The 121,896-nt window shown below is 40.9% G+C and overlaps 1 protein-coding gene across 7 annotated transcripts; it reads right to left on the bottom strand.

Annotated features, from left to right (window-relative positions):
- Positions 1 to 221: 221 nt before the first annotated feature.
- On the bottom strand, positions 222 to 101,341 carry USP3 (ubiquitin specific peptidase 3). 7 transcript variants are annotated; one of them, XM_036304060.1, is made up of 17 exons: positions 80,741 to 80,797; positions 67,170 to 67,230; positions 65,563 to 65,678; positions 62,961 to 63,014; positions 62,241 to 62,372; positions 35,790 to 35,873; positions 31,800 to 31,881; positions 29,639 to 29,721; positions 28,325 to 28,438; positions 24,556 to 24,669; positions 18,641 to 18,787; positions 14,088 to 14,194; positions 13,614 to 13,694; positions 6,168 to 6,286; positions 5,008 to 5,121; positions 4,787 to 4,854; positions 1,309 to 1,663 (listed from the first exon to the last, which is right to left on the bottom strand). In XM_036304060.1, exons 5-17 carry the CDS (start codon positions 62,267 to 62,269, stop codon positions 1,498 to 1,500), a joined length of 1,308 nt encoding a protein of 435 aa, XP_036159953.1. In that variant the 5' UTR covers positions 62,270 to 62,372; positions 62,961 to 63,014; positions 65,563 to 65,678; positions 67,170 to 67,230; positions 80,741 to 80,797; the 3' UTR covers positions 1,309 to 1,497. The 7 variants fall into 7 exon arrangements, 6 of the variants coding, with proteins under 6 accessions (XP_036159953.1, XP_036159945.1, XP_036159922.1 ...); XR_004966837.1 differs by lacking the exons at positions 62,961 to 63,014; positions 65,563 to 65,678; positions 80,741 to 80,797 and adding an exon at positions 100,997 to 101,341 and having other exon boundaries at positions 222 to 1,316; positions 1,442 to 1,663; XM_036304052.1 differs by lacking the exon at positions 62,961 to 63,014.
- Positions 101,342 to 121,896: the final 20,555 nt, after the last annotated feature.

The raw sequence follows: 121,896 nt of genomic DNA, 5'->3' as shown, positions 1-121,896 counted from the left end.
CATGCTGAAGTGTTAGCGGATGGGAGCACCTTTCTATTTACTGGGTGGGATGCTACCTGATTCACAAATTGTTGAATAAAGCCAATTAGATTTTTTTAAAAAAAGAAGTGTTTAGTGCAGCGGTTCTCAACCTGTGGGGCGCGACCCCTTTGGGGGTCGAACGACCCTTTCACAGGGGTCGCCTAAGACCATCGGAAAACACATATATAATTACATATTGTTTTTGTGATTAATCACTATGCTTTAATTATGTTCAATTTGTAACAATGAAATTGGGGGTCACCACAACATGAGGAGCTGTATTAAAGGGTCGCGGCCTTAGGAAGGTTGAGAACCACTGGTTTAGTGGATATGATCTGCTCTGAGGGAATGTGGGATTTAACATGGGATTCTAGTTCCAAATTTCAATTTGAGTTAAATTTGAATAGTGCTTGTACCAATTTTTCCTGAAAATTTAGAGAGACTACTAAGAGATAGAAACTACTTATTCAAAGTGAGAATCCTTTCAGCTTGCTCTGCTAAGTTGGATAGGCCAATGAAATAGGGCCATAAAGACTCATTTCCTTCTGTAGAAGCAGGGCCCACAGTGTTACCTGAGAAGTAGGTGGTCAAAATAAACTCTGGAGTTAGGCGAAGTAAGACCACAGTGAGCATGCAGTTATCCCCAGGGCTACGGTGAATGGGGAAACAGATGCTGATGCAAACAAAGCCATGTTCGCATCTCACCGGGAGCACCAAAACCATGTAGCTGAGTCAGAGGATTTTTTAAACACTAAATGCATTTGGTCTTTTCTGTACTCCTATCTTCTCCATGAAAACACACATTAAAAATATACCTCAAAACCTAAAAACCAACACAGTAATTCTTGAATTTGCAGTACAGATATCACTGAACCAACAAAGTTATTTAGTTCGTGCTGATGAACAGCAGCCTTGAGAAAGACAAGAGCATCCGTTCCCTGGTCTACTTCGTGATGCCCTGCTACCTTTACAAGCAGAACGGATGGTTCCTGAGCAGTCACTGAAACCTCATGGGCCAGACCACACACGCACGTGATTCCTGATTCAGAGTCAGCCTGGTCTCCGGCACAGCTGTGCAGAGCAGCAGGCAGCCGCAGTGCTCTCCCGTCAGGAACATGCCTTACTGCCAGCATGTGAGAGCAACAAAGCATTGATGTAAATGTGCCTCAAAGTGAGAACTGAAACATTAATATAAAAACGTCCAATAGAACTAAGTTCTTGGAACCACATATAAAAACTGAATTATTACCACTAAAGCAGCAAATCAAAATATCTGCTGAGGTTTTCTGGTAGAACTAAAAAAAAAAAAAAAAAAAATTAGTTGGTGCCCATGTTCACTACCATTGACAAAATAAAACTAAACCCCAAATAGGAAATTGAAAAGTGCATAATGAAATTAAATCTTGGATCAAGTATTTACGGAAAATTGGAAATGTTTGTCCGGCATAGTTGACAAGTAACGATTGAGAGGAGGTATTAAAGTTTATCCGGCCCAGCTCTGGCCTGGCGCTCCGCGTAGAAAAGGATGTAGGCCTTGGCCTTCACCACGGTGTCTTCCTCCGTCAGCGTCACAGTGCTGTCATTGAAATGGAACCAGCGGCCTTCATGAGTTGCATATGCTGTGTAATGTCCAGAACCCACCCTGTAAGGAAGAGTCAGAAGATAAAACTTTAGTAAGTGCTATAATGGAATAAACTCTAGAGAACTGTGGTTTAACACCTTTCGTACCGCATAGAAATCTCTAAGACATACGCCAGGGACCGCACGTTTTTGGGCAAACTGCACGTTATTTAAATCATCATAACTACAGATCATAATGCACTTTAGGTGTTTTTCAATAATTTTAACATTTTTATTTACAAAAACAATTAAAGAATTAAACAATTAAAGTTCCTAGTACTTTTTTAACATATAGTACCGCGTAAAACATTTTCTAAAAGCGCCAGGAACTTGAAGACGAAGACTATTCGAATGACCAAAATACAATGTAACTGCAACGCTTAATGGGTTCGTGCAATTATATAGTTTTTCGTAGATTGACCTGCACAGTTTCCACCAATGAGATCGCTTCATTCGATGTGGACAAGACAGTGTGTTGACATCTAAGGTCCATAACAGATGGCGCGTGAAACACGAGAAAGCTCGTGAGCGGGACGGAAGGTGTTAAGATGGTTTACTGAGCTCACATGTTTATCCTCAAAACCCACTGAAATGACAAGGCAGAGACTGACACTGGAACCAGAAGTGGAAGATTTTTAGAACATAAAGGTGTATTCATGGCACTGGATTAATGGAGAAACTAGCTGAGTGACGCTCAACCTAACAAGCGCAGGCTAAGACCTACAGGAAACATAGAAAACAGAACCAGACTTCCCATTAGAGTTTGGGGGTGTAACTGAGCTTAAGAAAGTACGTAGCTCGAGGAAAGTGCCTTTCCCCTACTTTGGCCATCAAGGGCTTTTTTCTGTCAGCACGACCCACCCACTCTCCCAGGCAGAATAGCCTGCAGGTATAACAGAGACCTTCACAACTGTTAGAAAAACCCTTACCATCCTATATAATCCTATATAATCCTATATAATAAAAGCATAATATGCTAAGTGTCTGGTCATCCAGTGACTAATTGTTCAACCAATCAAAACATAATATGCTAATGATATGCTAAGGCCGCTCAACCATTCGACATGCACTGACCACCAGGGGACAGATGCTCCAACTGGTAGGTTAGCTTGCTGCTGGGGTCCAGGTGATCGGGACTGGGCGAGATGGGCCAGACACTCCCTGGAGCCCTCCCATGGTCCCTCCCCGGCCCGATCGCACACCGGTGGGGCCCCTTGGACTGGCCTGCACCTTCTTGCAATCCAGCACCCCTCAGGGGATGTCAGAGAGCTGGTTTCAGCCTGATCCCCTTGGGAGGGCGCCAGATGCAGGGCTCACGGTTACGAGTGCTGCTGCTGCAGCAGCACGAGCCTTTCCCAATCGGGACTGATTGGGTGCGAGACTGCGGCATGAGTAGGGAGCAGCAGGTAGGAGCTGCAGGTGGCATTGGACTGGGTTTTGGCTCAATCCCTGCAGGTCACCCAAAGGGGCCCCACCTGTGCACGAATTGGTGCACCAGGCCTCTAGTTTACCAATAATGACCAATCTCATTTATTATGATTCTGAATAAACATCCCAAAATCATCAATCATGAGGGGAAAAAATAGCATGAAAGAGAAGTACCAGAAAAAGAAACAGACAGTAATTAACAACTGAGGAAATGAAGGCAAAAAAACAGAGACTTTAAAAATTCTAATTAGTACCAATGTTTTCAAGAAGATACTGCAACCATAAAACAAGAACAGGCTGTTATGAAACAGTTATGAGAAAAAATGTGATCTCCACAATATAAAAATTCATGGAGGTGCTAATCTTTAATTTGGAGAGATGTAACGCAGATTGCTGATTTGGCAAAATAGGCCATGGCCGCCTTCAGGAACAAAAAAATAGAAAACATTAAAGAATAATTGAAATAATATGTGAAAGATCCAAGAAAGTTACATTACATTTAACAGGTGAGGTGTTCCAGAGGAGAGAATGGGGTGGGGAAAAAAATTCCCATTATTGGAAGACACCAGACTAAGACTGTCCCTTATCAACTATCAAGCAGGAATATATCTGATGTTATTTCTTAAGTCCAAAGACAGAGGATCCTACAACCTTTCAAAGAGAGAAAACCGGTTGACTACAGAGAAGTGAGTTGCCCAGCCAGTGTGGCTCAGTGGTTGAGCATCAACCTATGAACCAGGAGGTCACGGTTCGATTCCCAGTCATGGCACATGCCCGAATTGCTGGCTTGATCTCCCGTGTAGGACTTGCAGGAAACAACCAATCAATGATCTCTCTCATTGATGTTTCTATTTCTCCCTCTCACTTCCTCTCTGAAGTCAATAAAAAAATATTTTTTAAAAAAGGAGTAAAGAGTCAAGATTGTAGTGGGTGTGTTTATAATTCTGAGTGGTGAAGCCAATGGAGCAAAGTCTACAAAGTTCTGAGGAAAAGGATATTCAATACAGATAGTGGTTTTTTGAAGGTAAAATAGTCATTCTCATCAGACCAAACTTTCAGGGAGAAAAATAATCAAAAATTATTCAACAAAATAAAAAATGAAGTACAGGACATGAAGTTATAAATAATTTTCCATTTTCCCTATTTAAACATCAACTGGCAAAGGAAATTACTTGAGTAAAGAATGCTCCGGATTTGTGAACAACTGATTGGGTTCTGGATGCTGGGTTCAAATAAACCACGTTCCATTTAGCTTTTATGTGCCTTCACTTCACAATATCCTTGCAGGAATATTCTTTCACACCAAAACTGAAGGAAAATTCTATTGCACCCACTTTAACCCTTAGAGTGCCCGGGAGCTCGATCGCGCTCCTCCTGTCTTTCGCCAAAAGTGCCAGGCGCGCTATCAAAGCTTCGAAATGGCGTCCATTTCTAAGTCTGCTTTTATTAGTGATGATGATATTGCTAAATATGTCAATGTAGTAAAGGTTTCCTTAAGTTTTTGAATATGTAACTTCATTTACTGGCGATTCATAATTTTTTTCCTAAACTGCTGTAAAATCAGCAAAAATGCCTTGGCAATTTTAGCATAGTTCCTAGGATATTGGTTGGCACTCAAAGGGTTAATGTACCTGAATCCACATTTTTTAGGGAGTTTGGGGAGAATTATCAAGAGTGGTGCTATTCCTAACCGGGACCAGCCCGCTAACGAACTCACCCGGAACCATGGTGCACCACCACAGCGGCGAGGTCGTACAGGCAGTTCTCAGGGCCACTGTTCTCAGGCTGCGGACAAGGGAGAAGGCATCCAGGACCGAGTTAGGAGCAGTGGTCAATGGCATCCGTATCTCCCACCTCAATGACCTCTACCCTGTGTCAGTGAAGACTTAATTTTACTGAAGAGCGTCTTCTCACCAGCTAACAATGGTATTACCTTACCTCTAGTAAGTAGCATTTCATGTCTAGACCTCTCAGTGGAAACTCTACATATGTGTCAACTTTGTTTCTTAAATATGCTGTCCAATGAAATCGTTTCAAATGTAAGCATAGCACCTGGATCAGAAACAAAGGCAAAGACTGTAAACAAACTACTTGGTTAACTGTCTCTCAAATATTTTAGGTGGCTTATCAGTTTATCTTCTGATCCTGGAAATGGCTTTCTTCCATGCACATACTATTGTGATATTATGATTTGTAATAATGAAACGTATTATTTGGTCGTAGTTCTCTTTTCTGGTATATGGCTCCTAAAACTTAGAATTTCCTAAGTGATGAGAGTAATCAAGGTCTTTTGTTATGTGAATTAGGTGACTGGTGGGCCTCACTTTAGGATGAGGGCCCTACCTCCCTACTCTCTGGTAGGGTAGAAGGACTGGAAGTTGAATCAATGGCCAATGGCCAGGATTTTAATCAGTTATGTCTATGTCATGAGGGCACCTGCAGAGTTCCAGGTTGGAGAAGCAGAATGCTTTCATATGCCCCATGCTGGGCCCCAAACTCCACAAGACAGGAGGGTCCTTTGGGACCTCATCCTATGTATCCTTTCATCTCGTTATTGATTCCTATCATTGGTAAATCAGTAATCTAGCGACTAAACAGGTTTCTTCAGTTCTGTGAGCTGCTCTAGCAAATTAATGGAACCCAAGGAGGGAGGTTGGAAATCTCTCATTTATAGCCAATCAGAAGAATAGGCATCTAAAGTGCAAAGTGTGTGTGGGGGGAGTGCGGGTGCGGATAAGATAACCTCCAATGTGTAGGTCAGAAACCTAAAGCAGCAACCTGGGCTTATGACTGGCTCTGAAGCGGAGGACAGTCGTGGGACTGAGCCCTTAAGATGACATTCCCTTCAGCCAGTGTCAGAATTGAGTTGGAGTGTAGGTCACCCAGCTGGTGCAGTGGGAACCTCTCTCCCCTCCACACACTACAAACTATGATGGGGACACATTTATGCCTTATCAGAGGGTTTATTTAGCTTTTACTGAAAACACTAAAGACTAAAACGAGAGATTACATAAAGTTACAGAAACAATTTGCTTTTCATCAGTCATAAAAGCACTGTTCCCTTGAAACTGCATTAGACTTTGAAACTCAACACTTACCTTGGGTAGTTTTTGAATCCAAAACTTTTTAGTGGACTTTTGTTTCTTTTTGCATTTGTGGCACATATATAACTCTGTCTCATCAAGCTCTTCTAGGTCGGTAAAACTGCGAAGACAATCTAAAACCAAATTGATTTTGGCAGCATTACATCAGGAAGCCTTTAATAGAGGCAGTGTACTGTAGAAAAAGACTAAACTTTGAAAGCGAGCAACTTAGGCTCAAATCTCAGCTCTATTAGCTATGTGTGACTGTGGAAAAGTCAGCTCTCTTCAGTTATAAAATGAAGATAAAAAAATAACAACAACAATAATAATACCTACTCTGAAGAACTGCTGTAAGGGAGACAAATAATGTGTACAAAGTGCCTGGCATCATGTCTGACATTTGGTAATGATTAATTAATGACAGATGGTATTTTTTTTAAGTTGGTATTATTGTTGTTGGGTTTGCTATTGTTAATGAGATAGTCTGAATAACTCTGATTTAAAAATTTAAAAACTACCCTAATGAAATCAAGGTTCAAACAGCAATTTTCTCTCAAAGTTCATAAAAAAAAATCACCTTTAGATCAAGCAGTTTCAAAGTCGTAACTTATTAGAAAATAAACATAGATTACAGAAGGCTACCTTATCAACCTTCCTCCTGTACTGCAACAAATCCTCTGTTCCAGACTTTATTTTCAGTCCTTTGGATAGACCACATATCTACCTAACTATCTACCTATCTATCCACCTACTTTTAAAAAAGATCTGTGTGGTCCGGAGCTTGGTAAACTGTGGCTCCAAGCCACAACCAGCCACCCTGGGTTTTGTAAATAAAGTTCTGCTGGAGCACAACCACACCCACTCCTTTATATATTGTCTGGCAGCTTTTAGGCTGCAACAGCAGGGTTGAGTAGTTGGGACATGGACCTTTATAAAACCTAAAATATTTTTTAAAAAAATATTTTTGATTTCAGAGAGGGAGGGAGAGAGAGAATCATTGATCAGCTGCCTCCTGCACGCCTGCAACCCTGGCATGTGCCCTGACCTCCTGGTTCATAGGTCAATGCTCAACCACTGAGCCATGCCGGCTGGGCAAACCTAAAATATTTACTTATCTGGCCTCTAATGAAACTGCTGTATTTATGAATATTAATAAATAAAAATGCTTGGATGGTTTACTTTAAAAAACACCCAATTAAAAAATGGGCAAAGATAAGATATACAATGGCTAACATGCACTAAAAAGATACTCAACTTCATTAATTATTAGGAAATGCAAATCAAAACCACAATGAGTCCTAGCTGGTTTGGCTCAGTTTATAGAGCGTCAGCCTGCGGGCTAGATCTCCAGTAGGGGGCATGCCGGAGGCAGCCAATCAATGATTCTTTCTCATCATTGATGTCTCTCTCTCTCTCTCTCTCTCTCTCTCTCTCTCTCTCTCTCCCTCCCTCCCTCCCTCCCTCCCTCCCTCCCTCCCTCCTTCCCTCCCTCCCCCTTGCTCTCTGAAATAAATAAAAATATATTTAAAAAAAACGAAATCAATGGAAAAATATCCTCGGGTAAGGATTAAAAAAATAAAAAATATATAAATAAAGTTTAAAAAATAAACAAGACACAATGAGATACATTTTACACTCATGATGGTTATTATTTTTAAAAAACAAAAAATGGGAAATAACATGTTATCTAGAATGTGGAGAAATTAGAACCCTCATGCATTGCTGATGAGAATGTCAGATGGTGCAGCCACTGAGGAAACCAGTGTGGTGGTTCCTCAAAAAGTTAAACATAGAATTACCATATGATCTAGCAATTCCACTCCTAGGTCTACACCCAAAAGAACTGAAAGCAGGGACTCAAACAGGCATTTGTACATTTATGTTCAAAACAGCATTGTTCACAATAGCTAAAAGGTGGAAGCACCAGGCCCTGCACCACCTGCTCCTTTTCTGCTAATGAAGCCCCCTTCCTCCAGCAGCCTCCCATCCCTCAGCTTCTCGCCATTTCCCAGCATTTCTTGCTTCCCAGTATTTTCTTCCTTCTACCTTTTTGAGAAGCTAAGACTTACAGGGTGACCACAAAGTGGTCCCACAGCCCATTTATGCACAAGATAGCACCGTTTCCTCCTTTTCATGTGAGGCCATGTGATAAACCAAAACAGAATGAAAGGCCCATGGAAGCATGTCAAACATGCAATACAAGCTGAGCCTGGTTTTTCAAGCACTAGGTTTAAAAAATGGTGGCCCAGCTGCCTCTAGGAGCCCTTTTCTTTTCTTTTTCCCCTCCCCTCCCCCCCCTCCCCTCCCCTCCCCTCCCCTCCCCCCCCCTCCCTTCTTTTCTTTTCTTTTCACACCTCTCCCTGCAGCTACAACAGGCTCAGGAGTCCCACAATTGCTACTGTACCCAGACAATGAAGCAGCCTCACTGTCAGCTGCATCAGGTCAGAAGGCTGGTGTGCCCGGGGCAGCCACTAGGGAATTTCAACAAAGAAGCAACATCATACTCTCACTAAGCTAGTGCAGAACTACCACAGTCATCTCCATCTGGGTTTTTAAAAGCTTCTTAAGCTCTTCTGAAAACCTAATGCCTATTTGTAATGGTTTCTATGGGTTAAAAGACAAAACACAGAACATACTTTTTTTCCTAAAAAGTTCCAACTGCTGCTCCTTTATAAAACAGCTTTTAAATCCGTTTTTAAACACAAATATTCTTAACCATGGTATTTCTGGGCTTATAAGGAATGGGAGTTTATTTTCCTTTCTGCACTCTTTAGGATTTTCCTTGGTTATAATAAGAAAAACCATTATGAAAACACATCCACACACATATCTCTTTAAGAGGAATATTGCCTCAATACAGCATCTCCTCTATATTCATAGATTTGACAGTTGCCATCTATAATAATAAAAGTGTAATATGCAAATCGACTGAACAGCCGAACAGCAGAACGACCATCCTGATGACCATGCTATGACACGCACTGGCGCCAGGCTAGCCAAGACGGGTGTGATGCGATTGGTTGGGGGGCCCCGCCATCACCCCATGATTGCCCCACAGAGGAAGGCCCAGGCCACCCTCTGCAGGGTGACTGATTGGGGAGGCGGGGCTCTGCAATTGATTGCCCCAAAGAGGGAGGCCCAGGCAACCAACCTGAGGGCTGAGGCAGGTGGGCAAGGCCTCCCTCTGTGGGGTGATTGATTCGCGGGGCTCCCGGACTGCAAGAGGGCGCAGGCTGGGCTGAGGAACCCTCCCCCCGCCCCCGCACCAAGTTCACGAATTCCGTGCACTGGGCCTCTAGTTTTAAATATTTGAACAGTCTGACCCTGAATGTACTAGAGTAATATTTTGCAGCAGCACAAATAGGAATTTCACCTCAAAGCTTATATATGGAAGTGAAGTATCTCTAGTAGGTACCCAACAGTCACATCTCAGCAAAGCTTTGTTGTTCTCTAGCGACCTTCACGTCTCTCATTAAGGACTTCAAGAAGCTGCTTAAATTTTCATTTGTATTTCATGAGGGGGAAAAATGCCTTGGTGGTTTTTGAAACTCCTAAGATTTTCAAAGGTTTCAGGGCATATATTTCACAAGTGTCAGTCTTCTACATTATATTAACTGTTAAATAGGATCCCTACGGAAAGCAAGGAATAAAACTGGTTTGTTGAAGTTATTAAGTCATTTTTATGTATTATGTAAATTTAATTTAGCAAAGCAGTAATTGGGAAGTATACATGAATTAATCCACATTTTTATTCCTCTCAAATAAATACATAATTATAAAGGTGATACAAGTTAAAAAATGCAAACAATATAAAAGAACACGAAAAATAAGTCACAATTCCATTTATTCCTGAATCCCATTCCCTAAGATAATCACTGTGAACAGACGGTGTATGCTGCTCAAGAATTTTAATGCTCACACGAATGTTTTTTTTATCTTACACAAATGGATTAATTCAAAATACATCCATCCATGGTGCGTTTTATCCTACAATATTTTGTATTTATCTTTCTGTGCCTGGGCTATTCATCAACTTTAGATTTCTTAATTGCTACATAGTATAATTTATTGAGCCAATGCCCTACTTACTATTGGGCATATAAACTGTTTCTGATTTTTTTGCAGTAACAAAGAATGCTCCAATGAATACCATTTACATATGCTACTGTTCACATTTGCAAGTGAAATTACTATGTCTAAGGAAATGCCTATTAAAAATGATCACTACCCTCCAAAAACTATACCAGTTTATACTCCTAACACCAATATGAGTGCCCACTTTCAAAAATTTTCACTAACAATGGCTATTATCTATCATTTTGACCAATTTTATTTTACTTATACTTGAAAATGTGAGGCATTTTTCAGATGTTAAACTGACCATTTGCATTTTTCTTCTTAATATACTTTGCCCAAGTACTCTTTCTCATATATGTTACAAATGTTTGTTTCACGTTTATCAACTCCATTTGCCATTTTTCTTGTTTTTAGTACCAATCAATCACCTAAGCTGTATCATACACTCTCCAGGATGGTCTTAAGAAAGGAAGGTTGGTATTAAAGTATCTGAGATGGGTAGTAAGTGCAATGCTACAGAGAGCGGGAGGAACCATGGATATGACCAATTCAGGCTGGGGGGGGGGGGGGGGCGGGCGGGGGAGACACAACAGAAAAAGGGAAAGAAGTCTGAAACCAGTGTCTCTTGGGGCTTCCACCAAAGATCATCTGGATTTACTGGGTTTTGTTAAATATTAGGAAATACTTTTTAAATATATAACCACATATTTATATCAAGGGACAGTATTTTTTAAAAATTAATACCAATATTAATACTGTTCTTATTGGAGAAATTTCAAAATGAAGTCAATCCAATTTAGATTATATAGTTTTAGGCTAATTCCTTTAATAATTTAATTTTTACTGATTCCCTCTAACTGATCAAATAATGTTTATTTTATGACTAGAGGCCCGGTGCATGAAATTCGTGCATGGGGGAGGTGGTCCCTCAGCCCGGCCTGCATGCTCTTGCATTCCAGGACATCCCTCTCACAATCGGGGACTGCTGGCTCCTAACTGCTCACCTGCCTGGCAGCCTGATTGCTCCTAACTACTCTGCCTGCCTCCCTGATCACCCCTAACTGCTCACCTGATCACCCCTAACCACTTGCCTGCCTGCTTGATCACCCCTAACCACTCTGCCTGCCTGCCTGATCACCCCTAACCACTTGCCTGCCTGCCTGATTGCCCCTAATCCCTCTGCCTGCCTGCCTGATCACCCCTAACCACTCTGCCTGCCTGCCTGATCACCCCTAATCCCTCTGCCTGCCTGCCTGATCGCCCCTAACCACTCTGCCTGCCTGCCTGATTGCCCCTAATCCTTCTGCCTGCCTGCCTGATCACCCCTAACCATCTCTGCCTCAGCCTTCCTGCCACGGCTTCATCAGGAAGGATGTTCAGAATGACATCCGGAAGGTCGTTTGGCTGTCTGGTCTAATTAGCATATTACGCTTTTATTATTATAGATTAAGTTCACCTGTGTTCACATGCTACAACTATAAAGTATATCTGATATCAAGTATACTGTGATATTTAAAAAATTGATCTCAAGCCAAAAACAGTTTTGGAGAAACACACACTAGCCTATATATTAGGGGGAAGTGGAGTGGATAGGGCTTCCTTAAACTTCTGTACTCCTGTTCAACAGAGACAATCAGCACTCACACAGGTGGGAACAAACTGAAAGCATCTATGAGGGTTTGTTTGCTCTTGTTTCTCAGAGTAGTCCAGCGCCTTTGACCGTCATCCATTGAGAGATTTCCAGAAACTACCTGAGCAACAGTTCTACAAGCAAGACTCTGCTGCTCCTATTTAACAAGCCAAATGCCGCACAATGCACCTGTGACACAGAGAAGCTTGCCCCTCCCCAAACAGCTATATTTTTGCTCAGATAAGTTGATTCTAGAGCAGCGCTGTCCAGTAGAATTTTCTGCAATCATGGAAATGTTCTGCACCTGTGCTTGAATACCATAGCCACTAGCCACGTGGTTACTGAACACTTAAAATATGACTAGTGCAGGTGAGCAACAAAAATTTTAAATTTCATTTTAATTGCATTTTAATAACCACATGCAACTATGGTTGCCATACAAGGCAGTGCAGTTTTCAAATCTCTTCTTTTTCAAAAACCACACACAAAACCTTCCTGTCTGTCTGTCTGTCTATCTATCTAAAAGCCAGCGACCAGAATGCCGTAATGACTATAACGACCAGTCGCTATGATGCCCACTGCAGCCAGGGAACTGGCCCGATCAAGGGTGGGGCTGGCGGACCAACCTTCCAAAGCCCCTCCCTCCAGCTGGGCCCACCCCCAATAAGCTCCAACCAGCCTGATTGGCCCACGGTCCCTTCCCCCAGTCAGCTCCGCCCCCAATTGGCCCCTCACTCCGATTAGGGGAAAGGACAGCCAGCCAACCACCCATGGCCCCTCCCCCAGGCTGCTGGCATCCAATTGGCCACCCAACCCCATTCAGGGGTGGGGCCAGCTGGCCAATTGCTCTCAGCCCCTCTCCCAAGCCAGCCTGGCCCTGATCGGCCGATCAGGGAAGGCTGGCTGGCCAACCTCAGACCATCTCCTCCTCCTGAGAGGCCCGACCCTGATCCACCCCGATTGGGGCTGGGCCGGCCCGACCCCGCCCGTGCACAAATTTGTGCACTGGGCCTCTAGTCTAACTATAATTGTGACAATACTCCCTAAAACAGTTGAAGGGAAAAGAATTACTTTTAGTCAACATACAATTTAGGGCAGAAATTATGTTGCTTGCCTTCAGTGTACAGTTGCTTAATGATAGAACATGTATTAGGTCCTCTTTTTCTATCCTAGTTTCTTCTTTTTATGACTAAAAAGAACAATTAGTCATTATAGTGGCTGGTGAAGGATAGGTCTCTTGCCTTGACTAAAGTAGTTAAAACTCATCAAGGAAAAAAGTTGTTCAAAATCTTGCAAAGTAAATGTAAATTTTAATATTCTTGCAATTAAAAGTAGGGCCTATGTTTAACCAATGGTAGTATCAACAGATTCCTCACACTATTTGTCATACAAAAGCATAAATAACACCATAATTCATAAAACTTTGCTGAGTTTTCTTTCTTCCTGTGGATGCTAGTGGGATATCCATAGCATAATTCTATTTCATTAGGTCAGAAAAGGTTTTGTTATGAACTTTCACTTTTAAAAGAGAAAAGTGAGAAATGTTTTATGCTTGACCTACTATCTCTGACAGGCATTCTCATTAAACAGAATTTTTTTGGACAGGAAGAGACATCCAGGTTTGATTTTTGTTAAGTTACAACACAAATTCATTAAAGTGATTAACAACACAGCACATATTGATGGAACTTACAAACATATTCGGGTATATAAGAGCGAAAAAAGAATTCTAGAACATTAATTTAATATCTTACCTCGTAATGAACAAACTGGTCCATTTTCTTGATTCTTAGAGCGCTTATTTCTGAATTGACTTGGAATATCTAATGAAAGGTCTTAAAAGGAAATAGGAAAACAACTGTTAAAGTCATATAACTCAAAAAGTAATTTCAAAAAATGTTTTTTTTAAAAAAAATATATGTCTTTATTCATTTAAGAGAGGAAGGGAGAGGGAGAGAGAGATAGAAACATCAATGATGAGATGATGAGAGAGAATCATTGATCGGCTGCCTCCTGCACGGTCCCTACTGGGGATCGAGCCCACAACCCAGCCATGTACCCTTGGCCGGAATCGAACCTTCAGTCTGCAGGCGGATGCTATATCCACTGAACCCAACCGACTAGAGCAAATGATGTATTCTTAATGATTTATCTCCACTGTCTTAATTTTCAAAGGAAATAAAATTATTTTAATACAATATCATATTTCCACATACCAAATGTCTTACCTAGGAATGGATCAAACTTTCTAGATTCTGTCCCACATATAAGGCAGTTAACCTCATTTTGGAGAATGCCTCCAAATATAGCCGTGACAACTGTAGATGCTCCATTTCTAAAGAAAATCACGTAAGAAAACATCTCAGTAAAAAAAAGAAAATAATTTATATTTAAATTACAAAATAATGCAAAAACTTTAAATTTCTATAAATGTATTCTAAATAAAAGAGTTAAGCCATTGTTTGGCCTCCCCCCAAGCCCTCTTCCAATCCACTACTTTCTCCAACAGTAACCAACACTGGACATTTGCCACTCCTAACAGGAGTCACGTAAGTGCCTACACTCAGGGCCAGAGAACACCTTCCCCACAATTATATGCTGAAGAAAAGCAGGAACTGCCTTGTATTTGAGTCTTTGCAAGGCCTCTCATCTTACAGGGAACTCTCAATTCCTTTACTTTGAACCACTACCTCAATCGGAAGTAGATTTCCATTTTTCAGATGGTCATCTGTCAGGTTTGGGGAAAAAGAAGAAATTTCATACTTATTTAGTAGTTATTGAGGGAGTTCTAACTTCACAATTAAAGTGCTGAATGTTACTGTCAATGAGACTTAAAAAGCTCACTTAAAATATTATAAATAACTAGAAGCCCAGTGCACAAAATTTGTGTACGAGAGGGGAGTCCCTCAGCCCGACCTGTGCCCTTGGGGGATGTCTGACTGCTGGTTTAGGCCCGATCCCCATAGGGCCTAAACCGGCAGTCGGACATCCCTCTCACAATCTAGGATGCTGCATGCACCAGTGACCATACTTTTCATACAGGTGAAAGGCATCTTGCTATTGTATGGGCAGCTACATTTTTTTTGCCCTGATTATAAAAAGTAGTACATAACATGATCCTTCTGAGGCAGTAGTACCATTTTCCCCATCTTATGGGTGGAAAAACTGAAGCAGAGAGAAGTTAAGTAATTTGCTTTGTCACACAGTTGTAAGTGTCAGAATCAGGGCTGACCACAGAATGTGCAAGCCAGAGTCCATGCATGTCATCGCTGCATCATCCTGTTTCTTCAGTGTTAGAGCAGCCTTGCCAGGTTTTAATTTTTAAATCTAAGAGACTGCTCCCAATATATAGATAGGGTAGGGTCGCTAGGCCTGGCCAGCGATCAGAGCCGATCTGTGGGGCGACTGGTGGACGGGGCGATCGGGGGACCCCTGCTGGCACCCGCCTTGGCTGGCGGCCTGGTGCCACTTGCTCGCCGGTCCTGCCCCCCGCCACCACTGCCAGTCACCTCTCTCTGCGTGATGACCGATGTGCAGGGCAATTGGGGGACCCCTGCTGGCACCTGCCTTGGCTGGTGGCCTGGCACCGCCCGCTGGCTAGCACCACCCCCTAACCCCCACCACCAGTCACCTCCCTCTTGAGGGGACAGATGCTCAATGCAGGAGCTGCATTGGACGTCTGCCCCCTGGTGGTAAGTATCATAGTGGCCAGTCGTTCTGCCAATCATTCTGCCATTGGGTCAATTTGCATATTAGGGTTTTATTATATAGGATTCCTTTGTGGAGATCAAGAATACACTGCTTTAATAAAAAACACACACAATTGTCCTAATGTTAGTGAACCTCTTGTTGCCTCAACTTCATCAAATGTAAAACAGGAACAATGTCTATTTCTCTCAGAGGCCTGGTGTGAAGATGAAATGAGTTATGTATGTATAGTGCATTTAGGCAAGTGCTTACCAAAAAGAAAGCCCTTAAATAATTAGGATCATACCTGCTTTTTGCTCTTATTTCCTTAAGTACATATTTTGAACATGTACCCCACTTTTTTGACAGCTGCATGGCATGCCACAGTATGCACATAGAATGAACACAAGAATAACTGAGAAAGTGCGCTAGTGAGAGCATCTTACCTAAGAATAGACAAACGTGTAAATTGACCGTCCCTCCGCTATGCTCACCAGCCAAACAGGAGAGTATGCAAATTAACCCAACAAAGATGGTGGTTAATTTGCATATGTAGGCACGAAGCGGTGGAGGGAAGACTGATGTCTCCGTCCGGAGCCATGAAGATTTAAGGCTCTATCCATAGCGAAGGCCTGGGTCCTGAGTGCCGGAGGAAAACCGGTACTGGCAGCCAGGGGAAGGGAAGGCCTATTGCATGAACCTCTTCGTGCAACGGGCCTCTAGTCTATATATATAAAAGCCTAAGCAACTGAATGACCAGTCGCTATGACGTGCACTGACCATCAGGGGGCAGACACTCAACGCAGACGCTGCCCCTGGTAGTCAGTACGCTCCCACAGTGGGAGCACTACTCAGCTGACCAACGGACACCAGACACGGCTCACAGCTCTCCTAACTGGGACTGACTGGGCGCGAGCCCGCAGCAGGTGTAGTGGGGCCAGGATGAATGGGAGTGGCAGGCAGCACTGGACTGCCGGTTTCAGCCCAATCCCCACAGGCCACGCTGAGGGACACCACTGGTGCACGAATCTGTGCACTGGGCCTCTAGTGCTATCATAATAGCACATGCAAAGCACCATTCTAAGTACTTTGTATTTATTAACTCAGTTAACCCACACAAAAACTCTATGAGGTAGACATGATTATCCCCATTTCACAGACCAGGAAGATGAAGTCCAAAAGGTTAAGTAACCTGGCCCAAGGTCACACAGCTAGTCTGGCCTAAGCAGCTGTTCTTAACACTATGCTCTTGCTCTTAACTTAACCAATATAATATTAATGGACACTGAGATTGTTTCAATATTTTACTGTCATTAATTGTACTACAACATACACTTACATATCACCCTTTGTGCACTTAAACAGTTAACTTCAGCCAGTAAATGCTTCTATGTTAATAGAAATTTGAGGTGCTTTCTGACACTTGCAATCAATAATGCTAATACATTGAGCTGTACTTTCTGAACTGCTCTGAATCAACTGCAGTGATGAGATAGGCAATTCTATTATTTTAAACGTTTGCTTCCTTTGGCTTCCTTCCTTTACTGGAAAAAGAAATATATTGCAGCTTTATTATTTTCTTAAGTTGTTCATAAGATATTTGGCTTTTGTTTATAAGTTTAAAAAAAGGGAAGATATATTGGGAACTGTAGAACACAATGGCCATTTTAGGTGTTAGGTTTAGTATCTGTGTCATAAACAAAAGGCATACCCAAAAAATAACTACTGAAAATAAAGAGACTCTGACTGATCCTCTCATACTGACTCACATACAATGCTGCCTTTAATTTAAAGAGAAATTACTCTATTTCAAAGCAGAACATTTAAACTCAGTGTAGTCCTTCCTTTATCATTTCTGCCTCTGAGAAAAGGATACCAATCAAGTCAAAATACAAAACAAAATTTTTCATTTAATACTATTTTTAATTTGGTGCTAGCAGCAAGAACAATTCTTCCAGACATAGGTAATTCCCTTTATTTTAATTAAAAAAAAATTTTTTTATTGATTTTAGAGAGAGGAAGGGAGAGGGATAGAGAGATAGAAACGTCGATGAGAGAGAAACATCAATATTGAGTTTGCAACCCAGGCATTTGCCCTGACCAGGAATCGAACTAGCAACCTCTTGATTCTTGGGTCGACACTCAACCACTGAGCTACACCTGCAGGCAGACTTTCTGTGCTAGATTCTAATTGGAACCATAGCTAACCTTCCAGGGCCTAGAAGGTCAAACATTTTGAGAAGTATGGAAATTCATACTGGTTACCCTTCTCTGACACAGCCAGATTAGCTATGAGGCTGCTTAGTCATTCAAAAGACCTTATCTTATAAATCAGACTTAGCAACTTCCAGGCAATATTACAACCTCTATATATTCCCTACTCTTTCTTTCTTTGGGGAGTTTGTCTTATAAATCCCTTTCCTACATAGGTCAACACAAACTTTTCAAAAATACGAACAGAAGAAAACTACAATTAACTAATATCCAAGCTCAAATATCATAAAACATCTATTTCTCAAGCAAAATAAACATAATAATCTCAATGTCAATTCTGAGTTATTAGTACTTGAAAAAGCAACCTAAAAGGTTTATTTTGTTCATATCAAGAGGTAAGAAAAATTTTCAAGAACTTACAAATTCCTCAATTGCAATAAAGAGCAGATATACTTAAAGAAAATTCAAGTCCAGAATGAGGCATTAGGAAAATTCACATTCAAATATTTTAAGCCTTTGTTTTTAGTGAACAAATATAATTACTTTTAATATACTAAAATTAAGTCTTTGAGCCATTCTTCAGTACATCTGGAGGAAAACTTTTAAGTGCTAAATTGTACAAATATTTTCTATTTTTTTTTCAAGTTTTAAAATGATCTATCCCAAATAACAATCAGAACTACACCAAGATGCAAATACAAGATGCCTCTGGTCTGGAAGTGGGAGGCATGTGCCAGTCCACTGGTCACAAAGTTCAAGAGCAAACATTCGTAGCAAAGATTAAGGGAAACTCTCCACTCCCATTATAAATCTAACAAACAATAACACCAACAGAAATATCTGAGGTGCTCCTAAAACAGCAAAGGAAATTAAATCTTACATGCAACATTTGTTACTTGCAGACAGGGTAGAATTCTCCTGCAGAATTGGTGAGCAGGAAACACCATTGAAACCGCCCTGGAGTTCCAAGTGCAGGTGGTCCAAAAGGTAGCGCATGAATTCATGGGCATCCTGCTGCTGATAGCCCCTGAAACAAACAGAAACAGTCTGTCACGGAGGAGGCTCCACCTGCCCAGCCAAAGCCACAGGAGGGAAAAGCATGGGGCGGAGATATAGCCCTGCGCTCAGAGCTCAGACACAGCGAGGCTCCTGGAGACTTTTCATCTCCACATGCTCCATGTTTTACACACAAAATTTCTCAACAAGAAAAATAATTCTGTTTGAAAACATGGAATTTTAGAGCTAATTGGACTTGTAGTAATCTCAACTGACCCCACTTTAGAGATGAGGTAAAAATGGGGTGTGAGGGTGTGATTTGCCTAAAGTCCTGCAGAGACAGAGCTATAACCCATGTCTCTCTCCTGGATGGACTCTGAATCTTCCCACTGTCCCACTGGCCCCTCCAGAAGATGCTCAAATGTTAAAATTTCACATCTTAACCTCACCATAAAACTAGATCTAAACCACCACCACATGAAATAAGGAATCTAAAACTAATTCTTTAATTGAAAGATACTAATTTTTAAGCACTGGCTGAAAGGAAAAGAAAAATTTTCTAAAAAGTTAAGAAGACATCTAACATTCTATACCTAAATCCTAATCTCGATTCCAAAGACACTTTTAAATAAATACTTTTAAAAATGCATTGACTCATACGCAATTATTTTTTATCCTAAAATTTGAATATATACAGCAACATATTCTTAGGTTACTTCTTTCACTATATTCAACTAGGAAATTACGTGGAATTCTTATACTAATGCAGATTGATGACAAGTAAACAGAAATGAAGACTGACAGAAAATAAAGCTGATACAACTGGAAGGTCACAGAGGTTTATGTAGAAAAAAATAAATCAAGCAATGAAATATAAGATACTTGCATAAAACTGTTGATGGAAAAGACTTCTGCCTACATTTTGCCAGCATGGGAGGTTCTCTTTAATCTATCCTCTAAATCTCAAGGTTTTCTGGCTTGGTCTTGAGTCAAAACTTCCACCGCTCTTCCAGGCAATGGTTCCATAAACAAAATTTCCTTCAACCAGAGTTCCCCTCAATCTATATATTTCCCCCTTTTCCTGAAATTTCTCCTGGAAATAAGAAATTATGAAAACAGTCTGCCTAATCAATGAAACTTAAATCAGAAGTCACTTCAGCACTGCACTATAACTTTTTCTGAACTACTTAGCTACTAAATTTCAACATGTGTTCAAATATTTCTTCTAATATTCATATGAATAAATGTTAACATTCACAGTCAAAACTATTCATTCAAAGTTGGTAGTTCCTTTATGTACCTAACGAGGTGCTTTAAACCTTTTCAATACAACATCCTTTTTTTCTTTTCATGACTCAAAGGTAGTGTTACTACTTTAGGACATGTGTGAAGTTCTACACATATAAAAATAGTTTCGTTCCTTCACCAAAATAACCTGATATCTAATCATCATGTTTCTAAAATGGATCATGAAAAACCAGTACTCTGTAGTTATGCCAATTTGCATTTTCATCAAATACATTAAAAAAATGTTCCTAGGGGGAATGTCAAGGAGGAAAAAAAAGGAGACATATGTAATACTCTTTGTAATACTTTAAGCAATAAAAATAAAAAAAAATAAAAATAAAAAAAAATGTTCCTAATGTACTAATGAATGATTCCAACCATACCATGATTTTATATTCTTTTATCAAAATACATTATATTCTAATGTGTTTTTTTTACCATTGGAAACACATTTTTAAAAAATATATTTTATTGATTTTTTACAGAGAGGAAGGGAGAGGGATAGAGAGTTAGAAACATCGATGAGAGAGAAACATCGATCAGCTGCCTTCTGCACACCTCCTACTGGGGATGTGCCCGCAACCAAGGTACATGCCCTTGACTGGAATCGAGCCTGGGACTCTTCAGTCCACAGGCCAACGCTCTAGCCCAGTGATGGCGAACCTATGACACACGTGTCAGAGGTGACACGCAAACTCATTTTTTTGGTTGACTTTTCTTTGTTAAATGGCATTTAAATATATAAAATAAATATCAAAAATATAAGTCTTTGTTTTACTATGGTTGCAAATATCAAAAAATTTCTATATGTGACACGGCACCAGAGTTAAGTTAGGGTTTTTCAAAATGCTGACACGCCGAGCTCAAAAGGTTCACCATCACTGCTCTAGCCACTGAGCCAAACTAGTCAGGGCTGGAAAAACACTTTTTACCTACATGAGATCATGGAACACTCAGCATTTTTATAAAGGTAAGTTATGGGTTTTTGTTTTAATGTGTGATCTTTACCAGAAAACAGTCTCTTTTAAGACTAGGAACATTTTCTGATTCTGACTAAAGAGACATTTATCATTCCATTTTTAAACATTTAAATAAAACCTTTTATTGAATTATCTGAAAGTCTTAATAAATATTTAGTATGTTAAATTCAACAAACTTCAGTTACCTTTTTAATTATCTGCCAAATATACACTATGAGCTTCAGAGTTTTCTCTGTAGTCAACTTAAGTTTCTCTTGTTAATCACATTAAAGGAAACACTGCTCTCATGTGGGTGCAGTGTTTGTGTTTTGTATACAAATTATTTCATGGATGTCACCCAAACAGGTGTTTGTGAGTTACTGAGGAAATGGGTATATGAAGAACCCACTGGCATCTCTGACAGAGCAGAAATGAGAGAAGAGGGGAATAAAAATGGCTCCAATTTTAGCACTTCCTTATCGTCACTTGTTTTACCTTAAAAATGACCTCCTTCTCCTTAATGTCTACAGGAAATCTGTGTCCTAAAGATGCTGTGAGAAATAACTGTTGGGAAGCACACTGCAAATACAAAAAGCCTAAAGGGTCATGAACCATCCCTTCTGAACGAGAGGCTGAGAAGGGCAATACTGAAGCACAATGAATAGGCACACGGGGCAACTGGCTCTTCACAACAATTTCTGGCATAATGAGGCAACCAATATTTACCCAAATCTTTAAAAGAAAGAAATGTCCCAATAAAGAATGAATGAAGAAAATGTTAATTTGTCCTGGCTGGTGTGGCTCAGTTGGTTGGGCATCTTTCCATGTACCAGGAGGTTGCCGGTTCCATTCCCGGTCAAGGGCACATGCCTGGATTGCGGGGCTTGCAGGGGGCAGTTGATCAATGTGCTCTCACATCGATGTTTCTCTCTCTCTCAAAATCAATAAACTATTCTTTTAAAAAACACACACACACAAAAAAAAAAACAAAATCACAGTCGAGCTACAGAAAATATAAAGGGAAGAGAGATGGGCAGATTTATAGGAAAAGTAGAATTCTACTGAATAAAGGTTTCATAATGTTTCTAAACTCCCAGTTAAGAACGAGGGGCCTGAGTCATCATGGGGACCAAGCAGAACAGTATGGAGTTAGTTGCTGGCCTCACTCAGGCACGTGGACAAATTACTGTTAAAAGATCTATCATTAACCAACCCCACAAAGACCTGGTTCTCATACTGGTCCTGACATTTACTAGCTGTACAAAACCAAACACATTGCTCCTCCTCTGTCTCATTGTTGTCTTCTTTAAAATGGGGCGAACACTTCCTACCTTGACAGGAATTTTGTTGTGTTTTTTAATGAAGATCAGATATAAAAGATCTAAAGTGCTAGGCACATAGTAGGCATTCAATAAATGACAACTAGCCCTAGCTGGTCTGGCTCAGTGGATAGAGTGTCAGCCTGTGGACTGAAGGGTCCCAGGTACGATTCTGGTCAAGGGCATATGCCCAGGTTGCGGGCTCGATCCCCAGTAGAGGGTGTGCAGGAGGCAGCCAATCAATGATTCTCTCTCATCACTGATGTTTCTCTCTCCCTTCCTCTCTGAAATCAATAAAAAAAATATTTTAAAAATAAAGAAATAAATAACTATTTTATACAATAAAACATAAAGATTAAATCCCTATCAACAGTCTAACTAGGTGTGTCAGAAATTTTATATTAAGTCCAAACCAGATCAGTAGTAACTTAATAGTCATTTTCACCTTTCCTACTTAAGAGTCAAGAAATCTTAAAATTCTTACAAAATCAGTCTCTCCTGAGAGATTTACATGGCATGATATACATAAAAGAAGTTTCCTTCAAAACAAAGATCAGGGGTAACAATAGTCAATCACAACAACTTACAGTTCTTTAAAGTTACTACCTTTTAAACATTTCTCTATACCACCCATATATCTAAGCCACTAGTAGGCAATAGAGCAAGGTTTATGCTAAGTTTCACTACAGCATGCTGATTTAGTTTAAAACAAAACAAGGAGAGGGATGTACATTAGGTGCCTAAATCCTGAGTAGTAAGAACCATGATTGCTTCAGAAGGATAAAATCAACAAGGTGGTAACAGCTATTGTCAAACACCTGCGGTGCCCAAATCTGCTATTACCTGAAGTGCTAGGGCTGATGAATAAAACAGGACTAAGATAGGAGGGGAGGTAGGGATGGACAGCAGGGCTCTCTCCCTACTCAGCGAGGCTATACCGCGAGCACAGAAAACACAGGGACTCTGAAGCCACATTAGGATGGGACCCAGCAACCTTCTAGAAAGTGAATCCCAATGGACTTGACTACAGTCTCCTAAAACCTTCAGGACCCAGAGCAGAACTGTGGATATAATACCATAGACATCTACTGTTTACATTTGGATTTTTTTTTAGTTGAAATAATAAGATAGTGTATGATAGTAATTATTCTTTGTAAGGTTTTGAAAGAATCAAGGAAATTTTGTCCAGTATGTTTTCCTAGAGCACATTAAATAATTCATAAGGGATTTAAAAATAAACTTTACTGTTGAGAGTATTACAGATGTCCCCTCTTCTCTCCTCCCACTGCTCCCCTCCCCATTTCCTGCCCCACCCCAGGCTTTCACCACCCTATTGTCTGTGTCCATAGGCAATGTATATATGCATATAAATTCTTTGGTTAATCTCTTCTCACCCCCTTCCCCTCTTCCCTTTGAGATTCATCAGTTTGTTCCATGTTGCCATGCCACTGGTTCTGTTTTATTCATCAGTTTATTTTGTTTATTAGATTCCACATATAAGTGAGTTCATGTGATATTTGTCTTTCTCTAATTGGCTTATTTCACTTAGCATAGTAATCTCCAGGTCCCTCCATGCTGTCTCAAAGGGTAATAGATCCTTCTTTTTTACTGCTGCATAGTATTCTGTGGTATAAATGTACCACAGCTTTTTTATCTGCTCATCTGGGCACTAATCATCAGAGAGATGCAAATTAAAATGACAATGAGTTATCTCACACTTGCCAGAATGCCTACCATCAATCAGTCAATCAACTAACAACAAGTGTTGGCGAGGATGTGGAGAAAAGGGAACCCTAGTACAGTGCTGGTGGGAATGCAGACTGGTGCAGCCACTATGGAAAAACAGTGTGGAGATCCCTCAAAAAATTAAAAATGGAACTGCCATTTGACCCAGTAATCCCATTTCTAGGAATATATCCTAAGAATCCTGAAACACCAATCTGAAAGAATATATACACCCCTATGTTCATAGTTGTTTATAATAGCTAAGACATGGAAACGGGGCTTTGTTTTTATAACAAAATACCCTACCCTTTGTTAAAGACATTCAAATATCTATTATTTAAACAAACATTTGTCTAGTCAGATATATCCAACTTCTGTTCTCTTCCTTTAAAAAAAAGAAAAGAGCAAAACCAGTCTTTACAATACCACCACTTCATTGGAAATTGTTTCAGGAACAGTATAAAGACTAATATTAATATTTTAAGTACCTTTCGTTAAATAATACTTACCTAAAATTTGGCATAATCTTCCAAACAACATAAAATAAGGACTCTGGGCTAAATGCAGTTTGGCTACCTTGCCATAAAGCACAGAGTGTCTTTCTAAACTCTTCCACCAAAGACCTGCAAAAGAGGAAGGGACAAGACCCTGCGCATTAATGAGAGGCTATTATTTCAAGGCATAATGTCCAACTGTCTAAAGTTCATAATAAATTAAAAATAAAAACATAAAGAAGGCCTGGTCTCTTCTAAGCTAAGTCTGACAGTTAAGTAAAAGCATTTCAAAAAACCATGTAAATAGCAGTAATTACTGACAAAACCAGTTTTGTAACCCTATGGTGAAGTCTGTGCCAAAATACTGTCATACTTGTACAATAAAGCAATGAGAAAGTTACAAACCTAATTATTTAAGAATATACATTTTTAAAACTTAAAATCTTCATTTCTCCTTCTTGCCCCTCACTAGGAGCACTTCTCAGACCTCAGTGTGACATCTGCTCATCTCTGCCTCAGAGAGTCCATCTGACCACAAAGCTTCAACGTTCAGCTCCATACCAATGACTCTCAAAAATCCAAATCTAAAAGCCACATTTTCTCATGACCACTTTTTTTTTTTTAATATATTTTATTGATTTCTTTACAGAGAGGAAGGGAGAGAGATAGAGAGTCAGAAACATCGATGAGAGAGAAACATCGATCAGCTGCCTCTTGCACATCTCCTACTGGGGATGTGCCCGCAACCCAGGTACATGCCCTTGACCGGAATGGAACCCGGGACCCTTCAGTCCGCAGGCCGATGCTCTATCCACTGAGCCAAACCGGTTTCGGCTCTCATGACCACTTTTATTCAGGTTTCTCCAGCTTCCAACAGGAATTTTCCACTGAATGTCCTCCTGCCACTTCAAACCCAATGTGCACTGAACCTCCTCTCTGTGCTCTCCCTATTGTCCCCCAATATCCATTCTCATCTTCTCCATAGGAGTAAAACTTCCTTTTTTCCCTTTGGCACATAAATTCCTGAAATAAAAAACTTTGAGTGTGTTTAAATTCTGAGAAATTTCCTTAAAGAGAAATAGTCCTTATTAACCGTTCCTGCCTCCTTCTAGCTGAAATGAGGATGAACTGGTGGCACTCCAGCACCGTCTTGGACTATGTGGCTGAGAGCCCCATCCCAGGGCTGACGGCACAGAGAGCAAGACGGAGCCTAAAAACTAGAAATGTCTAACTCTTGCATGAGAAAATAAACTGTGGATGTTTAAGTCATGGTTAATTTTGGTTATCTATGCATGTAGCTAAGTTGATACACCTCCTCAACTTCAATGACTCTATCTGTCAACACAACTACCATACTCATGAATAGCTAACTGATAACTCAGGGAATCTCAGTATCTTCTTTCTCAACCTGTTATCCTGTAGGTCCCTGGAATACAAAGCATATTTTTTACTTAGTGCCTGGACTTGTTTGAGGAAATCTCCACCTGAGTCTTGGTGAGAGTCAGAGCCTGTCTACCACTATGGAAGCTGGAAAGTCCAGATACTTGCTTTCCCAGCCTATCCCTCCACCCCCACTGCAGGAATTGGATACAAGGCCTGGGCTCTGCCTATCTGAAGCAAGTGTTAGTGATGCAAAGAAGCTGGGACAGTACCAAATCCTTTCTGGTGGCAAAAATCATCATCTGGAGTTCACCAAGCACCCAGATCCAGTAGTGCCAGCAGTGGGAGCTCGAGTTGCACTGGGCAGCAAAAGCAGTGATGTTTTCATGGGGAAGTTCTGTGGGGGTGATTGTGGCTTTGGTTCTAGATGCCTAGACTTCATACCTGATTTTCTACCCATCCAGTAATGGTGAGCACACCAATTAGACCTCCAATAAGTTCCTTTTCTGCTTAACATGGCCAGAAGCAATTTCTACAGTTTGTAACTAAACCCTGAATGATATTAATGCATCAAGTACTACTCACTCTTCCCTTCAGTTTTGTGCACATGCATTTTTTCCTCTACATTTCACTCTATCCCCTCCAACCCAATCCTATGTAATAAAAGGCTAATATGCAAATTGTCCCCTTGATTGGGAGTTCAACCAGGGGGTGGGGGCCAGCTGGCCAACAACCCACAGCCCCTCCACCCGGCTGGCCCCACCCCTGATCAGGGCCCCTCCACCCCTATCAGGGTAGGCCGGCTGGACCCCACCTGTGCACGAGTTCGTGCACCGGGCCTCTAGTTACTATGGAGTGTAAAGCCTCCCTGAATGCAGGCATTTTCCAGTTCATCCTATATGCTGTTATCAAAGTGAACTCTTTTTTTAAAATATGTTTATTGATTTCAGAGAGGAAGAGAGAAACATCAATGATGAGAATCATTGATCAGCTGTCTTCTGCACACCCCCTACTGGGGATCATGCCCACAACCCAGGCATGTACCCTGACCGTGAACTGAACCTGGACCTCCTGGTTCATAGGTCAATGCTCAATCACTAAGCCATGCCAGCCAGGCAAAGAAAACACCACTTCCAATGATGTCATTCCATCCCTCTTCAATGCCTGGCTTTAAAGTTGCCCCATATTTTGGCGCTAACCATACTGGTATACTCGTCTAACATGTTCTATCCTATTCTCCCTCAGCCACCTAGGCAGAACAGTACCAGATTATAAGACGGCTATTTGGAATGTGTGGGATGGGGGTGTGGGTATGGGATGGGCAGGCAGGGAAAACATTACATTAAAAGCATACACAGATGCCCTAGCCCAGTGGTCAGCAAAGTGTGGCTTGTGAGTCACATGCGGCTCTTTGGCCCCTTGAGTGTGGCTCTTCCACAAAATACATGTGCGGGCGCGCATGTACAGTGTGATTGGAACTTCGTGGCCCATGCGCAGAAGTCGGTATTTTGTGGAAGAGCCACACTCAAGGGGCCAAAGAGCCACATGAGGCTTGCGAGCCGCAGTTTGCCAACCACTGCCCTAGCCGGTTTGGCTCAGTGGATAGATAATCAGCTTGCGTACTGAAGGGTCCCAGGTTCGATTCTAGTCAAGGGCACATACCTTGGTTGCAGGCTCCCAGCCCTAGTTGGGGGCATGAAGGAGGTAACCAATCGATGTATCTCTCTCACATCAGTGTTTCTCTCTGTCTCTCCCTCTCCCTTCTACTCTCTCTAAAAATCAATGGAAAAAATATCCTCGGGTAAGAATAAAAAAAAAACACACACCAGATTATAAACCATAGACCTGTTACAGTAATGGTAAGATATGTAAAAAATGTGCCCCTTACAATCATGATAATATGATAGATCTTCTAAACCCCAAATAGTGTGTGGCTGCACGGAATAGATACTGGTTCTCAAGAATCACTTATCAATTCTTCCCCTCTTCATGTCAATGAAAAATTAACTGTATTGTCCCTGTAATTAATTTGATGAGTACAATTTAATTTTACTATCCAAGACAGGTTTTCCTAACAATATCAGACAAGTCAATTCACAAAGACTAGTGATATTCATGCTGGTCTACACTTAAACCTGTATTTCATATATAGATGTCAGTTTTAGAATGTCCAAATTCACAAAGGCTCAGTAAGTAGAGTGCTAAATTTATGCTGGCTTTTAGGAAAATACATGTAAAAGAATTTCAACAATTATTACGATTACCTGCTAGATACTTAAACACAATTTTTAGAAGAGTTTTTTAAAAATGTATGTGCCTGTGAACTCACATATGCAATGGAAATCACCAGTAAGAGTCTTTTGTTTTGTATCAAAGCCAGAAAGGATATAGTCTTAGAACTCACACGTTGTTATCCCCTTGGCTCCTGGTGTGGTATGTTCGCCTTCCTGCCGTCTTCCCATTCCTTAACTCCACAGCAGGCAGTTCTTTGAAATAACAGCAAAACTGTTCAATGTTACTATTTAAAAAGGAAGGGAAGAAAATTATTTTTTTGAATTTACTGTAAAGAAAGTTCTATGAAACCTACATATGGATTTTGTGAAAACACAATCTCAATTTTTCATTTAAATTGTACTCAATGTATTCTCTTGCACTGGGTATCATCATTAAGTTCCCACATTAATACTAAGTATAAATAGATGACTGCAGAAATGAACAAAGATCTTAAAACAAAATCTCTGTTCAAAAAAATCCTCAATCTCCCCTCCCCACACATCTTTAGAAATGGTTGTCACCATTTCTTTCTTCTCAGAGTGCTTGTAGGTGGTCAACAATTCCCTCAAATAAAAATAACCCATAAAACCAAACATATTGTTTAGAGACACTATAAAGAGTAACAAGGAGAATTCAGTAGTGACTAAAATTTCTTCTTTGGGCAAACTGGATAAGCTAACAGTACCTTTAAGAAGAAATAAAATATGGCTTCTGCCTTATTCCCAAGGTGGTCTTGGGAAGATAATTTATTCTGACTTTTGATGGCTCATTAAAATCTAAAAGTACACAACTTTCAAAATAATTTATGCTATACAACTTAGGGCAGCCTTCGTGACCATTTTATTTTTACTGCTTATCTTACAGTCTGAAGATCTTCTAAACATCCAATCTTATGACTACACTTAAGGCTCAACTAATGATTCAAATAAGTTTTCTGAACAAGGTTCCTTGTAGCCCAGGAGTCTGCAAACTACAGCCCACACACCATATCTGGCCCTGGGCCAGTGAGCTTTTACATTTTAAAACAGATGTTTAAAAATGGGGGGAAGGGCACGATTGAGGGGAAAAGAATATGTGAGAGACTGTATGTGGCAGGCAAAGATTAAAAAATATTTATTTAATTTGGCCTTTTACAGAAGAAATTTGCTGGTCTCTGCTCTAGCCAATTCAAGAAGCAACAGAAAATAAATAACTGCCAGCAGTTATTTAATGCAAGGCACTTTTCTAATAAGCACTTTATATAAGTTACATTATACACTACCCAATTACCTGTGAGGTAGAATTATTATCCCCAATTTTACTGATGAGAAATCTAAGGAATTGAGGTAACTTGCCCCAAGCCATATGACTAGAGTCAATGGCAGAGAGGATCTGAACCCATAGCCTTTGCTCTTAACTATTCCACTAGAAACTAACAGCAGATACTTAAGCTCTGTCATATTACCTGAGTGACTGAAGGATGGCATTCATAAAACACGTGTTCCCCAAATTCCGAAGGCCTGTGGCACAAATGGCAGTGGTGCTTCCCTGTAAAATGGGACAAGGAGAGGCCCATCAGTAATGCCAAGAGAAGGCCGACTTTTTCAAACATCAAAGCAAAGCAAAGGCGTATATTTGAAACTCCAACTTCAAGCCAATCTAGAATTGGTCCTTTTCTGTCCAATTAATATTTCAAACTCTGTTTATATTCTCTGTATAAGTATCTACATATGTTTAGACGGTTGTTTCTAATCCTGGGACTGTTCTAAATGGAAGTATCTTGTGGACGCTTATGAGGAAAGCAGCATTAATAAGTACCGTGTAGTACACAATGCAAAAACCAGGAAGATCCTTAAAAGAAGTAAAAATTAAGACTTAATGTCGTTACAAGATTCTATTAAAACTACTACACGTTACAAAAAATATAAATGTATACACACCAACTATTTCTGTCACCAAACTTTTAACTCTAAGCCATGCATAAATGACCAATATATGTTTTTCTAGCAATAGAGTATTAATCTTAAAAAACTACCTGAATTTCCCTTAAACTAAGGCTTGGTTTTCTAATTAGCTCTACAAGTTCATCATGACATCTGAATACTACACCTGAACATTGAAAGTGAATCTACCCATCCAAATCAAAGCATCTCTGACCATAATTCAGTTGGCCAGAGAACACTTTAGCTCTTTCTTCCACAAAATCGTTAACACTTTGATTAAGAGTGTGTCTCTACATAGCTAGCACGAGAGCAGAGAGGTAGATGCAGGGTAAAATTATTAAAATATTTTCTGATTTTGCCCTGGCTGTGGTGTGTTTCAGTTGGTTGGAGCGTCGTCCAGCACACCAAAAGGTGGTGGGTTCAATTCTGGTCAGGGCACGTGTGGGAGGCAACCAATAGGTGTTTCTCTCTCACATCTGTTTCTTTCTCTATCTCTCCCTTCTCTCTCTAAAATCAATAAAAATTGTTTCAAAATAAATAAATATTTCATGATTTTAAAATTTTGCTAATCCATTAATGGCTCATACATCTGGTAACAGATGGTTACCAGAATGAGGAAGCATATTCTCTTATGGTGAAGTTGTATTAATAAAGTCCTAAGAAATAAAATACCAATACTTCAGACCCATAGATTTTATACTAGGGACCTTTAACAGAAAGCAAGGATCTTTGCATCTTACAGAAACGTTGTAATAAGGTACGTGCGTAGGCATTAAGAACAAACACTTTGGTGTGGTGAACACACAATACAATATACAGATGTATTATAAAATTGTACCCCTGAAACCTATATAATTTTATTAACCAATGTCACCCCAATATAGTCAATAAAATTAAATAATTTTTAAAAACACACACAAATTCTTGCTAAGGCAGAGGAGTACAGTGGCAATCCTGACAAAAGAAAGGCACTGACAGATGGACTCATTGGGGTATTTAGCCACATTAAGAATCATTGGTACAAATGGCAAACATTTTATAAAATATTCCAAATCCAAGGCATCCTATATAATAAAGAGGTAATATGCAAATTAACCCTCACACCCTCACAAGATGGCTGCCTACGACCAGGCCAGCAGGGGGGTTAGTGAGGGACGACCAAATGACTAAACAGCAGGTTGCGTGGAGTGACCAGGCCAGCGGAGAAGCCGTGAGGGGTGACCAGGCTGGCGGGGGGGCAGTTAGGGGCAACCAGGCCAGCAGATGGGGGCAGCTGGGGGTGACCAGGCCAGCAGGAAGGGCAGTAAGAGGCAACCAGGCCAGCGGGGGGGGGGGGGGCGGTTTGGGGCAACCAGGCCGGCATGGGGTAGCAGTTCGGGGCGATTAGGTTGGCGGGGGGAGGGGCAGTGAGGGGCGACTAGGCCGGTGGGGGCGGGGGGCAGTTAGGGGTGACCAGGGAGGCAGGCAGGTGAGCAATTAGGAGCCAGCAGTCCAGATTTGTGAGAGGTCCCGGATTGGAGAGGGTACAGGCTGGGCTGAGGGGACCTCCCCTCCCCCAATGCACGAATTTCGTGCACCGGGCCTCTAGTATACTTATAAAAGTGTATAAGGACCAACATTAATGTAATAAAGCAGACTATATCTCAACCAATTCTTATATTTGAATAAATTTTAATTACTTACATTTACTTTTAGTAACTTGCTGTTTAGTGATGAGTTTTCCAAAAGTTTTCTTTTCCTATGCCTGTCAGCTGTGAAAGCTGAGCTATTGAAACACAAACAAACAAACAATCAAAAAGACATTAATGTACACAGACTTCACAGAAGGTTTTAGAGAATAAACTTGGCTGTTCTTAGTGTCTAGGGTATGGAGCCTTGCCTTGCTGCTTAGTCAGGCGAGGAAATGACCTATTAGGTCCACTGTGGCCCACAAAGTACTGAAGTAACTGAGGAGCTCCACTTCCTGGAAAAGCCCTACGCTCCTTCAGCAAGATGAACCAGAAGAAGCCACCACCAGGTACTTCCAAGAAAAGCTGGCCAGGTAGATAAAGCCTGTGAGACAACCCCTTGCCACCACCACTCTAACTGCCTAGGTGAAGCTTCAAAAAATGAGAACAGTCATTCCTCATAACAAAAAGAAAACCCTGGTCTGACAAGATTATTTTAAGAGTTATCATAAGTCTCAAATACTGTGCTACTTCTTTTATAATTTTGATAAAGATATCAATCATGTTTTATTCATTTGTCGTATTAGGCTATGACATAATCTGAGTTTGTGAAATGATAAAAAAGTATAGACATATACAAATTCATTTGATCCAGCTATGCTAGAAAGGATATTCTAAAACAAATACTAATTAGCACAGAAATTCTGAATTAAAATTGTTTAAATTTCTCTTCATGAAAGAAATACTTTATCCCAGCCCATGTGATTCAGTGGTTAAGCATTGATACATGAACCAAGAGGTCGCTAATTTGATTCCCAGTCAGGGCACATGTCTGGGTTGCAGGCTCAATCCCCAGTAGGGGGGCGTGTAGGAGGCAGCTGATTGATGTCTCATTGATGTTTTTATCTCTGTATTCCTTTTCCTTCCTCTCTCTCTAAAAATCAATAAAAACATATTTTTTAAAAAGAAAGATATATTTTGCTTAAATTTATCAGAGAGTAAGTCCTATCTTCAAAGGGTCACTTTAAAATTATTATGTATCAGGAGGTAAAATTATCATTAAACAACACAGACTTTCAAGTCTGCCAATTCTTTCCCCTCTCCTAAAAATACTAAGCTTATCCATAGGAAATACAAAATTATTTCTCTTTCCAGAATTTCCACATGAAATAAGTCTTTGGAGCATCAGATCTAGTAATAGTTGCTTCAAATCTAAACACACTCATAGGAAACATATCTTCAGAACGGCATGTCCCTCTCAGTGTTGGTGGCTGTAAGGTAAGAACAGACCAGTTCCATAGACTACTATGTTAAGTTATTCCTTCAAAAATTCTGTAAGTAAAGAAGTTGAATCACAAGCATAGTACATATACTACTTAGTGACAATGCCTAATAGTTAACTTTATTTTTAACCTACATAAAACATTTAGTTTTTAAAAACAGAAGTTATTAAAATTTACCATCAGTAAGTCTCAAAATAGCAAAATCCTCTAGATCCACACTGTCTACTATGGTAGCCACTTGCTACATGTGGCAACATATATTTAAATTAAAATTAAGTAATATTTAAAATTTAGTTCTTTAGCACACTAGCCACTTTTCTGGTGCTCAATAGCCACATGTGACCAGTGGCTATCATACCGGACACTGCAGATTACAGAAAGTTCTAGTGCACAGTGCTGCTCTAGAGAATATGCAGAAAAGTCTCAAGTTAAGTAAAACATAAATGTAATCATAGTTTTTAAATTGTAGCTTCCATTATAAACTAAAGCCTATGTTTAAAACATAAAAATGAAAGTAGGTAATGTTTTTCAACACAGGAAAAACACTGATTACAAGGTAGATGTTTCAGTGGGCCAAGTAGAAGTGTAGACAAGGTGGTCTGTAACATCTTTTACATGATGAAATGGTCAACGAAAATAAAAGATTAATAACTGCATAAATACATGCAGGTTACTGAGTGTTCTCTTTTCCCTTTGACTTAGTTCTGATTAATTTATTATGGATTAGATGGTAGTCTTAGAGAAAAAATATTCTGCTAGCTACCCACTTCTATAACAAAGCACCAATGTAGTAAGATCTTTACAATGACTTTACCACACCAAAAAGTGATATTGCATCAATCACCACAAGAATCTCCTACTTCACAGTTAATTGTGACTATTTCAGACAAAATTAAATATTTTGGATCTGTTTGTCTAATCCAGATAGGGCTCTGACTGCTTTGTTCCAATTAAGGGGAGAAGGGCTTTGAAAAAGAAAAAAGCCAAAAAAAGATGACAAGCCAAAAAGTACTTAAACCCAAAGTGCTTTAGTTTAGATTTTAAAGAAATAAATCCTGCCCTTATCAGCTTTATAATCTATTTAGTCAAAGAGATGCATACAGACTTTGGTTAACCAAAGCTATATAGTGTTTCACTTGAAGAACTTAGTTATTTCCTCTCAGTATACAATTTTAAAATACTCTATTAGCTTTACATTTAAGTTTGCTTTTGGCATCCTATATAATAAAAACCTAATATGCTAAGTGTCTGGTCGGCCATTCAACTAATCAAAGCGTAATATCCTAATGATATGCTAAGGCTGCTCAACCTCTTGCTATGACGTGCACTGACCACCAGGGGGCAGACGCTCCAACCAGGAGGTTAGCTTGCTGCTGGGGTCTGGCTGACAGGACTGAGTGAGATGGGCCAGACACACCCTGGAGCCCTCCTATGGTCCCTCCCCTGGCTGGCCAACCTCCTGCGTTCCTCCCTGGGCCCAATCACCCACAGTGGGGTCCCTCAGCCTGGCCTGCACCCTCTTGCAATCTTGGACACCTCGAGGAATGTCAGAGAGCCGGTTTCGGCCCGATGGCGGAACAACCAGTCGCTATGATGCACACTGACCACCAGGGGGCAGACGCCCAACACAGGAGCTGCCCCCTGGTGGTCAGTGCGCTCCCACAGGGGGAGCTCTGCTCAGCCACAAGCCGGGCTCATGGCTGGCAAGCGCAGCAGTGGTGGTGGGAGTCTCTCCCACCTCTGCAGCAGTGCTAAGGATGTCCAACTGCTGCAGAGGGCGGGCCTAAGCCGGCAGTCAGTCATTCCCCAAGGGCTCCTGGACTGCGAGATGGTGCAGGCAGGGCTGAGGGACACCCCCCCCCCCCCGAGTACACGAATTTCGTGCGCCAGGCCTCTAGTATTCTCATAATACCTTTTATGTATCAACTGTGACAATAAATTTGATGACACCTAATGACTCAGGATGATTTACACAGATTACAGTTGAGTCAGCAGTCATTCCAGGACTATGCTTCTATCCATTGCAACTTTAAAGGCACTGCTATTTGGATTTTTATTTAACTGCTTGAATTTTGGGCCCAGTGAATTTTATCTGAATGGCCTATTTGGCTACATCAAGAAAATTCTATTCATATAAGTACTTTAATTTTTTTATGGTGACATAATAAAACATTTTACAGCTTCTTGTACTATCCAGTGGAAACAAAACGGAAAAACAAAAAGGAAAAAAAGAAACTAGGATCTTGTGCTATCACAAAGATTCAAAGTAGACAATATAGTTAAACCTAATTTCCCTTAAAAAGAACACATAAACTTTAGTGCTTCTAAGAAGACCTCATAATACATTTGATAAGGATTTTCTAATATCAAAGGTAACTGTATAAAGATTTCATATTGTCTTCTGACCTTTCCTTGCACCCCCAAAATTCCCCTTGCAAATAAACCATGTAGCCTACAAGTCGGTGGGTTATAACTGAAAAACAGGCCCTGGGACCCTTGGATATATTTATGACAAATATTAAATGAAATAAATACTGAGATATGACCATTAACTATGGACACAGTTTAAGATAGCCAAACCCAAAGCTTATTTTATTAACATTTCAATTACACTAAAAGCATGATGAAGTTATGGAACTCATAAACAAAAACCCCACTCAAAAATTCAGAAAGACCTCTCGACCCCAATCAATCCTTTTTTCCCCCACTGCTTATTTACTTACTTTTCCAAGTTCTGCAAGTGTTCTCTGACTTTCTGTACCAGTCCCAGCTTGGTGTCATTAACCACAAAATCATCACAGCGATAACTGCAAGAAAAATATTCATCAATGTGTGTAAAGAGCTTGAGGAAACCACAGTAATGAAATCACTAAAAGGTCTGGCTGCTGCCAAGATGATCACATGGCTCTGCAGGCAGTTCTGTTGGTGGCAAGTTTAAAGAGGACTTGGAATCCACAGTGGAATGTTTTTTATGAGCCTTTTGAAAAAGCCACGTAGGCAATGAACACTAGTTTATTTCACATTTTTATTCAAAAGCTCGATTCCCCCTTCAAAAATGAAATAAACTGCTACTTGTATTATATTCTTTTTAGGGTGCGTAATATGTGAAAAATGAAATAAAAAGCAACCAATTCTATTTATAAAGCTTTAAAGTGATAATTCCCAACTCAAATTAATGGAGAAATTGGGGGCAGGGAGAGATTTAAATGAAAAGTAGGGAAAAGGTAACTAACCTGTAGGGATAGTTGAATAAAAACACTAGAAATAAAGTTAGCCCTAGCCGGTTTGGCTCAGCAGCTAGAGCGTCGGCCTGCGAACTGAAAGGTCCCAGGTTCGATTCTGGTCAGGGCACATGCCCGGGTTGTGGGCTCGATCCCCAGTGGGGGACTTGCAGGAGGCAGCCGATCCACCATGATTCTCTCTCATCATGGGTGTTTCTATCTCTCTCTCTCTTCCTTCCTCTCTGAAATCAATAAAGATATATAAAAATAAAAATAAAGCTATATGTTTTAAACATAATTTAATTAAATAAATTGTATTCAGATGGTTGAGAAGAATGAATCTTTTCATTCTGAGATGCTAGAAAACAAAAGTATAAAACAGTGGCCACCTCTTTTGGAAAACTGATAACTGCTTTGAAGAAAGATATTTAAGGTTTTCTTTAAAAATGATTCTGTGTGTGTGTGTGTGTGTGTGTGTGTGTGTTCACATGCTTCAGAACGTCAATAACCAAATAACATAAGGAATACACATAAATAAACTTTAACTTGTACATTAGCATTCAATTTTTTTCCCTGAGATAAGACCAATTTTAACAAAAACAATTTATGAGTTAGTACCAATATATTCTTTTGAATATCAGCTTTGTATAAAAGCACTAATCCTAACTACTGAGGAATAATGACAATAACACTGCCATTCTGAGCAAACAAAACTTTGAATGCATAGGAATTAGCAAAAATTAGGTCATCTCTAGCAGAATCCAAAAACCATTTCTTACATATCTGAAACAGCAAATCTATTTTAAAAAATGAAGAGAGAATGGGGCAAAGTAACTAAAAATAAAATTTTATACAAAAGCATGGTTTATGTCTTTTATTCTCATGAATAAAATTTTAAATGAATGCTTTTGAAAACTTTAAAATATTATATATATAATAATTTACACCCCCCTCCTCCCATTAACATTACCTATGCTGTCAATCAAGTATCTCTAATCTACTGTCCAAGTTCCCAGAGTCAAACCCTAACATTTCCATAAATAACAAAAGCCACCTTTTACATCCTAGATTGTTTCTCTTTGGTCAAATACCAGTAATGGCAGGAGAGTAATTATCAGTTTTATGATAAATATGTAAAAAAATTAAGTAAGAGAAAAGTTTTAATTCTTTGTTCCTCTCAGCAAAGATGTTAAGAGGGTCAAGTCTACTGTTTAAATCTGGGCTTAAGGCACGTGGTTCTTCCATGAACAGTCAGCATTCACTGAAGAAGGAAATTGCACTGTTACTCTAATTCCTCCTTATATTTTCATTTTATGTTTGCATATATTTATGCATGTATTTCAGATAAAACAGTACTCTATTCAAAACAAAAATAGTGTTCCAAATGCTAGTGTTCATCTGGGAAATGAAGTCTAAAAGGAAATTCACATCACCTTTCATGTATTGACAGGATATTCTACTATCTAATTGAAAAGTAAACCCCTTAACCTCCATAAATAGTGTAACCTATTGCTTTATTTACACAAAGCAATAGTGGTTGCTTTGTGTAAAGAAACAAACTGTTTCAAATTAAATAACAGATTTTTTTCTTATTAAAGTAATTATTTAATTCATGCATTCAGCCGGGATATAAAATTACTTAACATTTGTTAAAGTAACATTTTCATATATCAAAATATACTTATTTTGGGCCTTGTCTCTTCCAACTAATCTTGTTTAATTGGGTCTAGTTGTTTCATCTCTCTGAACTTTTATCATTAAAGTGAGTAAGTTGCTATAGATTCTAGAGCTGTGCTAATATGTCTCACGCAACTGAGGAACTGAATTTTATTTTTTTAAGGATTTTTAAGTTGATTTTTAGAGAGAGAGGAAGGGAGAGGAAGAGAGAGAAACATTGATGTGATAGTGAAACATCAAATGGCTGCCTCTTATACGCCCCCTACTGGGGATGGAACCATCAACCTTTTGGTGCACAGGACTATGTCCAACCAAGTGAGCCAAATTGGCCAGGGCTGACTTTTAATTTTTCAAAGTTGTAATTAATATAAAATTTTACTTAACAGCTGAAGCAGTACAAAATATGTTTTAATTAATGACAATTTTATGGTCTTGGTGAAACTATATTTCACTTTTATTATATCACATAGATGTATTGCAGCACCCATGATGGGGGCATGTCATTTCTAGTATACTATACATAAGCAGAGCACCAATGTAGTTTGTGTCAACAGAATGATTCAGTTGAACTTATTTTTCTTTGCAAAAATGCAGCACTGTAATGTCTTTATTTGAATATTTTATGAAGACAGCATGAGTTACAGTGATATTTATGTAAATCACAAATGGTAGTAAAATTGAAATATATTTTTAACTATAACATTATTTTTCTAGCTTACTAGTAAGAATGAAAAAATTTTAACTTTCAAATGAAAGCACACTAATGAGGCAGAATTAAAAGGAGACGGTATGTCACAAATTTTACAAAGAATGGCAATTATGATTTGCTACAGCAGAGTAAAATAAATCAGTTGTGTAAAACTAATCTATCCTATCTAATAAAAGACAAAAGGGTAATTGACCATACCTTTGCTATGCTTCCCATTGGCTAATCAGGGCAATATGCAAATTAACTGCCAACTAAGATGGCGTCCGGCAGCCACACAGCTCATGCGAGCAGGAGGCTTGCTTGCTCCAGTGATGGAGGAAGCCAAGGTTCCCCGCCTGCCTTGGACCGGCTCTGAGCTCCAAAAGCAACAAAGTTTCAATTATAGAAGCTAAACAAACCCCAGATACCTGCTTTCAGCAGGCCAGCTCTCAGCTCCAGTGACAGCAACAAAGTTTCAATTATAGAAGGTAAATAAATCCCAGAATAAAAAGAAAAAGAAGAAGAAAAGGAGAGCCTGGGAGTTAAGTCACTGGCCAGCCTGAAAACGGCCCTCAGCCCCTCACCCAGACTGGCCAGGCACCCCAGTGGGGACCCCCACCCTAAAGGGGGTGTGGCCAGCCTGAAAACAGCCATCAGCCCCTCATCCAGGCTGGCCAGACACCCCAGTGGGGACCCCCACCCTGAAGGGGGTGTGACCAGCTGCAAACAGCTATCATCCCCTCACCCAGGCTGGCCAGGCACCCAAGCAGGACCCCCACCCTGATCCGGGACATCCTTCAGGGCAAACCAGCCGGCCCCCACCCATGCACCAGGCCTCTATCCTATATAGTAAAAGGGTAATATGCAAACTGACCCTAGCAGCAGAAAGATTGGGAATGACTGGTTACTATGATACACACTGACCACCAAGGGGCAGATGCTCAATGCAGGAGCTGCCCTCTGGTGGCCAGTGCACTCCCACATGGGGGAGCTCTGCTCAGCCACAAGCCAGGCTGATGGCTGCCAGTACAGCGGTGGTGGTGGGAGCCTCTCCTGCCTCCTCAGCAGCAATAAGGATGTCTGACTGCAGCTTAGGTCTGCTCCCCGCTGGCAAGTGGACATCCCCCGAGGGCTGTCGGGCTGCCAGAGGGATGTCTGGTTGCAAGCTTAGGCGCAATCCCCCGGGGAGCAGGCCTAAGCCAGCAGTTGGTCATCCCCTGAGGGGTCCCAGACTGCGAGTGGGCACAGGCTGTGCTGAGGGGCCGCCCCCTCCGAGTGCACAAATTTTTGTGCACTGGGCCTCTAGTATATATATAAAACCCTAATATGCAAATAGGCCAAGCAGCGGAACAACCAAATCAGTCGCTATGACATGTGCTGACCACCAGGGCGCGCGCACAGAACATGGCAGGTGTTGGCGGCAGAGCACGAAACATGGCAGGTGTTGGCTGCAGCGGGACGGTGGAGCAGGTGAGCAGGGGCACCAGAAAAAGGCAGGGCGCTGGCTGCTATCATCGGGGCGAGTCTCTGGTGGTTACTGAAAATTCTTTGCTCCTGGGCACTGTGGTCCTGCCGGACGCTCGCACCTGCTCCTGGCGCCAGCCCCACTTGCACCCACTGCCGGGGCCAGAGCTTCCACTCACACCCACTGCCTGCACCTGGCGCCAGCCCCAATCACTTGGTGCCGTCAGCAGGTGCAAGTGGTGGATGCCGGTCCCGATCACCCCTCAGGGCTTCTTCAACTCCCCCTGCTCCTGAGGGTGATAGGGGCTGGTAGCCGCTGCTCATACTTGCTGCCAGCGCTGGCCCTGGTGCTGGCCCCGCTCATACCACTGCTGGTGCCAGCCCCAATCGCTCTGCGCCATCAGCAGGTGCGAGCGGCAGCGGGAGTGGGGCTGCCGGCAGAGGGGACCAGGGGCCATGGCGGGAGGGGCCAGATGGGGGAATGGAGGATGGGCCGAGACCTGCCCCTGTGCCCACCGCAGCCTCGCGGTCTACAGTTCTTTTCAAGGTACATGAATTCGTGCACTGAGCCCCTAGTTTTAAGATCAAATAGTAAGAGTCATTTTCAGCAAGTGCATACTAATTTAAGAAGAAGCTGTCTCTCAACAGACAAAAAAAAATCAATGAAACCAGTCACAATCAATGAAATCATAATGAAATACACAACATTTTTAAATGCTTATTAAAGGATTTGAGTTCGTAATTTTGGCCAGCTATAAAATGGCTTGAATTTTTCTGTGACAGAAGAAAGAAAAACATTAAATTATCGTTTCAGGCAAGGGAATTATGTTTAAAAATGAGGAAAAAATAAAACATGAAAGATCTTCAATTGACCCACCAAGAAACTGTCAGTGAATAAAAGACCTAACAATCTAAAGATCGATCATTTCAACATCTGAAAAATTGTAAGCACTTTTATTTTTAGCTTTAGATGAGTTTTACAAGACAAGAGATACTGGCCAATTATTACTTTGGGTTTGTTTTGACTCAAATGACTTCCAAATCTATGATGAATTGTCTTCATCCATTTGCAAACTTATAAATAATTGATCTCATGTTGTAGACATATTTTAATCTCTTATATCTGTTACTTTGGGCTAGAGAGGAAAAAGTTTCCTATCAAGACAGAAAATGGGCCAGATATGTGAGATCAAAATCTGGATTTGCTAGAACAATTTCCCTTATTTGTTCTACTGTGTAACATAATGAAAATATTTGTGCTCTGAAATAGACTATCATTGGCCCTGACCGGTTTGGCTTAGTGGACAGAGCATCAGCCTGTGGACTGAAGGGTCCCAGGTTTGATTCCGGTCAAGGGCATGTACCTTGGTTGCAGGCACATCCTCAGTAGGGAGTGTGCAGGAGGCAGCTGATCGATGTTTCTCTCTCATCGATGTTTCTAACTCTCTCTCCCTCTCCCTTTCTCTCTGTAAAAAATCAATAAAGTATATTAAAAAAAAAAGAAATAGACTATCATTGATACAGTTATTAAAATTGCTCAGAATTGCCCTCATCGGTTTGGCTAGTGGATAGAGCGTCGGTCTGTGGACTGAAGGGTCCTGGGTTCAATTTCAGTCAAGGGCACATATCTTGGTTGTGGGCTCAGTCCCCCGCACGCAGGAGGCAACCAATCAATATGTCCCTCTCACATTGATGTTTCTCTCTCTCTGACTTTCTCCATCCCTTCCACACTCTAAGAATCAATGGGAAAATATCCTTGGATGAGGATCAACAAAAATAAAATATAAGAAGTACTTCCATTGTGTTGGAAAATACTCCTTATTTTTAAAAAAATTACTCAGTATTATGTGCAAATGCTATGAATCAACACCAGTTTATGAAACTGCTCAAAGAAATAGAAGATAATGAATTTAATGACCACATGTTCTTTGCCCGAGTCATGGAAGAATTTTACAAAGATTTACTGTACTGCTAACTCTATCTAATTCAAGATTTTCTTGAAAACAGAAGAAATACTTGCCAATATTCAAAGAGAAAATATCAGTGTAACCTACATTTTTTCACCTATATCACAGTGTACATGAATGAGCTAAATTTAAAGACCCAAGGAGAGGAAAAAGCTTATTGTAACCTAGCTAGACAGGTACAAAAATTTATGTTAAAATTTAAACTACTCATAACATAAATCAATAATGATGTTACTACACATTTTGTAACATGAATATGCAGATTTTCATTGTAACAGCATTAAATAAATTGGCTGTAAATCTATGAGAAAAAGTGAAGAACACTGCTGATATTAATACATTTAAAGTTGATTTTCAGTTTATATAATATCCCTTTAAATTTGAAGTTGATAACACTAAGCTATTACAAGAATTAATGGGTTTACTTAACTTAGTATGTAGTTTTGAAATTGATCTGTTTTTGCTTCAGTCAAATCAATTGTTACAAAAAGATGAATCAGTATTGCCAATACAGATGCAAATATTAAAGAAATGTTTTTTGATTTATTGGAAACATTTTAATAATAGTTTTTGAAATCTACATTTTTAACTCCAATTTTATGACTAAATATAGATCAAGCATTTCCAACAAAAATTTAGCATCTAAATGGAGATGTGCTGTAAAGTGCAAAATATACTCTAGATTTTTGAAGATTTCATATGAAAAAAACAATCTCCAATAATTTCATATTGATTACAGGTTGACATAAAACTGGGTTAAATAAAACATACAATTAAAATTAATTCACCTGATTCTACTTTCTTTTTCAATATGACTACTAGAAAATTTAAAATTGCATTTTTGATTTGTATTAAATTTTGGACTGCACTGCTAGTCTAAAGTGTATCTTAGACACTGTTTACTCTAACATTCTATACTACTACTCACTATCATAAAGAGGTAACAAATGACTTTATTTGAACTATAAGAAATCAATTTTATTTTGGCTGGATTTGTTTTCATTGGCTAAAATAATTTTTTTAAATATTTCTACAATTGTCCCTATTTCTCAAGAGCCAATTTCAGGTTTTCTTATATCACTAAGAAGGACACTACTCCTAAGATTATAACTTTTGTACTTTCTAATTTTACTAGATTATACTAGTGTTATTTGAGGGTGATGATGATGATGATGGAAGGAAAGCACCTTCTACAGGTCAAAACTTCTTAGTGTTTGGCATGTGGTAAACAATCGACAATTTGAGTTTCCTTCCCTTGTGTAACCAAGAGCTGCCTCGAAGCCCAAGTTTCTCTAGCTGCTTCTATTTCCCTGCTTTGATCTCTTCTTCCTCACTGGCCCAGAGGTTAATAGAAAATAAGTGGCAAGAGTAGGAAATACATAACAATTTAAATGTTGTCTGATTGCCTGAGTCTTTAGCTGTGCCATTGCTTTCAAACTGGAAGCTATCCAACTAATAATACTGGTATTACAGATGGCCAAGAGACATATGAAAAAATGCTCAAAGTCACTGATCATCAGAGAGATGCAAATTAAAATAACAATGAGGTATCACTTCACACCTGTCAAAATGGCTACTATCAACAAATCAATAAATGACAAGTGCTGGTGAGAATGTGGAGAAAAGAGAAGCCTAGTACACTGCTGGTGGGAATGCAGACTGGTGCAACCATTATGGAAAACAGTATGGAGTTTCCTCAAAAAATTAAATATGGAACTGCCATTTGACCCAGTGATCTCACTTCTAGGAATTTATTCTAAGAAACCCAAATACCAATAAAAAAAGAATGCATGCACTCCTATGTTCATAGCAGCACAATTTACAATAGCTAAGATCTGGAAACTGCCCAAGTGCCCATCAGTAGATGAGTGGGTAAAAAAACTGTGGTACATTTATACCATGGAATACTATGCAGCAGTAAAAAAGAAGAATCTCTTACCCTTTGAGACAGCATGGAGGGACCTGGAGAGTATCATGCTAACTGAAGTCAGTCAGAGAAAGACAAGTATCACATGATCTCACTCAAATGTGGAATCTAAGTAACAAAATAAACTGATGAAGGAATGGATCCAGAGACATGGAAGCATGGAACAGAGTTCAGAATCTCAGAGGGAAAGCAGTGGAGGGTGGATGGGTGGGAGGTAATCAACCAAGGACCTTGTATGCATATATGCATGGCCCACGGACACAGACAATGGGGCAGTGAGGGCCTGGGGCAGGGGCAGGGGCAGGTTGGATGGGGAGGGGGGGTTATGGGGGGAAAAGGGGGACATATGCAATACTTTCAACAATACAGATTTTTTAAAAATCCTATCTAATAAAGAGGGAATATGCTAATTGACCCTCATGCCATCACAAAAATGGCAGCGCCCACAGCCAATAAGGAGGGAATATGCTAATTGACTGCCCCGCCTTCAAAGATGGAGACGCCCACAGCCACAAGATGGTGGTGCCCAGTCCCCTTAGCCCTGCCTAGGCACCTGCCTCCAGAGTGCCCCAGTCCTCTCAGCCCCCCAGCTGCCCAGGACCAGCCCAAGGTGCAGGTAACCAGGGCCAGCCGAGGCTTGCGCTGCCAGCAGTGGCAGCAGCAGAGGTGTGATGGGGTGTCCCCTGCTCACTGGGTCGCCTCCTGCTCCTGAGGGCTCCCGGACTGTGAGAGGGGGCAGGTTGGGCTGAGGGACGCCCCCTCCAGTGCATGAATTTTCATGCACCAGTAATATTAATAATACTGGTATTAAAAAGTCCCAAGACAAACTAAAGGACTTAAAGTAAACAAGTTCTAAAAATATCTTCCTGGCTTACAATTGTGTTGAAACTATTGGTCAGAACTATGCCTACCTATAACACCTGAAAAAAATTAAATCACGATTCTTAATATTCCCTTCAAGAAGATTATGTCAGAATGAAAAGCACAAAAAATTATGTAACTTGTAGATTGCCTTTTAAAAGTTTGTCCTCTGAAACTGGAATACATTTCCTGTTTTGAAATAAATCTGGTTATAAACTATGGTTAGCCCTGGCCAGTGTTTCTCAGTGGTTAGAGTGTCAGCCCAATGCCGGGGTTCATGTTCTAGCAACAAGAAGGGTTCAGGAATCTGGAAAAGGCTGCGCGTAGATGACATAGGAATCCAGAGACTAATAAAGAGTCCGGAGACGAGATATAATTTTGAAAGGCACTGGGGGTCAGAGGACCTTCAGCTAAAGGCACTGAAGAGTTCCTCCTTGCCTAGGACCCTCGCTTTTATTAACACAATTTTTCCTAAGGCAAGGTGGAGATAATACACCTCAAAGGGTAAGGTTTCAAAGAGTACAGAAGCATTGTCAGTTTGGGGAATAGCTTACGGCTGTTCGGGTGTTTGGCCAGTAGAAGGCAATAACATGTAGATTAAGATGCCCTTTAACTGTCTGGCAGTCAGAATCAGTTTCCTATTCAGGTTTGGGGAAATGCCTTTAGCCATTCCCAACAGGTGACTACATGTGTGACTCAACCCTGTTGAGTCCCCAAGTCTCATCAACCTTTTGATGAAACTCTTGAAATTATGACATGCTGGAATTGGTCTACAGCAGCCCAAGCACCAAAGGGTAGTGGGTTTGATGCCAGGTCAGAGGCATATAACTGGGTTGCAGGTTCAATTTCAACCCCAGTTGGGATGCATGCAGGAGGCAACCAATTGATCTCTCTCTCTCTCACCTCCCTCCCACTTCCCTCTCTCCCCCGTCCCCCTCTCTCTCTAAAAAAAAATAAAAAAAAATCCTTAGGTGAGGATTAACAGACAAACAACTAAATAAAAATAAACTATGGTTAAATGTCGTAAGAAGAAAATACACCTGGTTCTCAAATGGTAGTTGAAATAATATTATCAAAAATTCTATATCTCTTCTTTTTTTCTGTATCATTGGCAGTGAGAAGTTGTGTGAGGAGAAAGCTAGGCAGGGTTCAGATAACCTGATTAGTACTTCCCTAGGAGAGAAGTTCAGGGTTCAGTATTTCTTCATGTACATAGGACTTCAAGTGTCTAACAAAAGTCAAGAACTACCTATATTTATACAACCAACTTTTAGCCTATTAAATTTATACTTATTCAAGTTTTTAGCGATTTTAGGTGATTCTTCAAGTAAAGATGAACTTTACTTCTAATAGACTAGTTGTCAGATAATAAAAAGGTTCACTTTTGTATTTATAAAAGAACTGTTTAAGAAAATGTAAGTCAACTGAACATTAAAGATAAAATTATACTTAGGAATCATATTGGGCAAAATATTAGAGATTATCAGACAAGGAAACAGAATGTAAAAAGGCAAGGTAGGAGAGGCATTGTGTTATCTTTCTTTACTTCTAATACCTTCATCTCTACACTATCATCTCAGCCATGAGCCAAATATGATCTTAAAGTACTTTTAAATTACCTTAAGCCAATAGTTAAGAAACCACTACATGTAAAATATGGTATTATATGCATACTGTGGTTAAGAGAAAAAGATAAACAGTTAATTCTACTACCTGGCACTGAAAAAATATACATCAAGTAGCATTTGAATATAAATCAAATTTTCATAAGAAACAGAAGTTCTCTATAGTGTTATGTAATTAGGGAGGTAAAAAAAAAAGATAAAATCACAACGTAAGTTATTTTAAATTCTGCTTACTCTAATAAACACCAGAATGAAATTATCCAACTTTTTATCACATTGATTCCTTATCAGTACATTTTTAGATTTTCTATTTCTAGCATCTAATCATGCCTAATCCTTTCTACTTTTCTTCCCATAATCTCACCCAAAACCATCTTTTTTTCTTCCCCATTTCAACTAGCATTCTATTCCAATTGAAATAGAGTATTTCCTTTGGTGCGATATCTTCTTCCCCCACTTCCTTATACTGACTTTCAAATCCATAGATATCCGTAGCTGAGTTAAGACAGTATTTGATGGTCCCACAATGACAGCCTTATCTATATTTTCTTTTCGCTTTTCTCTCCCAATTTTTTTTTACTTCAGTGTTTCCTGCTTTACATTTAGATGTAAGCTTTCATCCCATATACCATTGACCTCCTTACCCTTCCTGAGTATTTTTCATATAGCATCATTCACTTGTTTAATGGCAAAAAACATTCGTCACTTGGTCATACTCATCTGTATCTTCTTCCCTCATTCTCCAGATGAAAACATACAGCATGGCTGTATTATTTTCTTGTCCTAAAATTTAATGTGGGTTTACTTCTTTTAAAAATTCTAATTTTAGAATCACTTGCTTCCTCCCTATTTTTGCCCTATTATTTTAAAATCCCCTCTTATTTTAAAAGGCAAAACACTAGTCTAATTATTTTCATTGGGTTCCTAATCAAGTTAAAAAATAAACTACAAAACTGAGCACCTGCCACCCCCAATATACTTATACATGTTTATATTAATTACATATGCAAATAAATCTAAATTAATGTGTGTAGTATAAAAAATAAAAATGTTAGTTGAGCAAGAGTTGAAGCAAACTATTTTAAAATGTCTTGCTATTATGATATCTTCATACTATCATACTAAATTAATATCTCAAAGTACAATATACACATAGCAGCCAAACTACAGCCCGCGGGCCGGATCCGGCCCGTTTGAAATGAATAAAACTAAAAAAAAAAAAAGACCGTACCCTTTTATGTAATGATGTTTACTTTGAATTTATATTAGTTCACACAAACACTCCATCCATGCTTTTGTTCCGGCACTCCGGTCCAGTTTAAGAACCCATTGTGGCCCTCGAGTCAAAAAGTTTGCCCACCCCTGACATAGGGTGTGGTTTGGCATTAATGATAATGAATATAATTCATGCTTGTATAGTCCTTTGAACTTTTTGTCCAGTTTATCAGATCTGATTAGTCTGTGTTTTTATTAGATAACCAATATTTTTACTTTATAATGTGTTTGGGGATCAGAACAGGAAAATCTGTCAGCTCACCTTTATTCTTCTTTACCAGTATTTGCATTATTGTTATTATTATCATCTTACATGATTAAAAGACTTTTTTAATGTGTACCCATTTGAGGAGTGTTGATTTGGTATAATTAAGTAAATTCTTAACTAGGCAGACAAAAGCTGCAATATACTGCAAAATGCTAGAAGCGACTAAGGATGAGGACACCGCACGTGAAACTGATTCAGGCCACTCTGTGTGGTTCATGACACACAACCATCTACCTTACAGGCCATTGGGATAAGTACACTAAAACTTTTTTTTAAAAACATAAGCTTTAATAAGTTCTGATATTTTCTCCCCATACTTTCAAGTACATTATTTTAGAGACAGCTGCACTGAAAATAGATCCCCTAGCACACAGCAGGTTTTCAATGAATATTTGTTTACTGAATAAAACACACCTGCTATTCTGATTTTTTTGTGGGGGTGTTCACACTATATTTGAGGACCATCATGTAAATCAGACTCGGTCTCAAGTAAAAGTTTTGAAGGTAAAAATTTTGGGGGAAAGGGACAACTTATAATACCAAGTTTTCTTTATAAAGGATTTATATCTTTACTTTGTATCTTTAATACATTTATTCCTAGATATAGCTATGGTTTTTTCATTATATTGAATATTCATTTGTTTTGTCAGTTCCATTTTTGACTGCTAATGAGAAATATATATACACACACACACACACACACACACACACATATATACATATATATATACGTGTGTGTGTGTATATATGTGTGTCACCATTTCAAAATTTATTAATTCTAGTTGTTTTCTACTACCCCGAATTTTCTGAGCATCCTATTATATAATTTGAAAACAGAAATAATTATTTTCTTCTTTTCCAACGTTTATAGCAATTATTTCATTTACTTATTACTTACTTCAATGGCTGGAATTGCCAAAATGAAGTTTAATTGCAATGACAATCATGTAATTGATGATAGGAAGTATTTGTCTTGTTTCTGACTTCAACAAAAATAGCTTTTGTATTTCATCAATTAGTATAGGATATTAGCTTTCTTTTTTGGGGGAAAACTGTCATATTTTAATAGTTTCCTTTTATTTTGATGTTAGTTTTGTAAAATCAGAATTGGTTTCTTTATCAATGTATTTTTGTTTCTAATGGTACAATAATCTGAGGTTTCTTTAATAATGAATATGTTGGCAGACTGCAGGTATAATTTACTCAGTAGTTATATAATTTTTCTTTTGATACTTCTTACTGGGCTAGATTTTCTTAAAGTTATAATTATTTGTAACTATTTTAATTAGTGAAATTGACTTGTTTCCTTTTGGGAGTTTCTATCAAATTTTTGTCTTAGGTTTTCAAAGTTTCATAACAATATACTCAATGTTAAATTTTAATAGTTTGAGATTGTATTATGCAATATAATAGCTACCAGCCACATATGGCAATTTAACTTATATTAATTAAAACAAAATAAAACATTCAATTCCTCAGACCCCAAGCCACTTTTAATTGCTACCATATTGTATTGCACAGATGTTACATCTGGCTTTAAAATTCTAAGGTGTTTTTTTTCCATTCCTATTATCAATGTTATTGAAGCTACACAAGTCATAAGGTTCTACATCATATTCCTGAAGAACTAATACTCCCAAACCAAACCTTTCTTCACTCATCTCAAATAAGTAGCAATCATACAAATGAACCTGATTTTCTATGCAACAGGAAAGAAAAAATTCCTTTAATCTACTGGCTACAAAGCTATCTTTATACAATAAGTCATATATAATACTAAAACCAAACAAAACTTTTATGCAGAAAGTACCCTCAAGAAGGGGGCAATGGCAAATCTATCATTAAGTTTTAAATTCCTTTTCATTCCCTAGCATAATATTTTGATACCTTAAAGGCAAATTTGACCTCTAGCTTTATTATAAACTAGTGGCCCGGGGCAAGAAATTCATGCGGGGGGGGGGGGGGGGGTCCCCTTAGCCCAGACTCACCCTCTCCAATCGGAGACTCCTTGGGGGACGTTCCACTGCCAGTTTAGGCCCGATCCCCGGCAGTCGGACATCCCTCTTGCAATCTGGGACTGCTGGCTCCTAACCGCTCACCTACCTGTCTGCCTGTCTGATCACCCCTAACTGCCCTCCCCTGCCAGCCTGATCTCGCCCCTCACTGCTCTCCCCTGCTGGCCTGATCTTGCCCCCAACTGCCCTCCCCTGCCGGCCTGATCTCGCCCCCAACTGCCTCTGCCTTGGCCGCCACCACCATGGCTTTGTCCAGAAGAAAGTTGGACATCCGGAAGATGGCTGGTCAACCCAGTCTAATTAGCATATTACCCTTTTATTAGTATAGATATATAGGATAGGATTGCTTAAATGGGGGCGGAGGGGGAGCCTTTTTCATCAGAAGGAGATGCTCTTGGCAGACAAAAATACATAATCCCTATTATCTGGACTGATAGCCAGCCATATGCACTATACTGCCAAACCGGTCATTATAAAATTGAACCCTTTCTTACACCTTACACCAAATAGCTGTTGTCCTTAAAACCCCTCCTCAACCCCCTTAGATTTTGCCTTCACAGTTCACCCAGATTAGGTTCTGATTGGTCCGTTTCTATGTCAGTCAGCATCAAAAGCTCTGCCTCCTAGGCAGCCATTGTCTCCTCGCAGTTCACCCAGATATGGTTCTGATTGGTCGGTTTCTGTGCCAGTCAGCGTCAAAAGCTCTGCCTCCTAGGCAGCCATTGGCTCCTCGCAGTTCACCCAGATTTGGTTCTGATTGGTCAGTTTCTATGCCAGTCAGCGACTCCGGGCCAATCTCTGGGCCTGATCAGAGAGGCGAGGCTGATGAGCAGCCCCCGTGGTTGCTAGTGAGGCCTGGAGAGAAAGAGAGGCAAGGGCTGATCAACAGCTGCCATGGAGGCTGTAAATCAGGCCCTGCTTTTCTCTCCAGGCCTGATCCACAGCCCTTTTGACAGTCAGTGCTGGGTCACTGCAGGACTGACTTCCGGTGTTTGGTCGAGGCTTCAGTTGTTTTGGACATTACAGACCCTGGCTCGATAGATAGATAGATAGATAGATAGATAGATAGATAGATAGATAGATAGATAGATAGATAACATAGATACAGAAAAAGAAAAACATCCAAGTTGATATTCTAGTAGCTTCATCTATTTCAAGCCAAGAAAAGTTAAAATCCAAAAATCTATTTTAGAAAAGCAAGCTTATTTTAAAATTCTCCATTAAATTCTGGTGTAATGCCATCAAATAAGCCAATTTTAGGAAGTTAGGAGAATACCTGCAGAAAATACTCATATTCTTTGTTAAAAGCAGACAAATACCAGTTTTTATGCTTTCAGACCACTTCTGTTAAAGGGTTTCTTTTTAAACTTCAAAATACTGTCTTTAAATAAACAAAACTCTTCCTGTTCTCTAATCTTCACACATTGAAGATTTGTTTCCAAAGAGTTTATAATGATAATCAACAAAAAATTTTCTCCTTTTTTATTTTTAATCACAACTGCCTTAGAAAATGATTTAGTATTAACTTAAGCACACTAGGTAAGAGCTTTATTTTCATTAGTTTTGATTAAAACTGCTAATATTACAGGTGTTTAAAATGTGAAATACAAGGGTTTTTCTTTTTAGACAAATGAATCGATTCATATCATTTCATAATATTTCTTTGTTTGGAGTTCTTTAATACATTACCCTGCCAGGAAGAAAAAAAATCTATAGAAATTTTGTTTTAATACTCCTTTTATACTTTTGCATTTTCAGAAATTCAGCTATTGTTGATAAGGATAATTTGACAAGACTATACCAGATGTCAAAAATTATTTGTTCAGTATTTTAAATCAATTAACTCAATTTAATAAGATATCAAATTAAAGTTACTAATTTTTTTTATTGTTTAAAGTTTTACATGTCTCCTTTTTCCTGATTGATCCCACGCCACTCCCACCCCTGAGGGCAACACCCTACCACCCCAGTGTCTGTGTCCATTGGTTATGCTAATATGCATGCATACATATTAGCATACATTTAAGTCCTTTAGCCATTTTGAGTTTGTTTTTGTGTATGGTGTAAGTTGGTTGATCTCTAAACCTTCCCCCCGCCACCATTTGTCTCTGGATCTATTTTTGTTCATCAGTTTATGTTGATCATTGTATCTCACCTACGAGATCATGTGATATTTACTTTCTCCAACTGGCTTATTTCACTTAGCATAACGCTCTCCAGTTGCATCCATGCTGTTGCAAATGGTAAAAGTTCCTTCTTTTTTATAGTGGCATAGTATTCCACTGTGTAGATGTACCACTGTTTTTTAAGCCACTCATCTGCTGATGGGCACTTAGGCTGTTTCCAAATCTTAGCTATTGTAAACTGTGCTGCTATGAACACAGGGGTGCATATATCCTTTCTGATTGGTATTTCTAGTTTCTTGGAATATAGTCCTAGAAGTGGGATTACTGGGTCAAATGGGACCTCCAGAGGAAACTCCATACTGTCTTCCACAGTGGCTGCACCAGTCTGCATTCCCACTAGCAGTGCCCAAGGGTTCCTTTTTCCCCACATCCTCACCAGCATTTGTTGTTTGTTGATGACAGCCATTCTGACAGGTGTGAGATGGCATCTCATTGTTCTGATTTGCATTTCTCAGATTAGTGACTTTGAGCATGTTTTATGTCTCTCGGTCTTCTGTATGTCCTCTTTCGAAAAGTGTCTATTTAGGTCCTTTGCCCATTTTTTTGATTGGATTGTTTATCTTCCTTTTGTTAAGTTGTATGAGTTCTTTGTAAATTTTGGAGATTAGGACCTTATCTGAAATAGCATGGGAAATATGTTCTCTCATGCAGTGGGCTTTCTTGTTTTGTTGATGGTTTCTTTTGCTGTGCAGAAGCTTTTTATTTTGATGTAGTCCCATTTGTTTATTTTCTCCTTAGTCTCCATTGCCCTAGGAGCTGTACCAGTAAAGATATTGCTACAACATATGTCTGATATTTTGCTGCCTATGGAGTCTTCTAAGATTTTTATGGTTTCCCATCTTACATTCAAGTCCTTTAGCCATTTTCTTTTTGTGTATGGTAAAAGTTGGTGATCAATTTTTTTTTGCATGTATCTGACCAAATTTCCCAGCGCCATTTATTGAAGAGACGGTCTTGACTCCATTTTATGCTCTTGCCTCCTTTGTCAAATATTAATTGAGCATAATGGCTTGGGTCATTTTCTGGGTTGTCTGTTCAGTTCCATTGGTCTATATGTCTGTTCTTGTGCCACTACCAGGCAGTTTTGAGAACCATGGCTTGGTATTATAGCTGGATATCTGGTATTGTGATCCCTCCAACTTTGTTGTTCTTCCTCAGGATTGCTATGGCTATCTGGGGTCTTTTTTTATTCTAGATGAATTTTTAAAGTTTGTTTTAGGTCTTTGAAATATGCCATTGGTATTTTAATGGTGATTGCATTTAATCTGTAGATTTCTTTGGGTAGTATGGACATTTTAATGATGTTGATTCTACCAATCCATGAACATGGTATGTTATTCCATTTGTTTATGTCTTCCTCTATCTCTTTTTCAATGTACTGTAGTTTTCCAAGTACAGGTCTTTTACCTCCTTAGTTATATTTATTCCTAGGTATCTTAATTTTTTTGGTGCAATGGTAAATGGGATTGGTTTTTTTTAGTTTCTCTTTCTGTAAGTTCATTATTGGTGTATAAAAAGGCCATAGATTTCTGGGTGTTAATTTTGTATCCTGCTACATTGCTGAATTCATTTATTAAATCTAGTAGTTTTTTGATGGAGTCTTTGGGGTTTTCTATGTACAGTATCATGTCATCTGTGAATAAGGACAGTTTTACTTCTTTTCCAATTTGGATGCCTTTTATTTCTTCTTCTTGTCTGATCACTATGGCTAGCACTTCCAGTACTTTATCAAACAGGAGTGGTGAAAGTTTCTGTTCTTAGGGGAAATGGATTTAGTTTTTGCCCACTGAGTATGATGTTGGCTGTAGGTTTGTCATATAAGGCTTTTATTATGTTGAGATATGATCCCTCTATTCCCACTTTGCTGAAAGTTTTTATCAAGAAAGGGTGTTGGATTTTGTCAAATGCTTTTTCTGCAACGATTGATATGATTATGTGATTTTTGTCTCTCAATTTGTTTATACAATGTATCACATTTATTAATTTGTGGGTATTGTACCATCCTTGCATCCCCAGAATAAATCCCACTTGGTCATGGTGTATGATCTTTCTAATGTAATGCTGGATTCGATTTGTTAGAATTTTGTTGAGGATTTTAGCATCTATGTTCATCAAGAATATTGGCCTGTGGTTCTCTTTTTTTGTGGTGTCTTTATCTGGTTTTGGAATTAGGGTAATGCTGGCTTCATAGAAAGAGCTTCGAAGTGTGCCTTCCTCTTGAATTTTTTGGAATAGTCTGAGGAGGATAGGTAATAGTTCTTCTTTGAATGCTTGGTAGAACTACCCTGTAAAGCCGTCAAAACCAGGGCTTTTGTTTGCTGGAAGATTTTTGATTACTGCTTCAATTTCTTTAGTAGTTGTCAGCCTGTGCTCCCACAGTGGGGGTGATGCTCAGCTGACTGACCTGTTCCAGCAGCCTAGAGGCAGCTCAGTAGTCCTGCAAGTCCAATCTCTGGAGAATGGGCCAGGCACTGATGGACCAGTGCTGCTGGCATGATCCTGACAGCACTGCAGGCCTCCTGGAAGTTGCTCTCTGGCACTGCGGCCCCTTCCAGTTCCTGCTTTGGCTGCTGCATCTTGACAGATATGCCTTCCCACTCCTTCCTGGGCCCAGGGCTGGTTGGTAGAAAGCATCTCATCTATCAGGATTCCCAATCAGGGATGATCTTGACATCGTGTTGCTGGGAACGAAGCCATTCCTGGATGCAATCGGGGGCGGGGGGGGGGGGGGGGGGGTGGAGAGTGTCAGTGCTAAAGCTGAGCATGAAATCCCTCTGGGTCTTCAGCTGGTTGATGGACTCAGTGGTCTCATGGATTCTGATATCAAGGGAGGCAATCTCCTACTGATTGGTGGTAGAGGCCAGAAAATTGCTCATCTGAGCCTTGTGGGTTGTCCACCTCCAATGACATAACAAGCTGTCTTCTTCTGGTTAGGGTCCAACCTAAGGATATGGTTGATAACAATGGGTTCTGGGGCTGGGTCTGGGGCACAAGCAGACATTTTCAGAATGGGTCCATCATGGTAGGTGGCATGCGAGATCGAAGTGGAGTAGCTATGCCAAATGGGGAACCCACAAGGGGTCCACCTACAAGCCAGCCATGGACATCCAGCTCCCTGGTGACATGCCAGGCCACCGGTCCTGCACTACAGGGCCTGCAGAGCCCATGGGGTGGAAGGCAGCAGCCCCAGGGGCCCCTCATAACTCCAGCTGGCCCTGGCCTCCTGAGCACTGGTCCTGGGTTGGCTTGCATAATACTAACTCTTATTCTAGACACAAAGTAACAGATATAAAACTCCTCCATACTCATTAATTTGGTTTAAAATTAAGCATAATTCATTATTCTGAAAAATGGCAAATAAAGAAGTCAGCATTTACCCTTTTTTTTTTTTAATTTCAGAGAGAAAAGAAGAGGGAGAGATAGAAACATCGATGAGAGAGAACCACCCATCAGCCTTCCGCTGCATGCCCCCTACTGGGGACGGAGCTAGCAACCTGGGCATGTGCCACTAACCGGAATCAAACCCGAGACCCTTCAGTCTGCAGGCCAACACTATCCACTGTGCAACTGGCTAGGGCTACCCTGCTATTTTCATACGAACTATACCTCAGGGTAACCAAATAGATGCAAGAATAAAAGATTCTAAACTTGAGGGGTTTCTTTTTCTTTTTTTCCAGCAAAACAAAATAACATATAAGTTTATTTTTCTTACAAATAAAGTAACATGTTTTTCTTAAAACAAAAAATAAGAACACCATATTTTAACTAGGTAACACCTATTTTGTCAGAATGTAATTTGCTCTTAACCCACCTTACTTAAAAAAGTCTTCATAGTTGAAAGTATTACATATATCCCCTTTCCCCCCATTGACCCCTTCTAGCCCACCACCTAATTTTTTTTTATAAGAGGAATATTCATCAATAAGCATTAACTCAGCAAGTACAGAGACTTTAAGGAATGGCATCTCACCCGGCCAGCGTGGCTCAGGGGTTGAGCATCAACCTATGAACCAAGAGGTCATGGTTCAATTCCTCAATCAGGACACATGCCTGGTTGCAGGCTCTATCCTCAATGTGGGGCACACAGGAGGCAGCCAAACAATGAATGACTCTCTCCCATCATCAATGCCTTTCTCTCCCCTCCTCTCTGAAATCAATAAAAATATATTTAAAAAAAGAAAGAAAAAAGAATGGCATCTCTTCCTAGTGAGTCAAATCTCAGAAATGCAAAGGACTCTCTAAACAACCATGGTCTTAGGTATGGAAACACAGAGATTGATAGGCCTTCTTTCTCTTCATGTCATCAAGACTGATAAAGAAAAGACCTGGTCAATAGCATTAAGTAAAAATTATGACTTAATAAGGTAATGATTCATTCATGAATAAATATTAATAAACACATACTAATAAACTGGGCTAATTGTTATTGAAGTATTTTACATTGTTTTTCATTTGTAAGAAAAGCAATTTTGAAAATGTTTTCAAGTCCTCCATATACTACATTTGGCTAAAAAATTTCTCAATACTATATTTTCTAACTTACAAATAGTCTAAAACCAGATAGAAAATTTGGGGGAGCCAATATACCTAAATCAAAGATAAAAGCAAATATTGCCTCAACTTTTTGACCTCAAATCACTGAGTAAGATGGACTCCTCTGAACTGTATGTTCAATTTGGCAAATGGAGTCACTGCAGTTAGCTACAAAGCAAAACCAGCAGAGTGGGTATACAGGCAGCTATTAATGGGCCACCAGTGGTTTGTCCCACAGTCTCCGAGAAACTGAGAGCCCAGTAGTGGACTAGACCCTGACAGTTACTAGGCCAGCAGAGTAGTGATTACAGAGGTTGACAGATAAAAAATTCCAACAAGTTTTATCTATGATAATTATACTGGCAACTTACTATTTTAAATTTAAATGTTTGATTATGGGAAAGTTAAAATATATATAAAAATAGAACACTATAATGAACCCCATGTACCATCACTGAGTTTCAATAATTAGCCAATCATGTTTCATCTATACCTTCTACCCACTTACTGGTGCCCATATTATTCTGAAACAAGTTCTAGATCATATCATTTCACCTGTAAATATCTCAATACTAGTGGCCCGGTGCACGGATTCGTGCACATTGAAAGGAAATTAATTAGAAGAAATATTTTAATATTGCTATTCACCCTTTCTCTATAATAGAAGTGTCAGAGATGAAAGAAAATTAGTAAAATGTACATGAAAATAATATATAAATTCATTAACAAATAAACAATAACAACATGATATAACAAAGACATATGAAAACAACAAAAAGATGATGTAAAAATAACAAAAACATGATATAAAAACAACTGATAAAAAATGACTGATAAATTGATTAAACTTATTCTAATATCTCCCTGTATACCACATTAAGAGTAAAAACACTTTCAGAGTGCTTGACTAATTTCCCTTGTGATGAAGTATTTACAACTTTAGCGTCATACGCTCTTCGAACTCGAGAGAAGGCAACAAATAACTCCATTTCGTCGGAGAAATTTAGGGATAGGCAAAATTGACATGTAACACCACATGTGTTACATTCCACCACAACTGTGTTCGCTAACTGCATCCTCATTTACTTCATTTTCGCTATGAAGGCAGTTCCTATCAGCACTGGTAGTACTTGTCGATGACTGTTCTTCATACATTTTCTGTCGACGACGCCGCCTTCTTTCAGCTGCAGAGGTACGTTGTGCCAATCGTTGTTCTTCAGACATATTCTGCCGGCACCACTTTCTTTCGGCATTGTCGTCAGCAATTAGTCGGACAAGAGTCCTCTTTGCACCGTCTTTGTTCTGTGCCCCGCTGTGCTTAACAACAGAAGCATAGAGAACGATGGGCACTGGAGCTGAGGCTGGCTCCTGGCTCACAGAAACTGTAGTCGTTTTATCCACTGAATTATCGTCTTCAACTTCAGAATCCTCAATGACATCACTGATTTCCTGCCATGGCTCCAGCTCCCCCTCCTCACATTCCATGAACAGGCCTGCGTTCGTCTTGCTCCCGGTGTCCGCCAGGCTCCCGTGGTTGCCGCCGGCAGGCAGTCTGACCCGGAGAAGGCGCCGTTGCCTTAAAGAGACCTTATGTTTAAGTGGTAAACACCACTGAAGCTTGACTCTTAGCAGGGCCCCGTAGGAGCTGCCAAAGAGCAATGAGGTACTGTTGGAGCGAACCTAATAATAACCAAATAGTCCTCTTCGTGTACTTCCTAAACCTCCACACAATACTACTTCCGTTACCACTTCCGGTTCTTCCAAAGTATTGAGCTTCTCTGGGTCCGGGATAGTTCTAATCAAATCATAAACCTCTAGCGCTTTCTCTTCCATGATCCAGGGCTGCCGGTCAGCTCCCCGCTCAAAGAGGCCCGAGAGCCACAGGACCCTGCTCAGCGTCCAGGAGAGCAGCCCCGACACCCGCTTCATCCTCACGCTCCGCCATCCCTGGCGACTGTCCCACCGATTTATCAACTTCCTGGTTTCCAAATGGGCCGAGACCAACCTAAAAGTGTCCAGGGGAGCAGGGAATGGGCCTAAAGTTCTAATTTTAATCTGCTCCTGTTTGATACAATAATGCATACCACATACAGTTCCATTTGTATTGACTAAAGGAAAGAAGTTGGGGTGGGAAGAAAGAAAATATTACTTAGCGAACAAGAGAAGTGAACACTAGCCCTTATGTGAAAATCTTGGGAAGATGCTCATTGCTATTGAAAGCTTCACTTACCTCTAGCTTAGTTGATGTGACCTATCAAAGGAGTAGGTTTGTGTCAAATCAAAATGATTCCTTTTGGTGTTCCTTTCCCTCTTTTCAAATAGTGACTGATTTTATGTTGTTCCATTTGCTTAATATGTGCCTCTTCCAAATGCCCTGTTTTATATCAGAAATGAAGGGAGCTGCTCTGCTAGGGTCTCCCTCTTGGGAGGTAAATGAAATTAGCTCACATATGTCTGATTTAGGTCTTCTTCGGGAATAGTGTTCTGTGGCCCAAGATGATCAGAGGGCACAGTATTACAGATTTGGTATAAACCTGCCCATTCTGGGGAGATAGTAACATAATTCAATCTTTCTAATATATACTGCCTTTTCTGTACCAGACACTAAGTACTGTGGAAGATACAAAGATCTGACATATGGTTCCTGCAGTCCCCAACAACATTTTCAAATATCTAACACACAGTAGGAAATTACAAGTATCCCAAGCACTATGAGTTTAGAAGTTACATCCAGCTACAGTTGGAGCTGGAAGGCGGGAATGGGATCAGTTCAGTGACAATGTCATAAAGGGTTTGTAAAGATAGGACAAGGCAGGGACTCTTGAAAAGGAAAGGATAGAGAAATTGTAGGCCTCTATGCCTTAAGAGCATAGAGCAGATGGAAAAGAAGTTTTACCATTAGCTAAAGTCAAAATATTTGACTACAAGCACAATAATTAATAATCAAATAGGTTACACCTAATATGTCAATATTTTACCTCTAAACCAAGTCAGTCTAACCACAAGAAACTTATGTACAAAGAAAACTTACAAACGGGAGTGGAATTACTAAAATGCCCTGGAAAATAACACATATACACATACCTCATACAGAAAAAAGAAATATTTTTGTTTGTTTCCTAATCATAGTGAGGTGTGGGGAAAATGTTCATTTAAACTCCAGCTTCATCAATGTACAGCTATCACAGAGCTCTTTTAGGCCATCACTGTAATAATGATACAGGATGAATCCCTGGCATTTTGTTTTAAAACCCACAAATGAGACGGTAATGTGCCCAGCTGCAGCTCCCTTCCTGAATTTCAGAAGCTCTGGGTGTCGCACACATGCAGCTCTGTATCACTTCACACAAAAGACTGGCAACTGGCCAAGAAGCCTCTGTGTGGTATATATTCCCCAAGGTTTAAGAACTGCCATTTTATTACAATTAGCCATAAAACGACATGTACTTTTAGGACATTATCCCAATATAAAACAAATTCATTTCAAATTTATTTAACAAAGTTATTCCTCCAAAATGCAATATATAAAGACAGTAAAGTATATAACCTATATTTTTAAAGAGACCTATAATTATAATTCCATTCCATTAAGATAATTCTAAGATAATTCTTAAAATTTCCTCAGATTACTATTTCCTTATAATCTTACCAACAGCGAGAAAGCCCACCACACAGAGATTTAACTGTATTTGTAAACTTTTCCATAAGCAGTTCATGCACATTGCTAACTAAAAATCAAGATGAATGAATGTTTTAACATCTCGTACATGTAGGTTGACATGACCAACAACAATGAATGTGAGATAGATACCTCAAGAATGATCTTATTTTCTGCTGCCTTACAACCCTATAGAAACGCATGGTTCTATCAATTAGGTTGCTACATCATTCTAGTATGTAAGTTTTCTGAGAAAAAGGGGGGAAAAATAAAGAAAACAAACACTTCAACAGCTTGGCTAATACTTAACTTTCATAGAAAGGAGTGTTTTTTTGTTGTTTTTTTAAAAATATATTTTATTGATTTTTTTACAGAGAGGAGGGGAAAGGGATAGAGAGCCAGAAACGTCGATGAGAGAGAAACATCAATCAGCTGCCTCCTGCACACCCCCCACTGGGGACATGCCCGCAACCAAGGTACATGCCCTTGACCGGAATCGAACCTGGGACCCTTGAGTCCACAGGCCGATGCTCTATCCGCTGAGCCAAACCGGTCAGGGCAGAAAGGAGTGTTTTACAAGAGCAAATAATAAACTGAGCACTAGCCTTTGTGTGAAAAGCTTGGGGAGATTTTCATCTTTATTGAAATCTTCATCTACCTCTAGCTTCTCTTTCTCCCGTGGTTGGACATCTTCCACACAAAGGATCACTGATATATTAGTGATCTGAATGACTGAACCTTAAGATGTTATATTCAACAGTCACAAGTTAATAACGTTAAACCTGTCAAAATTTAAGACTTAGGAAGCCAACTGACCTTTTTTTCCTCCTTTTTATGGACACCTTTCTACAATACAACTATCAACTAAAGATGATGTAGAAAGGATTAGCACACAACTTCGGTAGAAAGTGTGAATTCAACATATTTGGAGTTTAAATTTCCACCCTGCCTAGTACCACTTCATATGACAGTCCAGGGCTATACGAGAAAAACAAACACATACAAAAACCTTCCAAAGAAATCCTTTAACTGGCCTTTCCCACTTCAATGTCAAAAACCTTTTGAATTGAGTAAACTGATTAAAACAAGAATTTTTCATCATAATTTTCTAGTCAAGGAAAGAAATTTGTTTCACACCAAAGTTAAAATTGCAAAATACACTGACTTTCTAAGGATATGGATTGTTAAACATCACTATAATCTAAATAACCTAGATCTAAGTAGTTCTAAAAAGAGACACTTAACTTTATTGTCATTTATATGAAAATCTCCCCCTAAAGGATTTGATATTTTAAAAAATAGCTACACATGAAATTTCTGACATTCATCTGCAGAGGAGTAGGAGAATGGAGCTATTCTGGGAGAGGGGACACGGTCACAGTAGTTTTTCATACAAAGAAATTAAATTTTTAGGGATTATGTAACAAAATGTTAACTTGCACCGTAGAAACATGGTTTTGTATCATATTCTTCAATTAAAAACAAAATAAGGAAAAAAGGAATTGTAATGAACAACAAAGAAATAGATACTTTTCATTTTCCTAAAAATTACTGGGATAGCCAAGAACATAAGGTAGGAAAGAAGAGGGGGCTAGAAGTTGAAAGGAACAATGCAAAGTAAAAGCTAAGTGAATAGGATAGCCATTTTCTGATGGCTCCAGGCCCATGAGTGAATGCTAACAGAACTAAAGGAGGTGTTGGCAGTAGCAACTGGCTTAGAGATTGGTGAGGAAGGGGAGCGAGGAAATGAAAAAACACTTGCACACTCATAGAAAGAATTATCATTTCCAGGAAAATATTAATACTTACCAGTATGTACTGTAACTACTACAATCCATACACACTGTGTGCTGAGCTTTATCTTGTTTTTCTGATTTCTTATGGTTGGTTAAGGGTACTTGTGCATCTTCATAATGCTTCTTTGCATGGCCATTCACATACCTTACAAAAACCAAATGAAAAATTATTTTAATCTAAATATTGCTTTGGAAGTTAAAGTAGTAGGAGATGATGATAAAATTAGATGGTAAACAAACCAGAATAAGAAAGAATTCCTCCTTATAAGAGCATTCAATCATTTAGTTATTTATTAAGTTGAATACTTAAAATATGCTCCTTTTTCTGCAAATATGACAACCAACTTTTAATTACAGCAATATACAAGGTAATCAATGGTTGACTATAGTCATAAATATTTTGTAACACTTTCCAACTCAGATTTAGTAAATCACTGTATTACAGAAAGCAGAATGAAACAGTTTGAAATAAGTGTTCATATGCACCCAAATTCATCTCCACTTTCACCTAAATACTGTACAATGCTGTAACTAACCACAACTGTGAAGGCCCTTATAAAACAAAACCTCCCAGTACCTAAAAAAGCAGCCAATTTGTAGAAAGCAAGGCCTAATTGAAAACTCTGAACCGTCAAAACAAATGTTGGTTAAATGGTACCAAAATAAACATGCTCAGAGTTAAGGTGACATTTTTGTCATGAGGCACCTTAATTGTACCAGGAGCAACACTTACCTTGTGGTAAGTAGGAAAGATCAACTTCAAGCCCAGCCTCTCCATCCCATAAAGCTGGAAGTGACAAAAGCACTACTAATCTCAACTCAAAATTTGATCATGTTGTTTTCCCATTTTTTCATTGAAGTAAACATAACCAACATTTGTATGTAGTACATGAGTCCTCTGTCCACAAAAGTGGATTAAAGTGAATTTTTAAATAAAATAATGGTTAAGAGTATAAACTCAAAAACTAGACTGCCTGAGTTCAAAAGTAGGCTTTGTCCACATGCAGTCCATATGAGTTTGGATGAGTCATGTAACCTCTCTGTACTTATGTTTCTCATCTGTAAAATGGAGATAACAGTGCTCAGATCTCATACACCAAGCATGTCAAACTCATGGCCCACAACAAATATTTTTGCGGCCAAGCCAATATAATGGTATGTAAGAAATGTTTTAATAAAAATTTCGTAACTTAATTTTTACAATATCCTGTTATGCATAATTAATAACGAACTACAATGTTCGCTAATGACTGATTACTATAATCGTGTTGCATTCATTTCCCTTACGTGCTTTATGTACAGGCGTACCATTTCTCTCCACTAATACTAGCAGCAAATATTTTAGCAGCTGATTGTCACGTCATTAGTTTTGGGCTAACTTGTTTGGTGTGCGCAACAGGAAATACATCGCTTTCGGAGAACAAGAAAAATAGGTTTATTTGCATTACGCTTGTTAATTTGTACAGTTATTCAGTGTCTGGTAAGTTAATGTTCAAAAAAATATTACTTTTTATTAAAATGTCCTATTATTTTATGTTAACGATTACCCATTTATTTCAGCCCTTTGTATTCAGCATGTCTCTATCAAAATAAACCTATGTTTCTATGAAAATTGAAGCTTTTGTTTTTTTATGGCCCACATAAACTTAAACCTCATTTGGCCCTTGTTAGCCTTTGAGTTTGACATGCTTGTCATACACTGTTAAGTGATTAAATTAAATAATGCATGGCTCAGAATGCATGCATGAATAAGTATTAGTAATTATTTTATTCATGTTTTCCTTTATATGTTTAACTACTATTTATTCAGAATCCAAACAGCATAATTATTTAAAAAGTGGTAATGTTAAGCACATACTTTGAGATGACATATTGCACAGTTTAAGAAACACCCAATATTTAATTAAAAAGGTAAACACCAAGATGTAATATAGGCTTAAAAACTAACCAGCTCAATTTCTAATGTTTATATATATTTATTCTGTGCCATGAAAAGAATAATATTTATGAGTGCCTTTGAAATCAAAGAAAAGGTAATACTGAACAATAATAATAAAGGCATTACTACTTGAAGTCTTTGAAAACTGATTATTTGTACATTGTACATATGGTTCATCTGGCCACCACACTGTGGTCTCCAAATAGACTAGACTAGAGGCCCGGTGCACGAATTTGTGCACCAGTGGGGTCCCTCGGCCTGGCCTGTGGGATCGAGCTGAAACCAGGTCTCCGACATCCCCCGAGGGGCCCCAGATTGCGAGAGGGCACAGGTCAGGGCAAGGGACCCCACCAGTGTACGATCGGGGCTGGGGAGGGACTCAGGAGGTTGGCCAGCCAGGGAGGGACCACAGTAGGGCTCCAGGGCATGTCCAGCCCATCTCGCTCAGTCCTGATTGGCCGGATCCCAGCAGCAAGTTAACCTACTGGTCAGAGCGTCTGCCCCCTGGTGGTCAGTGCACATCATAGCAAGAGGTTGAGTGGCCTTAGCATATCATTGGCATATTACACTTTGATGGGTTGAATGGCTGACCGGTTGACCGGACACTTAGCATATTAGGCTTTTATTATATACTACGTTTAAATGATTACTGTAAATGTCAGTGATAAAGAAAGAAATGTATTACTGCCAATATTAAGATTAGCAATGTTTTGGCTAATACTCAAATATATCAATCAGATGTTAACAGTTTTGTATAAAAAAATGGCTAATATAAAAATAAGTATTTCCCTCAACTAGTTTTAGATTTTAACTAGACAATTTGGTCTAAAAAGGAAAATGTTAATATTTGTCACACATTTCTAACAACAAGCACAAAAATTTTTTAGATAACTTAAATGGGATGGTATTATGAAGGCCAATAAATATATAACTCAAATATGCTGATAAACTTGTTTCCTAGTTGAAAAATATTCAATTTAAGACTTCCCTACAGACAAGTGGTCTAAAATTATTATAATCAGAATCCGTGGCAATCAACACATAATAAAAGGGAATTAACCAATCAGCTATGTAAAATGAAAATCCAAATGCAGGCTACTCTCACCTGTTTAATCTACTTAATCATATTTTTCTGCAACTATATAAAATATTTAAATTTAAGATTGCTTGCAAGTGGAAACAGACTACCTGCATAGTCTAGGAAATTTTCAATTTATTTTCTCAAAACCTGCTTAGAGAATTGTTTATTGTTTGCTATTAAGAACATTAATATCTCCAATTTTTTAGTTTGTCAGGTCTTTTTGTTGGCATATGACCTTCAAGATTTAGGTTGTAGAGCACTATGAGACAACTGGAGAACAGAACTATATAAATTTTATTGCATTATAATTCTCACCTCTCAAAATCTAGGAGAGGAATCTGTCTCTTCAAGTGCAGAATTTAAGTGCTTGTACATTTCTTCTGTTTTAAAAAAGTGTTATCTGTACAAAGTATTTTCAGGCTCCCCAAATCCTAGAGATTTCAAAACCACAACAGCCAAAATTAAGAAAGATATGCAGTTAACATTTTCCAAAGGTACTCTTAAGTGTACATGGAAAAAAAAAATACTAAATTTCAGGGTTCAAAATGTAAAAAATCAAGTTAACTGAACAAAGATGCTCTCTTCATGCAATGAGGGTTTTAAAATAACAATGGGGAAACAGTCCTAATAAATACAATATAGATTTCAGCCTGTGTGACTTAGTATAATTTCCCATCTCCTGCTGCTAAGCTTTTAACTCTGAAGCAAATTCAAAGTGGATTTTTTAAACTACAAGAACAATAGATATAAATGTGCCACTGCCAGACTAAAGGAACACAAAGGTTGATATTTGAGTTTGTGTCAAAAGAAAAGAGTTACTAAAGTATTTTAGTAACATCATTTTAAAACCAAGAACTGGGAGGAAATGCTCAGGCTTCAACCGGGATGGGGTGGGGGTGTGGAATTAGGTCCCTGGAAAACAAAAATATCTTAATGGAACAATGAAACATTTGATACATCTTAGAAATTAACTATGAACTCCACAGTGAGAACATTTTCAAGGGAATTCCTTTAGCTATAAATATTTTAGTGTTGCTTTTTCTTTCTTTTTTTTCTTCAGAAGAATAATGTAATACCTGGGATTTGAATCAAAAGTCAGGAAATTAGGTGGAGATGGGGTAGGTGAAACAAACTGGGCCATGTGCTGATGATTGTTGAAGCTGGGTGATGAAAATATGGGGTTCAATTATACTATCTCTCTCCTTTTGTGTATGTTTAAATTCACCCTAATAAAAGGTTTAAAAAACAACCATGAGGTAAACTTTTATTTAAATACTAGAGGCCCGATGCACGAAATTAGTGCACGGGTAGGGTCCCTAGGCCTGGCCAGCGATCAGGGTGGATCGGGTCCTTTCAGCTGCCAGCTGGGGCCTTCCTTCCCTGGCTGCCAGCTGGGGTCTACTTTCCCCAGCTGTTGGCTGCCAGCCGGGGTCCCCCTTCCCTGATGGCCAGCTGCTGGCTGGGGCCTACCTTTCCCAGCTGCCAACTGCTGGCCAGGGCCTTCCTTCCTTCTGCACTGCCCCCTGATGGTCAGTGTATGCCATAGCAAGCGATCGGTCTCCCGGTTGAACTCCAGTGGGGACAATTTGCATATTAGGCTTTTATACATACATAGAAGATGTGAAAGTTCCCACATATCATCTTTTCAATCAAATATTACTAGGTTTAGGTTATCTTGATCATCAAATGAATTCTGAGTATCAATATAAAGGATTTCCCCCCCCTAGATTTTCCTTAGTTGTACCACTGGGGGGGAAAAAACCCAACAGGTTATATGGGGACAGATAAACTCTACAGAGAATTACACATTATGATTATGCAATGGTGCTAAATAAATCCAAATCAATAAACCGTTAACATAAAGCTTAAAAGCAAACTGAAAAATGCAAGTAGGGAAGCAAAGTAATAAGAATGTCACCTACCTTCCACAATGGACACTTGAACAAGTCAAACAGACCCAGGGGCTTTTGTTGGATCGGCACACTAATAAAAAGAAAAATACACAATATACCACTTGTACATGTTAATTCTCAATTTTTCCCCTAATCCGTAATGTCATATCCTATGATTCAGTTGTGAATTCAACGGCAGCGTAGGCGTACTGAGCTCATAGATCCCTGCCCTGGGAGAGCACTGACACAAAGAGACAGCCTAATTAGTTCTACTGAGAAGAACGTAAATGCACATACTCAGCAGCTGCTCATTTAATTGTTGACTCAAATAGTTTAATTACTAGTTAAATGCATATTTACTTTTTTCCATTATTACTTATTCCTTTTACCAGTCTGACAAAATTGATAGTCTATTTTCTCATAGCATTTTTAAAATTTTAAATTTATCTTTCACTAAAAGCATTTTTAAGTCTAATATTTAATCACATGTCTTTGCCATGTAGATGACATACTATACTATTATAAATGACAACTTTCCAGTTTATTTACCAAAGGTATACCTAAGGATACAATTAAGAACACTAAACCCAATTCTTCCCAAATCAATGTCTGTTACATAAAATATAACTCTAAATATGACAACTGCATTTAATTCTTGCTGAGAGTGTAATCAGAACATTAATTATTTTAGTTTAAGTATTATGGAGTGAGGAAAGCTAACAGGGTTATGAATATTTTAAAAATATTAATTACAATTTTGCTTGCTGTTTATTCAATTTTTTTTCAAAAAGCCCAACCAACATAACTAGCCCAATATTTTCAAAATATTGAAAATCAATAGCCCAATGATTTTCAAAAGGGAAGGAATATAAAAATCACCTGGGAAGATTTTTCAAAACATATATGTTCTACTGGGGCAGAAGGAACATGTATTTTGAGAAAAGCAGCTTCCCAGATAACTGCTTAATAATACAACCCCTTGAGAACCACTAGTTAGCCTCCTAGGAGCATGGGAGGGGCAGCACAGCACAACCACACACTCAGGATTACAGTAAATCCATAGTCTGGCATATAATATGTGTTCAATAAACATTTGTTGATCAACCAAAAGACTTGTATGCATGCATATAAGCATAACCAATGGACACAGACAATAGGGGGGTCAGGGCCTGTGCTGGGAGGTGGGAGCGGGCTAGGAGAGGTCAATGGAAGAAAAAGGAGACATATTAATACTTTCAACAATAAAGAATTAAAAATAATAATAATAAACATTTGTTGAAAGTTTAAATTTCTTAGTTTAAAATACCAAGCTCTTCCAAAACCTGGTCCCTGCCTTACTGCTCTTGCCTTATCATACATTACAACAGGCCTTTCTCACTGTTAAGAAAAATTAACCAGACCTAACTGGTTTGACTCAGTGGATAGAGCATTGGCCAGAGGACTGAAGGGTCCCTGGTTTGATTCTGGTCAAGGGCAAGTACCTTGGTTGCAGGCTCAATCCTGTAACCAATCAATGTGTCTCTCTCACATCGATATTTCTCTCTCTGTCTCTCCCCCTCCTTTCTACTCTCTCTAAGAATCAATGTAAAAAATATCCTTAGGTGAGAATTAACAAAACAAAAAAAAAACAGAAAGAAAGAGAAGAAAAATTACCCAAAATGGAGAATAAGGTGAATCAAGAACTGTAAACCCTTCAAATGTATAATGAAACATTTTTAATAAGTCCTCCTAAAGACATTTTATTATAATGCCACTAGGAGTCCAATGCATGAAATTCATGCAAGGGGCTTGGCCTGTGCAGCCCCGGCTTCATCGGGAAAGTCGTCCGGAAGGTCGTTCAGCCATCCAGTCTAATTAGCATATTACGCTTTTATTATAATAGACTAGAGGCCCGGTGCACAAAAATTTGTGCACTCGGGGGGGGGGGGGTCCCCTCAGCCCAGCCTGTGCCCTCTCGCAGTCTGGGACCCCTCAGGAGATGACCACTTGCTGGCTTAGGCCTGCTCCCCAGGGGATTGGGCCTAAGATGGCAATCAGACATCCCTCTGGCAGCCCGGCAGCCCTCGGGGGAATGTCCACTTGCCAGCGGGGAGCAGGCCTAAACTGCAGTCGGACATCCTTAGTGCTGCTGAGGAGGCAGGAAAGGCTCCCACCACCACCGCTGTACTGGCAGCCATCAGCCTGGCTTGTGGCTGAGCAGAGCTCCTCCCATGTGAAAGCGCCCTGACCACCAGAGGGCAGCTCCTGCATTGAGCGTCTGCCCCTTGGTGGTCAGTGTGTGTCATAGTGACCAGTCATTCCCAATCTTTCTGCTGTTAGGGTCAGTTTGCATATTACCCTTTTACTATATAGGATAGAGGCCTGGTGCATGGGTGGGGGCCGGCTGGTTTGCCCTGAAGGATGTCCCGGATAAGGGTGGGGGTCCCTCTTGGGTGCCTGGCCAGCCTGGATGAGGGGATGATGGTTGTTTGCAGCTGGTCACACCCCCTTCAGAGTGGGGGTCCCCACTGGGGTGCCTGGCCAGTCTGGGTGAGGGGCTGAGGGCCGTTTTCAGGCTGGCATGCGACTGAAGCTCCCAACCTCTCCTTTTTTTCTTTTGTATTCTGGGATTTATTTACCTTCTATGGCTGTCACTGGAGCTGAGGGCTGGCTTTGGCTCTGAGGCCGGCTCCAGCTTCAGGCCTCGGCTGCTGAAAGCAGGTATCTGGGATTTATTTACCTTCTATAATTGAAACACTGTTGCAGCTCCAGCTCCGAGGCCAGCTGGCTGAAAGCAGGTATCTGGGGTTTGTTTAGCTTCTATAATTGCAACATTGTTTCTTAGAGTGCAGCTCAGAGCCCGGCAGCGGCAGGCGGGAAATCTTGGCTTCCTCCATCGCCAGGGCAACCAAGCCTCCTGTTCGCTTCAGCTGCCTGGCTGCCGGCCGCCATCTTGGTTGGCAGTTCATTTGCATATCACCCTAATTAGCCAATGGGAAGCGTGTCGGAGGTACGGTTAATTACCCTATTTGTCTTTTATTAGATTAGATTGCTTGACCTGTTGTTTACTATAGATTAGGAACCAAATTCTACTAAGTTAAGGTAAATTTGTAGATTTTTTAAAAAATATATTTTATTGATTTTTTACAGAGAGGAAGGGAGAGGGATACAGAGTTAGAAACATCAATGAGAGAGAAACATCGATCAGCTGCCTCCTGCACACCCCCTATTGGGAATGTGCCTGCAACCAAGGTACAGGCCCTTGACTGGAATCGAACCTGGGACCCTTCAGTCCGCAGGCCGACGCTCTATCCACTGAGCCAAACCAGTTAGGGCTGTAGATTTTTATTCAGTAGAGATAATTTGTCCAACAGGATTCAAAGGTTTTACTTCCCTGTAGGACATGAACCAATTTTGTACCTAGTTAACAATTTATTTAAATGTTCTTTCTTTAGTGTCAACATACACTCAATTCCTCAAATGCTTTTGGAATCAGCTTTACCATCCTGCTGTTTCCCTAATACTGAGTTAAATAAATCTATGACATATGGTCATTCTATATTTGTCTGGGAGGAATGGAGTGGACAAGGAAGAATAAAAGAGCACAGTGATATTCTGACCAACAGGGCTCTATTTTTAATAGTTTTATATTGATATTTAGAGAAAGAGGAAAACAAGAGGGAGAGAGAAACATCTACATGAGAGCACAACATCAATGGCTGTCTCCTGCATGCACCCCAACAGGGATCAAGTCACAACCCTGGCATGTGCTCTTGATTGGGAATCAAACCAGCAACCTCCTGGTGCACTGGATGACCCTCAACCAACTGAGTCACACATGGCCCAGAGCTCTAACTATTCTTGAAAATGAACGCTTTGAATGTAAAACCCCTTTCCAGTTAGCCAAAGGCCCTACCTTTCTTTAGGGTAACTGACACATTTACATTCATTGCCAGGGCCATCCTAAAGGTATCTGAGTTTTTTACTCAGTTGGGTCCAATTTTGTTATGTTTTTGTAAGCTACATGACAGAAAGGCTAAGAAGGATACCTGCCAAACTGCTAACAATTATTTCAGGCAGGTACATGAGAAAACTGTTTGTGGAGGGAAACTGTTGGCTTTTCATTTGTACACTCCTGTGGTACTGGATTTATATCAACAAGAAGATGATGTATTTATAGTTTGAAAAGAAAGTCCTAAAAAGTATATTTTTAAAAAGGAAAATAACCCTATCTGGTTTGGCTCAGAGGATAAAGCATCAGCCTGTGGACTGAAGAGTTTCAGGTTCAATTCCAATCAAGCGCACATGCCTGGGTTGCAGGCTCAATCCCCAGTAGAGGGTGTGCAGGAGGCAGCCAATCAATGATTCTCTCTCATCACTGATGTCTGAATCTCTCTTCCTTCCTTTCTGAAATCAATAAAAATATATTTAAAATAATAAAGTAAAAGAAAAATAAATTAGAAAATAGCTTACATATTCATGGTTTGGGATATAATTTGCAGAATTGAAAAACTACAAATATTAGAGTTTTGTTCCTACAGCAAATCTCTTTTTTTTTTTTCTCTTAGTAAATAGTAAGAAACCCTGTAACTCAATCTGGGAAAAAATAACTGTTGAAGTTTAATATCATTCTCAGATAATTGTTATAATACTAACTATGGGCCCAATTTTTTAAAAATATATTTTATTGATTTTTTACAAAGAGGAAGGGAGAGGGATAGAGTTAGAAACATCGATGAGAGAGAAACATCGATCAGCTGCCTCCTGCACACCCCCCACTGGGGATGTGCCCGCAACCAAGGCACATCCCTTGACTGGAATCAAACCTGGGACCCTTCAGTCCACAGGCTGACGCTCTATCCACTGAACCAAACCAGTTAGGGCTGGGCCCAATTTTTTAACTACCTAGAGTTCTTTTTAATTATGAAATATTTTTTTATTATTTTAAATGAAGGGAAAGAAATCTACAGCTAAATCACTATTACTTTGATGCGTTTCCTACAGAGTGTTCCTTTTCCCCCTTTATAGTTGTAAATATACACACAATACATAAAATTTTATAATCTAACTATTGGCCCAGTGCACGGATTCCTGTACATTGAAAGGAAATTAATTAGAAGGTTGCTGGCAGGGCAGGACTGGGCAAGATGAGCCAGACATGCCTGGAGCCAACCTACAGCAGTCCCTCCCCGGCCAGCCACACCTGGGGCGGTGCCATGGCTCAAAGGGCATCTGCGGAGTGAGCAGGGTCCCTCTGGCAGGTGGGGTCCCTCAGCCTGGCCCTCGGGATTGGCCAAAACCAGCTCTCCGACATCCCCCAAGGGGTCCCAGAGTGTGAGAGAGCACTCTGCAAAGTTGCTGTCATACAGGATGTGGAATGCAAATGCAAGTGTGCAGTAAACCAGATTCGGGGCCGACAGTGCCCCAGCAACAACATAACCCATGACCCAAGGTGGAATCGTGCGGCCCTGCAAGGAATTGGGCTCCCTCCTCTCTGGTTCTGGGGTGCGTCACCTGAAAACCACCGCTGCCAAGTCACTGCGGCTTAGCAGTAAACCAGATTCAGGCTGACAGTGCCCTAACAACATAACCCACGGTCGAAGGGGAATCGCGGGGCCCCACGAGGAATTGGGCTCTTTCCTTTCTGGTCCCGGGGTACATCACCAAAAAAGCACCACTGCCAAGTCACCGGAGCTCGGCAGCTCCTGCGTTGAGCATCTGTCCCCAGTGGTCAGTGCATGTCATACCTACCAGCCGGTTGGCCAGTTGCTTAGCCTTTTATGTATATAGACTGGTGGCCCGGTGCACAAATTTGTGCACATTATAAGAAAATTAATTAGAAGAAATATTTTAATATCTCTATTCACCCTCTCTCTATAATAGAAGTGTCAACCAAATTCACGATCTACAATGGCAGATTGAAAGGTGTTCAATTGGCGCCAGCGAGAGCTTTATATGCATCGTGCATGCAAGAGTCAACTTAGTCTTTTATAAATATAGAATAAACTTGCTTAATTAGAATTGCTTTCTGATTTAGCTAAACTTTTTCCAGCCCAGTGAAGCACCCCAACTTCTCTTTCAGGTAATTGTCAGCAACACAGCAGTAAATAGCAACACAAAGCAGATTATTATTGTAGATCATGCAGGGAGAACAAAGGGTAAAATATTTAACTGCAGCAGTGTTTGACTATATTCTGTGCAGTGAGAAAACCTGAAGTCATTTTCAAGGTCCAACAGTTCTTCTTTTCAGTCGGATCAAGTTTCTAAGCTTTCAAAATCTCCATTTTCTGACTAATGAAAAGAAAATAGGATTCCACCAAGTCTCCTATCTACCTACTCCAGGACTTCTGTGAGGATCAAATGAGATGAAGCACAGGAAAACGCTTCACAGACATTTGGTTAAAGTGTAAAATGTTTGCACCTGGGTATAAAGCAATTCATGTTCCTGGGCTGAAGAAACTCCAAGGAGGCTAATTGCTAGGGAGAGGAAGCTGGGTATTGCTATGTGATGTCATTACCCAGCGCCCTCAGTGACCATTTCTGGGCTAGGCTGGGTTGTGGGCCGCATTTTGTGCTATGGGGTCTTGGCAGCATTGGCTACGATTTGGTGGGATGTTGCTCTGGGGTGGTGGTGGGGCCTGTGTCCCACTTGGGGGAAGCTGAGTGTTGCTTTGTGGGCACCAGGTCTGCCTTGCCACTTATTGTTAAATGGCCTGTCACTAGGGAAAGGAAGCTGGGTGTTGCTATGTGACATCATTACCCAGTGCCCACTACCAATGTTTCTGGGCTGGGCTGGGCTATGGGCCGCATTTTGCACCATGGGTCTCGGCAGAGTCAGCTGTAATTTGGTGGGCTATCACTCCAGAGTGGTGGCGGTGCCTGTGTCCCACTTGCAGGAAGCCGAGTGTTGCTTTGTGGACGCCAGGTCCGCGTTGCTGTTTCTGTATAAATGGCCAGTGTGTGTCATGGCAGCTCCTGCATTGAGCGTCTGTCCTCTGGTGGTCAGTGCACGTCATAGCTACCAGTCAGACAGACACTTAGTATATTAGCCTTTTATATATATACTAGAGGCCCGGTGCACAAAAATTTGTGCACTGGGGGGGAGGAGAGGGGTTCCTCAGCCCTGCCTGTGCCCTCTCGCAGCCTGGGACCCCTCGGGAGATAACGACCTGCTGGCTTAGGCCTGCTCCCGGGTGGCAGAGGGCAGGCCCAATCCCTAGGTGCAGCCCCTGGTCGGGCTCAGAGCAGGGCCGATTGGGGAGTTGGGGCGCCGCCCCCTGTCGTGCAGAGCAGGGCGGATCGGGAGGTTGTGATGCCACCCCCAGTCACGCTCAGGGTAGGGCCGATTGGGGGGTTGGGGCACCGCCCCGTCACACTCAAGGCAGGGTCGATGGGAAGGTTGCGGCGCCACCCCGTCACGCACAGAGCAGGGCCAATCAGAGGGTTGGGGTGCTGCCCCCTGTCATGCACAGAGCAGGGCCAAACAGGGGGTTGGGGCGCTGCCCCCTGTCACTCACAGAGCAGGGCCCATCAGGAGGTTGAGGAGCTCCCCCCTGTCACTCACAGAGTAGGGCCGATAGGGGAGTTGGGGCACCGCCCCCTGTCACACACAGAGCAGGGCGGATCAGGGGATTGGGGCGCCGCACCCTGTCACACTCAGGGCAGGGCTGATGGGGAGGTTATGGCTCTACCCCGTCACACACAGAGCAGGGCCCGTGGGGGCGGGGGGGTTGGGGCGCCGCCCTCTATCACCCACAGAGCAGGGCCAATCAGGGGGTTGTGGAGCCACACCCTGTCACAGACAAAGCCGCAGGGTGATCAGGGGGTTGGGGAGCTCCCCCCTATAAGGTACAGAGTAGTGCTGATCAGGGTGTTGGGGCGCCTTCCCCTGTCACGAACAGAGCAGGGCGGATAGGGAGGTTGTGGTCCCGCCCCCTGTCACACACAGAGCCGCAGGGCGATCAGGGGGTTTGGGCTCTGCCCCGTCACGCTGATCCCGGTGCTGGGAGGCCTCGCGGCTCCTCTGATCCCGGTGCTGGGAGGCATATTACCCTTTTACTATATAGGATAGAGGCCTGGTGCACGGGTGGGGGCCGGCTGGTTTGCCCTGAAGGGTGTCCTGGATCAGGGTGGGGGTCCCCACTGGGGTGCCTGGCCTGCCTGGATGAGGGGATGATGGCTGTTTGAAGCTGGTCACACACTCTTCAGGGTAGGGGTCCCCACTGGGGTGCCTGGCCAGTCTGGGTGAGGGGCTGAGGGCTGTTTTCAGGCTGGGACTGAAGCTCCCAACTGCTCCTTTTTTTTTTTATTATTCTGGGCCAGCTTTAGCTCTGAGGCTTGGCTCCAGCTCTTAGGCCTCTGCTGCTGAAAGCAGGTATCTGGTTTGTTTGGGTTCTATAATCGAAACACTATTTCAACTCCAGCTCTGAGATCCCGGCTGGCTGAAAGCAGGTTTCTGGGGTTTTGTTTAGCTTCTATATTTGTAACAATGTTTCAAACTGTAAGCTCAGAGGCTGGCAGCGGCAGGCTGGGAACGTTGGAGTCCTCCATCACTGAAGCAAGCAAGCCTCATGTTCACTTCAAGCTGCCTGGCTGCCGACCGCCATCTTGGCTGGCAGTTAATTTGCATATCGCCCTGATTAGCCAATGGGAAGGGTAGCAGAGGTATGGCTAATTACCATGTTTCTCTTTTATTAGATAGGATAGATTGTTTCACTATCGGTATATTGAATGCATTTCTTCTAAAAAATATATTTTTATTGATTTCAGAAAGGAAGTGTGAGGCAGAGAGAGAAACATCAATGATGAGAGTCATTGATTGGCAGCCTCCTGCCCACCTGCTACTGGGGAGTGAGCCTGCAACCAGGGCATATGCCCTGACCAGTAATTGAACTCTGACCTCCTGGCTCATAGGTCCACACTCAACCACTGAGCCACACTGGTGGGGCTGAATGCATTTCTTCATGTTTTTGAATTTAGAACAATGTATTCTAAATCTAGTCTAGATTATCTCAGAAAGTTTTATTAATATTTCAATTTCTTAATTTTAAGTTTTTAAAAAAGTACCCTAAGGCTGAGGGGAGGAAGGAGTGAGGAGTAACTGTTTAATAGGTCTGAGGTTTATTTTGGGGTGATGAAAATGTCTTGAAACTAGATAGAAGTGGTGGTTGTAGATTTTACTAAGCGTCACTGAATTGTGCACTTTGAAAGGGTTAATGTTATGTTATATGAATTGCACCTCAATAAAATAAATATAAGTAGATAAATAAGTATTTAAGACAGGAAAGAGGAGTGACAATAAAAGAGAATATTGACTTTCAAAAACATTGGAAACAAGTAACTATACCTTTTAATAAATCTCAAAAAAGATATTCTGAATCAAGATACCCAATTTCTTCTATCATAAACATTTATAATAAGAGAGTGAAGACTTATTAAGTCTTAATAAGAGAGTAAGGGAGGTGGTCTTGGCTATTTAAAGGATAGTCCTCTGAAGGCTTAATACTTTCACACTGGAAAAAACATTTGAAGGCTGAGTTATAAAAAATAGGGTACGATAGGCATTCTAAAGCCATATATTGCATTGATTTGGGGAATATTCTCTCTGTCTATACACACCTTATCTCTCTGTCTATATAATGTACTAAAGACAATTATAAAATAGAATGAAAAATACTGGCTTTAAATTAACCTAATTCTCAATAATTATGAATAGAACAGGTCATAGCATGAATAAAAGATACATATAATCTTAAAGTCATTTATTTTAATCACCTTAAGGGGAAATAATTTAAAAAGGCAGTCTCAATTTATAGACAGATGAGTTCAAAAGTTTATCTGTAGGATGAACCTGTTTCCCATGGGAACAGTATTAGAGGTGCCCAGGCTCTTCTGTAAAACTCTAAATGAACCATAACATAACTGAATTTTTATAAATATATGATAGAATAAAATCATAATCCCTAAAATAGTTTATGCTCTAAATTTACTATGTATTCAGTATGACATAAAAATATTAAACTGAAGGTTTATTTTAAAATTTGTAAGTGCTAGTATTAGAAAGAGAGTAATCTGGATGGAAAGTTGTAGAAGTTCAAAAGATAAGTTTGAGAATTTATATACTCTTTTTATTACACCTAATTACATTTCAAGGTCATTTGAATTTGCAGTGTATTTCTCACACTGTTCCACTTGGCCACAGCAGGGTCATTGGACCTCATAAACAGAGAATTGTCTTCTTTCACTGAGATTATAAAATTTCTTTAAAGTTACTCTCTCCTCCAGCAATCTCTCATTGGCTTCAATTCTTCCAAACCCAAGTTCAGTGTCTCTTCTCTCAGTCTCTGGACATCTCAGCCTGAAGGTTGGCACTACCGGGGCTCCCTCCACTATTATTCTCCTTCAGGTATGGCTGCAGAACCTTCCTCTGGCCCACCTCTCACCCCAGCCACAAGCTCTGCAAGGTGTCAGCAGGCCTCTTTGGAAGAAGTGGAGAATCTTGATCCTCTCCTAAGGCCATTCTCCAGAAGGTAGAAGCTGTTAACACATGCAGAGTAGGGCAGAGGGGTGGAGGAGCACAGGCCTCTAAAACCTGCTCACTCTCAGGTCTTCTTCCTAAAGCCCCCCAAAATGTTAATCCTCAGGAACCAGGGGCACAGAGGCAGAGGGGAGGCATCCAAGTGATCTAGAAACCAAAGTGGTTTTCCGCCCTACTAGTTCTGGGAAAGGGAATTATAGTGTGCTCCTCTATCAAGAGAGAAAGAAGGGCAGAAAACTAGGGAGTCTGGCGCTTAACACATTAAGTGCCCAGCCTGTTTTGTCTTCCAGACAGAAAGTATAGTGTCAGTCACCAATGACTGACTGGGTGCTTAACGTGTTAAAGGAACCTATTTATACAGGGGTATTTTCAGGTTGTGTTCAGGAGACAAAGAGTTCATAAGACAAAATGGCATGGACACCAAATATAACATTCTTTCCACATAACCAATAATCTTCAAAATCCTTCGTATTCACTACATAGAACCTAGTAATATAGACTACATTTGATATTCAAGGCCTATCAAGGATTCTCCTAGAATTCTAAAAAAATATTTATAAAATATGATGCACTTAAGGTTTATGATACAACTTAGTCACTGTCTCTACACAGAAAACAGTTCAAGCACACAGCACTAACAGGCAAGCCATTTATAGTGCATCCATTATTGAACAGTTGCTGCAACTGGGAGAGAGGCCCTTTATCAAGAATGCAAAAGGTGAGGATCTGATGACCTGGATTTTAGTCCTGGCTCTTCCATTACTAGCTATAGAACTGAGAACATCATTACTCTCTGGGTCTATTTCTTCACTGTAGTTGGGTGATGAGCATGTCGCTTCTAATCATAAAATTATTCAAAGAGCGTAAGGCAAAAAATAGATGAAGCAATCATGTTATCTTCTCCTATAGATAAAATTTTTTCAATTCTACTTTTCACCTACTTTTCTTTAAAGGCTTAACAAAAAAAAATTAATTGCTAATGTAGTATAATTTTCCAAACTAACAGCTTTTTTTCCCTGCCTCCTGCCTCCCACCACCCCCGAGAAGCAAACACATTCCACCACATTGCCCATCAGTAACAGCAACTCACTGCAAATGCGGGGTGGGAAGTGTGTAGAATCACTGTTCAAAACCATCATAGGCAAACATGCTGCTACAACAGTAAAGCTCAGAACATCACCACCAACGCATGCAGAATTGGTAAAGTTCAACACTCTAAAAATATCAGCAATCCATAAGAAAACACCCATAATATGCATTTCTTACTAAGTAAATTCATACATACTATGTGCTAAGTACTATTGCATCCACTTTATGACTATTACTTCATTTAATCCTTTACAATCCAGTGCAATGCATATTGTTATTTGGCATGTTTACAAGGCAAAGAGAAGTTATGTAACTTGCTAAGTTAGTGACAGAATTGGAACTCAAACTCAAACAGTGTGTGCAATCATTTTAGTTTTAAAAAGACCCCATTCTCTATGTTTCTGTATATAGAGAAACACTAAGTGGCCAGATTATTATGACCACCTGACGTTTGCAGGCAAATTAGCTATAATTTCGTGCTGAAGTTGCTAGAGGGCCAGACCATTATAAATAGGGAAGCAGGTTGTTTACCACGACATAAATGATTTTTTTTCTGAAGATATGGGAAACAATGCGATTTAACAGCCTTTAAACAACAGCGATTTAACATTTTATCCTAAAATGTAGGATAGCTTGTTATGCAGCAATAGATAACCAGAATACCACCTGTAGAAGGAGGGATATCAGTGATACAGCATTAACCACTCACCCCCACCAAACAACTCACTGGAATGATTGACACTGTTGTTCAGAAGTGAATATGGGAACCTTCAAAGTGAATATGGGAACCTTCAAGGGCTGTTAAATCGCGTTGTTTACCCATATCTTCAGAAAAAAAAGCACTTCTGTTGTGGTAAACAACCTGCTTCCCTATTTATAATGGTCTGGCCCTCTAGCAACTTCAGCGCGAAATTATAGCTAATTTGCCTGCAAACGTCAGGTGGTCATAATAATCTGGCTACTCAGTGTATATTACATATCTTTATGTAAACTTTTTAAAAATCTGAGAGGTATATAGTAACTATGAACAATTAAGTAAAAGGAATGAGATGGAGGATTACAAGCACACGGACCACCTTTCAGCTATACTGTTTGAATTTTTTCAGAAAAAAAAATTACTTCTTTTATAATAAAAATAAATTTTAAATGCCTTAAATTTAAAGATACTGGTATTCAGGGTATCCTAATGAAAGGAACCTATTCTAAATTAAGCACGAGTGATAAGCTAAATCAAAATCCAAGATTACAACTCAATGGGTTTGTAAAAATTTGATCAATGAAAACAAAATTTTTGCAACTGTTATTCAACACACACACACACACCACATAAAAGTAGTATCAATAGTAAAAGTGTTATTCTTCTCGAAATTGGAGGATAGGGCACATATACCCAAGTTGCAGGTTCAGTCCCCAGTGGGAGCACGGGCGTGAGGCAACCGATCAATTGATGTTTCTCTGTCTCCCTTCATCTCTCTCTAAAATCGATTAAAAAAACACATATCCTCAAGTAGAGAGAGGGAGGGAGGGAGGGAGGGAGGGAGGGGAGAGGAGAGGGAGAGAGAGAGAGAGAGAGAGAGAGAGAGAGAGAGAGAGAGAGAGAGAGAGAAACTGGCCCAAAATGTAGTCTAGAAAAGAAGAAATCCAGCTATACTAAGTAACTGCCAAAAGTGCCAAAGCTGCCTGAGTACAGCCAAAATCACTGTCTGTTGCACCCCCCTATCCGCCCCCCGCTGGGCACTGGGTTCCCAGGAATTCCCAGGAATGGGGAAACAGGAGATTTTCTCTTACAAAGCAACCGAAGGTGCCCAGGGCCAAAGGATGATCCAAAGCCGAGCTTGGGAAGCTAAGCAGAGGTCTAAATAAGGCAGGAGGAAGAGAGCAAGCATGAGCACCAAATTCAAAATGGTTGGAAGTAGAGGTTTGGACTCAAGGCCAAGATCATAGGAGCAAGAATTCACAACCAAGGCAAGGAGGGCAATTATGAAGCAAAGTTTACCTTGGTTGTCTTTCTCCTTTGTCCCAATGAGAATATTTTCCACCTTCGTCCTTCTGGCAGCTCCCTCTTGCCTCAGTCTCATTCTTATTCAAGGCTAGCAATCAATTTCTCCTGAATCATTAGATAAGTAAATTGTTTTCTGCTGAAGTCATAGTTCAGTATTTCCCATAACCATTCTCTTTCCATTTAATGGCCCTCTGATAGATTAAAGATAGCGACAAATTCTTTTGACACTCTTCTCATTGAGACAGGTCTTTGCATTCCTTGTAGGAGCCGGCTCTGAACTGCCCCGGCCAACTGAATGGCAGAAGTGACTGTGTCAATTTGCAGGTCCAGGCCTTAAGAAACTGACGGGTTCCTCTTTCTATTGCTTGGGAGGCTAGCTTTTAGAGAAGCCAACCACCATATAAGAAGTCTGATCACCCTGAACCAATATACTATAAGAAGCCCAAACCTCATGGAGAGACCTTGGAGAATATGACACTTGTCAGGGTGGGGGAGACTGGGAGAGGAAGAAAGAGAGACAGAGACCAGAGAGCACAGAGGCTCCAGACATGCAAATTAAGAAGCCATCTTGGAAGAGGACGTTCCAGCCCCAGGCACTCCAGTCACAGGTACTCCAGCTGATGCAACACCCGCTAAATTCTTTCTGAATTCCTGACCCAGAAAATCATAAGCAAAATCAAATGGTTGTTTTAAATCACTAAAATGTAGGATAGCTTGTTATGCAGCAATAGATAACCAGAATACCACCTGTAAGAGGGATATCAGTGATACAGCATTAACCACTCACCCCCACCAAACAACTCACTGGAATGATTGACACTGTTGTTCAGAAGTGAATATGGGAACCTTCAAGACTTTCTACCCCATAAGAATCAAAACTCTTTAAAGACTAGACTATCCCCTCTGCAACAGAGATAGTAAGAGTAAAGACATAGCAGTCTATCATCAACTAATCTGTTATCATCCTTTGGGCTGGCTCTTTCTGTAGCCCATCAATATTTTAATAACTCAAATCCAGATGTGCTGTCATTATCATAAGGCAGAATAATTCTTTTTTTTATAAAAAATATATTTTATTGGTTTTTCACAGAGAGGAAGGGAGAGGAATAGAGAGAGTCAGAAACATCGATCAGCTGCCTCCTGCACACCCCCTACTGGGGATGTGCCTGCAACCAAGGTACATGCCCTTGACCGGAATCAAACCTGGGACCCTTGAATCTGCAGGCCGACGCTCTATCCACTGAGCCAAACCGGTTAGGGTTAATTCTTTCTTGAGCACAAACATCGCTCCAAGTATTGTTCAGTATTGTAAAAACGACCTTCAAAATCTCAAAAACAGTGCTCCTATAGTAACCCCAAAGTCTGGGTTAAATCCTTAAGAAGGTCATTGGCACTTGCAGAATTCCTTTTCTCATTAAAAGCTACAAAGCCTTACCCTTCATTCCTTTTGTGTCACCGGATTATGTTCTTTAGAAGCATTCTGGGAAACCTCAGATTTTATTGAAGGTTGAATTTGAAAAACTGACTCTGAATAAAAAGTTGAGAACATCCTACTCCATCTCTGTTTCCAATTCTATTTTTACTCTAAGAGTTCTGACACATTCCTCTGCCAGCCTGACATGATCCCCATCATAACAAGTGATGTCTCACCCCAGGCCTTTGAAGCTGGGATCAAGAGCCCACATCCAAACCAGAATCCCAAGATTCCTGCAGAAATACTCACACTTTTCTCTTCACGCTCTCAGTCAATTGTTGCACAGAGGCCCAGAAGGAGGAGGTAGGCAAGGGGCACACTGACCAGAATTCTGCTCCACCTCATTTTTGACTGAACTGAGCAGAGGCCTGGATGACTTGCCCATGACCTTTAACACTACCAAAAGAACTCCTTCCTTCTTTAGTACAAAAATGTACCAAACTGACTGGGTTACTCTCATAGAAATGTAATGCTACTCTGTAGATTCAAACATTTCACAGTGCTTGCCCGAGCCAGATAGTTTAGTTGGTTGGAGCATTGTCCTATACACCAAAAATGTTACAAGTTTTATTCCAGGTCAGGGCACATATGTAGGTTGAGTTCATCCCTGATTGGAGTGCGTTCTGGAGGCAACCAATCAATGTTTCTCTCTCACACTGATGTTTCTCTCTTTCTTCCCCTCTCCTCTTCCTCTCTCTCTAAAATCAGTAAAAAAAACATATCCTCGGGTGAGATTTTTTTAAAAAAACATTGTAGAGGACATGTGATATATAATGAAGTAAGCAGGGCCTTCAGAACCAACAGTCTTAGTTTACCTTCTAGCTTTACCATTCTTTTATTCAAAAACTTAGGGGAGTTGTTCCAGAGTCTACTTCCTCATCTGTAGAATAGAATAAATACCACCTCTACTCACATGGCTATGGTAAGGATTTCATGAGATAAACAATATAAAGTGTACAGCAAAGAGCCTAACAAATAGAAAGCACCCCATGATTGTTAGAGCCTTCCCCACTATTTAAATATATCTTTATTGATTTTAGAGAGGGAGAAGGGAGAGAGAGAAACATCAATGATGAGAGAGAATCATTGATTGGCTGCCTCCTGCATGTCCCCTACTGGGGATCAAGCCCACAACCTGGGCATGTGCCCTTGACAGGAATCAAACCTGGGACCCCTCAGTCCGCAGGTTGACGCTCTGAGCCAAACCAGCTAGGGCTGAACATATATTTTAATAAGCTTATTTCAAAACTGATGTAACTACCATAACCACCTTAATATAAGAATCATTAAATTTTATATATGCAATGTAAAATACACACCTTAGGAAGCAAATGCATTTTAGAAACAAATTTTGAGAGATGTGCAAGGAGGTTTAGAAACATTTAAGTAAGTATAGAAGCAACTTAGGTGTCAAACCATACTGAAATATACCGAACTTAGAGGTATTCAAACAGAAATTAAATTGTGATTCACTAATCTGATCGATCAGAATACACCTTAGGTATTCCAATATCCAATACAATAGGGTTAGAGGCCAAGTCATTTAAAAATATTTTTAAATTTCTAACTTTTGTTTTAACAAAGAAATAAATAGGAATGATTTCAAAACATTCTAGATTTAAGATAGGGTGATCAGCTTATTTTTAGGGACCAGTAAGTTCAAACTTCTACTCTAAATAAAACACTTCTTCTTTTCCACTCTATTGCCTGCTTCTCTTTAAGGGGCAATGTCCTTGGCTCTTAGAGGCTAATTTTGAGACTATGCTCTAGCCTACTTTCTCAACCTTTTCCATGTCAGGACATGCACAGAAAATGATAGCATCTGTAAGGCATATGCACACAAACTGAAGAGGCTTCTCAGGGCCAGAAGTGATCTGCTTGGAGGCTCTAACCACCCTTAGGCTGAGATTATTATCTCAACCCACATGTAATCAATCCATTCATGGCTCCCCTAATGGGAAGCCATGCTCACCAATCTTTTACATGGTTATCTAGCAATGTAGGAGGAAGTCCTCCTACTCCAATGCCCACTTGTTTGAACAAAAGACTGGAAGTCATCAACCACCTGAAAGGGCCAGCAGAATTATCTGGCAATTTAAGATGCCACTCCTCTGAGAATCTGCAGTTTACAATACCCCTAATGCTCTGAAACCTATCAGAGAAAATAGATGCCCAAATCTTTATTTCCATCCTATGTAAAACTGTCTGTTCCACTGCCATTGGCCAGTTAACAGTATGACATGAAGGAACCTAAAATGAATTAAATTAAAAGAGAGAAATGCCAGAAATAGATGAGTCTGAGTAGAGGGTGGTAAAACAGCATTGCTGAATATGTACAAGCAATAGTCAACTGCTTAAAATGTACCTGGATCCAGAGCAAATGGTTAGCTACTACTGACTAAAAATGTTTCCATGGTCGCTTCCAGGTCTCTGATTTCAAGGTTGCCCAGGCAGAAAAATAATTACAATAAAGTATTTCACTTCAGCAGTCTTGAACACATTTTTAAGATCACAGTAAGAGCTCAAAGACAGGAGCAGGCAGACAAATATCTTGAAGTATTCTTTTTTAAAAAAAATGTTTTTATTGATTTTTAGAGAGAAAAACATTGATGTGAGAGAGAAACATCAATCATGTGCCTCCTACACACACCTCCAGCAGGGATCAAACGCGCAACCTAGCCATGTGACCTGACCAGCTATTGAACCAGGGACCCTTCGATGCTTGGGACAATGTTCAACCAACCGAATCACACCAGCTAGGGCTTGAGGTATTCTTATAAAATCACTTACATATTACTGTTCATACAATTAGAAAGTTAAAACTTTTTATCTTCCCTGTAGACACCCAAAATACAAAGATGTATTTATATAAGGCTATCAGTTGCATCATTATTTGTAACTATAATATGTTGGAGACAACCTAAATGCCCTAACATAGGAGAGTGTTTGAATTCGATGTGACACATCCACAAACGGGAGTACTATGAAACTATTAGTGCTATCCAAAATATACTGTTAAATGAAAGAAGCGAAGTCCAAAAGAGTATACTTAAGCTTGCGACCTTTTGTGAGAGAAAATAAGAAAAGACTCCTATATTTTCATAAAAAAAAGAAATGCAGGAAGGATAAATCAAAATAATTGGTTGTCTACAAGGAGTGAGTGTGAATGAGTGGAGGGGTTGGGTAATAACACTTCTAGATACAGTTTTCATTTTTGGAACCATGCTAATGCTTTACATACTCAAAAAGTAAATAAAAATCAGCAAGGATGATGTGCAAAAACATCTAAAATGGAAATTAAACACAAACAAATGAACTTAACTGTAATGTCAAATAAATAATATGTGTAGTAACAGGAGGGAGACTAACCCAAATAACTTTTGAACATATACTTTATACAGACAAAAAGAACTGTAAAGAAATACTGACCTCTAGTTATAAGGGTTTTCTTTGCAGTAGTATGGGTTAGCAGTTCTGGAACTACTTTCTCTGATTATGGCATTGAGCAAATGAGTACATATGTTGGGGATAATGGGAACCAGATTATCAGTGTTGGAAAAGGGCATTACAAGTAAGGAAAAGGGCAAGACTACATCTGTAGTGTGAAGTTGGAATTATAGGCATCAATATAAACTATTGGTTTTACACGCGCATGTGCGCGCGCACATCCACACACACACATACACCTAGACACGTATATTTGTTTTTCTTAGCTCTTATCCACTGAGAGATCTTAGTTTATAAACATCATTTATTCCCAACAAAAAGAAATGAGTGCTACTTAGAGAAATGGCTAATTGCAAGCAAGGCTGGGGCAGGCTGAGTACAAGATGAGCCTGGAGCATCTTGCTGTGCCAGAGTAAGAAAGAGCTCAAAGAGCCATGGGGACATGTCAAAATTATGGCTCTAGGGGTTTCCCACTAGCCAAATCTAGGACATTTTGAGCCTCAAAATAAATAGCAAAATAAAGTAAAAATCTGAGTCCATACTAATAAATAAACAAGTGGGAGAGAAAGGAAAACTTCCCCTCATAGAATATTAACTAATATGTTTAGAAGAAATACAAATTAGAAGATCAACATCTTGCAACTGCCCTAATAATTACTGATTCAGTCAAGAATTATCAACGTGTGATAAGTTTAGGTGAAAGTTTCGTAACGAACAGGATATATATACGTACACACAAGGTGGAGCAAAAGTAGGTTTACAGTTGTATGAGAAAGGTTATTTTTGTATTATTATTTATTAATTACTGTATTATTTTCCACAAGAACAACCATAAACCTACTTTTGCCCCATCCTGTGCATATATAGATCTCAAAGTCTCTCCCACAAATTACTTATTAGTAACAAAGAGAAAAATAATAACTACAGTGGAAAGTTACTTGCAAACATTACCTTAATAAAGTAATCAACGTTAAAAGGTGAAGGGATTAAAAAAAAAAAAAAAAAACCCTCACAGACACAGACAACAGTATGGTGATTACCAGAGGGAAAGGGGGAGGTAGAAGATGGCTTAGGAGGGTAAATGGTAATTGAAGGAGACTTGACTTGGGGTGGTGAACACACAATAAAATATATAGTTGATGCATTATAGAATTGGATACTTGAAACCTATATAATTTTATTAATCAATGTCACCCCAATAAATTCTATTAAAAATAAAACATTTTTAAATAAATTCAAGTTTTAAAAAATTAAATAAAAAGTAATCAAAGTTAACATCACCAAAAATATAAACTATCATATACCTCTTAATATGTCCTGAGAACAAAATGTTACTTCTGCAGTATTTCTACCAAAATAATGCATAACCTAAATCTAATCATGAAAAAACATTAGAAAAACTCAAATTGAGAAACATTCTACAAAATCATTGGCCTGTATTCTTAAAAAAAAACACCAAAATGAGAAAGAACAAGGCTAAGGAACTTCTCCAAATTAAAGGAGACTAAAAAGTTATGACAACAAAATGAAATGCATGGTCCTGGATTAGATCCAGGGGAGGTAGAAGGGGGAACAAAAAAGTGAAATACATAAAACAAAAAACATTATATATAAAAAATATAATTGGGACAACTGGAAAAATCTGAATATGAAATGTGCATTAGCTAATACTATTGTATCAGTATTAAATGTCCTGATTTTGACCAATATTCTGTGCTAATTGAAAAGAAAGTTCTTGTTCTTGGAGAAAAAAAGCAAAGCTAAAGTATAGATAAAGGACCATTTTATCTGCAAATTACTGGGAGGAGTTATATAAATATAAGGTGCATTCATAAGTGATAACACACATGGGGCAAATGTTAACAATTGGTGAATCTAGATAAAGAGTACATGGGAGTACTTTGTACTATTCTTAGCAATATTTCTTTGAGTGTAAAATGCAAAATAAAAAAGTGTTTGAGATTAAAAAAATCTATTCTTTGCTTCCAATTAAGAACATACTATTTAAAAAAAAAAAAGAACATACTATTTTTTTTCCCAGAACACAAAGGAAAGGCTTAAAATACCAATGTGCAGAGCCAGAGTCCTATAAACCTGGCATTAACTTCCCTTTACTGACGAATGATGAACTAATCCAGTAAAAATATTACAACACTAGAGGCCTGGTGCACGAATTCGTCCAACAGTGGGGTCACTCGGCCTGGCCTGTGGAATCGGGCCGAAACTGGCTCTCTGACATCCCCAGAGGGGTCCCGGATTGTGAGAGGGTGCAGGCCAGGCTGAGGGACCCCACCTGGGCACAATCGGGGCTGGGGAGGGATGAAGGAGGGCTCCAGGGCATGTCCGGCCCATCTTGCTCAGTCCCGATTGGCTGGAACCCAGCAGCAAGCTAACCTACCTGTCAGAGCATCTGCCCCCTGCTGGTCAGTGCACATCATAGGGAGCAGTTGAGCTGCCTTAGCATATCATTAGCATGTTATGCTTTGATAGGTTGAATGGCTGACCGGATGACCAGACACTTAGCATATTAGGCTTTTATTATATAGGATATTCATTGCAGTAATCCAAATGACCTTACAACTATGTTTCTTTTACATATCCACAGTCTGGCTTGTCAAGCAGAGTCAAACCCTCTGGCTTACCTATTCTCTCTGCTGGCTCTGATAACAGCAAAAATATTTTGCTCAGCTTATCAGAGAAGGTAAATCAGAGTTTGAACTTTAATTCAAATACAGTCATGTAAAATTTCAATCTTAGTGATTAACTTTCTGAATAAGATCCATTTCTGATAGGGCAACACATTTTGCCCTAAAAACTGGGTTAGATATTTCATTTAAAAATAAACACCAATTTAAACATGGCAGACCAACTTCTCTCTTATCTCCTTTCTTTCCTAACATCCTACTAAAATGACAATAGAGGAATTAAATGGATGTTAACTCACAAGGATAAAGAGAGAATGGGAGGCATGTTCAAAAGCAGGCAAAAGATTTCAACATGTTTTTGGAAGTCAAAGAAATTAGAGCAGTAACAATCTTAGTGCAAAAGAAGCTACAATCTAAATGCCAGCTGAAAGAATGCTGACAAGAAGAGGCTCTGAGCTCAGGGACACTGGACACAGGAGACAGCAAAGGTAGGGATAGGGCTGAAAACTACCGTCCAAGGGCTGTGGAAACAACTAAATCATGACACTTCCTGCACCCTGCTGTCACAGCATGAGTGCCCAGAGGAAGATCTGGAAAACTAAATGGTACTTTAAAAAAAAAGTCTCATACAGAAATGTTGCTTGCTTCCTCCAATGAAGAAGGTGGCTTGCTCCCTCATCTCAAGGTGAAGTCCACTATAGACAAGCCCCACCCATTTACAGATCTTTTTATTGCCTCACTCTTATATGAAAAGACAAAAATAAAATAGATCATTGAAGAAAACCTCTAGTCTGACAGAACCTTTTTAAAAAGAGAAAGAACCCAGAAGAAACAGAAACAATGTAAGGAGCAAGGAAAACTTTAAAACAAACTCAAAAACCCTGGAGTAATCAGAGCAGATACTGCAAAACAACAGCAACAGAATGTATGAAAAGGCAATGGTCAGAAAAATGAGAAAAAAGCTCTTGAGAATTAAAAATATGATTATCAAAAGTCAATAGATGGGTGGAAGAAAAAACAACAACAAATATCTCAGAACTAGAACCAAAAGGCAGAATATTACAGGTTCTACTCAGGATATCCAGCATTCAATTAGTAGCAGTTCCAGAAAGAAAAAGTACAAATTAGGAGATGTAAGTATGGGAGAATGAGTGTGCTATCAAATGTATAGATTGAAAGATCTCTTGAGTACCCATCACAATAAAGGAAGACTACCCATGCCAAGACAAGTCATTTTGAAATTTCAGAAGATAAAATACCTATTCTAAAAGCTTCCAGGAAAAAGAATTACAATATATATATATATATATTCTGTAATTACATATATATATATATATATATATATGTAAAGAAATAGTAATCAGAAAGGCATGAGGTTTCTCAACAGTAACACTAGAAAACTAAAAACAAAAGAGCAATGACCTCATAATTCTAAGAGAAAAATCCTTCTTTCCTAATAGTAGAGTCAGCCAAGCAATCCTATATAATAAAAGCCTAATATGCCAAGTGTCCGTTCATTCGACCATTTGACCAGTTCCTATGACACACACTGACCACCAAGGGGCAGATGTTTAGACCAGTAAGTTAGCTTGCTGCTGGGGTCCAGCAGATCAGGACTGGGCCAGACGGGCCGGACACGCCCTGGAGCCCTCCCATGGTCCCTCCCTGGCCCCAATTGTGCACCAGTGGGGTCCCTCAGCCTGTCCTGCACCCTCTCACAATCCGGGATCCCTCAGGGGATGTCCACAGGCCAGGTCAAGGGACCCCACCATGCACGAACCTGTGCACCAGGCCTCTAGTTAAATATAAAGGTAGAATAAAAGCATCAGACTTGCATGGGGTCAAAAAGTAACCTATCGCTTCTCCGCCTTTTGGCTAAGATCAAGTGTAGTAAAAAGTAACCTCCCACGGGAAGAGAGCTCAATGATATACCCCAGCAAAACAGTTAATAAATCAAGAAAGAGAAAGACAAGGGATCCAGGAAGTAGATCTAATACAGAGAATAGCAAGGGAATCACAGGATAAGAACTGTCCAATAGGCCTAAGGAACAATTACTTCAAATGGGAGCAAGAGAGCTCTGGGAAAGAGGGCTTCAGCAAAACACAGTGGTAAGAGATTATCTCGCTGTATGAGTGCTTGGAAAATAATATTCGTGGACATTTGGCAGACTTATAAGTACACTTGGGAGAAAGCATGTAGAAGGTGAACTAAGCAATTTTTTAAAAAGGCAACTATTTACTCAAGGAAAAACAAAATGATGGACAAAAAAGAAAAAGCAATCACCATATTAATCAGAATTTGTCATCAAATTACATTGAGAAATGGAGAGGGGGGCAGAGAGAAGGTGGTGCAACCATGAATGTCCCACTTACCATAGCAAGATGTCGAGAGATAATGCCTAAAATTGATAAATTAATAAGAGTGTATTACTTAGCAGTATGCAGGAAAATATGAGAGAAAAAGCTAAGGAGGGCTTAAAGTGGTTGTCTGTGGACAGTAGGACTGAGGGTGAAGGGGTGGGAAGGAGATTACTGTTCTATTTTAAACCTTTTGATACTATGACTTACTGTTTATATGTATTACTTTTTGAAAGCATGAATTAATATTTATAAGGTAAACTGACATATAACAGTTATATCAATTCATGAGACTACCCAAACTTTATCTTTTTTTTAAAAAAAAGTATGCCTAAAATCCACTATATGGTATAAAAATTAAAATAGCAGTTTATCATTTGGGACCAATTCCCTATAAACTGTAAGGCTAATTTGCAGAACTTAATATGTGTCCTCTAACTAGAGAAAGTAATTTCAAGCTGGCCAAAATTTGTCATGCATATGTTAACAGATCCAGATACCTACAGAGCCAGAAAAGAGAGGGCATCTGGTCCTGCTGACTTCCCACATAGAGGCAAATTTCGATCCATAAGGCTGGTCCCCTCACCGGTTCAAGCACTTTAGTTTTGAAATGGATTTTTGAAATCAGTTTTCAACATCAAATGAAAACAACATATGGAAACAATATGTGAAACCACATATTCTCAAAAACTGTAATGCACTAAACAAATTTGTTATTATTCATTTTGTCACAAACTCAGAGTTGTTCAGACCTAGTGTGGAGAAAAACACCTAATGAGGCTATTATGCTATAGCTACCAGTCTTCAGCTAAATACTGGACCTGTGCCCCTACCTCCAAATGAGGGGAAAGGGTAATGGGGAGAAGGATTAATACTACTAAAGCCAAAGCAGATTACAAAATCAGAGTCAAAATGGGCCACTTTTGCTTTTGGAAGACCAGGCACAAATAACTACAGAAAAATTACCAGTTTACATTGTTTCGAAAATAACTTCCCCCATGAAGCTAATTATGTGGAGAATGAACACAAAAAAACATGAATCACTTTAGAAAAATTCTGACATCCAATATTTTCATTTATTTAATATAGCAAGATCTGATGCAACCGTATGCTTTTGCCAACAACCTGAGTAAGCAAAGCCAAGGTTAAACAGCAGTGTGATCTTCAAAAGAAATGAATCAAATCATAAATGTAAATACCACACAACTATTATTTAAAAATAATTGCAAGTGTATGCAATATAAGAAAAGATTCTTATGTATATATTTTTATAGGAAGCACTCCCATAAATAAATTTTTAAAAACTAAGAGCTTTAGGGACCTCTTATGATCAGACTTTACTCAGAGAACAATGTGTTTAATATTTACATTATACAAGTCTCTTCCTGTTTTTTGTGATTATATAATAAAGGTTAGTGCTAAAGCACATGGGGAGATTACCACACATGTATTTATTGGTGTGCTGGGAAACTCTTTATTCTTTTAAAATCAATGGGACTATTTATGAAGAAGTGGGAAATACATATATAACAACTGGGCACAGACTTATACTCTGCTTAAAGGGCTGGATACCCAATATTACCAAAAATAGGCACCTGCAGACTCCAACCTCTGTTGTAATTATTTAATAAAAACCAAGAGTTGGAATTTTTTATAGCCAATAGACACAATTTTAAAATATGGCACACATTTCCCCAAGAATCTCTATTATTAATTCAAAGGTGGGGAAAAAAAACCACAAACACCTGAAAATATTTTTTTTAAATGTATTTCTATTGATTTCAGAGAGAAAGGGAGAGGGAAAGAGAGATAGAAACATCAATGATGAAAGAGAATCATCGTTTGGCTGCCTCCTGCATTCCCCACACTGGGGATTGAGCCCCACAACCTGGGCATGTGCCCTGAGCAGGAATCAAACCCTGACCTCCTGGTTCATAGGTTGACACTCAACCACTGAGACATGCCCGCTGGGCTGAAAAAATATTTTTTACACGAAGTTCTAAAAATACTACTATATACAAACAAAACACTTGAAAAAAATGAAACTAATACAGTAAAACTCTCAGAATTAAATTTTCATGGCACAGCCCTGCCGGTGGCTCAGTTGGTTGGAGCGTCTTCTGGTACATCAAAAAGGTTGTGGGTTTGACCCCATTTGGTGCTCATACTGGAGGCAACCTATGTTTCTCTCTCTCTCTCTCTCTCTCTCTCTCTCTCTCTCTCTCTCTCTCTCTCTCTCTCTCTTCCTCTCTCTCTAAAATCAATTTAAAAAACATATCCTCGGGTGAGGATTAAAAAGAAATATTCTCATAGCATGAACGTTGGTAGCTACATCATATACATAAGGTGAAACTTGAGTTCTTAGTTGTTGCAGAGCAACTGTTAACACATCTATTAACATTTAGAATAATTCAGGTGAAAACTAGAGTTAATCTCAAGTCAAAGGACATTTTATTGTATGACACTAAAACATACATAAATATTAATAATAAATGTCAGCCACAAAGTTTTAAGTTATATAAAAGTTCTTTTTAAAAAATATTATATCAAAACATTTCTCTAACATGTTATCTATCAATAATCCCAAGGAAACATTCTATCACAATAATTTGTTTACTAAAAGTTTCAGGTTGATCTTCAAAACTTTGATTAAGATAGTACAATCCCAATATTGTGCAAAAAATGTTCAAAACAAAGGAATGGACAATAATCTATTTTTTGAAAAAGAAAACCTGAGCATGGACAGTAAGGACAAATATTTAAAGAAGCTAAAACAATAAGTGTACTATCTTATAATCAGTTAAATTAAACCTGCAGGAAGAACAGTTAATCACCAGCCAGTTCTTCCCGGTGATGAGACAGTACAAGAACAGTCCATAAAATTAAGAGTATTCTGGTTGGGCCAAGGATAAACAGGCAATCAGATTTCTACAAAGCTGTCTTAAACCCATCTAGAACAAAGAAAAATATCAGGACAGAACATCTACTCAAAATAGAAAACAGCTCACTGGTAGAGCTCTTCAATTGTAAAGCAGAATACAAATTCTCCAGATAAAATCCACTTGGTTGTAATATCTTTTCAGAGATACAAGCCAGTTCCTTAAAAATAAACTCTCAATTCCTTCCTTAAAGAGGTCTTATAAAATTTAATTAGCTAGCATTTACTTAACTTCGAAGAAGTTAGCTAACACAACAACTATAAACTTCATTTTTCAATGTCCAAATTTAATTTCAATAGTTTTCAAAATCTGAAATATTCTTTCTAAGCTCATCTGTATTTTATGCATCTGTAAATAGCACACATATACCTACTTTTCAGTGTATCTGAAAAGGAGAGAGAAATGTGTTTTTAAGCTTTGCAGTCTAAAGACTATAATTAACTTTTGCAAGGAAGACGATTAGAAAATCTTAGAATACAACTAAATGGAACCAACAAAGTACACTACCTAAAAACAAAGATTCCAATAACCTCTGAACTACCAGAGGCAAAAGCTAAATTCAGTATCTTAACAATTTTCTTCCTCTCCCACCCCACAACAAACGACCTCCAAGAATCTTTCTACCAGAAACAAAATGAAAAAATGGGAGGGGCAACTTAAAAAACAGAAGCACATTTAAAAAATAACCTAAAGCTAACTGCATTTTATCCACAGCTATGTTAAGATGGCTAGTTTGTTACATCTGAAGTAATGTGAATAGACCTCAAAGAAATTAGATCTGAACTGTAAGGAAGTTAAGACATTAAAAACCAGTTTTCTACCAATTGTACTACCAATCTTGTCCCAACTTGCCTTCACTTTAATAAACAGGGGGAGAAAGAGCTCATCAAATTCAGAATTTAAATAAATTATTTTTAAAATATGAAATTTAAAATATATTTTTATGTCAAGAATCTTCAAAGGAAGTATTTCAAGTATGTTTCTACACACTTTAAATCCTTTAAATTTATCAAGCATTAAGTTACTGGATGACAAAATAAAGACAACCCAAAAGTATAGTTTGAATGGCATTTGAATGTAAACTTTAGGTTCTATCTACTACCCTCCCCCTTCCCTAAGCATGTTAAGCAACTCTCTTAATCTGTCTCAGTTTCACAATCTATAAAACAGGAAAAACTACAAGGATGGGTAGTTAATTAAATTAGGAATAAATGCTAGCAAACTGCTTTGAAGTTACTTTATGCTGTTCTCAGTTCTCCTCCTACTCAGTAAAACTAACAAATGCGAAAACATCTGGAATTACTATAGATACTAACATCTGCAGTCTCACAGCAGTTAAAAGATGATCTCTATTTACAAGCTTCTAAACCAAAGCTCATTCAACAACCCCAAAAGATTTCAGGATACAACTGCAAAGAACATTTTTTAGGTAAATTTCCTTTCAGTCTGAAAGATACCTAATCTTACCTACGTTCTCAAAACAGGCTATTACAAATTGTAGAGCATCTTGAGCAGTCTTGGCACAAAACAATTCTTGGTAAGATGAACAAGCTGTTACTGTTGTTAATGCTATTTTCAGCATTCTAAACTGTCAATCAAGGTAAGCTTCATCACAAATACTCCCTCCAAAAAGTACTAGTCCCTACTGAGAATCTAAGTACTTCCTTCTAAGCCATCTGTCCAGGAAAGCTCTATTAACACACCTAGAATGCAGTTGCTCTCAGTCTAAAGGAGCTATGAATAAACATAAAACACTAAAACATTAAACCATCTACATTTTCCACTTCTCACACTGATAAACTACCTACCCAAGTCTATTCCGATGCCCAGGTTAAACACAAAACCCATAGGCAGGTTGGTCAGAAACTGTAGCTTAATCAAAGGAGGCTAATACAGTATTTTTTTTTTCCCAAAGAAGGAAAATACATAAAATAGCTCAAGAGGGGGGGAGGGGGCTCAAAAAGAAAAAAACAAAGCAGGTTAGGAGGAAATATACATGTAAATTACTCCCTGATGGAAGACTCAATTAAATTTTAAAACAGGAATTTAAATTACTCAGTGAGCTACAAACTCAATTACTCACTGTTCTGCTTACTAGCTACAAACACTATAAAAATGTAAGTATCTCTAAATCTAATTTGAAGGATCCAAAATTAATCTATTATATTCTAGTAAAGAAGGAAGTTGCACAAATTTCAACGAGGAAACAGTAGGATGTTCTAAGAGGCTAAGGCTAATGCTATAAAAGCAAAGAATAATGAGAATGAATTATTTTGAGAATAAAGGATTAATGGGAAAGTGAACCAAAGAGTTCAAATTCTCCCCTCAACCCCATTCTTTCCTGGCCTAAGAAGACTGTTTAGAAAATAACCTCGGATCAATGTATTCTTTTTCACAACAGCAAAATACTAACCTCAATCCCTAGAGGGCAATTTCCTCAACCAAACAAATGATACACATTCTAAATTCCAGCTCTTTCACATCTACCACAAATTATTTTGAGACTATTAAAATATGGTGAGGTTACCTTAAGGTCTGGGGGTGGTGGTGGGGGCAGAATACTACTGCCAGAAAAACTAGAAAAGCAATTATATTTGGCTCAAGCTTACAAATATTTTCTTAAAAAGTTTAAATCCTCTAGAAAAGTAAGTAAAATTTAAATATTAATCTTGAGAATGTGAAAAAAGTATCACCTGCCCACGGATTTTTAACTGCCTTAGTCACATTTACTACTACAATGTCCACCTGCCCACCTAGAAATACAGAATGTCAAAATTCAAATTCATTGTGGTAACAACATCGCAGCAGATGGTCACGTGCTGACAATCCAGTCAAAGCTACAGAATAAAATACGGAGAGTGAGGACAGGTGAAAGCATTCTGGGGGGAAGCTCACTTGCTCTGCATTCATTTTCAACATAAAGACCATTCCAGCCACAATGTAAATGGAAGAAAATTTCTTCATTCTTTAAACACATATTTACTGTCTTATGTTCTAGGCACTTAATAAATACTTCATAAAGTGTTACTTCAAAAGGTAAATGCATTTTTCCTAAGGAACTGATCCTATCTAGAAAATTTAATCAGAATACCAGAATCCTCTTTAGAAGTGGGCTGTAAGAGAAATGTGACACAAAATAACTGATTTCTTACTTTTGTCACAAATTACACATTTATTACCACTGACAAGGACTCAATAATCAGTATATTATCCTACTAAATGGATCTTCAAAAATAGGGTTTATCTCCAATATCCACTCCAAACCTGCCAACCATTTACTTGATCTATACTTACTTTTCATAAGTAATGCGAGGGGAAGTGTGTCCTGGATACCTATAAAGAGGCATACACAACTCTTTGAAGAATTAATCAGGGAAAATTTTTGATGCCTGTAACTATGAAAATATTGCCAATTTAACTGGCTCACCAAAAACCCTGAAGTTCAAATGCCTGGTCTTCAGCCTGCCTAAGTTATTGAAAACAGTTGTGTTTAGGATATTTTTTTAAAAACAATTTGAGTATTTTTTCCCTGTATTCTGCCTCTGGTTCAACGCTTCTATCCACAGAAAAAAATAACTGCCCAAGCCTCCAGCTTCTGAATATAATATCTGGTATGTGCACACACCAAAAAGCTTGAGAGAATGTCCTAGTTTGTATTTAAAAATTTTTCATTTAAAATGAGAATGCCTTTAGCAAAGATTAGACATAAATCAGCTTTTACCTTATTAGGAGATTGCTATTTTCAACATTTACCTTAAACCACAACATGGATTTATCTTCTAACCAGTTAGCTTCCTGTCTCTCCCCAACTAGATTAGACTAACATTTTTCAAAGCAAAGGACTATTGGACCCCATGATCTGTTGCCCAGCTAATATATTTCAAAAGCTTTGTAAGTTTCCACAAAGACATAAGGGTTGCTAGCCTTAAAGCTTTAAGGATTTCCCTAATACTTCATAGCTATTCTATTAAGAGCAGGTGTCCTTAGCTGTTGCTATAGTTGTATACTAGTGGGTTCTCAAAGTGTGGTCCTGGACTCCTGAGAATTTTCAAGACCCTCTTAGGGGGCACATGAGGTCAAATGATTCTCATAAATAATATTAAAGTGTTACTTATATTTTTTATCCTCATTCTCTCACAAGCATGCATTAGAGTTTTCCAGATTCTACATGATGTATAATGTAACCAGAGACTGAATGCAAAAGCAGATATGAAAATCCAGCTGTCTCCTATTATGCTAGACAACAGTTGCAAAAATATAAAATGCTGCTGCTCTTTTTACTAAATTTTGTTTTGAAAAGATATTTTATGGAAACTATGGTTTATGTTAACAAGTAATAGATTATTTTTATTTGTAAGTGATTTAATAAATACACATTAAAAAATTTTTCCGTTTTAATTTCTGGTACAGCAACTTCAATAAACGTGAGCCATAGCAACAAAAGCTCTTTGGGTTCTCAATAACTTTTAAGGGTAAAGGGGTCCTGAGAACAAAACAGTTTTGAGAACAGCTACAGTACACAATTACATAACCTAACACACAGTGCCTTCCACAGATAAGAAGCTCAAGTTAACTCTGAAATATAATTACTTCTTAGACCCTCTCATCTTGTTGAGTAATATATCTCCTTGGAAAGCATAATTCAGCATGAAGCCATTCTATCCTAGGCCCTATTTAAGGGGCTTTAGATATTTAAGTATTTAGAGTCCTCTTTATAAAGATGTTCTGACCTATAATACTTCCTATTGTTTGAATAGTGTTTCTTAACATTTTTCACAAAAATTGCCTTATTCATCCTAACAGCAACCTGTGAAGTATTACCCTTTTTACAGATGACTTCATGAAACTGATGCTTAAAGGAAACAGAACTACTTGTCCAAGAATGTACTGCTAGCTAATAGGGCCTAGGGATGTTCATCTTTTGCAACTGCTTGGCTGCTTTAAAGCTGTTTCACTGTGGTGTAATTCCAATGAAAACAGGGCAAGGGCATTACTTTTATTGTCCCAGTGCCAAAACAGGGATTTTTTCGCTCATTAATAAGAACATAATCAGACACAATACTCAGTCACACCATTATTCAACACATTGGCTACCCTTTGGTTCCCTACCAAAAGAGAGATAGAGAGAAAATTCAAGAGTGTTGGAGGATAAATACCAGAATATATAACCCTCCAAGATGATGAATTAGTTAAGGACACACACACAAACACCCACACACACACACACAGATAAGGACTCACAGATTTACTAATCATTTAATCACTGAAACAACAGGCAGGTAAGAACAAGATGGAGCTCAATACAGTAACATTAGATTAATGAATGGATGGATGCCAATAGGTTCAATTTACAGAATGGAATATGGACAGAAGAAATCCCCACATAAAGTTAAACTTGCTTTATTGGTCTACAAACCCAAGCGAGAGGCAAAGTACCATCCTACCCCTTGGACAGAAATTATCCCTCCATTAGGGCTAGAAACGTTCTTGTTACCAGCACAAGTCTCTAGTTATGCTCCATTTTAACTTACATTCCTCAAGAAATGCCCACTTTTCTGCATCTCTTTTCCACGACTGACAAAGGCAAGACTGCCTCACAAGAGGTTATCTGCCATTTGCATGTGCCCAGCGAGGGCATTTTAAAATTTGATGTGATTTTACCAGAAAACAACAACAACAAAACAACACAAAAACAGAATTGTGCTAACTGTCCTGTAGTTTATTTACAAGAGATGAGCAAGAGTAATTTCATCATTCCTCATGAGGTATGCTTTTCCTAGTGTTTACTTAGGCCATTTTTTTTTTCAAATCTCTTTTGGAAAAAAATTAAAAGTTACAGTTATAGTATCACAGCTATAACTACAATTGTAGCGAATGCACCAACAACCAATTTTGTAAAGCAATTCGATGCACCTTTATTTGTTGTTCCATACTCAACATTCACTGCAAAAGATGTATTCATATGTAAGAGCTAATTTATACAAGTTTCTGTACCCTCATAAAAGAACTGCAATACCGCACTGTAAAACCAATTAACCGGTTGATCTTTAAAAGGCTTCTTGCAGAAAAAAAAAACAATCCGACTTTACAAAGGCAAGCAAAGCACCAAACCTCTGAGAGGTCCGAGGGAACCGGGGTTATTTCTATTCCTTATCCCAGAGTATATCTTTCTTTGTGGCGTTACCTATGTTTTCCTCCAAGGACATGATTACCATTGAAGAAGAAACCTGTCAAAAGTGTTACGGCAGCCTCTAAACTACCTTCCCAGCTGCAGCCCGTAATGAGAAATGTCACACTGCTAAATCGTACCAGGGCTGTGTGCCTAGATTTCTGCAAATAAATTTTAAGGTTTTTGTAGGGCACCATTCGAATTTTACCCTACAATCCAAGCTACCACGGACCGTCTCAAATCTAATAAACAAAGACTCTAGCGGCGGCACCAGGCCCCTACCAGGAAGTAATCAATGCGGTGCGGCCGGTGCGATCCTAAGTCGGCGGAACAGACAATAAGAGGGTAGTGGGGTTTCCAACGGGCCGGCAGAAGGAGTTCATTTGCGTAAGCGATGCAAAAGCACTGCATAAACCTAATAATTGTTACGCCGCACTTGAACTCGGGAACCCCAGCGCAGTTTCAGACCACACAACACCCTCCAGGCCATCGAGCCGCCCTCCCAAGCGGCTGCTGGGTCGGCCCCCGAGCTTTCCGGGCCACAGCTTGTTTTCAAACTTCACCCTCCCCGGGTGATGAAAGACTCCAACCTCGGCCGCCCGAGCGCTGAGCGCTGAGCGCTGAGCACCGAGCACCTCCCGCGGCCCGGAGCTCCCGCCCGGCACAGATCGGGTTGCCTGCGGGCAAGCGGAGGGCAGCGGGGCTGGGGCCAGCGGCGAAAGGCCGGGGCGCCCCGAAGCCCAGACAAAGCTGCGCCCGGAGAGCGGCGTCTTCCCGTCCCGCCGAGGGCGCGACGCCACTCAGGCCCCTCCACACGTGAGACCGCCCTGTGGGGGCCGGACACCCGCCACTACCGCCCCCGACCCGGCGACTCGGGCGAGCACAGCCCCAGGGCGGGGCGGGGGCGCAGCCGCAGGCCCGGCTCCCGGTGCGGTGCGTCGCTGCCCCCACGCGCTCGCGGCCCCAGCGGGCTCCCGCCCCGCGCGGCCTCCCCTTCGCCGGCCCGACCGTCGGGCCGCGTAAAACAAAGGAGCCGCGGCCGCTCTGCCCACCGCGCCCGCCCGCGCCCGCCTCACCGCATACCCTCCCCGGCCCCCGCAACCGGCTCGCCCTCATCCCTGCCGAGTCCGCGCGCCGGCCGCCCTCGGCCCCTAGACGGCAGGCCCGGCGGAGCCGGGGCCTCGGGTGCGCGGCGGGGCCGCCTGGGGCCGCACTCACCGCTGCAGCACCACGACGACGGGGAGCCGTTGGGGAACTTGGCTGAGTCCGGAGCGATGCAGACGCTGGAGCTGAGGTGCGGACACTCCATGGCCACGAGGAGAGCGGCGAGGAGGACCGAGGCTCGGGGTCCGGGCGAGGTGGGGGCGGACGGACTCCAAAGGCTCCGTCTGGGGTCGCTCCTCGCTGGGCGCTCGGCCGAAGGCGGCTGCGTCCCGAGCCCTTGCGTCAAAGAAAGCAAAGGCTTCCGGGCGCCGGGTTTTCTCGCCCGCCGTCTCCAGAAGCCCCGCTCCGGAGAACTGGACGTTCCGGGATCCGGGTTCTGCCGCCACCCCTAGGCGGGGGCTTCCGTCTTCCCAGGCCGGCCACGCCCCTCCCCTGGACAGGCCACGCCCCATCGCCCAGCCCCGCCCCCTGCCACTCCGCGGGGTGGGGTCCTGCCGCCCGGAGCTCCCCCGCGGGTGTCCCAGAGTCAAGCTGCGCTCCTAAATGACTTTCTCAACTCTGCCGCCCCGGGCGGCCGCGGCTTCCCCGAGCCCCTGGGCTCCAGGAGGAGACACGCCGGTCCGGTCCACGGTGTTAACCGCGGCCAACGAGCACTCGCACTCACAAGACTGATTGATCCTGCGTGGTGTGCGGTGGTATGACTACACCGTGGTAGAAAATCTGGCCATACAAGAAAGTGTGAAAGAGACAAAAAAAAAAAAAAAAAGAAAAAGAAAGAAAGAAAGAAAGAAAGAAAGAAAGAAAGAAAGAAAGAAAGAAAGAAAGAGAAAGGAAGTGAAGGAGAAAATAAAACCACTCGGGCCGACTCGCACTATAGCCCCCATGTTACACAAGACGACACAAGCTCAAGTTAAGAGCCTGCCGCCTCCCCCCGCGGCCCAGCGGGCTGCAGAGCAGTATTGAGTATTCTCCTGGCGGCAGGTGCGATGCTGACCAGGTTCTAGGTTCTGAACACGTGGCCGGAGCCAGTCACCTGGGTGCTGCGTGACCGGACCCGCTGGGGCGCCCACGAATCTGAGTTCAACCCCTGTCGTTGTGACTCACCTCGTGCATTACCTCAAGCACGTGGTAGGACTTCCATACCTCACCCTACACTGGGCGTTTGAGAGATGCCTAACCAGGCTTGCTGAGCGCGAGGTCCTGGTAGCCAGCCGATAAAAAGACAAGGGATCTAACTTTTGTTAAACACCTACTATTGTCTCCCAACCAGGCACTTGCCACACAATACCCATTTAAACCTCGCTCCACCCTGCAAGCTGCAGTTAGCGCGCGCGCGCGCGCACACACACACACACACACACACACACACACTCACACTCTTTTTTTTTCCTCCGGGGGAGGGGGTGGGGGGGACTGATTCTGCCTGTAATTGGTTAAGGCGTGCGGGAGGGCGGTGGGGGGATAGGATCCTCGACGCTGACCTCTTCGTCGAAAGTGAATAGGGAAAGCTGCAAGGGGCCTTTTGAGCAGGCGTTACACCCAGGCGAGCCTGCGATCTCTCTGGGACAAGGCCTTGAGGACCTTTGGGGCTATTACAAATACTGATTCGAAGTTGGAGCTCCTTGTAAAACCCGGCGAAGGAACAGCAAGGCCAGGAAGCGAGCAGGAGGAGGAGGAGGAGGATGTGGCAATCCTGCGGGCAGGACGAAAGGAGGAAGGTCAGGAAATGATTAACCGGGCTGGGCCGGGTAGTGGTTAGAGCAGGGCACCTCCCTGCAGAGCAGGAGCAGCTGAGGGACGCCCTCTCGGTCACTTCGCACGCCTCGCCACCCCACCCCACCCCTCACCGCACCCCACCCTCTCCACCCTCCGGTCCCCCAGCACCATTCGATTTTTGCCTAACGGTGTCCACTCACCTGGGGCATCTGTGCTGACCCTGTCTGCCAGTACTATTTCCGATTCCTCAGTTAACTTTCCACGTTTTGATTATTGTTCGCTTTCCAAGTTTTGATTGCTGTTATAAAGCAAGCTTTAGTTTGGGATTTTATGACAGTAAAGAGTTGGGAGCCCTAACTGGTTTGGATCAGTGGATAGAGCGTCGGCCTGCGGACTGAAGGATCCCAGGTTCGGTTCCAGTCAAGGGCATGTACCTTGGTTGTGGGCACATTCCCAGTAGGGGTGTGCAGGAGGCAGCTGATCAGTTTCTAACTCTCTATCCCTCTCCCTTCCTCTCTGTAAAGAATCAATAAAATGTAAAAAAAAAAAAAAAAAAAAAAAAAAAAAAAAAAAAAAAAGACTTGGGAAAAGTACAACTTTAGCCCTCCCAATCCTTTCTTTTTCTTTTCTTTTTCATCTGTAAAACTGGGACAATAATACTTATTTGGCAAGGAAGACGTGAGAGTTCGTGTGAATTGCTACCACGTGGTAAGTAGCAAGTAAATTATAGCTTTTAAAATTATAGGAGGTGAGGGAACAATTCTTAGGAAAGGGGATGATAAATAAATCTGACTTTTGCTCAACTTTCCAGCCCTCTCCTATCAATTGATTTTTTTTTCAAGGTCTGGCTGGACCAACTTCTGTCTCCCTCTGGACACCTACCCCATTTAGTATCCATGCCCCCAGATTTAGGCCAGGAGGATGCCCTGCCCCATGCCATCTTCCATGTTGGCATGCAATGTGTCTTTTTCCACCCTCTCAGAGCCTCAGTTTCCTCATTCTCTAGACTTCATCTTAAACATCACTTCCTCAGGGAGGCCTTCCTGACCCTGCTGTACCCCTAGGTAATCTCCAGGTGTGTAATGCCCTGTCTGCCCCCACACTCAGCCTTTTTAAAAACACTCTTCATGCGTATAATTATTTGTTTAATGTCTGTCTTCCCCCTGGAGTTCCATAAGGATAACAAACAAGTCTGTCTGCTTTCCTGTTGTGTTCCTAACATAACAGGTCCAATAAATGTGTTCAATAACGAGTGAGTGATCAATTAGCAATGTCTTCCATGGGCAGGAGTTTAGGAAGTGGCACAGTACATGCCAGGCATTTGCCCCCACCAAGGTGATCTCTAAATTTCCTTCAGCCTTGAATTTATGATTTTGACATCTTTGGGAATGTGAAAGCACCTTGTAAGGTGTAAACTGCTAAAAAAAAAAAAAAAGATTTAAAAAAATAAAGAAAAGAAAGGTTTTTATTAGAATTCTCTCCCCAGCTAGAATAAAACCCTCTGGGGCCGTAATTTAGTCATCTTTGACTGTGGTAGTCCCCAGAGGGAGAGCTATGACTACCGGGCAGTCCCTAGAAGCTGGGCAAAATCAAAGAGGTCCTCCTGGGGCTTCAGCTAGGTTTTCCTAAAGCACAGGGAACTTTCCTGTGTCTCTGAAAGTTTTCATAATAAAATAAATTTTTTAAAAAACTCGTGGTGAGTAAATGTGTCAAATGGGGGAAGACCACGGGGCACACTGGGAAATTGGCTTTTTTTTTTCTTTATAAATATATTTTATTGATTTTTTACAGAGAGGAAGGGAGAGGGATAGAGAGTTAGAAACATCAATGAGAGAGAAACATCGATCAGCTGCCTCCTGCACATCTCCCTACTGGGGATATGCCCGCAACCAAGGTACGTGCCCCTGACCGGAATTGAACCTGGGACCCTTTAGTCCGCAGGCCAATGCTCTATCCACTGAGCCAAACCGGTTAGGGCGGAAATCGGCTTTTTTAGTTCCTTGTTTCTTCGGCTACATTTAATACAACGTTTGCTTTTTTGTTCTTGGCCGGAATCGCTTTGGCACTGAGGAGTTCTGACATACATACCAGTGCGCCCCGATGGTGATGAGCCAGCGCCAGCTCCGGGGCTCAGTGCTCGGCCTGGGGGTCGCCAGCCAGCCCTCAGCACACACACACACACACACCAGCCCTCAGCACACACACACACACAGCAGCCCTCAGCACACACACACACACACACCAGCCCTCAGCACACACACACACACACACACACACACACACACACACACAGCAGCCCTCAGCACACACACAGCAGCCCTCAGCACACACACACACACAGCAGCCCTCAACACACACACACACACACACACACACACACACACATAGCAGCCCTCAGCACACACACACACACAGCAGCCCTCAGCACACACACACACACACACACACACCAGCCCTCAGCACACACACACACACACACACCAGCCCTCAGCACACACACACACACACACCAGCCCTCAGCACACACACACACACCAGCCCTCAGCACGCGCACACACACACACACAGCAGCCCTCAGCACACACACACACACACCAGCCCTCAGCACACACACAGCAGCCCTCAGCACACACACACACACAGCAGCCCTCAGCACACACACACACACACACACACACACACATAGCAGCCCTCAGCACACACACACACACAGCAGCCCTCAGCACACACACACACCAGCCCTCAGCACACACACACACACACACACACCAGCCCTCAGCACACACACACACCACACACCAGCCCTCAGCACACACACACACACCAGCCCTCAGCACACACACACACACACAGCAGCCCTCAGCACACACACACACACACACAGCAGCCCTCAGCACACACACACACACACACACAGCAGCCCTCAGCACACACACACACACACACACAGCAGCCCTCAGCACACACACACACACACACACACACACACAGCAGCCCTCAGCACACACACACACACACCAGCCCTCAGCACACACACACACACACCAGCCCTCAGCACACACACACACACACAGCAGCCCTCAGCACACACACACACACACACACACACACACAGCAGCCCTCAGCACACACACACACAGCAGCCCTCAGCGCACACACACACACACACACACACACAGCAGCCCTCAGCGCCCAACAGCACACCACACAGCAGCCCTCAGCACACACACACACACACACACAGCAGCCCTCAGCGCACACACACACACACACACACACACAGCAGCCCTCAGCGCACACACACACACAGCAGCCCTCAACACACACACACACACACACACACACCACACACACACAGCAGCCCTCAGCACACACACACACCAGCCCTCAGCACACACACACCAGCCCTCAGCACACACACACACAGCAGCCCTCAGCACACACACACACACACACACACACACACAGCAGCCCTCAGCACACACACACACACACACACACACACACCAGCCCTCAGCACACACACACCAGCCCTCAGCACACACACACAGCAGCCCTCAGCACACACACACACACACACACACACAGCAGCCCTCAGCACACACACACACACACACACCAGCCCTCAGCACACACACACACACACAGCAGCCCTCAGCACACACACACACACACAGCAGCCCTCAGCACACACACACACACACACACACACACAAACACCAGCCCTCAGCACACACACACCAGCCCTCAGCACACACACACACACACACAGCAGCCCTCAGCACACACACACACACACACACACATACACCAGCCCTCAGCACGTGCACACACACACACGCAAACACCAGCCCTCAGCACACACACACACACACAAACACCAGCCCTCAGCACACACAAACACACACAAACACCAGCCCTCAGTGCGCACACACACACACACGCACACACCAGCCCTCAGCACGCGCACACACGCACACACCAGCACTCAGCACACGCACATACACACACACGCACACACCAGCCCTCAGCACGCGCACATACACACACACGCACACACCAGCCCTCAGCACACACACACACGCACACACACGCACTCACAAACCAGCCCTCAGCACACAGACGCGCGCACACACACACACACACCAGCCCTCAGCACACACAAACACACACACACAAACCAGCCCTCAGCACACACACACGCACACACACCAGCCCTCAGCACACACAAACACACACAAACACCAGCCCTCAGCACAAACACACACACACACACACACCAGCCCTCAGGATACACACACACATGCACAAAACAGCCCTCAGCACACACACACAAACACCAGCCTCAGCGAGCACACACACACACACCAGCCCTCAGCGCGCACAGACACACACATGCACAAACCAGCCCTCAGCGCGCACACACACACACACACACACACACTCATGTCCCCATGGAGCCGTTCCTGCCCACAGAGATGAGTGAGTTTTAAGTTTATATTTTTCAGAGAAGAGCACACAATTTCAACCATACTAACAAATGTTTCTCTTCTAAAGGAGATATATAGATTTATGAGGTTGGGGGGTGCTGACACGGGAAGGGGGCATACGTTGCCATGGGAACAGTGATCAGGAAAGGTCTCAAGGTTGCTGTGACCTTCCTCTAGCCTTAGACTTGAGACTTATGGCAGAATCGGGAGTCCTAAAGCAAGGATTACTAGCTGACCAGGCCCTGGGGAAGACTAGCTGTGACTAACCCCATTCAGGCAAGGCTTATTGGAAGAACCCAGGAAGCTAGGTTAATTATTTACCATAGAGGTTTTTCTAGGAGCAAAGCCTCCTAGGGAAATCAAAGTTAAGTCAAGAAGAAGCTTGGAGAGAATTCAGAAGGGTGTGAAGGGGTAGCGGGGGAGGCCCCCAGGAACTCTTATCACCTCATTTAATTTCCCAAGCAGCATTTATCTGATGGTTCTTCGCTTGTTTACTTGTTTATCTATTGTCAGTCTCCTCCATGAGAACAGAAACCTTGCCAGTCCTGTTCCTTGCCTAACTGAAGCTCCTGGAATTCAGCCTGGTCCATGCCAGGCCCTCAGGAACTATCTGTTGAATGACTAAATGAATGAAGGGGCTGCGCTAGGCTTCAGCCAGCCAGCCTCACTTCTGCACTCAGGAACACCAGCGTGGCTTCTCCCACTTCTTTCCATTCATCCCTGTCCCATTATTTTCCTGACCAAAATTATTCAGTGGCTCCCTGTCTCTGGCAAGATAAAATCAGTTGGAACCTCACAGTCACCCGTCCCTGTCTTTTGCTAAAAGGTTTTGCTTTTTTTTAACTGTTCCAGCAGCACCTAAAATAGGTCCCTCGTGATGGAAAATTTGCTTCTTCACACCTCTGTACCCTCCCCTACCTCTTCCCCTTCTGCCAGGCCAGCTCCTACTCCTTTCTCCACGAAGCATCTGGCCTCCTCAGGGAAGCCCTCCATCACTCACCCAAGCAGACTTCTCAGCTCTCCCTCTCCCCTCACCCCCATTCTGTCTCTGCTGCTTGTTACATGGTGCTGTTATTTTCTGTCTCCCTTGGAAACAGACGCTTTTCTTTTTATCTGTGGATCCTAGGCACCTAGTTTAATAATTACAGATATTTTTTTTAAAAGATTCTATGGACTGGGGCGGGGAGAGGTAGAAGAGGGCATAAAGGGGGTACATGGTGATGGAAACAAAAAAAATAATATAATAAAAAGATTATATTTGTAGATTAAATATAATCTACAAAGTTGGGAGTGTCCCTTTGAGCATGATTATATCAATTATTACATGTAATGGTCCCCTAGGTATTCACAGAAAGGACCTCAACTCTGTAAGAACAAACCTCACATTTATTGGGTTCCAACTAGGTGCCAGCTACTTTATCAAGTTGTTTTCATTTCTCCATTAATTCCCACAGCAAACCTGACAGGTAGGCATTATCGTCTCCATTTTACTGAGGACAGAACTAAGGCTCGAGAAAGGTTAAATAATTGCACAGATAAGCACAATTAGTATCGGGCCTTTCATCAAAGGTGGTAGCATCCCACCCCTCAAACACACGGTTAGCTAAATTGTTTTGCAGTATTATGTGGGGGTAGCTGACGTTCTCCTGATAAGGAGGATTCTTAGGGACCACAGGACACCGAAGAGCCTTCTGAGTAACTAAAGAATCTTTTAGGTACCATAGTCATCATTATTCATCAACATCTTAATTTGTATTGCTTTTAAGGCTTCTTCTTTATCATTGAAATTCGAACAGCACTTTTATGAAGGAGATGAGAAGGTTCTCTTGTTTAAAGACCCACTTTGCAGACAAAACACTGACCAATTAAGAAAAATAGTGTTGCTCTAGCAACAAACAACTTCGACAATGAAGGAGTCAATTCTTTCCCTGGGCGCCCTTCTCCCATCAGTAAAATCAGGGGGTTGAACTAAATGATTTCCAAGGGCCTTTCCGGAGTGAGCATTCAGGGATCCTATGCTAGCTTATGGCCACCTAGTGACACTGACATAGGCAAGAAGGCTCTTGTACCTCTGCGGCAGAGACTGCTAACTGTTCACCCCAAATCTGTTCTCTTTTCCTCCCAGAGGAGAAATTTCTCATCTTCCTTGTAGCTAGGTGTAGCCATTTTTAGTTAATGGAGTCTGAGCACAAATCATAAGGATCAGCCTTGGCAAAAGACAAAAATACCTCAGCTGCCCAAGACAAAAATACCTCAGTGTCCAGTTTTGTTTATCAACACATGGAAGGCAAGAGGGAAATAGATTAGGACAGGTCCAGGAAGAAATGTGGCTTTCAGCCTGTCCTTTCTGTGTTCTCGCTTCAACCATTTGTTCTTTTATTCAACTAATCTTATCTGTGCTCCTGCCACGTGCCAGGCACTGAAGATACAGGGACTCAACTCTGATCAGTGTGGTTAAATGTTTAGAGCATTAGCCTACCGTCGAGGGATCTCAGATTTGATTCCTAGTCAAGGGCACATACAGGTTCAATCTCTGGCCCCAGTCAGGGCACATGTGGGAGGCAACCAGTGGATGTGTCTCTCTCATTTTGATCTCTCTTTCCCTCTCTCTCTCCCTCCCTCCGTCCCTCCTTCCCTCGCTTCCACTCTAAAAATCACTGGGGAAAAAAAAAATCCTCTGATGAAGATTAACAACAACAACAAAAAGATACAGGGACTCAGAGCTTAGTACTACTTGGGGTCCTCCTCTATTGACATCTCATTGCCACTATCTATCAAGATGAAAAACATTGTGATACCACTCTTTCCCCCTGAACTTGTCTGTGGCCCGATTGGACATCAGAGCCTCTGAGTTTCAAAGTGCTGTCTAGACATGGGGCTTTAAGCCTTTTAATTGTAATGACTTTACATGTAAAGGGCTTGTCTTGGTGCTTGGCATACAGTACACCCTCAATAAATGTTCATTTTCTTGAGACCTTGTCAGATAGGAGGATTGATGAGGGAGAGAAAAGATGATGGCCTGAAATCATTGATTCTAGTATAGCTGGCGCAGAAGGTTAAATTGTTATTCTTTGAAAGGAATATGGACCAGATCATCCATTCAACAAATATCTCTGATGCTCAAGGCTCATGGGGTATAAAAGTGGGCAACACAAAGTCTCATCTGCAAAAGAATGAGGAAGGGGCAAGAGAAACAGACCAGCAAACAAGCAATGACAACACAGTGTGATAAGTGCTAGGAGGGGAAGTACAGGATGTTGCTTAGCCACAAACAAGGGGCAACTAACACAGGCAGATGGGTGGGGGTGGAGGAAGCATGAGACAGGGCTTCCTGGAGGAAATGACATATGACCTGAAACTCGATTGATACCTAAGATTTAACCAGGTAAAATGGAGTGGGGGGGAGGGGACATGGTATCCCAAACAGAGCGAACTGTATCTGTACAGGCTCAGAGGCTCGGAGAGGACCTGATACTGTCAGTCTGGCGTCGAGTCATGTGCAAGGGGGTGAAAAGCTGAGAGGTGAGGTTGTCAAGGCAGGCGAAGCTGACTGTAACAGAGGACTGCCAACACAGGGAGATCCGGTCCTCAGGACCCTGACATTGTTCAGGCTTGCACTTTGCCAGGACTGGGAGGAGGGCTAAGGGGGCAAAGACGCAGAAAGTTAAGAGATAAGACAGAGTAAAGGAAGAAACTAGCAATTACTAAACATCTGTAAGATGTTCAACAGCAGTAGTCATCTGAGCAATGCAAATTAAAACCACAGTGCACACCTACCTAGAAACAAATAAGCAGGAATTAGAAAGCAGATGTGACTCCCCCTCCCCCCCTCCCCCCACAGTCATGACCATGAAATCCCTGAAACTGTGTGCTTGAGGAGCTTACAACCCACTGGGAGGGAGAGGCTCAGACACACTGAGGAGTAGAATTTTGATGGCATAAAGAATCCTAGGCCCGGAGAACCTCCACCTCTGCCTTCCTTCTTTGCCAACCTTAATCTGACCTGACAATTCAGCTCTCTGAAATATTCAGCTAACCAGAAAGGAATTTCTCAAACATCCAGAGCATAGATTCTTACAGCCCCAGACCCTTCTATGAGGTGCCTGTTGCATTGGAAAGATTCAGGGTTTGGGGTGCAATCAGGCTGGGCCTTGTCTCTGCCACTAGCCTGCTACATAACCGTGAGCCAGCAGCCTGACCTCCTGAGCCTCCGCCTATGCAATGGGAATAATAATAGCTGCTTCCAGTGTGGTGACTTGCCTGTTCTGTCTCCCTTCGCCAAATACTTATGTTTGGAAAGAGAAAACAGGGATTCATGTGTTATGATCAGAACCATTTCCTGAAGTTGCCAACACCCATAATTTATGCACTGACGTAACCAGGCCAAAGGTTCTAAGCATATTTTATAAGTACATCATCTAGAAAGCACTGCTGCGCCTGACCTGGTGATAAAGGGGCAGCCGTGGGTGTGGGGGAAGGTATTTAACACTATTACCATCTAAAGAACAATGGTGGGAAAGGAGGCAACGTGCCTTCGAGCCCTTTGGGCCTTTCTCAGTTACCTGTGGAGCAGCTGGGGCTTTCAGGCTGCAAATGGCGGCCAGAAGCAGCAAGGCTTCCTGGAAGCACCCTTGCTGAGAGCCTCTGGGGCAGGATGATTAGACACCTGGCAGGGGCAGTTTCACAGGGAGGACACTGGTCTCAGAGATTCCATGTGTTTGTCCAGCACTCCCCAGAGTTCTCAGGCTGGCTCCTGACCCCTTGGTGCTCCTCGCTTGTGGGAGTCTCTGTGCAGCCAAGCTGGAGAAGTGTTTGCTTGTGCACCTCCTTTGGCCTTGTCCTGAACTTAGGATGCACAAGCTGGTTCTACTGGAGAAAGAGATGGTACGGAGGGGAAAGCTCTGAGTGCAGCAGTCAGTAGAGCAGGTCCCTCCATAAATAACCTTCAGACTCAAGCCAGGGAGCCCTGTGAAGGCAGCAGTAGTCCCGAGCAGAGGGCCTAGCGTGCATGAGGCACTCCGGGAATTCCATTAGTCTGGTATAAATAAATGTGCATCAAGTGAGAAGTTCAGTCTAAAGCTTGCTCTGGACGCCGTTGGCTCTGGAGAGGAAGACTTGGTGGGAGAAGGAGGGAGATTTACTTTTCACTGTACATCCTTTTATTCCTTTTGAATTTGGTACCACTGGTTATGAAAAAGTTATAATTAAAGAAAAAACTTTTTTAAATATATTTTGTTGATTTTTTACAGAGAGGAAGGGAGAGAGATAGAGAGTTAGAAACATCGATGAGAGAGAAACATCGATCAGCTGCCTCCTGCACATTTCCCACTGGGCATGTGCCCGCAACCCAGGTACATGCCCTTGACCGGAATCGAACCCGGGACCCTTGAGTCCGCAGGCCGACGCTCTATCCACTGAGCCAAACTGGTTTCGGCTAAAGAAAAAACTTTTAAGCCTAATGTGCCCCCTCCCCCACCCCACTCAGAAAAATGTGTACTGCAATAGGAGGGAGAGAGGTGGGTCTTTAGAGCTAAACTAACTTAACTTTGACTCCCAGCTAATCCTGCTACTTCCTAGCTCTGTGTCCTAAAACAAGCTACCTCCTTTCTCTGAGCCTCAGTATCTAACTACAGTGGGGACAATGATCCTCCACTGGACAGTTGTGAAGGTCAAATGTAATAACATAGTAATACCTTGAGAGACTCACCATGTGCCAAGCACTTTTCCGAATGCTTTCTGTCTCTGTGGTAACTCACTTCCTCCTTAAGACAGCTCTATTAGAGGGATACTACTCATTCCCTCCTCCCTATTTTACAGATGAGGAAACTGAGGCTCAGAGAGACTAAGGAACTTGCTCAGAGTCTCACAGCCAGGCAGATCACCTCCTGAACCTGGCTCTTCCCACCTCCACTCTGCTGCCTTGAAATGTTAGCAGCTCCTTTTCAATAGGGAATTCTTTAAAAATAGAAACATTTTCAAGATCCCCCAAAATGTCTTTATAATTGTGGGCTGTTGGATATGGTGACAGACTAGTGCGGGCAGTACTGGTTAAGGAATCAGCAAAGCAAAAATAGGGAGGGAGGTAGGGAGAGAGAGAGAGAGAGAGAGAGAGAGAGAGAGAGAGAGAGAGAGATATGCATCAGTTCTAATGCAATCAGAGAATATAGTTGAATTGTAGCATATGTATAATTTTTCTGTTTTATACTTTATTTCTATTATTTTTAAAATTCTGAATTATATATTGGAGGAGGGCACCAAAAGTTCTTAAGACTTGGGCCTCTGCAAACATCCAGAAGGTGAAGCAAACTTTTAGGCAGGTGCTTCCCCCGCACCCCGCCAGTGGGTCGTAGGCTGAGTCACCTCCTGCTTACACTGCGGATTCTGCCTGTGGTATCGATAGTAGGTGTTTTTATGGTTTACATCTGATATTAACTTATCTGTGATCATTTACCTCTTTTTCTTCTAATTCAATTTTTAAAACTTCCAATGAATTGAACACCCAGGCAATTGGGCTCTCCATCTCATTGACTTTCTATTGCACTTGGAAGAAAAATATGGAGTAACCTCAAAAAATTAGAACTGGAACTGCCTGGTGACCCAGCAATTCCACTTCTGGGAATATATCTTAAGAAACCCAAAACACTAATTCGAAAGAATATATTTGCACCTCTATGTTCATTGCAGTGTTATTTACAAAAGCCAAGATTTGGAAGCAGCCCAAGTGTCCATCAGTAGATGAGTGGATTAAAAAAGCCATGGTACATTTACACAATGGACTACTGGTACTACTCAGCCATAAAAAAGAAGGAAAGCTTACCTTTTGCTACAGCATGGGTGGCCCTGGAGAGCATTATGCTAAGTGAAATAAGCCAGTCAGAGAAAGACAAGTACGATATGATTTCACTTATACGTGGAATCTAATGAAAACAATAAACTAACAAACAATAGAAACAGACTCATAGATAGGGAACAGACTGACAGCTGTCAGAGGAGTGGGTTTCGGGGCTGGGGGGAAGGTGAGGGATTAAGAAAAAAACAAACAAACAAACTCATAGACACAGACAACGGTATAGTGATTACTGGATAGAGGGGGGATAAATGGTGACGGAAGGCAACTTGACTTCGGGTGGTGAAGACACAATACAATATACAGATGATGTATTATAGAATTGTACACCTGAAACCTATATAATTTTATTAGCCAACGCCACCCCAATAAATTCAATAAAAAAGTAAAAAAAAAAAAAAAGATAAGAAAATCGCAAATCCAATGAATTGAACACCCAGGCAATTGGGTTCTTAATTTCATTACATTTTTATTGGAAGAAAAAAATTAATCTGTGTGTGCTTCCTTAAAAAAACGTTCAAAGTCAGAAATGAGTCTGAATTTGTGAGGAGTGAGGGCCAGCCTTCTTCACCATGCCCCAGCTTGTGTTTCCTTTCCATTTCCCCTGTCCATGCCCCTAGGACCCTTAATGTCTCTATTACCCTCCCACTCCGCCCCCAACAATCAGGCCACTCCCTCTCTGAGTACCGCCCAAAGGCCTTGAAGGGGCCTGTGCTCGGCCTGTGCTAAGACAGGGAACTCCTCCCGCTAGAACTCCTCTTCGTGCCCCGCCCCTCAGTGCTCAGCCTGGCAGTGGGCATTGGCCAAAGAAAGGAGGAACCATAAAAAGGCCCCATCCCCACCTCCCACCACCGTTCTCACTGCAAACTTGCATCATCTCTTCCTGCCTATGCTCTTATCAGAAGCTTTCAACAACTCCCCCGCTGCTCCTAGAAGCAAGTCTGGACCCTTCCCTGGCATAGCATCAAGGCTCCCCTACATTTGTTCCTGACCCACCTGCCAGCCTGGCTTCTCTCCACACCCCCACACGGGCCTGACTGCTGAGCGGAACCTGAATGCTCTGGCCCTGGCTTCTCCCTCAAGCTGTTTCCTCTGCTCCATTCGCTCCAACCGGTGGCAGTCCTCCCCTTTACTAAGGTGTACCACCAAGCCATCACCTTGAAAAATTCTTCCCAGCACCCCTCATTCATATTTTCTGTCTTTCCCTCCCTCCATCCCCTTTCCCTCCCTCTCTCCCTTCTCTCCTCTCTTCCATGCCTCTCTCTCACACACACAGTGTGACTCCGTCTCCGTTCCCTTGGGCCTCTGCTTGTACCTTAGAGATAGCACTTATTTCAGTCTGCTTTGGAATAGAATTCATGTTTGCCTCACCTCCCAGTTAAAAACTGCAATGCAAGAGCTACTCATTCCTCATTCACATCTGCACATTTATCATAGTACTGACCCCAGGGTTTTGCACATAATAAGTCTCAATACATGGTTGGCCCTCGAGTACAGTGACTTGATGGACAGAGCTTTGGCTTTGGCAATGGACATAACTGAATTTGAGTGCTCCACCACTTTCAATAAGTGTGTGACCTCGGACAAACCACCTACTCTCTCTGAACTTCTTAGGTCCAAAAGCTATAAAATGTGGGTTATAACAGTGCCTACCCATTAGGTGGTGAGGAATGATTGAGATGATGTGTGTAGAACATGTAACTCTTGCCATTCATAAAGTAGGTTCCTAATACACCTGAGTTCCCAACTTCATCTTACGAATACTTTTAAAGCGCTGGACCCCGTGGAGTGGCTATCTGGGGGAAAGGCTATGAGAACATTTGCGTTGGAAGACAAAGATGACCTCCTTTCATCCTGGGCCTCTCTTCAAAAGGATGGCAAAGGCTGCGAGGATTCTTACGAAGAAAGGGGGTGGCACAAAACTGGCAGCCCCAGGCCTGGTAGGGTGTGGGCCACACCCTCCCCAACTAAAGAGGTCAGACACTGCCCAGGAAATCAGCTCCTCCAGTATGATGTGTGATGGAGCAGCACCTACTAGAGCAGTGAGGCCCAGAAATCAGGATTGTAAAAAGATTCCCAGGTGATTCTAATGTGCAGTCAAGGTTGAGAACCACTGTACTAGAGACTCTCCATACCTTAATATGAGTCTGTGTAGTTGGAGACTAGGAAAAGCAGCTTGGAGCATGTAATGGCCTTTTCAAAGGAATTGGCCAGTGTGTCTCTGGCACTTGGGGGGGGGGTGAGGGAAACAGAGGCCCAGTAGGACAGGATTCTGGAGGGCCCCCCTATCCTGGAGACATTCACATCTTCTGATCTTTCATTGGTTTCTAGGAGCAGCCATCCTAGAAACAGGTGAGGGGGGACAGGGTATAGTATGGGGTAGAGAATGGCAGGTGAGAACAAAGCAATGCCCCCTGTTTGGCAGCTCTGGTTCTCAGTGCACATTATTAAATGGTGGTTTTGATACATTTCAGTCTCCTGAGAATTTGGGCAGAATCAGCTTTCCTCAGGGCTGAGCTCCCTTGAATAAGCTGATCTGCTTCTTTCTGTGCAGCATCCCCATCAGCCTGTCCAATACCTAGGTCCCTGTGAGGGGGCAGCGTGGTGGGGTTGTGGGTGGTGGTGATACTAGTTTGCAGAGTGAGAAGATCTGAATACCATATGGCAGCCTGTCCCTTGGAGACAGGATCCTGTACTAGGATCTTAACATTTCAATGACTTCTAGAGATCACCTCGTCCACCCCACTCTTTTCTAGATGAGAAAACTGAGACTCAAAGAGATTGAGTCAGTTCACAATGTACACTTTAAATATCTTGTATATAAGCTAAAAATTAAAATGAAAATTAATTTTAAAAGAGGTCAAGCAAGGAGAACCCAGGTCTCCTCATCTTCAGTTCAGAGTTTTTAATCCTATTTCTGTATGATAGCCCCAAAAAGACACTTTAATGTGGAATGATGCAAGTGTTTCCACATGGTTGAAAATTATATATTTGGATTTGACTCGAAAGTGTGGATCTTACTTGTTCTAATCTCAAATTGGAGCCCCAACTTACTCTTTGCCTGACTTATAGCTTCTCATTCTTTGTGTGTGTGTGTGTGTGTGGGGGGGGGTGCTAAGAGGGGAAGGGTGGGACTTGTGCAAACTGTATCTAGATTTACACTCTGATAAACCTTGGGGTGGAGCTGGGGAAAGTCCATGGCATGAGAGTTTTGGCTTAATCAGCCTGATTTTTTTTAATATTGAGTAGACAGGCAGGCAGGCATTCTCTCCTTCTTCCCTAAAAGATACCCAGCCTCTTTAAGTCCAAAGAAGTAGGTGTGCCATGAGCTACCCCTGGGAGGTAGTAGCTAGCACCTCTCCCAGTGGTGAAAAACTGACAGTAACTCATGTTGGCTCAAAAAGAGCACAGCCCCAGTGGGTGGCTCAGTTGGTTGGAGCATCGTCCTGAACACTGAAAAGGTTGTGGGTTCAATTCCTGGTCACATACCTAGGTTGCAGGTTTGATCCCCTGTCAGGGTAGGTATGGGAGGCAACCAATAGATGTTTTTCTCATCTCTCTCTCTCTCTCTCTTCTTTCCTTGCTCTCCAAAAAGAAAAAAATCAATAAACATATGCTTGGGTGAGGATAAAACAACAAACAAACAAACAAATAAAAGAAACACAAGTACATGAAGCTAGGGGATGACGAAAGGAAGGGGGATATCAAAAGGACTAATGAAACATTCATTCACTCTTTCAAGAGATCTTTAACTGAACACTTAATTAAATCAGGTACAGTTCTAAGCACTGGGGAAATCAGTCCAAGAAGGGTACAGAGCACCATGCAAGTAATCTAAAAGAGGAAAACTCCAAGTCATGGACAGATTCTCAGTTAAATGGAAAGTGAGGTTAAAGGAGGACAGTGGAAGGAATGGGATCTTAAAAAAATTAGTCAGAAATTTCAAGAGGATAACATCTACACAGATAACATTTTTTAAAATATTAAAGAAAGGAGCCAGAGGGAGATCACATTGGCATTCTAGAGTAAACCAAAGTGTTTGCACTGAATGCTGGGATGATTCATTCACTCAGCAAGTACTGATTGGACATCTATTTCTCTGGCCCACAGCAGGCTCTTTGCTCTTCCTTGCCTTCACCAGACACACTCCCCACCTTGCCTTTAATCTGTCAGTGTCCTCTCTGTTTGAGGGCTCTCCCCCTCCAAAACAATAGCACCATTTAGAGAAACATAAACAAGCTGAAAGTGCTGTGACAGGAGAATGAAAAATATCCTAGTGAGGACCCTGTCTAAGTCATCTTCATACTCCAGTGCCAGGCACATAGTAGGCATTGAGGAGTTGTTTGGTGAATGAATGAATATCACTGCTAGGCAATGAGAAGGCCACATTTGTATAATAAGAAATGCTATAATGATTACACTTTTGTAAAAGTTCACTTAAAATTGTTTTAAAAATCCATTGGAAAATACTAACAGGGTTGAATGATGGAATTATGGGATTTTCTTTTTATTTTCCCCCATTTTGTGTACTATAGCAACATTTTTAAATAATGAAATTATACTAGTATTTTAGCCCATTCCTGCCCTGCTTGCTCCCCAAAAGAGAATTGTAAGAATAATTTACTCCCTAATTTTGTGCCATGTGAAGACTGAGAAAACATGACCTGAATTTCATAATGCAACCAGATAAAATTTATCACCACATTATTTTGATGTGTTTGGTGATAGGCATGATCATTGTGTAGCCGGGCATAAATAATAGTTCCCATAAAACACTTTGATTGGTGTTAACTTGAAATAGCCAAACTGGGCCTTTTGTTGGAGTATTGGGGGAGGGGAGGCAGGAACTGGACCGAGGAGGATATGACTCTGTTGACTTCATGAGGTACCCCACTTTCCTGGCAGATGATGTCAGGACCTGGGAGCTCTGAGGACCTCGGCTGACAGATGTTCTGGCCTCCAAGTGTTGGCAGCAGAGGAGGTCAGAAACTGGGGCTTTCGGGCTTCACAAGGAGCTTTTCACCCAACCAGGAGTGCCACTACCACCCCAAACTCTCCTTTCCCTCCAGGGTCAGCCTTCCAGATATGAGGACGCCAATGAGGATACTGTCTATCATGTCATCAATAAATACTTATTTGGGCAGTGGAACCATTGCTTCTTAGAGGGCTAGAGGGACATGTTCATTCATTCACACGACACATACTTATTGAGAACCTGCAGTGCACCAATCAAAAGCAAGGTCCTATACATACTTGATATCATCTCTTGCTTTTATCAACATTATGTGGATGTTATTGTCCCTAGTATATAGATAATGAAACAGGCTCAGAAAGGTTAAGGAACTAGACCTAGATCAGACATTTAAGAAAGTGATGGGAATTGGTTGGAGAGGGATGTAGAGAGGGAAGGAGGAGTGATCGAGGCTGACCTCTGTCAGACTTGGATAATCATTCTCTCCACACTTCTCATTGGGACAAAGCAGAGGTTTCCAGACTTGGTGTTTAAAGGCTGTAGGATTATCAATGGCCACTCTGGGTCTCAGTCTCCTTGTTTATAAAAATATAACTTGAGAAGTATGTTTTTCAAGTGTCTTTCCAGCGCTGGGTTCTTTTCACAGTGTTTCCACTTCTTGTGTTGGTAAAAGCTCTGATGAACAATTCTCTCAGGCCACCGGTGTAGAGCAACATTCAGGTCTCTCCTGAGATCGCCCCCTAGAGGATGTCGGTGGTGCTGCAGGAGCCTTGGCTCCCTGGGAGAATACACACAACAGACAAAACCAACATAATCACTTGGTAGAAGCCAACTTTAATTACCTCTTTGCTTTAAAAAAATAGATTTAGAAAACATTCTCACACCCCTTCCCACGCTTACCGCACCAAGGCTGCTGGCACATTTAATGATGGGGAGCATCTGTAGCCTGAACTACTGGTTCTATGAGTCATTTTAAGATTGGATTATATTTTACTTCCTACACCTCAGTTTCTTTCAGGCCTCTTAATGATTCAGTCCTGATTTTGCAGGGCTGCCAAACAGTGATTCTAAAACAACATATTTGTCTCTACTTCTTTGTTTTTATTACAATAGACAATTTTTGGTTAGGTACTATATGCACGTGGTAAACATTCACAAGTCACTACAGAGTTTTCAGTAATTATCATGTGACCCAGCAATTCCACTCCTGGGTTTATACCCCCAAAATTGAAAACAGACATTCAAACAAAAAGACATGAATTTTCATAGTGGCACTGTTCATAATAGCCCCAAAGTGGAAACAACTGAAATGTCATCAACTGGCAAGAGATAAAATGTGGTTTATCCAAACAATGGAATATTATTCAGTCATAAAAAAGGAATGAATTCCTGATATATGCCATTACTTGGATGGACCTTGAAAACATTATGCTAACTAAAAGAAGCCAGACACAAAAGGCCACATATTATATTATTCCATTTATATGACATATTCAGAAGAAGTAAATCAATAGAGATTTTCTCATCTGTAAATTAGTGGTTCCCAGGGTCTGGGAGAAGGAGGGCAACGGAAAGTGACTGCTAGTGAGTATGAAGTCTCCTTCTGGGGTGATGGAAATGTTCTAGAACTAGATAGTGGTAGTGGTGTACAACATTGTGAATGTACTAAATGTCACTGAATTAAGCACTTGAAAATAGTTAAAAAGGTAAATGTTATGTTATGTGTATTTTACCACAATACAAAGAAAGAAAGGAGGTTCATAAAAACTAAGTTCCTCTTTCTCTAGGTCCCCTTCCTGAAGACAAAACCAATACCAGCTCTCTTCTCTATCTTTCCAGATATTATTGTATGTATGCATATGTATGTGCATGTATATAGTGTTCGTATATTATATATGTGCTTATGTTATGTATAGTATATATGTATATATGTATATGAAAAATATATATGTCCTTTTCTCTCTTTTTTTGAACATAGATGGTCACACCATTCTGTAACTTGCTTTTTCCATTTAAATGGGTTCATCTTTTTAATGGATTTTGATCTTTCCAAAATGATATGTGAAAAATATCATCTCATTACAGTTTCTATTTTTATTTACTTTCTTATGAATGAGATTGAGCATCTTTTTATGTATTTCGGATTCTTTTTGAATTTTCTTATTTGTGAATTTTCTTTTTATATACTTTGTCCATTTTTACATGAGGTTGTTTTTTGTGTGTGTTTTGTTTTATTTTTGGTTTGTAGGTGCTCTTTATAAAATAATATTCTTAGTTCTCTATGATATGAATTCCAAATATGTTACCCAATTGTCTTTGACCCTCCCCCCTTAACATCTGTGTAACCAGAAGCATTAATTGTCCCTGTTTGAATTACCCAGCATGGTTCCAGTTTTCCTGACTGGATCTTGACTGATACATTTGGGTGTTTTTTTTCCTTATTATTCATTTGTAAGAACTCTTTGAATATGAAAGAAATTGGCCAATTAGCTATCATATGTTGCAATTATTTTTATTAGTTTGTTTTTGCCCTTGTTTATGTTAAATGTTAAATGTTAAATTCAGACATTTAACATTTTTATATACTCAAATTTATCAATGTTTGCCATTATAGTTTCCATACTTCTTTTTAAAAATGTTTTCTTTATTTTATTTTACTTTTTTTCATCACCATTTATCCTCCCTATACCCTCTTCCAGCTCCATTTTCCCCCAATCACCATACTGTTGCTCATGTCCATGAGTTCTTTCTTTTTATTTTTTTCCTTTTTGCTCAATCCCTCCAGCACCTCCCCAACCAGAGCTGTCTGTCTGCTCTCTATGAGCCTGTCTCTATTTCGCTTATTAGTTCAGTTTGTTCATTAAATTCCACATATGAGTGAAATCATATGGTACTTATCTTTCTCTGACTGGTTGAATTCAATATAGTT

This window comes from Myotis myotis, unplaced genomic scaffold, assembly GCF_014108235.1.
Source record: "Myotis myotis isolate mMyoMyo1 unplaced genomic scaffold, mMyoMyo1.p scaffold_m19_p_1, whole genome shotgun sequence".
Classification (NCBI taxonomy): Eukaryota; Metazoa; Chordata; class Mammalia; order Chiroptera; family Vespertilionidae; genus Myotis; species Myotis myotis.
Note: the sequence above shows the minus strand (reverse complement) of the source record. Positions and strands in the feature narration are given on the sequence as shown.

Excerpts from the sequence above, each read along its gene's own strand:
- USP3 (XM_036304029.1), bottom strand. The coding sequence starts at position 101,087 with ATGGAGTGTCCGCACCTCAGCTCCAGCGTCTGCATCGCTCCGGACTCA. Across the intron at positions 18,788-24,555 it reads AAGATTATGCCAAATTTTAG|GGGCTATCAGCAGCAGGATG; the intron begins GTAAGTATTATT and ends TGTTTGTTTCAG. Across the intron at positions 5,122-6,167 it reads GGATTCAAAAACTACCCAAG|GTGCTATGCTTACATTTGAA; the intron begins GTAAGTGTTGAG and ends TTTCTGATCCAG.